Source organism: Hippopotamus amphibius, chromosome 13 (genome assembly GCF_030028045.1).
Source record: "Hippopotamus amphibius kiboko isolate mHipAmp2 chromosome 13, mHipAmp2.hap2, whole genome shotgun sequence".
Lineage (NCBI taxonomy): Eukaryota > Metazoa > Chordata > Mammalia > Artiodactyla > Hippopotamidae > Hippopotamus > Hippopotamus amphibius.
The window spans coordinates 102,592,550-102,705,939 of NC_080198.1; the positions used below are offsets into that span (position 1 = coordinate 102,592,550).

Below are 113,390 nucleotides of genomic sequence, written 5' to 3' on the forward strand. Positions count from 1 at the left end.
CAGGCCGGCGAGCGCCCGGCCCCGCGTCCTCGGCCCCCGCCCGCGCTCCGTGCCCAGGGCGCAGCGGCTCCCGCGGCCCGCCGGGCGCGCGGACGGCGGCGGGAACGGACGAGCGCCGGCCGCAGCGGCCCCGCTCCCCCCGGCCGCCCCTCCACCCCGACGGCCTCCCTCCCGGCGGCGCGCGCTGGGCGGCGTGGTGGCGGCCCCCGGGCCGGCCGGCGCGTCGGGGGCCCGTGCCCGTGGCGGCCGAAGGCGCGAACGCAGCGCCCTCTCGCTCGCCGGGCGCCTCGGAGCGCCAGCCCCGCGCCCCTGTGACGTCATCTTCCGCGGCCGCCCAGAGCCGTTACGCGACGGCGGCCGGCGGGCCGTCCTCGCGCCGCCAGGAGGCGCCCGGCCGAGGCCCCGCCCCGCCGGCCGAGGCCCCGCCCCGCCGGCGACGTCCCCGCGGCCCGCCCGGCGGGCGCCGCCATGTTGGGGGTCCTGGCGGCGGGCGCGTAGGCGTCCTCGTAAGATGCCGGCTCGCCGGCGCCCGGCTCCCCCCCCCCCAAGATGGCGTCGATGCGGGAGAGCGACACGGGCCTGTGGCTGCACAACAAGCTGGGCGCCACGGACGAGCTGTGGGCGCCGCCCAGCATGGCGTCGCTGCTCACGGCCGCGGTCATCGACAACATCCGCCTCTGCTTCCACGGCCTCTCGTCGGCCGTGAAGCTCAAGCTGCTGCTCGGGACGCTGCACCTCCCGCGCCGCACGGTGGACGAGGTGAGGCGGGCGGGGGGCCGCGGCGTCGGGAGGTCGGCGGCCCGGCGCGGGCCGGCTGCCTTCGCCGCTCGGGGTGCCCGCCCGGTGCGGTCGCCCTGCGCCCCGGGTTCTTGCCGCGCCGCGCTCGTGCTCCTGCGGCTGCCTCGTCCGCGGGCCTGTCCGCCGTGCTCTCCGGTGTCTTCCCTTAACGGGGGAGTCTGTCGCCGTTTGCCCCGGGTCGGCAGGTTCTCCATATGGGGGGGGGCCCGCCCTTGCGTCAGCGTCCCGCGGCCGCCGTCGCCGCCACGGTCCCGCCGTCACGGCGCAGAGCGGTTCTCCGTGCACGACGTGTGCAGACGTGCACGTGTGCTCCGTTCGAGGCGGGACGCGGCCAGGCGACCCCCGCCGGGAGCGCTCACGCGGGTGGAGACGCGGCAGCCCGCCGTGCGCCGAGGCCTCCCGGCGCGCTCCCCGCCGCCCTCCGCGGCGGGCCTGCTGCCTGGGCGCTTTGCAGCAGCGCGGTTCGCGTCTGCCTGCTGGGAGCCTTGTGTGATGGCGTCGGGTCGTGTGTCTCGCGTGCGCGACGTGGGTGTGTCTGTCTCTCGGGTTCACCCGTGACGCCTTCTTCCCAGTTGCGGCCCCGCTGTGGGTTCTCCCTGCTGAGGAGTGTTCCTTTCTCCGAGTTTGCCTGCGGCTGGGCATCTTTTCATGTGTTTGTTCTTCCTTGTGAATCGTCTGTTCGAGAATTTTTTTTTCCTGATTGTGTTTTGTTTCATGGCTTTGCAGGAGTCTTATGGATTATTAATTTTGAAGTATTTATTTACTTTAGTGCTGCACCGCGTGGCTTGCAGGTTCTTAGTTCCTCGACAAGGGATCGAACCCGTTACCCCTGCAGGGGAAGCCCGGAGTCTTAACCACTGGATCACCAGGGAATTCCCACTTTATAGTTTGTTTGTTTGTTTTTTTTAATAAATTTTGAATAGCAGCCTTTTTTCAGTTACGTTACGGATGTCTTCCAGTTGTCTTAATTTAGCTTTCTTCACGGGGTCTCTGGAGTCACAGAAGCTCTTAGCTGTAACAGGCGGATGTAGTCTTCTAGGATATGCTTCCCTGCGGGGGGTGGGGTGGGGGAGGGAACTCCCGGTGGTCTTGTCACAGATGTCCAGTTTTGTCTCACCTGTACAGAGCCTTTCTCCCGTGCAGAGCCCTCCAAGAACCCGGCCTGGGGTGGGTGCGAGTTTGTCCCCCCATAACATTTATTAACCGTACTTGTCCCTAGTTCATGGCCAAACTTTAAGAAAAAGCCATTTTTGGCCTAAGCCATTTTGCCATCTAAGCCTGGTCACAATGCTTGCCCTTGAACAGGTCTCAGTGATTAATGCAGGAACAAAGGAAAAGCGCTCAAGAAACTGTAGTTCAGGGACAAAGCAGAGCCCTGGGTTTTCCTCAAGGCGTGTACATCACAGTCTGATACACCTCTTTGGGTTCTGCAAGAACTAAGACCCCCCAACCGAGGTGGAGGATGGAGTGATGATAGTGACCCTCGAGACTTCGGTCCACTGCAGCTTGGACTCTGTTGACCAGCAGGGTCCTTTCACGAACACACATGTAACCTTAGCTTAAACCTTGCCCCGTTTTGGTGTTCACGGAGACACTGCTTCGGGAAAGAGCACGGGTGTTCTCCTTACTTGCTGCCAGTCACACACCCTTCCTTCTGCTGCTCTTTGGCTGGGTTGCATCTTTTGGCTCCACACCCACCAAGAGGTGAACCCAGTTTTGGGTAACAGTTGTGGTAGATGTGAACATGAATGACTGTTGAATTTTATCAAGTGTTTATAATGTCTGTTGGCATATAGTTTGCCACATTTACAGAATAGCATTAATTGTTAACCAACCTGGCGTTCCTGAGGTAAATCTCAATTGCTCATTTTATGTGTAGAGTTATGTTGTCCTGATACTTTGTGTAGGAACTTTGTATCTTTGTTCATGGGTGAGATTAGCCTCTAATTTTACTTTCTCAGTCTGTTTTTGTCAGATATTGGTACTGAAGTTATGCTGCCCTTATAAAAGGACTGGTAGTGTATCTCCTGTTTTCCTCTTCTTTGGAAAGTTTGTTTAACAATGAAATTATTTCTTCCTGAATGTTTGGTAGAACTTAGTAATAGAGCCATCAAGGGGACCTGGATTTTCTTTGTGGGAAGATATTTGAGTATTGATGTTTGGCTTTATGTTCTTCTTAAGTAACATTTTCTGGATATTACATATTTTCTAGTGATTTGGCAGTTTCCATTAAAACCTCAAGTTTATTAGCCTAAAGTAGATAATAGCATTCGCTTGTCTTTTTGAATGTTGGAAGCATGTGCAGTGATGTTTACCTTCCCCCTCCTCCCCTTTTTCCCCTTGGTTCATCTCATCAGATGTCTGTCAGTCTTACAAGACTTTTCAAAGTATCAACTTCTGGCTTTGTTGATATTCTCTGTTTTGTGTTTTTTTGTGTGTGTTCACTAATTATTGTACTTTATTTTCTTCCTTCCCTTTTTTCTTGTGTGTGTTTATTTTGTTGCTTTTCTAATCTCTTAAGGTGGGTCTTGACCTCATTTTTCAGCCCTTTTTCTTTTCTGAAATATACATATTAAATCATATGTTTTTTCTAATCACAGCTTTAGCTGCATCCTACAAGTTTTGATAGTGTTATCATTACCAAGTCACAATATTTTGCAATTTCTATGATGATGTCCTTGCTGACCCCTTTGTAATTTAGAAATGTTTCTTAATTTCCATACACTGGAAGGAGGGAGGTTTTAGTTATGTTTTTACTAGTGACTTCTAGCTGGATTGAGTGCTTTTCGGATAATATAGTCTGTATTATTTCAGTCATTTGAAATTCAAGATTTGCTTAATGGCAACATATGTGGTCAGTTTTTGTAAACATAGCAAGTGAGTTTAAGAAGCATTTTATTCTCTAGTTTTGTGATCCATTGCCCAGTATATGTTCATTAGGTCACGTTTGTTTAATTGTGTTATACAGGCCTACTGGATTCTTACTGATTAAAAATAATTATCAATTAATGGAGGGGTATATTTATCTTTATTGTGATTATGGATTTGTCTAGTCTTTATAGTTTTGTCAACTTTTGCTCTCTACATTTTGAGGCTACGTTATTAGGTGCATACAAGTTTAGAATTGTTACTGTTGCCTTGTGAACTGAACCATGGATCTTTATATAGAGGTCTCTATAGCTGGTAATGTTTTGTCTACTTTTGTCCAGCATTGATATAGGTATACCAACTGTCTTTCATTGAGTTTTTAAAAATATATATAGTTTGTTCTTGGATTTTGCCCATATTACAAGAAATTATAAGGAAGAACTTGGTTAGCTACACTGAAAAAGAACTAGGCTATTCTGAATGATTTACTTTCCTGGAAGGCATTTTTATTTACATATTTGATATTGAAAAAATTTTCTAAAACATTCTAATTCACTTGGCTACCTTAGTTATCTTTCTTCAGTTATTTAAGGGTCTGATACCTTAGGGGATAACATTCTAAAGATTAAGCTTTTTTTGCATACAGCCATAGATACAGGGGGACTAGATGGTGGGCTGTATGTGTTCCACACTGTATTAGGGTCCTCTAGAGAAACAGAGCCAATAGGATGTGCGTGTGTGTGCGCCTTATGTATACCTATATATGCCATTGTGGGGAGGGGGAGAGAAAGAGATACTGGTTTTTATTAAAAGGAATTGGCTCACAAAAGCCTCCTGAAAGGTCCCAGGGTCTGCAGAGACCTGGGAGAGCTAAGATGTAGTTACATCTGAAAAGCCAGAGCCAGTATTTCAGCCATGTCCCAGGACTGGGAAAGACCAAAGACTCAGCTCAATGGTCAGGCAGGAGTTCCATCTCACTTAGCCTTTTTGTTCTTTTCAGGTCTTCAGTTGATTGAATGAGGGCCACCGACATTAGAGAGGGCAGTCTGCTTCACTCATTAAAATTCAGATGTTTGTCTCATCCAGAAACTCTCACAGACGCTCAGAGAATAACTTTTGGCCCCTTGGCTATGGCACGTAAAAGTAAACATTATACACAGCATCTGCTGCGACTTGTGTTTCTTAATGAAATCTTGAAACCAGTTCATTTGTTTTATGATGTATCTATTTCTCTTAAAAACTAAGTAAACAACAGTCCTTAACTAATACAAGGGAGGAGGAAAAGAGAGTTTAATGATTCCATATTTTAGTTTCTTCAGTGAGGGGATACAGAAGTGATTTAGGGTCCCTGCTTTCTAAGAATTTAGAATTTGATTCAGGAAGTAAGAATGATGTGAGGAAGGAATGTACATAAGACATTTTGCTAACTACAAAGTGTCATAAAATGTAAATACTGACTTGATGACATTTTAGCTATGTTTGAAAGAGCTTTGAGGAAACAATAAATGCTGCTACTGATAAAACCAGTGATCCCTCTTGTCCAAGACCTTAACTTTGCCACCAGAGGAAGTTTTAGGGAGAGTTGTAGAGGTGACTGAGATAACTCTTTAATATTTAAAAGCATCCAGCTCATGAGACTACCATGGGAAGCCTCCGGACCCCAGCGATCAGTGACTGGGGTAGCTATATGTTTACCCCCCGGCATAACAAACAGATCAGGCCAGCTGCCCAGTGAACCAGAAAGTGTTTCTCCCAAGGACACACCACAGTTGTGAATTGTCATAACATGCCCTTTAGTCACGATGGCTGTCTCATTCACTGAGAAACTCTGTTGTCTAAAAATCACAGACTCTCAGAAACTGCTGTTTGAAGTCATGTCAGTAAGAATGAAACATGCCACTTTTGCTCTGACACGGAGAAGCAGTCTCAAGTTTCCAGCACAGGTGCAGAGGGTCCCATAAGGGATGTGTGAGCAGGACACCCACGTCTCTCACTGTTGTTGATGTTGTGGTTTTAATATTGGCTGTGTACTCTGCGCTGTACAGTATATTCTTGTCACCTTTTTAAAGAAAAAAATTTAAATATTTATTTATTTATTTATTTATTTATTTATTTATTCTGGCTGCACCAGGTCTTAGTTGCAGCATGCAAACTCTTAGTTGTGGCTGACCAGGGATCGAACCTACATCCCCTGCATTGGAAGACGGATTGGATTCTTAACCACTGGACCCCCAGGGAAGTCCTCCCTGTTTTCTGTGTAGCCTCTTCGGTATTTTCTAACTATTTCTTCCTCTCTCTATGGCAACCTGGGTAGCATCCGACTTATTCCATCTCTTTCTTCTTCTGTTGTTAAACGTATTTCCTGATTCCCCTTCAGAGTCTCTTCTGTTTTACTTCTCTCTTGTATCCCCACATCCTACTCCACTTTCCCCATAGGTCGCAACGTTCCCTGTTGTGTTCTACTGCGTGTCTTTTTGTGTGTGTTCTTTAAAGATGTGTATTGTTCTTAGATACTTTTTTTCATTTTAAGTATTGTTGACATAAGCATATTTAAAGTGTACAGCGCGACAGGTGCACCCCTATAAAACCGTCGCGGTGACGGTAACACTCTCCTCCTGCCTCTTTGTAATCAGCCCCTCCTCCCACCCTCTCCCTGTGCTGAGTCGGTCACTGATCTACTTTCTGTCACCGTAGATTAGATGGCATATCCCGGAAGGTTATATTTATAGCCCTTTTTTGGTCTGGCTTTCATTCAGCATCATTATTTTGAAGTTCACGCATGTGTTATGTGTGTTAGTAGCTAGTAATTTTCCTGCCGAATATTGTCCCTCTGAATGACCGTGTTTACACGTATGGACACGTCTTTGTGTGGACTGTTGCCACTTCTCTAGAGAAGACACCTAGGAGAGGATGGCCAGGTCCTGTGGTGGGAAACTGCCAAACTGCTTTTCAAGATGCTTGTTTCATTTCACGGTCCTGCAGGGAGTTCTTTTTAATGCACACATTCTAGTAGGTTTCAGCTTAAGTGTCCATAGTGACTTAGTGACTACGGATGTTGAGCCTCTCTGGTAAAGTGTTTGTTCAAATTGGGGTTGGGGGGGAGCGCGTGTATTTTTCATTAGATATAAATTGTCTTGTATATCTCAAACAAAATATATTTTTAATGTTCACCCATGTTGCTGTTCATCTAATCCAAGGGTTGGCAAACTGAGGCTTGTGACTTGTTTTCTGTACGGTCTGTGAATAAGAATGTTTTGAACGTTACTAAAGGGTTGGTTAAAAACAGATGAGACAGAGACTGTGTAGCCCACAAGGCCTAAATTAGCCCCTCTCTGGCCCTTTACAAAAAAACGTGCCCCCGCCCCGCGCCCCCGTGCACGCCACCCCCCAGCACCGATGGCAGGCTGCCCCCAGCTCAGCCCCGACAGTGGCGCTGTGACACGAAGCTCCTTGCCCAGGGGTCACTGTGAACATTTATTTGGAGTCTGTGCCGGGGGTAGGATTGCTGGGTCATAGAGTGTATCCGCATACGTGGTGGGGTCGTGGTGCCCACACGCCCACGTGCAGTGCCTCCGGGCACCTGTGCCATCTCCCCCACCCCCCCCAGCACTTGGCTTTGTCCACTTTTCTGCTTTTGCAAATCACATAGTTGGAAAGTGCTGCCTTGTGTTCATTTTTTTTTTTCCTGGTTCATTTGGGGTTTCTGTGGCTGGGTTTGTTGCCTTCTCAGATTCCTCCTTTGTACGTTGCCCATTGATAACACCTGCCTGTGTTCTGTTGGGGTCGCTACCCTGTTGTTGATTTGTAAGGGCTCTTTGTATATTTTGATGTTAAACACTGCTGGTTTTGAACATTACAGATCGCTTCTGCCATTATGTTACCTGCCTGCTACATTTTCCGCTTGCCCTTCACCTTTCATTTTAATACACAGTAATACGTTTTTTGAAGTTTTGTTTAAGAAATCACTAGATGTGCTGCTTTTGTAATTCTCCTGCTCACAGACCCACCTCTGGCATCTCAGGAGTGCTCCTCGTGTGTGGGGCCGGGGGCGGGGGACAGCATGAGTTTCCCCTGTTCTGAGCCCCGGGTCCCCAGCTATGCATTTAAATGCAAGCCGACGCTCTCTCCTTGGGGACATGTGGTGCCACGTGTGTGTGTGGTGTCCCAGCAGCCCACGCCAGTCTGCTCTCTTGGCAAGAACTGGAAGCCCCCTCACTTACTCCACATCTGTCTCTCCCAGAGACACAGTGAAAGCTTATTACCACGAGAGCATGGCCGAAGGCGGGATTCTCACTGATGATTTTATTTAACCTAAAGGCTCAGGCTGCCATAACAAAAATACCATAAACTTCGTGTTTTACACAGGAGACACTTATTTTCTTACAGTTCCGGATGGTAGAAGGCCCACGATGAACTGTTCATCCGAGCTGGCCGATGCAGTTTCTCGCGAGGGGCCTCGCCATCCGTGGCTCACAGACGCCTTCTCGCCGTGTGCTCACGTGGCGAGAGCCCAGGGGGCGCCTGCTCTGTAAGGACACTGATCCCACTCGTGAAGGCCCGGCCCTCACACCTCCTTGCCTCCCAGAGAGGAGGGTTCCAGCACGTGGATGTGAGAGGGATGCAGACATCTAGCTCATAACAGGGATCTTTTCTGTCTTTAACCCCCTTCTTTTTTTTTTTCCCTCAAACATTTTTGTAAAATGTTGTCCAGTTGCTTCATGGTAGCTGTGTTAGTTTGCTGGGCTTGCTGTAGGGAAGCGCCCCAGAGCAGATGTCTCAAAAAAGTGTGCTGTCTCCCAGCTCTTGAGTGGCCAGAAGTCAAGTCCACGCATCTCTCCTGACTTCCGGTGGCCGCAGCTGTTCTTTGGCTGGTGGGGGCATCGCTCTGGTCATGTGACCGGCTTCTCCACAGGAACCTTCCCTTTGTCTTCACTTTTCTCCACTGTGTGTGTGTGTGTCCCGATGTCCCCTTTTTGTAAGGATGCTGGTTGTGTTGAATTATGGCCCACTCGAACGACCGACGTAACGTGATCATCTCTGTAAAGGCCCTGTCTCCAAATGAGGTCATGTTCTGAGGTCCTGGGGTTAGGAACCAATACATCTTTTTGAAGGGGCACAGGTCAACCCATAGCAGTAGGTGTTTGTGCACACAGGTGAATTCTCAGTTTATTTAGTGCCTGCCCATGAGCTTGTTTTGAGACGAGGTCGCGTGTCTTGCTTGTCTCTGTATCCCTGATACCCTGCTTTGCCTGGCCCTTGGTGGCGGGGGCTCTGTGTCTGTAGGATGAGTGAGTTACGGAGATCCGCGTTCATCGTACATCCATCTTGGTGATGCTTCTATACCAGTGCACCTGCTGTAGCCTCATTCTTTTTCCTGCCTCACGGGACCTACGTTATCTACTTGGTCTCCCGTCCCATTGGTGGGCATGCAGCTGTCTCCTGTCTTTTGCTGCAGTGAACTCTCTCAGGTGTGCAAGGTAACTAGAGGACAGATTTTTTGGGGGTAGTTTTATTTATTTATTTTTATTGAAATAGACTTAATTTGCAGTGTTGTGTTAGTTTTAGGTGCTCAGCAAAGTGATTCGGTTACACACACACACACACACACGCACATACATATTCTTTTTCAGATTCTTTTGCCTTATAGATTATTACAGAATATTGAGTAGAGTTCCCTGTGCTATACAGTAGCTCCTTGTTGATTATCTATTTTATATACAGTAGTGTGTGTATGTTAATTCCAACCTCCTAATTTTTCCTCCCTCCCCCCCTTTGGTAACCATAAATTTGTTTTCTATGTCTGTGTGTCTATTTCTGTTTTGTGTATAAATTGACTTGTATCATTTTTTTAGAATACACAAATAAATAATATCATGATATTTTGTCCTTCTCTGTCTGACAGACTTCACTTAGTATGATAATCTCTAGGTTCAGCCATGTTGGTGCAGATGGCATTATTTCATTCTTTTTTATGGCTGAGTGATATTCCATTGTGTATATACACCACATCTTCTTTATCCATTCCTCTGTTGATGGACACTTAGGTTGCTTCCATGTCCTGGCTATTGTAAATAGTGCTGCAGTGAACATAGGGGTGCATGGACCTTTTTGAATTAGAATTTTCTCCTTATATATGTCCCAGAGTGGGATTGCTGGATCATATGGTAGCTCTGCTTTTAGTTTTTTGAGGAACCTCCATGCTGTTCTCCATAGTGGCTGCACCAATTTACATTCCCACCAACAGTGTAGGAGGGTTCCCTTTACTCCACACCTTCTCCAGCATTTATTATTTGTAGATTTTTTTGATGATGGCCATTCTGACCAGTGTGAAGTGAGACCTCGTAGTGTTGATTTGCATTTCTCTAATAGTTAATGATGAGCATCTTTTCACGTGCCTTTGGGCCATCTATATGTCTTCTTTGGAGAAATGTCTATCTAGGTCTTCTGCCCATTTTTTTTGGGGGGGGGGATATATTTTTAAAAATACTATGTATGTATGTATTTGTGGCTGTGCCGGGTCTTAGTTGCGCATATAGGATCTCCACTGCAGCACACAGGCTTCTCAGTTGCAGCATGTGGACTCATAATTGTGGCATGGGGACTCTTCAGTTGCAGCATGCAGGTGGGATCCAGTTCCCCAACCAGGGATTACTTGGGCCCTCTGCAGTGGGAGCACGGAGTCTTACCCACTGGACCACCAGGGAAGCCTCTGCCCGTGTTTTGGTTGGAGTTTAGGTTTTTTTGATGTGTTTTTTTGGGGGGGGGTGATTATTGAACTGTATGAGCTGTTTGTATATTCTGAAGATTAATCACTTGTCGGTTGCATTATTCACAAGTATTTTCTCCCATTCTGTAGATTGTCTTTTTGTTTTGCTTATGGTTTCCTTTGCTGTGAAAAAGCCTTTAAGTTTAATGAGGTCCCATTTGTTTGTTCTTGTTTTTGTTTTTGTTGCTCTGGGAATGGAAGCCTAGGCGGTGGATCCAAAATTATATCGCCGTGGTTTGTGCCAGAAAGCGTTCTGCCTGGGTTTTCATCTCGCGGTTTTACAGTGTCCAGTCTTACATTTAGGTCTCCAGTCCAGAGGATGAATTCTTGGAAGTGCTGATTGCTCAGGCAAAGAGCACATACGTGCGTCGTAGACTGTGATGAGTGTCACTGAAATAAACTTAGCAGAGGACATTCCCTGGCAGTCCAGTGGTTAGGACTCCGCGCTTTCACTGCTGAGGGCTGGGGTTCGATTCTTGGTCAGGGAACTAAGATCCTGCAAGCTGCGTGGCGCGGCCAAACTAAAATAAAATAAAGTAAACTTAGTAGAGATTATGCCCGTTTAAGTGCTTGTCATCAGCGTGTGGTCGACCACTTGCTCCCTGGGAGGTGTTGTGGCTCCTGCCAGACTCTGTTCCAGGGGCTGAGTCCCCAGGACGACTGTGGACCACGGCTGCTCACGCATTCCCTGGTGTGGGGGTGCCCGCGCTGCCCTGGGAGTGGTGGCAGGTTCTCGTCTGGCCTGAGGTGGTTGGACTCAGCATTGTGTGCCACAAAGCCCTTCACCATCCAGCCCGTCCTCCCAGGCGGGCCTGCAGGGGCCGCCCGGCTCCGACCTGTCCATCCCTCGCGTGGGAATTGCGACTGCTATGTTTGTTTTGTATTTCTCTTATGTGGAATGAGACTGAGTATCCGTTGTGTTTTTTAGAGTCTGTGTTTCTTTTAAATGTCTGTGATAGGCGTTGCAAGTCCTTTTTTCACCCAGTTTGCCATTTCTCTTGATTTCGCTTATGGGACTTGGGGTCTTGGGTGGTTTTCCGGGCAGAATGCTTCAGTGGTAAAATTCCTTTCATGGCTCCTTGGTTTAGAGTCTTAATTACAGAGGCCTTCTCCCTTAGCAGTGGTTTCCTCTAGTGCTTTTACAGTCTCGTTTCTCGAATTGAAGTTTATATGGGAATAAAGTGAGAGGTAAGGAACATATTTAATCGTGTAGCATTTATAACTTTAATATCTGGTAGAATCCACCTTTCTTTTGTTATCTTCTTTGAAGATTTCCTTATTTTTGTTTATTGCTTTTCTCATAGGAAGTTTAGAATCAGGTGGTCCAGTTCTGTGAAGAAAATGTTTCTGCAGCCTCAGTGGGGTCACCCCAGACTTAGAGATTATTGGGGGAATGTGTCCGTTTTTATGGTACTGAAAGCGCCACACACCTTATCGTTCATTCGAGCCTGTGGGGTTCCTTGTCATTGTAGTGCGTTCGTAGAGATTTCACCATGTCTGACATCTGTTTCTGGGTATGGTCTTTTTATTGCTTTTGTTACCTCCTCTTGACTTGCTGTGTCTTGAACCCATTTCTCTGCTTTATGTCCTTATTTTAGAGTTCAAGACATTCATGGAGCTATACCTGGTCAGAAATGTCATGTGCTGAGCTCAGTAGGAGCATGTCTAGTGGATGTTGGTGTGTTCTGTCTTTTCCTCTTTCCGTTGGCTCTTCGGTTGCTTGTCTGCTGGACCCTCCATGATCGTGCTCCTCTGGACTGAGCCCAGCTTTTACAGGGGCTCCGTGTCAGGGCCAGAGCCACGTTCCAGGTGACAAGGACTGTCCTCGGACACAGGCCTGTCCTTGTCCTGCCCAGTCTGTGCCAGGCTGTCTTCTCCAGAGAGAGCTCAGCTGTGCTTTCTGGGCACCCGGACGTCTGACGTCTGGGAACACGGTGCCCCACCAGAGCCGGGGACACTCCCGTCTCCAGGCAAGAGCCCAGGTGTGACGCCAAGTTTGGAGACATCTGTAGGCTTTGGCTAAGCTTGCCTCACAACCCCCCGCTTTTTTTCTCATACAGTTTTTTCAAACAGATACTCATGTGGGATTCATCCTTTTAAAGTGCACGCAGAGCAGTGGCTTTGGTGCATTACAGTTCTGTGCAGTCATTGCCACCTTCTGATTCCAGAATGTCTTCATCTCACCTCAAAGGGAACACCAAGCTCGCCGTGGTTGCTTCCTGTCCCCCCTCCAGCCCGGGACCACCGACCACCTCCTGCGCCTGCGGGAGGCCTGTCCTAGACGTTTCGCACGCACAGGGCCACACAGCCTGTGCTCTCGGGTCTGGCTCCTTTCACAGAGCTTTGTGTTTCCGTGGTTCACCCACGTTCTCACATGTGTCTTTTTATTGCCAAATAATGTCCCTGTGTATAGATAAACTGCATCTTGTTCATCCATCCATCAGATCATGGACTTAGAGTTGCTTCTGCTTTGGGACTGTTACAGGTTTTGGGGCAGCTGGGTGTTTTCAGATCTTTCAGGTCTGTACCAGGAGTGGAGTTTCCGGTTTACATGGTCATCTATGGGTTTTTCCTTTTTTCTTTTTTCTTTAATTTTGACTGCACCGCACAGTTTGTGGGATGTCAGTTCCCAGACCAGGGATTGAACCCGGGCCTCTGCCGTGAAAGCACCGCGTCCTAACCACTGGGCCACCAGGGAGCGCCCTGTGTTTGTCTCTTTGAGGACCTGCCAGGTGGTTTTCCCTGAGGCGGCAGCATCTTACACACCCCGGCCCCAGCAGCGTCAGAGGGCTCGGGCTCGGGCGTGGTGAGCTGGTGCCCGCGCTGCCTTCCTTACACGTGCAGCCTCTCCTCTCCCGGCCTCTGGCAGTTTCCTCACACACCCTGCGTGTGTTTCCTGTTCCTAAAGCTGTGCGGTGACTGCCGAGGGTGCAGCCTGCATCTGCGTGGAGCTGCTTCCTATGAGACTTAGGTGTGGGGGGGGTTTGTTTAGTTTTTCACATACGTTAGCTTGCCAGGGACGCGTTTTTACTCTTTCATGCATTACAGTATGTCACCGATCAGTTGTTTTTCATTTCATGGCTTTTGTTTTTAATGTAGGAAAGAGTGTATAGCTCCACCAAATACAAGAAGGAAGGTGGTAGATGGGGTCGTTCTTCTACATCATCAAAAAAAGTCCCCACCACAAATGTTAAAAAATAAGTGTTTACTGTTTTTGCCACATATCAAGAGAATGTATATCCATGTATTTCAGGAGACAGCCTTCCAGAGCCGGGGCAGCTGCCACCGACCTGTGCGTGGCCCGCGGGAGGCACGCGGCCTCGGGCGGGAATGGGGGGCCTTTGCGCTTTGACCTCCGCGGGGGAGGGGATGTGGGGCGCAGGACCCGAGGCCCGGCGGGGGCCTCCCGGGCAGGTGGGGCCCCCTGATCCCTGCGGGCGGTGGGAGGCGGGGACGAGGCTGAAGCCAGAGCGCGGGGGGATGACCGGACCAGCGCGGCGCGGAGGGGCCGGTGAGGGGGTGTGGGGGCACCAGGGGCTGGGGGACGGGTAAGGGGCCGTGTCCAGGCTCGGGCCCCGCGACAGGGCCTTTAGCCGCGTGGACTCCGGGCCGCTCGCACCCGTGGGAGGACTGGTCCCTGGGGGCCCGGCCCCTGTCACCCCGTCACCCTGGTCCCCTGGCGGCCGGCCTCCTGTGGGCTCTTCTTTGTCACGTGGCTGCGGGGGGGACCTTCCCGCACCTGCCGCCCTGTCCCCCGCCCCTTCCCGACCCGCTGCCCGCACCCCGGGCGCCGTCCTGGGCGGCTGTCTGTCTGCCGCTGGGTCGTTGCGCCCGGAGGCCATGGGGCGATGGAGCCGCGGGCAGCCCGCCCAGGTGGGGCGGTAGGTGGGGGGCAGCCCCCGGGAAGCGGGAGGCCCTGGGGTGGGGGGCGCCGGGGAGGGCCCTCCCGAGGCTGGGCGTGGCTGTGGAGGTGGGCCCCGCCCTGGGGGCTCCCGCTCCTGCTCCGCTGCAGCCCCGCAGGCCCGAGCCGGGGGTGGCGATGGGGCCGGCGCCGCCAGGACTGTCCCCTCTCCTCCCTCTCCAGATGAAGGGCGCCCTCACAGAGATCATCCAGCTCGCCACCCTGGACTCGGACCCCTGGGTTCTCATGGTGGCCGACATCCTGAAGTCCTTTCCTGATGCCGGATCTCTCAACCTTGATCTTGAAGAGCAGAATCCCAACGTTCAAGACATTTTAGGAGAACTTAGAGAAAAGGGTAGGTTCAGTGTGTGTGGGCTGTGCTGGGAGGAGGGACTGGGTCTTCCTTTAAAACCTGAGTGACTCGGAGTGTGTTGCGTGACGTGCTGTGTCGTGTGGACTGTATCCGTGCCCCCCCCCCAGCCCCTGCCCCCCCAGTACGCTGCGGCTGAGGCCCCTCCTCGCTGCACCCGCTTTATCTCACATGTATTATTTCCTTGTTTTCACGTTCACACACCCCTCTCCCCACTCACCTCCGTGAGGGCACAGGCTCTGCCCACCCAGGTTGTCTCTGCAGAGCCTTGGACATTCACTGGCACAGAGTAGATGCTCACAAATGTGTGTTGAAAACAGCGGCTGTTTACTTGTTTAGAACGTAAACTAAGAACCACTTAGGAAATATTTGCAGATGAACTAAAAGAACGTATAAAGATGAGAAGGTCTGTTCCTCCCAGAATTCCTCTCCTGGTTTGGAGAATTGGAACTGCAGCCCGTTAAAGGTGCAGCCTGCGGCCCTGCGGCCCGGCAGGGCGGGTGGCCCGGCCGTCCCCAGGGTGGCTGCCAGGGCCTCTTCTCGGCTGCAGGGTGACCGCTCTTACTCTGGAGGGTTGTGCTTGACGGGTGACTGCCCACAAGCTACGTGGACACTCCCAGAGCGTCGGAGCGCAAACCCAAGATGCCTCTGCTTCGATGTCTAGTTGGAGAGTCCAGACAGGCCCACGCCCTCCAGGGTGTCCTCTCTCGGGTGGGAGGGGCCTGCTCTGTCTTCTGCCCCTGGAGGGCTTCTGGGTGGTCCTCCTGGGGCAGGAAGAGCAGGGGTGGGGCTGGTCTCTGCTTTCTCCCCAGGCTCTCTCTCGAGCTCTGACTGCTGGGTGCTGGTAAACCGGCAGCCCTGGGAAGCATCCCTGGGTGCTTCCTCTGAGGCCAGGGTTCAGTGGGTCCAGGAGACAGCACGGGGGCGGGGGGGCCTTGGGGACTGGAGGAGGAAACCCGGGACGCTGCGAGCTTCCCCTTCCTGCCACTTGCTCTAGGGGCGCGCAGACGCCCTTCCAAACGGAGCTGAGCTGGTGGGCATCTGTGGGGGTGGGGCAGGTGCTTCTGGTACCTTTAGAAAGCTCCCCGGGGATTCTGATGAGCTCCTCCCGTCGTGTCCTTGACCTTTGGCCCAGGTTGCTGGCCCGGCAGGCAGTTAGTGGGCCCTCGTTTTCTGTTTTGAGATCAAAGCAGAAGCTCCACGACTATAGACAGGAAAGCCGGGCACTTTCAGATCAGCTGTGGACACCGGGCCTGTGCGAGGGAGCTGCACCTCCTAACATGTTGGTTCTCGAACGAGCAGTGAGCGAGTGTGAGGCGTCCGCCATGCTCCCGCTGGAGTGCCAGTACTTGAACAAGAACGCCCTGACGACCCTCGCTGGGCCCCTCACTCCCCCCGTGAAGCATTTTCAGTTGAAAAGGAAACCGAAGAGTGCCACGCTGCGGGCGGAGCTCCTGCAGAAATGTGAGTGCCCACCGTGCACACGCGGGTCTGGGGGTGGGCACGCTTGCCCCAGGGGGGCCCTGGGCCTTGTCAGGACCCTCCTTGGTGGGGTCCGCGCTGCCTCACCCCAGGGGGTCCAGCAGATTTGGGGAAACTGACTGCCAGGCGAATGGTGCTTTTGTCCTGTGTCTGTGGTTTTTATTTTTAGATTTCTTTTAGGTTTTATGGTACCTGTCTTTTAAAGACAGAATTCTACATAGATTTCTCTTTTTTTTTTTAGAAATTGATTGATTGCTGTGCTAAACTGTGTTCTGAAAATCTGTTTTAGAAAATTCCGAATTTTCAGGTTGAAGTCTTTGTGATCTTTGTTCCAAAAATGAAATCCGTAGCCGCTGAGTCACACGGCGGGTAGAGGTGGGCGGCCTGCAGACCTGAGAGGCTGGGCCTCACTCCTGGAGCTCTGCCTGCCTCAGGCTGGAGCTGCAGGCGATCTCACTTTGGCTTCAAAACTGTTGGTTATCTTATTTATTTGATTTAATGTTTTCTTAAGTAGCAGTAAAAGGCAAGGAAGTTGATTCCTTTGATCGATAGCAAAACTTATATTTTAAGGGGTTACGGTATTGGTATTAATAACCTACACAAATGCCCCATTGTCAGAGAATCCAAATGAAACACCCCAGCCGTAGTGACTCTGGGTTCCAGACAGACAGCGTCCTGGGGTCAGCACGGCTCCGTGGCACCATGGAGCCAGTAGCGCACCGCCCGGGCCTCGAGCCCAGGGGCAGCCCCCAGGCCCCTCCCTGCGGTCGGCAGTGGCACCTGCCGTGCCCCCCGCCCCTGTGCCCCGCGGCCAGAACCTGCAGCTGGGTGGGGGTGGGGCTCCGTCCCTCCTGGAGCTTGTTTCCTGCCTCAGGTTGATGCGTCTAGGAAGGGCAGGGCGAGGTGGTGCCTGACGACCACCCGCCGGTGAGGACACGGCCTCTGGGCCCCTTCCGACCCCCGCGCGCCCTCCTCTCCCAGGAGGCGCGGCCGCCAGGGCCCTGCTTGCTGCAGGCGTCGTTCTCAGCGCAGGAGGTGTCGGTGTCACGTTTGTGCCCAGAGCCTTACAACGCGACCTCCTTGGTACAGCCGACGGGTGGAGGCCCCGTCACGGGTGAGCGCTGACGCAGGCCGCCTTGTCTTGCAGCCACCGAGACCGCGCAGCAGCTGAAGAGGAGCGCGGGGGTGCCCTTCCACGCCAAGGGCCGGGGGCTGCTCCGGAAGATGGACACCACGAGTAAGGCCACCACCGCCCGCGAGCCCTGCGGGTGCTGCCGGGTCTCTGGTGCGCAGTGAGGGGCCTCTCCGCCCACAGGGGGTCCCGGAGGCTCCTCCCGGGATGCGATGCGGAAGGACCAGGATTGGAGGGGGCGCTGGGGCTCGGTTCTCGCCTCTCCCGTGGCCGCGCGGGGTGTGGCTGCCTCCTCCGCCCCAGGCCCCGCTGCGCCCTGGCTCGTGCGCTCGGGTTCTCCGTGGGGCGGGCGCTCTGTGAGCTCCGGGCTGGCTGGGCCGCCGTCCTGTCCTTAGGCCTGGAGCTTGCCCCCTGCGCCCCTGCCCGCCCTGCACGGCCCAGGCCCAGGCCCAACCAGACAGGGCAGGTGGGTGGGCGAGAGCAGCAGCCGTGCTGCCTGCTGGAGCGCAGGGTGGGCCTGCGGGGGGAGGGGGTCCTCTCTGCGGGGCCCGCAGTCTGCGGTGTTCCTGGTGTCGGCTGACGTGGCGCGGGTGGTGGGGGGGAGTGCCCTGTCACCTCTGGGCTGGCTCTCACCCCGAGGGGCCCTGGCAGTGCCTCAGGTGGACGTGGGGCCCTCTGTGCCACGCGCCTGCCTGCCCCGCGTGGCGCTCCTTCTGCCGCAGCTTCCCTCGCTGTCCTTCCCGCGTTCCAGCCGGGAGCCCGGACCCAGCACCCGCGGGCTGTGCTTCCAGGGGTGCCCCCCGCCTCCCTGCCCTGTCCCGCTAGTCGTGCTCCGGGGCTGCGTGTGCACTGGGCCTGGGACACCGCGCATGGTCTCGGCGTGAGTGAGCCCTGGTGTCTGCACGCTGAGCGCTGGGACAGGGTCCCGGTGGCAGACATGGGGCTGCCGGGGGAAGGGGCCAGGCCCCCTTCAGAAGGAACCATCCCTCGTGTGTCAGGTGACTTTCCTTTGAGAGACGAGGGTCCAGGCTCGGGTGGGGAGGGAGGGTGATGCTGGCTGCAGCGTGTGGGCCTCTAGCCTGTAACACACCTGCGCTCCCAGGTGCGAGAAAGCAGCGGCAGCTGAGAGCTGTGTCCGTGGTGAGGAGACTTGGTGTGTTAGGGTCGATGCACGTAGGTGTGGCATCTTTGGTTTGTTCGGCATCTTGGGCAGAGCTGTCAGCGTTCGACTGTGGTGTCGTCGGTTCCCATGGCCGTGCTCTTCTGGGCAGGTGGACCTGACGCCCCGGTACTTGGCCACAGAGAGCGGGCAGGCCCTGGCCCGGGGACGTCGCCCGCCCCGTGGAGACGCAGCGCACCCCTGGGAGCACGTGGCAGGGCGGCGGGGCGTCTCTGGCCGAGATGGGCACGCGCAGGCCGCGGCAGTGGCGGGTGGGCAGCTCGCCGAGACCGCCCCGACGGCCTGTCCTCTCCACAGCCCCGCTCAGAGGCATCCCGAAGCAGGCGCCCTTCAGGAGCCCCACCGCCCCCAGCGTCTTCAGCCCCGCCGGGAACCGCACGCCCATGCCGCCGTCCAGGACGCCTCTGCGGAAGGAGAGGGGCGTTAAGGTGGGCGCGCCCCTCTGGCGTCCCCCGCCCCACGGGGCCGGCCGGGCGCTGCTCCCCCGTGGCTCAGGGTGGGCTCCTGTCTGTGTCGGCAGCTCCTCGACATCTCCGAGCTGGACGTGGTCGGGGCCGGCCGGGAGGCCAAGAGGAGGAGGAAGACGCTGGGTGCGTGTGTGGGGCCGCCCGCCCTGGCTTCCTTTGCCCGCGCGGGCCCGGGTCTCTCGTCTCGCCGGACCGTCTCTGGCTGGAGAGGGGCCGCCCCGCGAGGCAGGCCTGTCCTCGGGCTGGGAGGGCTGCCGCCTGGGGCGCTGAGGCCCGTGCTCTGCCCGCAGACGCAGAGGCGGTGGAGAAGCCAGCCAAGGAGGAGACGGTCGTGGAGAACGCCACCCCCGACTACGCGGCCGGCCTGGTGTCCACACAGGTAGGGCTGCAGGGCCCTGAGCGGCCGGAGCGCGAGCCCCTCTTGTTCCTGTTGTTAGCCGCTGAAGTGTGTCCTGTTGGAGGACACACGCGTGGACACGCGGAGAGGTGGCGCCGGCAGGGGCCCTGGTGTGACCGCGGACCCAGGTTTGGAGTCCCCGGTGTCCCAGCGGGGGTGCGGGCTGGCCTTGCGGGAGGGCGTGCGCTAGGGGCTGCGGTCCGCTCAGAAGGCCCCTCTCTCTGCCTGTGGGAGCTGGTCCTGCCTGTCCGGAGGGGACTGGACAGTCACCTTGTCCCCATCAGTCATTTCTGGGTAGTGGGTAATTTCTTATCGCAGAGTGTATTCTCACTTTTTAAAAAGGAACGTGTCTTCCTTTTGTCACATGCTTTTGTGGTAAGAAAAACACGGTTGAATTTCTCTTCCTCAAGGATGGCTGGTCTGAGAGGCTCCCTAACCAAACAGGGACAGCCCAGCCCACCTCCCCCACCAAGGCAGCTCCAGGCTGGGGGGCCAGGGCCGGACACTTGGGGTCCAGCACTGCCAAACACGGAGCCCCTGGCCTGGAGAAGCCGCCTTCCATGGGGACAGCAGTGCCCCGTCCTGCTCCCGGGGTGGAGGTGCGCGTCCGCACTGGGCCGAGGCGCTGAGGCCCGCAGCGGAGCCGGCCTGTCCAGGACTGGGGGAGGCCCACGCTGAGCCCCTGCGCCTCTTCTGGGAGGAACCGTGGCCTCTTGTCTTCCAGAAACTCGGGTCTCTGAACAACGAGCCTGCGCTGCCCTCCACGAGCTACCTGCCGGCGACGCCCAGCGTGGTCCCGGCCTCCTCCTACATCCCCAGCTCCGAGGCCCCGCCAGGTGAGCCGGCGCCCAGAGCGGGCAGCGCACCGGGGCAGCCCCTGCGGGCAGGGAGCAGCGTTTTCCCGGGACTTGCCTACGTGGTGCTCCCTTGGGTGTCAGGACCTCTGTCGTGGCTGCCGGGGCCGGAATCCCGGGGGCTTCAGCTGCTTTGCCCTTCCTGGAGCCAGACAGGCAGCCGCCCCTTGTGCGGCGCCAGGAGCGAGGCCCAGTTTGGGAGCAGGAGGGGGTTGCTGAGGTTCAGCCCCTCAAGGTTGTGGGGTCCTTACACACCCCACAACTTCAGAGAGAAGATGCTGAAGAAAAGGTCAAGGGGGTTTGCCTTTAGGAGGGAACTGGGCCTCGGGCAGGGGGTGGCCAGAGTGGTCCTGGGGCTCAGGAGGCCTTGCTGGGCTCCAGGAGGCAGCCCTCTGTCCCCTCACCAGTGTCCAGGAGCTGACCAGAGCCTGGACAGCTTCCCTGCTGGTCTTGGAAGGCCTGAGCCCTCTGGCTCCAGGGTGGGGCTCTCGGGGAGCTGCCCAGGGCTCACAGCCCAGCTGTGCGGGCGGTGTGTGGGCTCCAGCGTGGGGTCCGGGCAGTGGGGCGGAGCCCGTCCACGTCTGGGAGCTGTGGGGCTGGGCACAGAACCTGGGGCGGGGGGCCCTGGCCCTGCCAGCCCCTCACCAGGCCTTGCTCTGTGTGCAGCCCCGTCTTCCCGGGAAGCCAGCCTGCAGGCCAGCCGGACCCCCGAGGAACCCAGCACCCCGAGCCCTGCGCTGCCGGCACAGTTCAAGCAGAGGGCGCCCCTGTACAACAGCGGCCCCAGCCCCGCGGCGCCCACACCTGCGGCGCCCACCTCACCCCTGACGCCCAGCACGCCCCCAGCTGTCGCCCCCGCCACCCAGACGCCACCGGTGGCCATGGTGGCCCCCCAGGCCCAGCCCCCCACCCAACAGCAGCCCAAGAAGAACCTGTCGCTCACGGTAGGTGTGCGGGGGTGGGGGTGGCGGTGTGGCCGTGCGCGAGGTGGGCTGGCCCGGCCCAGGCACCCAGCCCCGCTCCCCTGCTGCAGAGGGAGCAGATGTTTGCCGCGCAGGAGATGTTCAAGACAGCCAACAAGGTCACGCGGCCCGAGAAGGCCCTCATCCTGGGCTTCATGGCCGGCTCCCGAGGTGGGTCCCCGGGCTGGGGCCGTGGGGGGTGGGGGGGCCTGTGGCGGGGGTGGGGGCGGCCCCGTGGGCCCAGGCCCCCCGCCCAGCAGCCCCTGCCCCCGCAGAGAACCCGTGCCAGGAGCAGGGCGATGTGATCCAGATCAAGCTGAGCGAGCACACAGAGGACCTGCCCAAGTCGGACGGCCAGGGCAGCACCACCATGCTGGTGGACACTGTCTTCGAGATGAACTACGCCACGGGCCAGTGGACGCGCTTCAAGAAGTACAAGCCCATGGCCAACGTGTCCTAGGGCCGCCGCCCCTGCCAGCCCGGACTCGGGCTCTGGGGGACGACCAGCCCCCGGCGTGCCGCCGAGTCCCAGCCCACGTACGCTTTAGGTTCAGTTTCTCTGGGGTGTTTTGGACTTATTTTCTAGATTTTAATATGGGTCCCTTTTATGTGATTTAAGATACTTTTTTGGATTCAATATTACATTTTTGAATGTTAAATTTAGCCCCCGAAGTTGTAACTCCCTGATCTTAGCAGCAGCTCTGCCTGTTAGACTTGTATCTGTTCTTGTTGTTTCTTATATTCCACTTGACCTTGAGAGAGGACGTCCCTTGCTGGGGCCGCGCTCGCCGCGCTCCCCGCCCACGCGGCTGAGGGACCAAAGGTGGCGCCCGGGGCGGCTGAGGACGGCGTGGGGGCGGCCCCCCGTGCCCAGGGACGCGGGGCTCCGGGCCACACTCACCACCCACGGGTTTTGTACTTGTCTTTTGTACAGTTGTGAGCATTTAAGACCAGTCCCTTGGGTCCCTGTTTTCATTGTAAAAAGTACCTGATTAAAGTTTAGCTTTTCTAAAGAAAAAGCACCAGAGCTGTGTGTCCAGCCAGCTTGAGCTCTCTGCTCCAGGGCCCCGGCCCCTCTCTGGGGTGGGTGACGCTGGGGTCAGCCCAGGGGGTTGGGGAGCATATCAGAGGCTCTGGGTCACGGGAAGACCCAGGGGACTGGGGCGCAGCCACGGGCAGGGCTGAGACGAGTCTGCTGCTTCCGCGCCCACCTCTGTCAGGTGTTTGGGAACCAAATTATAACAGGAAAGGAGGCCTCTCCCCAGGACCAGAATGACGGTATTTCCGGTACTTGCTACGCTGGCAAGGCCACGTTGGCCTCGCCCCGGGTGTCAGGGGACTGGGCCAGATGCATCTGAGTGACAGGCGACGCGCAGGGACCGCAGGGGCCCGGGCTCCACCCCTGCTCAGGGGACTAAGATCCCACGTGCCCTGCAGCGTGGCCAAGAAAAAACAGTGACTGGGAAAATGGAAAAAAGCCCCAAACTTCAAAATGCAGTCCCACATAAAATAAGTTTAAGAAAAAAAGCCTTTAAATGTTTTTAATACAAAAATACTCATACACAATCATCTTCCAAACACAAATTCTGACTTTAAATGCTATTTCCCCCCAATCGGTGATTCTCAAATCTACATTTCAGTATCTTCCCCCAGAAGTGAATTTCAAGTTTTTAAGTCTGTCAGAACTGGCGGTAGCACCTGGTACCTGGCCTCATTCCATGCGACGCTGGGACGCCAGTAGGCACGCTGAAGTGTGTTTAATGTCACATCTCAACAGGGTACGGCGGACACCATGGCACCCGTGGACCCAGCATTTTACCCGAACGTTCATCAAACACTACACGTCTCATAGGATCAAAAATTTGGCAACTGACAGTCACCTGTGTTAACGTTCATAAAAACAGGCTTATCTTTTCTTATTCCTGAACAAGGCAGTTCTAGAAGGTGGCACGGCACACGCGGTGGCTTACGCGTCACGGGGAACACTGGGAAAGCGCCGGAGGGCAGACCTGAGGGCGTGGCGGGGGGGGTCCTGGGCATCCTCGGAGGATGGGACCCGGGCGGGGGCGCCCGACGGCCTCCCCGTGTTGCTCGCGGCTCATAACCTGCCCTGGACACGGGCCGCGACCCGCGTGGCAGGAGGCGCCCACGTGCCCACAGGCCTGTGTCTGCACAACACACAAGGGACCCTGAGGCGTTCGGGCAGTTTCCGTTTTGTTTCTGCTCCACGTGAATCACACAGGACTGAACCTGACGTTCAGAAAAGACCGAATCCCCCAAAGTGACCCCCTCAGACTCCGCGCAGAGGCTGCGCGCACGGCTTCGGCCCGGCGGGAAGGCCCCCGGCCCGGCTGCTCCTCCGATGCCTTGCTGTACTCAGACCCAGGAGCTGGTTTTCTGGAGATTCTCATAGTTAGTGTTATTTGCTCATTCGTTTAACAGTTTTTTGGAAAGAGAGCAACCACACCTAAAATGTTTTCCAGTATTTCCTTCAGAAAGATCATAAAAGAATTTGGAAGGAATATCAAAGTGACTCAAAAATCACAAACTTTTACTACTGTCAAATACAAAAATAAGTTAATGTGCTCCCCAAAGTGCACTGCAAAACCAATTCTGATGTTCTGACATAGGCAGAAATCCCTCCCTGGCAGGAAAGGACAAGGGACGTGGGCCCACACGGGCCCTGGCTCTGAAGGGCAGGGCGGCCACCGTGGCCGCTGTGCCAGCACCAGGCCTCGGCGCCCTCGTGTGCAGCCCCGGAGCGCGCAGGCGCCGGCCGGGGCCTCAGGAGCATGAATCTACCTCAATCCAGTATTTTCTTAAGACAGTTTGAGAGAAACGAGTCCTGAACTGAAACAACCCCAGTCCCGGCCTCTCACCACGCAGGTGCGTCTCCAGAGAGGACTGAGCCGCGTGTGGAAGCACCTGCTGAGGACACAGCTTGCTCTTCCTTTGGTCCTACACACGGTCACTTGTCCCAGCGTCACCAGAGAAGGGCCGGCGGGACGGCCTTGTCAGCAGACTCTTCCAGTCCGTGCTCAGGAGGCCTGGGCGCCTTGAACCTGGAGCAGATGCTTCCCCGGGGTCATGGCCCAGCCAAGACCACTGCCCCGACAGCTCACGTCACGGGACCACAGAGAAGTAGCGAACTTCGGTCCGACTACGGACGCGTCCCGCGGTTCTCCGAGGCAGGAGTGGCAAGAGAGACCAACAGGAGGCCTCAGTGGCAGTTTTCAAGAACAGCTGTGTGAACTTTTCTGCAGAGCAGATGTTCTCTTCAGGTTATTTTAAGAAAAAAAGATCAGAACAAAGCACCTGCTGCTAGACGTCCCCTTCCCTCCTGTCGCAGGTGGGGACCGGCACGCGCACGGGCTCCCGGCGTCCGGGCTCCCCGGAGAACACAGGGCTGCGCGGAAGCCGCTCCCTTCGTGGGGCTAACAGCTCACGGAGGCCTCCTGGGGGACGGTGTCGGCCGGGCTTCTCGAGGCCAGGTGCCCACGCCCGGCAGGCCGGCCCGGGTCCCCGGCCCAGTGTCTGCCCAGCGCGGCTCGGGCTTCGCAGGGACAGACCCACGAGGTACGTGGAGTCGCTGCGGGCGGCGCCGCATCTGAACTCGCTCTTTTCTCAGCCCGGAAGGAGTGTCTGGACACGCGTGTTTCCCACGAGCTCCAGGTTCTGAGGGGGGGACACCTAGCAGCGCCCTGCTGCGCGACGGTCACCCGTGGTGCCCCTGGGCAGAGCGCTGGACAGACCGTTTCCCTACGTCGTCACGTCACACGGCTCAGCGGGTCATACACGCATCAGTAAACACGCATTTCAGTCGGTGATAATTTGTGAAACAAGTTTAGCAAAAATATATTGAGAATAAAAACCAGAAACTGGTAAAGAAAAGCCAACCGAAAAAATATACAAACTCTTCCCCCAAGTGATGAAACCCTCCGGGGAGGCTGCCCCACGAGAGCCTGTGCTTTAAAGGCCAACACGGCAGCAGCGCTTGGTTCAAGTCCACGGAGAGAAGAACTAGAGGGGAAACCTCACGACACTACGCTACGCACCGTCCTGGGGCTGGCTTCTCACTAGGATTTCGGAAAAGGGGCATTTTGAGGAAAAACTTCACATTAATACCAAAAAAAAAAAAAAAATCATACAGCTGTTTCATAAGAGCAAAATAATCAAAATCATGGTTCCCAAGGCATCCGGGGTCTGAGTCCTCGCCCAGGCCCCACCCTGGGCTCCTCTCCTGAGTGTGACGGCGGGTAGGCAAGCCGGGTGACGCGGTGACGAGAGAGCAGGGACGCCCCGAAGGACGCTGCTCTACGCCTCTCGGCGGAGATGAGGACGTCTCACACGCCCACGCGTGTCCAATCGTAACTGTGACCTAGAAAGCCAGAGCGGGAGGGCACCTTGACGTTCTGAGATTCAAGTGCAGCTGTAATGCTGTGTGGTCAGGCTGGTCTGTCCTGGGACATCCGCACCCGCGGCTGGAACCACGCGGCTCGGACGGGTCAGTGCGGGCGCGGCAGGTGCCGCGCGACGGCTCAGTGGTGGGAGGCGCTCCCTCCCGAGGAGGCCTGTGCGTCTGTCCCGGGGGCTGTGAGCGGCGTCCTCCGGCCGGTGCCAGGCCCGGCCCTCTACCCGCAGGGCGGGCTGGCCGCCCAAGGCCGCCCCTGATCTCACCCAGCCCCGGCCTGGCGCTATTTGCCTTCTGTGACCCTCCGCCAACACCTCCTCTTCTTCCTCCTCCCCTTGGACTTGGAGGGCTCCGGGCAGGGCTGCTCGGTCTTGGCGCTTCTAGGCAGCTCTGCCCGGAAGTCGTGCTCGCCGCAGCACGACCGCCCGTCCGGGGTGACGCTGAAGGCTGCCCCGTCCTGGTGTTCCTTGCAAAACGAATTGGGGCAAAAGTGGCAAAACGAAGTGGAAGGTTTGCCACACACGTCACAGTGATGCCAAGGACATTCCCATTTCCCTGCAATGAAACAAAAGCATCACCAGACAGAAGTGATGGAATCACAGCTTTTAACATTTTCATGGTTGAAAAGTAGCTTTAAAACTCAGTCTGCTCAGGTGAACACAAACTAAAACGAGACACTGCTTTCCACGCAAATGTCAAAAGGTAAAGAGACGCTGAAGCTGGTGCTCAGAGGCCTGGCGGGCGGAGGGCCCCGCGCCCCGGCTGCTCTCCTGTGACCTGCGCGCAGCTGGGCCGAGTCTCTCGGGGGCCCCGAGCTTCCCGGCGCCCGCCTGTGAAGGCTCTTTGCCCGGTCTGGGAGAAGTGGCGCCCCACACCGCCAGTCCCTCTACCACCCGCCTACGGACCCTGCTCCGTCGTCTTGGGCCACACAGAATGTTTCTGTCTGTGTTTTACAAACACATTTGACTTTTCCAGCTTTTCGGATTCCTGTCTCTGGGCGAGGGCCCCTCTCCGTGTCCCTCCCGAGGTGACAGCTGCCGCTTTCCCACCGGTGCCCGTCACCTCTCAAGGGCAGAGCCCGCCCCGCCTTCCCAGCGGAACCCCGGCCTTGGCGGGCCCCTCGCCCCCAGCAGCTCCTCCAGCGCCTCCCCCACCCCGGCCCCCGCCTTGGCCGCCCGGGCTGAGGACCCACCGAAGGGCCGCTTGCCCAGGCCCAGGCAGGGCAGGTGGTAGGCCTTAGTGCAGGACTTGCGGTCACACAGCACCAGCTGGCCGCCGTCGCCACAGCGGAAGCACTCGTCCTCAGACGGCTTCTTCCCTTCCCCCTTCGTTCGACGCCGCCTGGTTTTTTTCTTGGTCTTCTTGCCCTTTTCCTCGGAGGAAAGGGCTGCTGAGGTCTAGAACGAAGAAGCAAACAGAGTTCGCTTAAGGGAAGCACGTGCACGGAGGCAACCTGTACCAAGGGGTCATGAGGACCAAGGTCAGGAGCTTCAGGGGTCCCTGGAGATGGTGTCACGTGAAAAGGGGGGGAGCCCTGCAGCCGACGGGGAAGAGGCAGGGGCCCAGCCTGGCCTCATTTACTGCCTGAGGGAAACAACACGGGCGCCCGGCCCGCAGCAGAGCTGCTCAGCGGACACAGGGCCCAGGCGGGGCTCTTCCCAGGCGCGGCGCATCTTGTGAGCACACGTGAGAAGAGCCGAGGGCAGCGGTGGAGGCCTGTGTGGACGCCCCAGCTCTGGGCCTGGACGCCTGCGGCCGTCCGGCCTTCAGGCCTGGGTTTTACAGGCACGGGGAGTGGAGTGTGTGCCCTGGGTGGAGCGGGGTCCCCCCAAACCCATGTCCTTCCTGGAACCTCCGACGTGACTCTATTTGGAAGTAGGGTTGCCGCAGACGTGACGCAGTTGGGACGAGGTCACGCTAGAGCCGGCGGGCCCTAAGCCTGGGTGACCGCCAGTGTCCTTGTGAAAGAGGGAAAGAGACACGGAAACAGACAAACCGGGAGGCCGCTGCGTGACGATGCCAGACGGGTGAAGGGCCGGCAGCCTGCACGGGAGGGGAATCGGGAGGGAGGGGACAACAGGTGCACGTGTGGCCGATTCACCCTGCTGTGCAGCAGAAGCGGACATTGTAAAGCCACTGCATGCCAGTACAAATTAAAAAAAGAAAAAGGGGGGGGGGGAGCCACAGAACGTCACGTGCCACCAGACACGAGGAGCAGCCCTGCCCCAGGGGAGCGCGAGGCTCCGACGGCAGATCACCGCTCCAGACCGCGAGGTCCCCGCAGCCTGTGGCCTCTGCGGGGGCGGCCCCAGCCGCGAGCACAGCCAGGAGCCCGGGTCCCGCCCGCCCTGCAGGCCCCGCTCCCGCACGGCTCACCTTGGGCCGGTCCCCAAGGAAGCCGCTGCAGTTGGAGGCCCCGCACCGACAGACTGTCTTCTCGTTGCCCAGACAGTCGAGGTTATAGTTGAAGGTCAGCTCTGTCCCTGGGTGAGACAGACAAACCGCACTGCCAACCCCGACCTTTCACCCCTGCCGAGACGCCCGCACGAGGCCACGAGCCCGACGGCCGCATCTGTCCTGTCCCCCACAGCTTTCGCGTCCACGCTGCCAAGGCGGACGTTCCACACAAAACACAACTTCCAAGTCGCCACCCGGCCCCCCGAGAGCCTGGCTGTGCAGCCACACACGGCACAGGCGAGGATCTGCCCGCCCGCCCGCTGGGCCAGGAGCCCGTGGGGCGCGTCCGGGCCCTGTACCTGCAGGGATGTCACACACGGCAAACAGGCCCACGCGGGTGTCACCGTTCACGGTCCACTTGAGGGTCTCGCAGTTGGGCTGGCAGCTGTGGTTCATGAACCGGGAGTAGTTTCCCTTGGGGCCGGCGTCGATGATGCGGTCCTGCAAGGCACAAGGCGCATCTACCCGCGGCCAGCCCTCAGCCGCCACACCCTCACACACGGGGACGTGCCCCGTCACGCGGGACGACTCTTGTGGTACTGAAAACCGTGATCTCCCGTGTCCACTTGGACGGGACACCCCCAAACCAGTCCTATTTCTCTGGCTCGCAGAGGGCAGGTCAGCACCACGGGGCGGGGACCGCGCGCTGGTGAGCGGGGGTGGGGCGGCACCGCTCGTCAGACGGCACGCGGGGAGCCGCAGGAAGCTGCCAGAGGTCAAGCCCAACAGCCCAACCAAGGACGGCACGGACCCACTTACGACACAAACAAGCCCCCGAGTCCAGAGAGCCTGGCACTGGTAGACACCCGACCTCACACCCTGAGGCCACGCGGGCTGACAGGAGGGGCCGACCCCGCAGCAGGAACAGTCGTGAGCTGCATCCAGGCAGAAGCGAGGAGGGTCCCCCCCTCGGGCTCCCAGGGTCAACCCACCGAAACGCGAGCGCCCGTGTGTACGAGGAGAGTCACACTTGGGGCAAAAGCCAGACGACGCAACGGCCCGGCGTCGGGGGCGGTGACCTCGGCATCCTCACCCTAAGCATCTCTCCGTCGGCCGCAGGGCTGGGAGCGACCGAGGAGAGAGACGCACCGGAGGCAGGAGGCCACGTCACGTTCGGCCACAGAAGGCATCACGGTCATGCGTGAATGCCACACCGGGCCTGTGAGTGGGGACAGGTGTGTGTGGACGCGGGCACCCCAGGGGCTTCCGTGACGTCGCCCGGCCTCCATCCTTTATGGCTTCCTCTGAAGGACCAGCCCCTCAGCCCCCGTGTCCACACCTGTCACTCCACAGACATTTACGCCTACAGCTCACGCTTCTGTGGAAGGTTCGATCGGCGCTGTGCCTCGCTGCGCCGACCCTGGGTCCCCCGAGAGAAGCCTTGAGACAGCCTTACTTTCTTCCCCTCACACGTGACTCAACTTCCTGGCCCAGCCAGCCAAAGGGCTCCTTGTCACGTCCAGTCATTTTAACAAGATACTTGCTACGCGGACCACTTTGGGTGGACTTCCCCTGAAACACAGGCTCCTTTCTCAACGCCTGGACCTCCACCGCGCGGAGCCCTGCCTGGCCTGTGCCCTCGCCGCGCTCCTCCCCAACCCTCCTCTCCGGCCGGCCGCCCTGCAGCTGCTCAGGGGCTGCGCCGGAAACGGCGCTGGCTCCTCCTCGTCTCGCTCAGCTCTCCGAGTTCCAGATTCAGCGGTCTCGAGAGCCGCTATCCCCGACTCCGCCCGCTTCAGAAGCGCGCGTGGGCAGCGGGGCTCCGCGTCAGGACCATCTCAGAACGTGCCGGACTCCGGCAGCCGCCGTCCACGGCTGGGTTCCGGGCGTCCTGCCCCAGGGCTCCCTGCCCCACGGCCACCTGACGGCCCACAGCTCCACGGGCTCTCGGGCCCCTCTGGCTCCCACCATGCTGCCTCCCGAGACCTGGCACCACAGCTCCCCGGACCCCCACCCCACCCCTGTCTCCACGGCCCCCTTGTGAACCTGCTGGACACACGTCGCTCGTCGGTTCTCCCGTGCGGCTGTCACCAGTAGGAGGTGAGGCGGCCCCCGGGGGCTCTGGGAGCAGGCACGGCCCCTGCTCTCAGATGGGCTCTTCCACCTGCTGCGGAGGCACTTCTGGGTGGTGAGTCCTGTGGGTTCACCAAAGGTGAAGTACCTTCCACACCTTTCTGTCGTTGCTTTGGAATCGAGCACCACCCTTGTCTCCCAAAATGCTACGTGTAGCGTTTTTAATTTTTATAAAGGGTTTTTTCCCACCGAACTATGTGACTTGTGGGATCTTAGCTCCCCAACCAGGACTGAACCGGGCCTTTGGCAACAGGAGCGCGGCGTGCTGACCACGGCGCGGTGGGGGACCCTCTCTGCCGCTTCTCATCTGTGTAGTATCCTGCTTCTCAGAGGGTCTTTTAAACAGCACATCCAGGTATATGTTTATTTTTATTTATCCTGCTCAAAACTTGGTCAGCTTCATCCAGAAAACGATCCGTGTCGCACAAACGCCAGGAAATCCTTTCCTGCCTCGCCTCCGCCCAGCCTCCCGTCTTCCTTCCAGGACACCTACGGGAGCTCGTCTTCCCGGGTCTCGGCCGCCTCCTCCGCGTCTCACGGCTTCATCGTCCCGTGTCGCGTCCAGGCGGGTTCTCAGACGCTGCTTCTCCTGCAGCCGGCTCCTCTGTGGAGGTCTCCTTCTCCCTAACCCGTCCACCAGGTTAATTTCAATGACTGTGACGTGCACGCCCAGTTGTAAACGTTCGAATCTGCCTGGTTTCTCCCTCAGTGTCTTGTGCTTGCGTCTCCAAATCTCCTTTCACGTCTCTGACCATCGGTAACACACGGGTGTAACGTTTTCTTCCAGGTTTAATCTTATTATCTCTGATCCTCGCCAAAGCTAAAGCCTTCCAGATGAGGGTCTGCTCGCGCAGATCCTGTGCTGCGTGTGTGCACGTGCAGGGAGGCGGGGCTCATGCTTTGTTCTCGCAGGAAATGGAGGCCTGAACGGCTTCAGCATCTCACGTGTCACGGGCGGTATCGCGGCTTCGGCCAGGTGCCCTCAGTGAATTACCACTGCAGGGACCCATCTGTGTGTTAAGTGATCAACCTGGCATTTTCCACAACATGTAGAACTCCACAACACACACAGGCCTAGGCCTAGGGTTTCTCTCCACCCCCCACCCCCCCCGCAAAGGAGGGGGACGGCAGAGCGGGTGCACCTTCTCCAACCTCCCGGGGCGGCTGTGTCACCCGGGGGCGGCCAGATGGGGCCCGTCAGCTGGGCATCCCAGACGTGCCCGCGCTTCACCCCAACGCGTGACGAATCACCTCACCCACCTGCTGAGAACGCTGATCCCCTCCAGCAGGGAAACGTTCCAAACGGTCGACAAACCTGGGCTTCACACAAGTAACAAACACCCCAAAAGACTCCAGTGTGTCCCTGGAAGGCTGCGTGACTCCCCTAACCCTGCTCCCTCTGACCCGCGGGAAGACTGTCTAGCGCGCCCTTCACGCATCAGCCGACACGCGGCGCTCCCAGGGAGCCCCCTGCCGAGAGGCAAGAGGCGGTCGGCCCTGCCCTCAGCAGTGGCCAGAGCCACCGCACGTCAGAAGACACGCGCGAGGCCGGCAGCACAGCCGCGCGGACGGCAGGGCCGCGGTACCTTGTCTATGGTGAGCATGTAGAAGTGCGTGATGTCGTTCTCGTGCGCACGCCGGATCCGCGCCATGCACTCCTCCTCGTCAATCAGCTCCCCCACGTACTCGTTCACGAACTCGCCCTGGAAGCCAGAAGAGGGCGGCTGTGACGACCCGCAGCCCGGCTGCGTCTCACGCCCGCGCCCGGAGCCCACGCCCGGGGCAAGCGGGGTGGCTGCCGCGGGCCGGCAGGCAGGGCTCGCCAAGCTCCTGTGCGTCACAGTCAAGGTGGGTGCTTTTATACGTAGTTTATCGAGGCTGTCTGCGGAGCGCCTCTCTAAGCGGTCTTCTGGACGCAGCCGCACGCTAACCCTTGCTTCCTAGCGCAGCTGCGTCTGGGGGGCGCTGTAACGAGCAGGTGCCAGCCCCCACCCCCACAGAACCCGCCGTCACGGCCCCACCTCCCCAGCAGAGAGCCCTCCCCCAGGAGCCCGCATGAACGCGCAGTCACGGCAGGTGGAGCAGCGGGGCTGCCGGGGACCCGCGGGAACCGTCCTTGGCGCGTCCAGCCTGACGGCGGAGGCGGGCCGTGCGTGGTCCCGGGACGGCCCCCACGGCAGCCGCGTCCAGGCCGCTCTGCTCGGCCAGCCTCCCGGCTGCCCGTCTGCGCAACCCTTTCACTTGCGCAACCCTTTCACTTCCTGACAGCAGCGTCTGAAGGCACTTTTCAGCGAATGTAAGAGTTTTACTTTGATAGATATCTTTCACGTAACATTTTACAATCTTCAATTGTAACAACTCAAAAACCAGTTTTGAAACACGTGTTCTCATGAGTGCAAAAGCCCCCGAGTCCGAGCAAGCCCCGGGGACACGTGCGCGCGCGCACACACACCTTCCTGATGTCCCTCTTGGCCACCAGGCCCCAGCCCTTGCCGTCTGTCTTGATGATCTTGGTCTCGGGGTACTGGCGCTTGGTGAAGCACTGGTTCTGGCAGAACGCGCCCGCGGGGCACACCTGCGGGTGGCACTCGAACATCAGCATCCGGTTCAGACACTCCGAGTCGGAGCCACAGGGGTTCTCGTCGGTGGGCTTGCAGTTGCACTTGGGGATCTCGGAGATGTCCGCCGTGTGGATCTGCACCTTGCCGTAAGGCTTGTTCACCTGCAGGCGAGAGCCGGCTGCCTCAGCCCACGTGCCCACGGGAGCCTCCAGAGTCCTGGCCGCCACGCCTGTCCCACCCACCCAGCCTCCCGGTGGCCTTTCAGACGCGGGCCGAGCGCGACACGGCGGGGAGGCCCGTCCCAGCCTCCCGGAGGCAGGCGGAGGCGGCGCGGCCCGGCCCTGCCCTGGGAGCTGCGCGCGGTCCCCTCCGACCCCCCGTGCCGGCTCATCTTAGCGCTGTTCTTCGTTTATCAAAGAGAGAAGCGTGTGGGACTGCTCAGCAGCGCGGGCGCCCAGCAAATGCTGAGACCCATCTCCTCGCAGCCCTCCCCCCAGCACACAGGGGCACCCAAGCCGGTGGGCACATGGCGACCCCGCCCTTGTGAACGCACAGGTCCTCATTAAGCAACCAGAGCAGCAGAGAGAACTGAAAAGAAACTGAAGCGGAAATGAGAAGCTCTAGGAAAACTGTGGTGAGAGACACCCTTTTCACCACCGAGGGAGAAACTGCGGTGCTGCCCCGGCACTGGGGGAGTCTGGACTAGGCCTCAGGAACCCCCGTTTCATGCTCTCTGACCCAGTAATTCCATTTCGGGGAACTCATCCCAAAGAAAGACTAAACACACATCAGTACAGGGAATGCTTCCTTCACACAGACATGGACCGCAGCCCAGATTTTAGCTGTGGGGGCGCCCCGCCCCGCCTCCTGCAGGGCCCCAGGCTCACCGCGCTCCGCTGGGGAACACGCCCTGCCTGCCATCCCGTGCTCCCCACACCCTCCGGAGATCACTGCGTCCTGGGCTCTGGCCGAGCACGGGCCTGGGCTCACCACCTCTCCACGGAGCTCGTCTCCAGTGCTCGGTGGTGGCGGGTGCGGTCCACAGACCCCTCCGGGGCCTGTCCCTCTGCCCCTCCTGCTGCAGGCAGCCCGGCCAGGACTGCGGCTCCAGCCCCCACTGAGCATCAGGCTAAGCCTCACACGAAGGCAGCGCTGCGACCTCCCGTGTGAAACCCCAGCCCGCACCCTGTCCCCTTCCTGGACACGCCGGGTGGCGACAGCATCTGGTCCCCGCCGAGGACACCTCACACGGCTGTCCCGAGCAGAGACGCGCGCTTGTGACCAGACTCCTGGCCGCCGGGTCCAGCCCGAGAGGAAGAGTCCCCGCCTGAGCGCACGCGCCCCGCCCCCGCCAGGACGGTCACCTTGATGTGCTTGTAGGGCGGAGGCCTGCGCTCACTCTCCTGCGTCTCTCGGGCTTCCCTCTGCAGTTTGATTTCACAGAAACGAGCTTCGGCTTCTTGCAGTGCTACAAAGTCAACGAGATGTGAGTAAAAGATCTGAGCAAGTCAACTCATCCCCCCTCTCCACTCTGTCTTTTAACGACTTAGTCTCAGCTTTCACCTGACAGCTTGCTGCCTCTCGTTTCCTTAAGCCTAGAGGTGAGCCGCACGGTGTCCCCCCAGGTGGGTGCCCGGGGATGCCTGCCGGCTAAAGAACCAGGGGCAGCCCTGGGGCGCCTCGAGGCGGTGAGGGAGCGCGGGGCGTCTGCGTCAGGAGACGCCGCGGCCCGGCTTCCGCCCCGCCCGCTGGCCCTAACACAGCACGCGAGCTGCTCCATTTCAACACCCGACCCTCCTGTGACAATCCTTGAGAAACCTGAAGGGTCCCCTGTGCTGAGGCCCCAGGCGAGCAGAGGGCCTGGGGCCGCCTCCCGGGAGGGGTGGGTGTACACACGCGCCCCCCGCTGCCCCGCCGTCCCCCGCTGCCGCCCGTCCCATCCCCTTCTGTCACCCGAAGGACACCTGCACACGGTCCTCTGTCCCCCGCCTGGGCTGTGGAGTCGGGGGCAGGGCATCCTGTCTACCTGCCCACACCTGCACCTCGGGGGCACCTGAGCATCTGCTGACGGGTAAAGGGACCCCGAGAGCCAGTGCACGAGACCTAGACCGCGGCCAGTTTCCTCCACATCGCGGCCGTCTCTCATAAAGGCAAGCGGGAAAGAAATCCCTGTAGATCGGTACTAAGATAATTCCTTAAAAATACGAGCTTTCACACACGTCAGTAGATGTCACCACAAACCAATGTTAAAAGAGTTACTAAACATCGTATCTTCTCCTCTGCTTCAACAAGTCCGTCTACAAACCTACTCCTTCCTAATCTAAAGCACAGCTAGAGTGCTGAGCCCGCGTTTTCTACGGAAATCACACACGCAAAGGCAGCCGAGCACTGTCCGGCCACCGGGGAGCCTCCGTACCGTTTTTGAAGACTCTTCCGATCCCGCTGACCCCCTGGTAGCGGCTGCCCCGGTCCCCCTCCATGTACGGGAACACTCGCGCCTGATGCGTCCAGTAATAATCTTTAGACCCAAAGAAAAACACAGGGAATTCTCCAATCTCGTGCTTCATTTTCTGAATATTTGGGGGAACATTTTTGGGATGGCAAACTTCTGCCGGCCACCATCTATTATAAATATTAAAAACAGGATTCACAGACCCTTCAGAGAGAGTGACAGTAACTTCAATGCGTTAAGTTCTGTAAAGTAAAAGAAGACATTTGAACAAGGAAAGAGGAGCCGGCGTCTCCTCCCCGCACCTGTAGTTCCCCAGCTTCACCCAGATGATGTCCTGGAAGTGCAGCTTCTTGCCAGCCCTGCAGTCGTTGCAGAACCAGCTGCCGTCGGGCATCTCGATGTTCAGGCAGTCGGGGTGGAAGGCCGCCGGGCAGGACTCGCAGCACAGCAGGCTACCCCCTGCAACGAGGGCGCCACGTAGCCTCAGCCGCCACGGCTCACCCCAACCCACAGCTCTCACCCTCTGACTCTTGGACAGTAGGTTAAAAACAGTCATCTGCTTGTAAACACAAAGGCACATTTTATTTTCACCACGAATGATGTCCCAAGAGTCTCTGAAATGATCATGGTTAACTCGGAGATACCACGCAAGCAAGTACACGTGTAAACCCGGGGGCCATGAGCGTGGACACCCAGAGCCTGAAGAGCGCTGCAGCCGGCCGTCCACGCACGACCCTCGGACCGCCAGGGGGAGCTGCGCTCTGACCGTCCAGACAGACCCGATGGACTCGCAGGGCGCGCTGTGGCCCGCGGAGGGGCGCCTCACCTTTGGAGCACACGAAGCACCAGCTCACGTTGACGTGGGCGTGGTGCCTCTTGCCCTTCCGGGCGGTGAAGTGGTTCGTGCAGATGATGCTGTTGGATGCGATCACCGAGCAGCCTGCGGCCAGGCACGCGTCCCCTCCGTGGTAGGCAACCGGGCACCGGACGCACCGCATCATTTTACCTGGAGGCAGACACCCAGACCCCGGACCCTGAACAGGACAGCCGGAAGGACCCAGGCCTCCACAGGTTTGCAGGGCTGCTGCCGAAATACACGTGAAGCAGTTGATGGGAAAAATAACTCGGGCGGGAGGGTAAGAATATTCACTGGACGCCGTGTAAACAAATTTCCTTAAGGCAAGGGTGATTCAAGACTGTCGGAAAACTGTCACGCATTAAAAATGATGTCTTCTAAAATGAGGTCCAGCCGGCGTCTCAGCCGGGGCCCCCCACGGGAACTGCCCCGTGCACAGGACGGTGTTTAGCAGCAGCCCCGGCCGCTGCCCGCCGGACGCCCACAGACACCCCCAGACACAACCGCGTGTGCCCTCCAGGGCAGCACGGCCCCCGCTGCCCTCTGCCCCACAGACCCAACACGACATCACGAAGATGTGACTGGAATATAAACGTTCATCTCACACACGAAGGACCATTAAAGCCAGAACAAACAGAACCTATCAAAATGGTTCCTCCCGCTCCTGACGGCAGGGATCTTTAGGACGACACGCAGGGCAGGAGGAGTGGAGAAGAGCAAGCAGAGCCCGAGCCCTCCCCCACCCACCCCTCCAAGTCCACAGGTGAAACTCCCGGTGAAGAGCCCGACAGGTCCGCCCGCCCTCTGCGCGCACAGAGGCCCCCAGCCCGTCCGTACCTTTCGACGGCCTTGGGTTTGAGGGGTTGGAAGCGTGGCAGCTCAGGCAGCTGTGCAGCGGGCAGCGGAAGCCCCGGCTCTCGAACACCGTCAGCGGGAACGTGCGCACACAGGCCTCGTGGTAGAACTTCCCGCACTGCGACACGACGCAGCGCTTGACCTCAGTCTTGCTCTCCTTACACACGAAACACGCGTGCATCCCTGCCGGGGGCGGAGGAGGCGGAGAGGGGGGCACAGAACAGGACATGAGCACCGGCCCCTCCTCCAGCCCTGCCGAGGCGGGTCACCTGCCTGCACCCGAGCCCCGCCTCCTCCGTGGGGACAGGGCGGTCTGACCAGGCGGCCCAGGCGGGGCTGCATCCTCAAACGGGTCCCCTCAAACGAGCGAGGAGCTGCAGGGAAGGGGCTCCTCCCGAGAAAGGCTCCCACCCTTCCCTCTGAGGGCAGCAAACCAGCTGCGAAGAAGCTCTGTCAGGCGCCCGCGGCCTCCCCGGAAAGTCCAGTGTCCTCCCGACCCAGGGCCCGGCCAGGGAACGGAGGTGGATGGTGACCCTGGCCACGTGGCCCGTCTGCCCCCCCCCACCCCTCCACGACTGTGCCGGGGAAACCGGGAAAAACCTCAGGAAGGAGCTGGAGCGCCCGGTGGGAGCAGGGCGGGGCGGGGCGGGACATACCTGAGGTGCACTCACTGCACAGGAGCCTCCCCTCTGGCCTCCGGGAGAGGCCCAGGCAGGCCAGGTGGAAGGCGCCGCAGCAGGGGCCCTCGCACAGCACCAGGCTGCCCGGCTTCTCGCAGAGCTGCGGGGCGTGGAGACCCGGCATGAGAAACAAAGCTCCCCAGAGACCAGCGCGCGCTCGCTGGCTGGGCGGAGGCAGGGGGGCGTCCGGGCAACGAGGCCGGGTCCCCGCCTGCCGCGTCGGAGGCCGCCGGCCCCTCACCTGACACACATGCTCCTTCTTGGCGGTCACTCCCCGTTCAGACCTCTTTGACGAGATGGACACTTCAGTCTGGGTCTCGTCCGCACTCTCGTCCGGGGACTCTGGGGGCTCGTCTCCAGGGCCGTCCGAGACCTGGGAGGAAGGAGGCGGACGACAGTTCACAGTGGCCGCCAGCAGCCCCGCCGGCTCCCCCCTCACACGCGGCACCGACACCACCGTCACTTGCCGATAAGCTGTGTAGAAATTCGGAAACGGGCTCCGTCCCGCTTGGTTTTTAGTACACGATGTGCATTAGAGGCACAAAGCTTACATCCTTGCTTAAAAATGAAGCAACTTTTATGAAAAGCCAATCTGCTCTGCTGGTCACCTACAGGCGGGCTTGGGGACCCAGAATGTTGACTTTTCTTACCCGATGTGTTAAGGGTCACTACTGTAAGGTGAGACAAACACATCAGCACCCAGCACGCATCTAAGAGAACAAGCGCCGTGTCACACGCAGGCCTGCGTGGCGCGCGCATCTTGCTCTGGCCGTGGTGGGACGGTCGGCGCCCCGGCACGCGTGCGCTTCCCCGAGGTCAGGAGCCGGTCTTCCAGACTCATCACACCCACAACTGGCCGACCGCCCCGCTGGCTTCCTCCCCCCACGGCCTCTTCCCCACCGGGGGCGGGTGGCCGTGTCCATCTGTGTGAGAGGCGGGGACTCGGAGCAAACGCAGTGACTCACAGGCCGTGTTCCGTCCTTCCTTTACCAGCGGCGAGCGAGGCCGGGCTACAGCCTCCCCCTCATCACTGTACACAGCTTTTTCCCTCACTTGACCAGCAATAGTAAATCTTTAAATAGAAATCAATACATCTTTAATCAGAAAACTTCCTTATATAGCAAATTCAGATTTTTTTTAAAGCTTAAAAACACATTTAGTATTTATCTGACATTAGGCAAATAAATGTTGAAGACTGAACTTTTCAACAGATCAGAAGTACAGGCTGCATTTGCCGTACACCTCCGTCATCACAGCAGCAAGCAGTTACGATCTAGGCTTGCTGTCTGCCAATGAACACAAAGCGAGAAATTGAATCAGGCCACATTTAAAACAAAAAAAAAAAAAAAAAAAACAACAACAACAAAAAACAAAACCCCAGCAGGCAATTCACCCAATTCTGTAGCCTCATCAGTGAAACTTGCCCAGATTTACTCACTGAAATGACAGGGAGGAGTAGAAGGAAAACCTCTGATAAACAAAGGGGTTTTGCTGCCAGCGGGTGGGCTGCCCTTTCTGAGAGAGGTGCCGGCTAACCTGCGTCTGTGGCAGGGTGACGGCGTGTGGCCACCATGCCAGCCCGCACGCTCCCCGAGGCCCGACACGGCTCAGTCTCAACGGAAAGCAGCCTTTTAAGCGCGACTTCCTCACCTTTTCGGGAGGAAGGAAACAGCGTGAGTGAGCACGAACGCCTGTGGCCACGAGGCTGCCGCGTGGAGCCCTCCCTACGGCTCACCTCCTACGCGTCCGCACGGACACCTGAAAGAAGGCGGCTGGAAAAGTGCTCTGAGTTCAAACCCCAACGTAACGTGTCCGTCAGGTGCGGGGTCACAGGCGGGGGCGAGCACCTGAGGTGAGTCTGCGGCCGGCGCCGGGGCAGCCAGGCGCCGGGAAGGGCAGCGGCGCCACCGGCCCCGGTCCCCCTCGGCCGCCCGAGAACCGAAGCCCGAAGACAGGGCCTCCGTGTAGGCTCCAGGGAAGAGCCCAGTGCCCAACCCACCAACCCAGGCTCCTCCCGCAACGTGGCGGCAAATGTAAAAGCTAAAAAAAGAAAAAAAAAAAAAAAAAAAAACAACAAAAGAAAAAAGAAAAAAGAAAAAGAAAAAATGCACGGAGAGAAAGACAGAAAACACAGACCAGTCCTGGGTCAAAGGAAGGAACAGCACCTTTTATTTAAGATTTACAGAAAAAGTGAGCACGTTTCCACTTGGAGATATTTCCTAAGTTAACAAAGTCTAGTTTGAGGAAATAAACACTGAATACATATTGTGAATGGAAATATAAATGTTCAAGACACACACGAGGCGCACTTCCTGATGGGGTCTAAAAGACACATACAGCATCAGACCTTACAACGGTACAGTCCGTGACAGGTGCAGGAGGGTCCAACTTTCATCCCACAGCACCCCTTCCCGGCCACCGCGCGGAGCCCGAGCGCACAGCCGGGGTCTGGGGGCGGCACGGGCGGTGCCTGGCTCCGGCTGCAGGCTCCACCTCCACGTGCACCAGGGGCCGGTACTTACTCGGAGATGCCTCTGCGAAAGCGACACATCCACCTGTACGGTCCCAACACAGTCCCACATCTCAGGCTACGACCTCTACGGTCTATTCCATATCCAACAGGATGTGTTCCGAAAGAGAAAAACGCAGTGACTGAGCAGACGGACGCGGACTGCCGGGCACTTCCCACGGCGCCCGAGTCCACCAGAGCCACGCCTGCAGCTGCCCGACCAGCGGCTTAGCTCCTGACTCCCAGCTTCCTCCAGTCTGAAAATACGCTACTCTACTCAGTATGCGACAGCACGAAACCGCCCGTCTGCCTCGGAAACACATTCCGCTACGGGCAGAGAAGGCGGTCTCCATGGTCATTACAGGGATTCTTCAGGGTGACACTGACGAACATAATGGAACCCGGGGAACACATTTAAACCCGCCGTCGGGAAGCGACGTATGCAAATCCCAGCAGGTCCTCCCCGCTGGGGCCGGACAGCAGTCCCCTACGCCTCGGTCGGTGTTACACACAGCGAGGTTCAAATCTTTTAACAAAACATATCCCTCCACATCGTTTTTAAGATACAATTACAGACCTTGAACAACAGATATTTCTATAAACCAACATTACTTTTATGTTTAAGTTATGCTTTTGTAAAGTAAGAAGTAAGTAACTAGAAGAATGTTCACATAGGACTTTGGGTTGACAAATGATACAAGTCCTGTGCCCAGGAGACTTAATGAGCTTAAAATCAAAGGACTAACCTCAAGTTAATATCACAGTGAATACCAGGGTGGACTTAAAGTAGTTTGTAAATGAGTCATTTATCACCTGCAATACTACCATCCAAATGAAAGTTGTTGAACTTGTATTGAAGAGACCCCTCTAGATGAGACAGCTAGACCCTTCCTAGCTGCCCCTGAAGCCCAGGTCTGAGTTGTGGCAACACGCTCCGGCACTGTCCTCACACCCGCCTTCTAACCGGGCAGCTCCTGTAGGTCCAACAGCCCCGGGAGGTGCCGGTCAGGCCGCGGGGCTGCTGTCCCAGATTCAAGGTCAGCCCTCAGCACAGATAAAGCGGGTCTCTAAAATGCCCTATCAACCCAACGTTGTCCCGACTGTGTCCCCCCGCAGAGAGCGGGCTGAAGAGGGCATCTGTGGAGGCGCCCGCTGCTGGTCTGGGCTGCCCTCCCCAGCCTCAGCCATCTCTGGAAGGTGCAACATGCCCTGGACAGTTAGCACGCGCGTCAGAACACAGGCCGAAGAGCTGTGCGCAAAGCCCAACGCCCACGCTCAGGCCAGAACAAACTGTCCACGGGGACCTAACACGTAACCACGTAGCTGCAGAGGCATCTGACAAGATGAGGCCTGTCTGGTTCCTAGGTGCACACTGAGCACGCAGGAGGGTCCCCTGGGAGCGTCCTCGCTGTTGGAAACGCCCAAGCAAGTGGGCCCTGACCCCCGCAGTACAAGCAACACGGATGCTAGGCGTGTGTGTGTGACCTGCTAAGGACAGTCAGCTTGCCATCACTGACACGTACATCAGTAGTAATTTCTAATACTCTAGGTAAAACAGCAGAAACAGTCCTTAAAAGGACCAAAACCCATTTCACTGACCAAAAATCCTAAAATATACAGGAGTCAGCACATTTCTTAAAAAAAAAAAAAAGAAAGCCAATCATAGATTTGAGAGCATTTTGCGAAACCTTTTCTAATAAGATAGTGATATTTTGCCACGATAGTCTTTTGGCAAAAGACTATAATTTAGATTCATAATCTAAAAGACAAACCAAGTCCTCAGCAATGACTTCTTCTGTTCACAGATTTTTAAAACCTGAGGTGATAGAACTACTGATTTTAAAAACACAAATGCTAGTTTCACACTAAGTCAAGGCAGCTCTCCCCTGTTCCACATACAAACGACTATCTGCCCAGAACAACCTTAAAAATGAGTTAATAATTTAAAGGAGCCAGATATGCCTCAGAAGCGTGTTAAGTTAGAAATCAAGTGGAAAAGAAATCCAGTAAACCTGCCAAAGTTACAGTGATTGTATTTCCCAGCTCCGCTTTCAGACAGGAGCCCCTCCTGGGGGAGGAGGGACGCCTTCTCGCCCACCTGGGGCCTGCGCGGGGTCTCGCCCAAGTGATCCAAGAACCACCCGCCAAGCGAGCCCTGCTCTTTCCACAGGACTCCCCAGCAGAAATGAACGGAGGAGGCGCCTTCATTTAAAACGCTCACACTGTTACTGGAGCGATGAACAAAACCTCATCTCTTCGTCTGCCACAGCAGGCCCAGCGTCCAGGTTTTGGGTGGAGAACCCTAACTTTAAGCTCATACGGGGACACCTGTTATGCTTTCATTAGCAGATGCGAATTTACAGTCTGACTTTTCGTTAGAACGTTTCTAAGACAGACTCAGTAGGCATGAGAGCCGCCCCCAGTCTGGCCGCGCTCACACCCCGGTCCAAGCCCTGGGCGAGCAGACCAGGGCCCAGGGGACCGAGAGAGGCGGCGAACCTCACCCTTCCTCCGTCCTTTCATCCGGTGTGTTCACCTGCTCCCGACCCCGACCACGGGAACCTCCTGAAGTGGCCAACCGCCCCGCCCCTGCCCCGGGGCCACGCACCGGCCCTGAGCGCTCCACGGAAAACATTCCTGTGGTTCTCCATGGACTTCCCACAAACACCAAGGCATCGGGCACAACTGAAGCTGGGAGCGGGCCTCCTCAGAGACCCGAGGGGGCGGTCGAACCCTCCCGGGGCGGGGGGATGCTCCGTCACCTCACAGAGCCACCCTTTGCCTTATGTTTCTGAAACTCGGCTTCCTGGTCATAAAGCCACTCAGGTTTCTTGTGGGTTTTTAGGAATATCCTCTTTAAAATAGTGAGGTTCCCTTCAGCTGGGAGATATTCAAGATACTAAGGAGCGTACTGAGATGAACCTCACCTAAACGCCCTACGACTAAAGACTCTGGGAAAGGCTCCCAGGAGACAGACGTCTGTGGGCGACAGCGGGGCCACCCCGTCACAGCGGGCACTTTCATTTCTGCAACAGCCGTCAGGTCAACTCTCGCGCATGCAGGGTCCACCTGTGGCCTCCCGCGCTGTTGCAGAGGCCCTCCTCGCAGCCACCTCCCCACCAGGCCCACGTGCGGCCTGGGGCAGGAGCGGCCGCGGCAGGACTGTGCGCACAGCGCAGCCAAATTCACCTCGACCACAGGCAGCTCCGAAGGACGAGCGCCTCTGACCTCAGGACATGGAGACGTTCCCCATCGACCAGCAGCACAATGAATCTGTACTCTTGCAGACAAACCACTGCCTGACCCCAAGCTCTTTCGAAACAGGAGCCCCTTCCACTCCCCTCCTCCAGGAAGCCGTGGGTGGGCCCTCTCAGCGAGACCACCCCTGGCGTCCGGAGCAGAACGGTGCTGACTGCACCTGCCTCTGCCTGCTGCCGCCGTCCCGGCCCCCCGGGGGATGAGACCCCCTCCCAGCTGAGAAACACGGCATCTCCCCCGGCACGCACCCCTGTGTCCTCAGCTGAGGCTGAGGCTGAGTCCACGGGCTCCTGTGGACACGCTGTCCAGCCGTCTCCACTGGAGAGGAAGGCAACCCATTCTCTGGCTGCCTCCAAACACACCCACCGCATGTCAGTCGCTGGCTGGCTACCAACTCAGAACCCATCACGCCACCATTCCACATAAGGCTCTGCATTCTCGTCAAAGGCCTCTCAGGCTAGAGTCTTTAGAACTGGGGTCATTTTTACACCATCACTTTTTCACATTTTTACTTTTAGTGACTGGTTTGTTGAGAATCTACATCACTCCTGAGCGCGTCCTTGTTCCTTAGGGGCCGCATGGCCAAGACGGTCCTGGAGGCCCCGCGTCCCACTGCGTTTGAGCAGAACCGCCCACCAGCCACAGTCCCGTCAAGCCCAGCATGCGTCACGTCTAGGCTTACTTCATCCCCGCGTGCAAAGTGCAGCCAAGAGGATCGCTCTTCATGCCAAAGCAACATTTATACTTTTGGATAAAGATGGAATGATGGTGATTTTATTGTTTTTATTGTTATAACCAGTATTGTCACAACAGCGAACCCCTAAGTCCTTGCACGGTGCCAGGCACCCCAAGTGCTTTACATGCGTTACATCACTTAATGGTTTAGAACACAAGTATTAGTGAGAGAAACTCATTAAAAGCAAACACGTCTGCAGAGTCTGCTCAGGGTGAACCCAACGCTCCTGGCCTGGTAACGTGACGAGCCCTCCCGCCTCCATGAGCTGAAGGGCACAGAGGCCTTTCCTCACCATGCAAACATGCGGACACCCGGGGGCATACCAGGTGGTCACCCAAGATTGGGACATTTAATATGATGACTCATGTTCTACAAAAGCAACCGATGAAGAGGTTGGTGTAAATAACCTGATTATAGGACCCCTAGATAACGGTTATTGAATCAAAGAATTAAATGGTTCACAATGATACTGTAAATGACATTTTTTCCCTACAAACTTCCTATAGCTAGTGTCATAGTAAAACTGTTTAGTAAAAAAAAGACAGAATCAAAAGTCTTCTTGCCTTTTATGTTGGAAATTAGTTTACTATCTACAAGATTGAATACATTCCATTAGCAGGGAGAACAGTCAACGAGGACGCTTTTCGATGTGTGCTGTTTGTTCTTTGTTTTTGAAGGTACAGATGCTGACGTTTTTTTCAATAAAAATTCAGTAAGTTATGAACTAGAGGAGAAAAACAGCCTCTAAAAGGATGAGCCCCTTCGGTGCGCTGTCCCTGTCACAGGCCCAGGACAGCCCTCACCGAGGGCAACCTTCCACCTGAAATCTACATGGGCACTGGGACACAAACGTGTTCTGTCATGAGATGAACGTGACTGGTCACATGGCCTGGACCGGGCGTCTTACCTTGGTCTTAAAATTTGTTATCTGCTTTCTTCATTGTGTGTGTTATTAATACCAGTAAAAACAGATTATCACACATCTTCCACAACTGCCTGTGAAAGGGGCGCCACCGAGTGTGCACGACGAAACGCCGCCTGCAGCAGACATCTTGGAAAATTACACCATTTTAAGTGCAGCACAGAGCAGCTGAGTTCAAATCCAACTTGGCTGAGGTGGGCTCCCATAAAAGCTGTTACCAGTGAAGGCGAAAAAAATAAGAATTTGCTCTACTAAGGGAATAAGAAATGAAATTACAAAACACTTAAATCATATCAGTTCCTTCCCAGGCCTTTGTCATGCAAGTGCGTGATGCTACGCTGTCCTCCTCTTAGGGGTGCAGCACTGCTACGGAGTGACTGCCCTCATCCCAGTTCTGCGGACCGCACCCACCGTGTCTGACGGGGACGTAGACCACAGCATGACCTGAAAGGTCTGGAAACACCAACCCTAGGAAAACTCCTTACTCGAAGCAACACTATTGAAAAGAGAGGATGAAAACATGCAAAGGACATGTGCCCACCCCACACCAGGGGCCAGTCTGAGCCCTGCAAACAGCAGCTCCAGGGTCACCCAGCGCCCATCAGAACTGGACCTAGCAGCTTCTAGGATGTTCCTCTACAACACTACACTTTGCCTCTTGTGCCCTTAAAAGGCACTTAGACTGGCAGACGCTATAAACGTGTACTGTAGTTCAGCAGTGTTAACACAGAAACAGACAAGCCTTCTTGTTCACCTAAAGTGGTTTTAATAAACAGTACAATTCTGTAAAAATGAACTCTAATGTGAGATTTATATAAGCTGCACAAACAGAAAAAGCCTGGTAACGTAAACGTTTTTATGTAAGGGACAGAATGCACACTACAGAATCTATGCAAAAACGTGTATGATTGTCATGTATTTAATATATAACATAAATGTATTTAATAATCTATCTACTTCTGAAATTCTAAAGAATTAAAAATAATTAAGTCTAATGATTGTAAAATGTTTCACCTAAGTCTTCCCAAGTTCAGAACAAACGTCTAAGCCAGAAAGATGAAACTCATTCTGGTCAAAACCAATGTCAGACTGTCAGGCGTGTCTAACAATCACGTCCCACCCTCGCTACCCGTCGTCCGGGCCCAGCGGTGCCCTGCTCTAGATCCACACGACTCACACCAGGAACAACAGACACGATCTCAGTGGCCTCAGTGTTTTCCTGTTGATGGTATCTGATAACAACAGAAGTAAAAAACACTCTACCAAATAAGTGAGCCAAAATAGGGTGCCCGAAAAACTCATTAAAAAGTTTTTTAAACAAAAGCTGACTTAAGCTGAAGGGTCTATGGAACTGAAACTTTTAGTATTCCTCTTCTTTAGAACTGCAGGCCACTTTCTATTTAAATTTTTAGGATACTAATCTGAACCTGGACAAGAAAAACAGGAAAAATGTTTTTGTACAAGATTTGCCTTTTCAGGTTTCAGTAAGCTCCCAGGAGCTAGTGAAGAATTCTTACTGTGTTGTCTTGAATGTGCCCAAATGTAAGAAATGTTTGGTTACCTACAGCTACTGACCACCCGGGAGCCCAGGGCCAACACTGTCCCAAGGCCCCCGCACTCCTCAGCTGCCCAGCCGGCTGCAGTGCGAGCAGACGCCTTGCCCCTGGAAGGCCCACCCTCCTTTCACGGGCGGGAGCACCTCAGGCTGCGAAAGAGCAGGGGACGCCCAGTCCCCACCCCGGACCACGGTGGAGACCACGTCAGAAGTGCCTCCTTCTGACCCCGCCCCTGCCTCACTACCCTGTTCCGAAAAAGCCCAAGGTGAGCATCTCTTCACAGATAGTCTAAGAACTGGGCTCATGTCTACAATGAGAAAAAGAATCACAGGGGACAAAATAACAAGAAATTAAAACCTGAAAAGAAGCTCTTTAGGTCACCTCTAAAGCTGGGAATCCCAAACTCCCTCTGGACACAAAAGGGTCCTACCTACACTCTGAGGCGGTTTTTCATTTTGTGTTTAGTAGCGGCAAAAACTCTACATGTCATGATACAGTCGTGTCTGACAGCCTCACTAACACGTATTTTGGAAGTCCAGAAAAGAGAAGTCACGTTACCACAGTACTTCTGACTCACCGCGACACTCAAAGACCTAAGAATATGCCAGAATCTAAAGGACCAAAGCTGTGGACCAAAAGTCACGGGATGCACGAGGCACGTGCACAGTGTGTGGGCCTCTCCATCCCGCTAGGTGAGCTGAGCGCACCAGGCCTACGGGCAAGCCCTGCTGATGTTGTGTCAGGTTAGGGCCGTATGAAAATGCACAGAACCAACATCTTGAAGACAGATTTCAAGCACAATTAAACGCATCAATACTGAAGTACAGCCAGGTACATGTACGCATACACCGTGTGCATGTGTGTTTCTACCCGAAACAGACACAGCTCAGAGCACCTAACCTCCCTACGTCTGTGGAGAACACGGTGTCCCGCTGATTAAGTCTGACCTTTATCACGCTTCAACGTGGGTTAACTAAACGGCCTTCGTGTGGGTGCGTGGTGACCACTATCGTGATGACTTTACCTCATTCTCAGTTAAGGATGCAGACGGAGAGGAGCTTTTGCTAAAGGCGAGTGAGGCAGACGCCGCTGTCGGGGCCCGGTGCCGCTTCTTCAGGGGTTTGCAGGCGTCAGACAGATGTTTTGTGGCTGTGAAATAATTTCGGTTTATATTATAAAGTAAAGTTTGAAACCTTAAATGCTCAATCTCTTTCCCGCTTTAAAAGTACCCCTCTAATAAATGAAGTTCTAAAGATGAATTTTCTGGGCTTAACTTTCTGTTGTGGAAAAATCAGGGCTGACGAGCTGGACAGTGAACTCCCCCAGGCTCCTGCCCGGCCCCCAAGCCCCAGCCTGGGCCACAGCAGCCCACCCACACCTGGCTCCAGGTCCCGCTACCGGGTCTGCTGCAGAAAATCCCGGACATATCACTTCACCCACAAGAAGTTTAGAACATCTCTGAACATAAAGTTTTAAATGTAACCACAATACCACTCTCACACTCAACAGTAACAACACTTTCTATCATCAAATGTCCACTCAGTGTTCAAATTATTCACAAATGTCTGATGTTGTTTTTTAAAAAAAAGTCTGTTCAATTAATTTTTAAAAACCAGTATAGCTCTTTATGCAAAATAAGGAAAACAGAGCCATTTACAATCTTCACTTACTCTGAATTTTATTTTCCTTTCTAATTAAAATTTGGAGATGGTAAGCTCTCTTTAATGAACTACCAAACAGATACATCAAAAAGATAATTAATGAAAAGGTAAAAGGTGGCCTGATTCCCCTTTCACTGCTTTGGACAGTTATTTTTCACAAAGATTTTAAGCTAGTTTCTTCAACAGGTAAAACAGAAATAACTAGTCATTACTTTTTTTTTAGCTAATATACAAGGAGAACTGGGTACCAAAAACAATGGTGGAATTTACAGCCATGACTGGTACCATCAAGTCGGATACCTGGACATTTCTGATTCCAATCACTTCTCTAACCCACAACGTCAACCTGGGGACCACAAAACCGAGTGCAAGTCAGGAGGAGGGTGGCCGCAACGAGCCCCGGCACTGAAGCAGCCGCCTCTGACTGCAGGCGCACCTCCTCCCCACCTCCCCTCGAGGTGCCAGCTTCACGCCTGCCCCCACCTCCCCACCCCCGAGGGCGGCTCCCTGAGGACAGCGCCAGGCCGGCTGCCCACCCCCAGCCCAGCCCAGGGGACCTGGAAGGAGGGCGTGGCCACATTACCTGCCTGGCTCTTGAGCGATGAGGCTGCCTCAATGGCCTTGCAAGAGCCTGCGCGGACTGTTCTGCCGGTGACCGTCTCTCTCTGTTATTAAAAAAAAAAGGAAAGAGGAAAGGAGGGGAGAACAAAGAAAAAGAAAAAGGAAAGAAAGGGGGGAAGTCTCTAACATGAACTGACACAGGTTGCTGAAAAGCTGTACGACAGAAACGTCTTCCTGTGGAAACACGCTCTGCACACGCGTCGTCAGCGGCTGCCCAACTGACTCTCTCTCCGTAACTAGGACCGATTCTCCCCTGCCCACTCTCCACGCCACTCTGACAACCACTGCAAGGGAGGGGCTGGGGGCCGGGCCAAACCTGACCTAACCAATCCTGCCGAGAATCTCCAATGAGACTTCCTCCTCTGGGTTCTACGCTAGGGGAAGCCCAGTCCGTGAACAATGGTGCCCAGTTAACTCCAACCCACCACACGGACCATTTCCAATTCAGAGACAAGCTCCAGAGAAAGTCCACAAATGAAGATCATCAAAAAGCACATTTCACAATAGAAAAATAGAAACACAAAAAACAAAAAAACCATGAACATTTGCCTAGCGCTCAGAATTCAAATGATGGAGTCTGGACAGCACGGCGGTACCACTGCCTCACAGCTACCCTGCCGCCCAGGAGGCCAAGTTCCTGCATTCAAACCCCACTCCCCCCACCTGCCCCAGGGTGCTCACAGGGCTGGGGACAAACAGGTGCACGGCTCCTGGAATGCTACCTGGCCCATCAAAGTGCTCGATGCATGTTAGAATTATACACGATATGGCTTACTTAGGTTTACAAAAACCAAACACTACTATTCTTTTTAAAATCAAGTGCTATTTCCTGAGCCACCACTTAGTAAAATTTCTATCTAGCTACTTAATGTGAATTTTGATATTTCAAATGTCCAGGGTCACACATTTTTTTTTAGGTAAATCCTTCATACAAACACTTCCAAGAGACCGGTGTCAGCATGACTGCCAGTGAAGGACCACTTCAGTGGTGGGCGGCCAGAGGAGAAACCATCTATGTGCCACCAGGAAACTGCAGACATCAGTGGCTCAACGTCAGGGCTACCCAGCTCATTACCTAGCTCACGGCTGGACACCTGGCCGGGAAAATGGGGCAGGGCCTGCCTGCTCTCCTGCACTGCAAATATACCTTTAAAGAAATAAGACAGATGACGTGGCGGCCACACACTTATGCTTGGGCAATATCTGAGATTTATTTTCCATTCTTCAAAATAAAACAATAAAAAGAACAACTTCTCAGTTTAGATCAGCAAAAGATAATCTGGGGACTTCCCTGGCTTGTCCAGTGGTTAGGACCCTGTGCTTCTACTGCAGGGGACCCAGGTTCAATCCCTGGTCAGGGAACAAAGATCTCGCAAGCTGCATGGCGCAGCCAAAAAAAAAAAGTTTGAAATTATACTCGAAATCATAAATGAGTACAACCACTCTGTCAGAAATACTATTAAGTAAATATAAACTCAAATGTAAGGTACAAAGCCTAACCTCTCAGCGCGTGAAGAAGCTAACTGGATGTCCTAATGGTAAAGCACACAGGTAGAGCCCTCGTTCTCTGCACACACAAGCATGCGTGCCGGACACAACCACCCGGGTTCCCTGAATGCCTGAACCGTGGTCTGGTCACGCTCCTCCGGCGCCAGGCAAGCTCTGCCCCTTGACACCGGCTGGCACTGCTAGAACTGTGAGGTCCTGGGGCTGCCTTTGCCAAAGCTGGGCTTTTACATCGATACCTTTTTGTTGCATCAAACAGGCCCACACAGCCTGCTCAGCGGTCACATTAAGCAACCACGAACATGAATTACTAGTAAAAGGAATGAGTACATAGCACCTATTCCAATGCCTTTAACGGATCTTTAAGCGTCTCACTGAAGAATAACACACAGGGGATTCTGATGTTCTCCTGGCAACTCATCATCTGCCCTACAGGCAAGAGTCACTCACCTACACAATTCTGTTGGCTCTAAACAGCAAGTACTATTGAGAGCTGGGGTGTGTTAAATCCCCTGGCAGCTGAGACCTTGCTCTCCTCAGCAGCCTTCTCGGAGGAGCTCCAAGGGGAAAGCCAGCCCCGCGGCCCCCAGGCGATGCCCGCTGAGCACCACCTGGGGGAGCCCAGAGGACGCCTCCCTGCGTCCTGCCTGCGGCCAGGCCCGCCCAGGACATAATTACCTTCCGAAGACTGTGCCTGTCAGTCCTGAGCCTCTTCCTGGGTGCGTCCTCAACCTCAGCATCTTCTATAGGGTCCTGCGTCCTCTTCGTGTGGTTTCTTTTTTTCCCATTTAAGTTACCTTGGAATGGGGATGGGGGAAACTTACATGAAAAACCCTCCACAAGCCACGCTCTAGAGCACTGAGCACTGCCCGCCGCATTCAGTGTGCAGAACCAGCAGCGCCGGGCCTCCCGGAACCCTGTTCATGTCCAGGGCCTGAGGCTCACAGGCCAGACCCCGCTGCACTTTCTGAGCGGCAAGGAGAAAATCCTCGTCTCACCTACAGACCATGCTATTGGTATCTGTTAGATTTTAATACTACAGCATCAAATCTAAATATAACCCAGTATTTTTACAGAATCCTTTAACACATTTCCTTAAAGAAGCATTGTTAAGTGAAACACTCCATGTGCATCTGCAAAATAAGCGCTTTCTACATGTTTGCTTCACCACGCCACGTGTTAGGTGTCCCCAGGGAGACCACCTAACCCGAGACTTAAGGTGTCCAAACAGTACTGACAGAAACACAAGACGTGAGGTAAGAGTGTAGATTCTAAAGGACTAAGTTGAACACGCCAAGGTTTATCTAATACAAATCCAGACTCTCCCTTTGCAGGACTGCTGTGCAGAGGTTCAAGGGCGACTGCTGGCCTGTGCACCAAACACCCCTTGGAAGAGCAGTGTTGTCCTCAAGCCCCATGGCAGGGGCGGAGCACACCGGCCAGGAGGCTCAGGCCCTGCGTCCAGCAGTCCTGCCTCAGGTCCAGGCCCAGCACTGCGAGAGAAGGGCCATAGCCGGAGCACTGGCCTCACCAGCTGCTGGTCCCAGATGCCCGAGAGTGGCCCTCACTAAGCCCTGGCCCAGCCATAGCACCAGGCTGGCCTCAAGGGAACACCAGCAGTAGCCGGGGACCCCCTGAGCCGCTGCCTGCTCGTAACCAGCACGGGGCACGGCTGGCCTCACCTGCCGGGACCTCCTCGGCACGTGTGCTCTAAGTACAGACCCCCCAGGGGAAGGGAAGCCGTGGTGCTTCGCCCTCTGCGTAAAGACCTCCCCCACGAGATAAGCAAGCCGGGCACCGTCCCAGTGCCTCGCACTGGGAGGTGGGACCGCTGACACCGCGGCCCGGCCCGGAGTCACCTTGGGCGTTGGCACTGGGGTCCCGCAGAGGGAGAGCGCGAGGCTTCTGAGGCACACCGGGGGCAGGGACCACCCACGCTCCTGTCTGCTCGGAGGTGACACCGCGGACACGTGACCCGCACGCACGGCAGGGGGGCGCCGAGTCTGGCTGCAGTAACACTGACTCTTCTTCAGTCAGAAGCAAGGAAAAGGGACACCTTTCTAGACTTCGAGTACTGACGAAGAGTCTGGTCCACTTCTGCCTTTTAAACAAAACGCGCAGCTCCTAACCATCCTCACCACCCTCAACCGCAGTGTCTGCAGCAAGCCCCGAGCAGCCTGAGTGACGTCCACTGCTCACGTCATCAGATGGTGGCCGTGGCTTCCAGGAAGCCCTACGTCAGGGCGGGGGCGCGGTGGACAGAACAGGAAGGCGGCCCCGGCGTGGGCGTCTCGGTGCTGGCGGCGAGCACACGCTCGTGCGCACGGAGCACAGGTGGCCCCTCCGGAGCGGTGGCCCCTGTCAGGTGAGTCTGGCAGCCTCGCCAAAACTCCTCAGAAATGAGTCTCGAGAGATGCAGGATTGTTTTGTATTTCAAACCGATACCCAAATGTCACACTCACTTTCCCATTACAGGGGTCCGTTTTCCACACGCACAGAGGACATACCCGACCATGGTGACACGTCCTCCCCAGAGCTCACAGTGTCAAGCCTCCCTTCTCTTACCGGTGCCCAGGGCAAAGCGGCACCTTCCGTTTTCTCACACTGAAGGCCTAAGAAGAACCAGAGGCTACCCACCTTCATGTCCGTCCACGGTCACCCTCCTCACCCTGCGGGGTATCAAGCCAACAGGCCACTAACGGCCCCGGGGCCGGAGCCCCTGCCCTCGGCGGTGAGCTCCCTGCAAGGGGCAGGGAGGGCAGCCTCGCTGCGGGACAGAGGCCTGAGGTCTGACCCTGGCCTGTCACACGAGCCTCCGGCCCTGGAGGCCACCCGGGCTCCCTGCCTCCCTTCTGCTCCCTCATGCCCCCTAGCCGCAGGGGCAGGAGAGCGAGGGGCCCGCAGGGCCACCGAGGACCCCACGGAACAGCTCTGGCGACAACGAGCGAGGAGACCAGGCAGCAGAGGTGCTTTATTGTGACCGCGGCCCTCGGGGCAGCGCACACCAGGCTACGCAGAGGACACGCGCACGGAGAAAGGGTTACCAGGGTCTTCTTCAGGCGGGGCCGGGGCCACCAGGGCAAACTTGGTGTGATAGCGTGCTCTCTGCTTCTCGTTGAGCAGGTTCCACTGGGACCCAAGCAGCTCTTCGATCTCCTCGGCAGAGGCCTCCGGGTGCTCGGCAACGACCTGCGGACACAGGAGAGGCACGATGGCAAGGCCGCACGCCTGGACCCACGCGCCGCGTGGCCCTCAACAGCTCGGCACACGGCGCACTCACGCCACGGCGCGGGACTGCCGCCCACAGAGGCTTCAAAGGAAGACAGTGTTTAACTGAGGTTGTAACTCACTGAAACCCATAACTGAAAAGTGCTGGTGCCAACAACTCAACTGTACTTGTGTGAATGCAGGAAGCAATCAATAGTAAGAGAAGAAAGTACACTTCTCCAGAATCACTAGATGACTGGTAACGTGCAGTGTCCCAGGCCCCCTGGAGAAGCCCGCAGGAGGAAGCACAGCCTCTGAGCGTGGAGGGGAGGCCTTGGCTGGCTTTCCCACTGGCCGCAGACCAACCCTCCTCCTTCCAGGTGCGCGCCTGGAAGGGTGGTAGAGGTGGCCAAGGAACCCGCCCACCCCGTGACGGCCATGCCTCAGAGCCGGGACACAGCTCCCCTGGCCCTGCAGCACGTGGGAAACGCAGACCCTCAGGCACCACCCCGGGGACCCACATCTTCACAAGGCCTCCAGAAGCCCTCCGTGGGCACTGGGTGGTGAGGAGTGGGCCTCAGCCACACACTGTGATAACCTGGGACGGGGTGGGTGGGTAAACTACAGTGTTCAGCTCCCAGCCAAGGCCACTCCAACCCAGAGAACCCGGTTCCGTTATTTCAAACGTTTCCCATGGGTTTCCAACGTGCCCCGACCCTGAGGACCACCAAGAGCAGGGGCAAGGTCCACAGACGACGGCCACGGAGCAGATCTGACCCATCTCCTATTTTCATACGGCCTATGAACTAAGAATTGAGTTTATGTTTTTAAATGTTGAAAAAAATCAGGGAATTCCCTGGTGGTCCAGCGGTCAGGAAGACGTTCACTGCTGAAGGTGCGGGTGTAATCCCTGGTCGAGGAACTAAGATCCAGTAAGCCACACGGCGTGGCAAAAAAAAAAAAAAAAAAAAAAAAATTGGAGGAAAAACATTTCACAGCACGTAAAAATTAGAGGAAACTTGAGCATCAGTGTCCAGAGGACACTGTCTCAGAACTTCGCCCAGGCACGCACTCCGGAGCCCCCTGTGGCTGTCCCGAAGCCACGACAGCAGAACCGAGGAAGTCGGACAGAGACCTTTGTGCCCCGGGCCCTTCCAAGAAAGCTCCGCTGGCCGTGTAGCAGCACTGGCTGCCGGCCCAGGAGGCAGACCCCAGGTTCAAATGTGGCTCGTCCACCGCAGCTCAGAGCACGCGGGGAAGGGACGGCGCGTCTCTGCCGCCCTCTGTGACGGGATTACGACGACACTTCATCCGCGGGTTCCCGTCACCACCTGGACCTACTATCTGCCCAGCCAACAAGCCAACTTCTACCCCCAAATGCAAGCCCCGGGGGCGCCTCAGAGTCCCTGCCTTCCGGAACTGTCCACCCAGACCCCCGAGACTCCCGGCGCTCAGCACGTGCGTCTGCGGACCTGCTGCCCTCCGCAGTCACTGCGCCCGAACCACAGCGCCCGCGATCAGGACGAAGAGTGACAGTATTTGCCGCTGCCTCCTCAAACAGGACCCCCAAGCCCCAGAGGCCACCCTTCCCCCGGCACCTGGACCTGCGCCAGGCTGGCCAGCTCCACTCCTGACGCCCCGTGTCCACCCACCCTCCGCTGACACTCCATCCCAGAAGGTCTCCCCCCTGCAACCAGAGGGCCCCCGGCCCAGCCCCGGCTGGGGAAGGTTCCTGCCGCCGCGCCGAGGTGCGCGCTGGAGCCCCGTGTCGGACAGCCCCCCCGCAGGCTGGGCACAGCGGGCCGGACCTGCTGACCGCACGGGCCCCGCACTCCCTGAGACCTCCTCCCCCGCAGGCCTCAGCCCAGTGCTGCCCACACGCACCCGGTCAGGCAGCGCTCCAGCCAGGACAGGAGAGACAGCCACCACCGCCCCGTGCCCTGCGGCGCCCGCCTCCTGGGGGTGCCCGTGTGTGCTCACCCTCACCCCTGCTGTGCACACCGGGCGAGCCAGCATCTCCACCGCCACCGTCAGTCATGAAAGCCGCGACCGCACAGGTCACCCTCATGCACAGGTCTCACGAGAACGCCACAGAGCACAACTGCTAGAGGTTCTACACGTGGGCACAGGCAGGGCCGGGTCCCAGTCTGCTTCCTGCCTGTGTCACCTTGCAGGGGAGGGAGCAGCCGGCCAGGAGACAAGGCGGACAGTGCCCACCTCACGGGGCTGTCACGAGAACGGAACGCTTTTCCACGACAACGTGCTGACGTGGTACGCGCTTCACGGTGGCTACCGCCACATCTCCAATAAACCATTTCAGACATACAAATACACGGAAAACCAGCGGTCACTACCTCCCCACCGCGCCAGCCCCACCGGCCGGGCCAGGCCTAGAGGGAGTGGGCAGGTTCCGGGAGCACTGGGGGAGGAGTCCTGGCCGGGCGGGCTGGGCCACAGTGCCCCACAGGAGAGAAGGTGGACACGGCCCTGCACCGAGTGAGGCAGGAAGACTGCCCCTCAGAGCTGGAGCAGGAAGGCCATCCTGGTGGGGACGTCTACAGAGACACGTCCAAGCACAGCCCGGTCAAGAGCAAGACCAGCAAGAGCAGCTTTCAGGAGATGCTGCAGAAAGAGCTTAACCACGTGCGGACGGACACAGGAAACCGAAAGGCTGCACACAAGCTCATCCAGAACCCGGACGCCAACCACGACGGGCGCATCAGCGTCCACGAGCCCTGGACCTCGGCAGGCGGCACCACGGGCCCCGCCGCAAGCCTGTCCGCCAGCAGGAGAAGCGCAGCAGCCGCCAGAGGGCCCGTCCCACGGCCCCCGCCCCTGATGCTCTTCCTCGGCTCTCCCTCCGCCTCCGCCATCCCCCCAAGCCCCCGTCCTCTCCTCTCCCTCAGACCTTCTCCTGACCACTGCTGAACAGGGGAAGAGGGATGTCCCTCTGTGAGGGTCTCGCTGCCCGGAGCCAGCAGGCCCGGGGGCCCCCGTGTGACAACACAGTTTCGGGACCCAGGAGCTGCCCTCCCTGTCCGGTCTCCACCCTTCTGACCTCTGCCGGCCCCACCTGATCCCGGGTCCCTCCTGGCCTCAGAGGTCAACTGGCTGCGGAGGCCTCGCTGCCCGGCAGCCCTCAGCCGCTCTGTGGGGAGAAGGGACTTGCAGGGACCGCCCGCAGCTGCCTCTGGGTCTGGGAGCTGCCAGGCGGGGGGAGCCCTGCCCTCCCCCTCAGCCACTGACGTGGGCAACAAAGGCTAGATCTGCAGTTTGTGTCCCCTCACCCAGCCCTTCGCAAGGTTCACTAAAACCTTTCCACTCCTTGGGAAAAAAAGTATGGAAAACCAAATACCCACAAATGCACACAGCTGAAATGTCACCAGCACAACCTGAGACTCCATGTGCCCCTTAGAGATGGCTCTCCCCGCCCCCGCACTCCTCACACATCTTTTGAGAGCTTCCCAGGAGCCTCAGCGCCTAGTCCTCAGGCCTCCCTTCTCAGCAGCTGCAGCCGCACAGGACTTCCAAGTCCAGGGCCCCCCCCCCCCCCCCCAGCCCCGGGGACCATCTGCTGGGGGGAGGGGGGAGGGAGCTGGCCTCCGTGTTGTGAGGACACCCAGCAGCCCAGCGGAGCGGCCGTGCAGTGAGGCGCTGAGGCCCCTGCACGCAGCACGAGGGCAGCACCTTGGAGAAAGGTCCTCCGGCTCAGCCCAGCCTCCCGAGGATGCAGCTCCAGCTGACACCTTAACTGCGACCTCATGAGGGACTCTGAGGCAGAACCACCCAGCTAAGCGGCTCCAAACTCCCAACCCACAGACACTGAGATCAGCAACGCGTGTTGCTGTTTGAAGCCGCTAAGCTTTACCGTGACTTGCTATGCGGCAACAGACCCCTAACACAAACGTACACACAAGGCACTGAGACCTGAAGCGCTGGTGGGGCGCTAACAGAGCTGTAAGATCAGGGTCAGAGAACGCGGAAAAGTCTTTAAAAATTGGAACCTGAGGCAGAAAACATCTGCTAATAAAACTGCTACGAACACTGGCACCTTCGGTAAACTCTCCGAGTGGGAGGCTCAGCCAGCCGCTCTCACCTCCTCGCGTGCAAACCACACGTGGGCACAGCATGGCTGCTGGGCGTTGTCCGCTACCCGCCAGGTCCTCCAGGGGCCTCCGCCCCATGACCTGCTCCCAGCTCACTGCTCTCCCCAACCCCTGCCCCTGGGGCGGTGCTCCAGGAGCAGTGTGAGCTGGGCATCCAAGCTGCAACAGCTGGGCATCCAAGCTGCAACTGCTGGGCAAGGACGAACGAGCAGACGACGTTTGCAAAGAACCCAGCCCACTTCAAGCAGCAGCGCACCTCTCTTCACCCGCAAGAACGCTGGAGACTGACCTTACCGTCAGCAAGTGGCAACCAAGTGTCCGTGACAGTCACAGTCTTCTCTCTAGGGACCCCAGAAAAGGAATTTCCATCCACTCCGTCCTCAAGCGCTGGCCACTGATCAACCGATTAACAACCAGACAAAAACCAGCCTTGCGTGTACTACCACTCTCCAAAAAGAAAAAGAAAACCTAGAAAGACCCAGATTATTCTACAGGATGGAATCAGGGAGCAACTTCCTCAATTCAAGTCTAGAATTACATATTACAGAACCCACACAGACACGCTTGCAATAAGAGGAAAGAACACCCCAGCAGCCCTCACTTTTCTGACAACACGAAATTATCACAGCCAACCAGCACCCGAACACAGATGGGAGGGAAGGGGCTCACGGCCGCACACCCACAAAGACCAGGGATCAGCAGCAGAACTGAACTGCAACTGTGCACCTTCCGCCTGGTGTCGCACTTGGCATGGTGCCCATGGCAAGGCTGTGCAGAGCAGGCTCCAGAGGGGCGCCCACAGCCTGTCGGCGGTCTCCAGCAGTCTCCGGAGTGAGGCGCTCCTGTGAGTTCTCAGCACACACCTTAGTGCCAACGGGCGGAGAGCAATCTGGGTCCCCAGAAGCCACGACGGTGGCCTCTGGAAAATGGCCTGATTTCTCTTTCATCATTTCAAACGCGTGGAAATTCCACAGAGATGCAGACTAGGAAGAGGCCGTTGTGCGGCTGGCTGGCAGCACTGGGCTGTCACGGCCGTCCTGGCTCCCGGCGTCTGAGAGCAGGGGCTCCTCCCCACGTGTGATGGGGGCCAACTTCACACCCGGGCGGGCGTCGCACAGTCTGAGCTCGGCGCTCGCCCCGCACCCCAACAGCAGGCCCGGCCGTGCACGCCCACTGCTCGCCAGCAGGGGTCAACACCTGCAGCTACACCCGGCCTCTGGAGGGATGCAGGCAGGCAGGCAGAACCAACAGGGCGAACGCTGCACTCTTCACACGCTGAGTGATGGGGTCTGCACATCCTTTGGCAACTCAGTCTCCTCCTGGGCGTGCAGTAGGTCTACAGTTACGCCACAGGCACGTATCAACGTCTGTCACTCCTTCCACAACTTTTTACAGCTCTGAACACTGCGCTGTCTCCTTGGGTGCAAGGGTGAATTTTCTCTAGGGTAAATCCCTAGGAGTGAAATTATACAACAAAAAGAACATGCACCTTCAATTTCACTGATATTGCCAAATTTCTCTTGAAACCAGGTGTAGGGACTGGTCCTCTGCCAGCCCTGGATGGGGACTCCCACCACGCTTCAGCTCCTTGACCACAAAGGCTCTGGGGTTGTGTCTGCACGGCTCAAGATGACTGTGACCGCATGGTTCCCCGCTGTTCCCGGGTTCAGCAGACGGTCTCTGTGAACTCACTGGCCATCCAGGCTCTTCTGTCAACTGTCCTTGTCAAAGCTTTTCCCCTCCGTCCCTCAGGACCACTGGAGCGCCGCACACAGCTGCTTTACGGTCTGAGATCAGCCTGGCTTAAGAAACCCTCCCCCTCCCAAAGTGACCAAGTGCTTCTCCCGCAGCTGCTGAGCCCGCGCGTCCCCAGTGTGGCCCCGGTGGCTGTCCTGAGCCGTCAGCCCACCCAGCTGGCCAGCGGCCCCTGCCCATCTGCATCCACACGCTCACGGGTCTGCTCCTGGGTCCGCTTCTGCACAGCGTCCCTGTTTTCCGCAACAGAACTTCCTCTGTGTGGGCCAAGTCCTCAGGCTGAGCTTCTCGTCAAACGTGGCTATGCTAGCTTCCACTTAAAAAGGCAAAGAAATTCCTGTTGGGACTTTTCCTAGGATGACACTGGATTTACAGTTTAACAGGGGGAATGACAGCTTCACCTTCAGAATACCGAACCTTCCTGTTTATCTCTCTTTAGGTCTGCTAAAATATCAGTCGCTCTTCTCCAACGTTACGCATGTTTGGTTCTACTCACTCCTCGGCACCTTGCATTTTTGCCGCTACCACAGACGCCACCCGTTGACGCTCTGCTCCCTCCCGGCTGCTCTGCTGTGTGCTGGCCTCTCTCCCCAGGCTGGGGACTCCCCCCGAGGCTCACGGTCTCCTGTCCACGCCCTCCAGCTTCCGCGTGGACCTCCTCCTACACAGCCAGGCCCCTCTGGTGTCCCCTCCTCTCACTGCACTGCTCGTCCTTTTACTACATTTAACGTCAGGGTGACAGAAGAGCACCCTGTCTTGTTCATGATTCTAGAGAGAATGCTTCTAAAGTTTCTTCAGTAAGTATGATGCTTAAGGTTTCTGATAATCACCCCTGGCAGACTGAAGGGAGCTCCCTTCTAATCCTGGCTTGCTAACTTTGTATCAAAAAGCAGCCACTTTCAGGGAATTCCCTGGCGGTCCAGTGGTCTGGACTCCACACTCTCAATGCCAACAGGCCGGGTTCCATTCCTGGTCGTGGAACAAAGATGCCACAAGCCTGGTGGAGCGCCCACCGCCCCCCCCCCCAAAAGCAATGAATTTTATCAAATGCATTTTCTCCACCTACTGCAATGATGATTTAATCTGCGACAGAAAATCTGTTACTGTGATTTGCTACCCTTACACCTGCTTTACATCCCTGAGAAAAGCCCCACCAACCCACCCACTTCAAGTAATAGTGAAGAACCAATGACAGCATGATCCCTTTGCATTTTTACAGTGGAATCAAGCCTTGATGATGTCCGAAGAGATGTTTATATTTACTACTCTATTTACAGCATTTACTCTATAAATATGACGAAGAAAACGAGTCAAGTGTTTAGGTCACTGGCACAGCGCCGCCCTTCAAACACCGTGACAGCAGGTGCCCGACACACTCAGCCCCAGAGGCTGCGTCCGGTTCTGTAAACGCCTGCGCCGGCTCCCGACTGCTTCAGAACCTCCTCCTGGGGAAGGCGCGAACCCGGGGCCAGATGCCCAGGATGAGGCTGAGCTTCCCGCAAAGCGCAGCCCACCCCCTGCTGTCCCCACTGCGTCTCACCCTGACTGGGACGAACACTGCAGTGACCCGGAGAGCACAGGCAAGCACCTCTGCCCCCACGGACTCGAACGGCGGCTCCCTGACATCACTTGCTTATTAGATCTAAAGCTACAGAAGGCGCACGACAGACTGTGCGGCAATGCTGAGAAGCAGGTGATTCTGATCTGCAAGGGGTGCTCCTCAGATGCAGAAACCTCCCAGAAGGAAAACACAACAGCTTAGAAGCCATCACAACACCGACCTCATCCCTGTGCTTTTGACAGAAGACCAAAAACTGGGACGCCGCGTCGCCCTTCCTGCTCCTTGGAGTGGCGGCCACGGCCTTCTTCCTCCCAGGAGGAGAGCCCACTCCGCGCCTGGGCTCGGCCTCTGCCGTCTTCTGAGGAGTGCTCTTCCCCATCCCCAGGTCACGGCCTCGGTTCTCAGCAAAGCTGGACAGCTTGGCTCTCCGTCTCCTCTTGACAGGAACGCCCTCGTCCCTCGTGGACATGGGGTCGTCGGCAGCTTCTTCCCTGACTCCCGAGGACTCCACCATTTCTCCCAGAGACTCCACAGCGACGCCTGCCTCCTTGGCTACGTGGGGGTTGAGACGGAGCTGGTCCCCCACGTAGAGGAAGGTGAACTTGGCCTTCCGCTCCTCTACGGACATGCCTGCTGCTGCTTCTGCTTGAACGATGCCCATTTCCCACTGGGCCCTCAATTTCCCTGAAATAGGTTTCAACAGCTGAAAAGAAAAACAAGACATCGTACGTTTCATTATATAAACATAAAAAGTTAACCCACTTTAAAGAAAAATACTTTTAGAATTTCAGATAAATTTAGAAATCAAAAACTATAAACACCAATTAACTTGAAGGTTTTAGGCAGAGTTCAGACCACTATAACTGTTCTTTTAAACTAGAAATCATTTCCAGTTACATTTAACTAATAGTCATGTATAATATTATATACATATTTATACACATATATACAAAGGAAAACAAAAATTATAAAACAAATGATCTCTGGGAGTCATCAAAGGAGTAAAGAGGATAAACTGTGTCTCTAAAGACACGTGCCACGTTGTATAACATAGCACACTTGGCAGAAGTAAACAGTGACAGACAATAAGAAGCCATTACAATATTTCAAGCAACCACAAGTTCAAAACAAGATAAATAACTAAGAATAAAAATAAAATTTTTGGTCTAAAATTGTACTGAAGGAACATCTATCACCTTAATTTTCTCAGCTTTCGTGGGTGCCTGCTTGGCACTTTCCTGGCATAATTTTTCAAACTGTCCTTCTCCTTCAAAAGCTACAAGGCTCTTCTCAAATATCCAAGCTCTTTCTGGGGCATCACCAAAGAACTGTACATGATACTGGCGTGCACTCTTCTTCTGACCTAGTTTTTAAAATAAAACGTTAGAACTTGAAAGTTAGAATTTGGGATGAAATTAGGCAAATCTATTAATAATTACGGATATAAAGTCAGGAGCTGCTTTGACGTTGTTTTACTTGGTGCTGTTGGAATCCGTTAACCTCAAAATAAATCCTGCTCCTTTTTTCCTCACCACACCCCACCCCGAAAGGGGAAACACATTTATGAGACTCAGATGAGGTTCAAAACCAACTGGGAAAGAATGCTGACCAGGTTCACTCCTCATCTCCTCCCTTCCAAGAGCCACTGAGGAAGACACCAAGTAAGTAAGAGGCGAGAGGACATCAGCAAACGGGGACCGGGCAGCAGAGAGGGGACACAGCCTGCTGTGCACGGCCTGGGTCCAAACTCCAGCCCTCCCACATACCGGCTGGGTGGCCCTGGGCCGGCCACTCCCTCACAGCGCTCAGAGGGGGAAGCAGGGCACTGATGACCTCCCAGGGCAGCCACGAGGCCACCGAGTAACCCCTCGGATGTCCACTGCTGCTACGCTTCGCAGGAAGGAGAAACCACACCCTCGGTGCAGACAGAAGGAACCTGGGTGAGGAAACTATCTACTTGGTTCCCAAACCCAAAAGGAGGGGCACCAGACGTGCCTGGGGTGGCACGAGGCTGAGAAAAGCTGGTCCAGAGGTCAGGTCTCTGTGCCAAGCTGTGGGACAACGGCAGATCTCCAAGAGGGATCTGCCAGTGCCCGTTCCCTCATACGGAACACTGGCCACAAGAAACCAGAGAACCAGCGCACCAGAGGAAAAACCTCTCCATGGAGTCTTTTCTCCAAAATTTGGAGATTCCCCCAACTAAGCGACCACTAGCCAGCCAAACCCTGTAAGATAAACGAACAGCTTCCCCACACACAAGCCACACGCAGCCGAGTGCTGCCCTTTCGGACGCAAGCCCAGCACCAAGGACCCCCCAGGACCCAGAGAAGCCTCTAAGATGAGTGATTCCAAAATACACAGAAACACAGTCTCCAGGGCCACAGACGCTGTGCAAGGAAGAGGTGACACCCGACAGAAGAACTGTAGTTTGCCATGAGAGGAGAAGAAAAAGAAAGTGCTATAAGAAATTTTAAAATACAATCATGACAATAAAACTCAGGAAGACAGATTGGATGGCAAGTTAAGAAATCTCCCAGAAAGAAAAAAGAGATTAAAATGAAAAAATATCTACTCTCATAAGAAACCTACAGGATCAATCCAGGAGGTATGATACCCAAATAAATGGCCTTCTAGAGAGAGAAACAAAGAAACTCATCAGAGAATTAACAACACAAGAGCACATCTCAGAATTAAAACCCCCCTAAGTGCCTCACCCAACACCCACATCACGGCACGACTTTGTGACATTCAAGCTGTTGGTGGAAGGGAAGAGGACTGCTTCCATGTTCATGAAGTGAGAAATTGAACGGCAAGGTACTTCAAGAACAACTCTGGATGCTAGAAGGAAACGCAGTAGTACCTTCAAAATTCTGAGAATTATTTTCAACATAAAATTCTAATTGAGTGTGAGGATAGAGAATTAGCATCCTCTAAACCACAGGAACTCAAATTTATAATACCTCCAACGTATACTTTCTTAGGATGCCAAAAATGTACTCTCGCAAAAAAGGAAAACTGACCAAGAAAGGGCACAATGTGGAACCACAGAAAACAATGCATGTAACTCAGGAAAGCATCTGACAGAAAGCCTAAGAGTACTGCCACGCAAAAGATAAAGAGTGCCAGTAACACAGAGTGAAGTAGGAGAAAGGGAGATTCTAGAAGAGAGCTCCAAGGGAAGACAACATGAGAGGAAAGAATTCTTCCACACTGAAAGAAAATTTGGGCAGCAAGGTAAAAGGTTAAAAAACAAGCTCCAACGGAGCAGAAGAGGAAAATGGGAATCAAACATAGGTTTTCATTTTTCCCCCAATCGGAGAAACTAACCACATAATAGGATGAGTTTTAAGGACAGACAAATAAATACTTGAAAAAAAATTAAGCAGTAAGGACAGCAAAGTATACAATTTCAAAAGAAAGACGATAATTAACTCCAGGAAAAACGAAAGGTTGTACAAGAGAGAAAATGCAATTACAGAACACAGCTCAATTTTTCACTAAATGATATTACATTTTACATAGTCAAGACTATGTGAACAATTATGTTTGATGTAATAAAAACAATGAGTTAATTATACGGGGAGGACAGAAGGGAAAGAAACAGGAAATGATTGATCAATCTTCATTTTCCGTAACAGAAAGTCAACAGAAAACATCTAAATGATAAATCAAAAAATAGTAGTTAAAACTGGAAGAAAATGTTTAAAGAGTTAAAAATAGTTACTTCTGGGGAAGAAGGGGGACTGTTTTTCACTATTAACCTCTCAGCACAATTTGACTTGTTTATAAGTGTCTATACTTCTTTGATTTTAAAATTGCTAAGATTCAAAAAGGTGTCCAGAGATCTGTGACTTCTTCCATTATTTTAATACTTTGAAAGAACTTCGCTTGGTCATAAAAATGTATATCGATATATGTCACAGCATTTGCATAATGAAGAAAAATCTGTTACAGTACATATGATGAAACAATATGAACGCACATCATTTTTTAAAATAGTTAATGACAAAGAAAAATGCTCCTTGCATGTCAGCTGGAAAAAAAAAAGCAGAGGAGAACATGATAGGCTGATCCCAAGTTTATAAAATTAATTTAACGTTTTTGAAGTTCTTTCCTACCTGGAAATTTGGTGACAAATGGAACCCAACGTTCTCATATTTTTTAAGTTTTTTTCTAATCCATTATGCATTTTAGTTTGGTCCAAATTAAGAGGTGAATTACTCATTTTATTTTACTACCATAATTAATCAATTGTCCCAGCACCAATTATTGGTAACCCTTCCTTCCTGTGACTTCTGAGGTTCATCAATCACAGTCAGTTTGAACACACTCACCACTGATGCCCCACCCACACTCCTTCTAAGAGAACCTGGCCTCACCAGTAGGGACCTCATTCTGCACTACGTTCATTTCATCCCCATCATGGCCCATTAGATGCAAGGTGGCCCCTGACCTCCCGGGCTAGACTGAGCCAGAGTCTCTCCAGATTCTGTGGGGTCTCTGAGTTGACAACAGCCATTTAGGCACACAGAATGGACCCCACAAAGAGACAAGGCTGCCTCAGTGTGGAAGATACAGGGGAGAAGAGAAGTCATGACGCAGACGACATCAGGTGTCTACAGTAGAAAGAACAGAGCACAGGGACAAAATCACAAGGACAAAAGACCACAGAATTCCACGGGGAACAAAGAACAAGGATCACTCCCTGAGCATCCTGTCCTGGTTCCGTCTCTGGGGGTCCAGAGCCCCAAAACAGGTAAAGCAGAAACTGACCAAATTTCAAGTAGAAAACGGCACGTCCATTATCACAGTGGGAGATCGTAACACACCTCTCTTCACAGCGGACAGAAGCAGCAGAAAGGGAAAAACAAATTACAGTATTGAATAACCCAGAACACGAAAAAGTCAGAGTACCTGTAATATTTTTAGAAAATGCTGGACTTTAGGGGAAAAAAGCAATGAGGGTTCCTTTCCATAACAGAGAAAAGGTGAAATCAAAAATCTCCACAACAGAAGATAATTTGATTCGCTACCCTGGAATCTAAAGAGAAGACTAGGAGGCCCCAGGTGCACGGGAAGATGGTGACATTTCCGGATGCAGAAGAATCCAGTCTTCTTTGCAGTGTAAGATGCAAAACACACACCTATCTTCTGTTTCCACCTGAAGGGTTAGGCCTCAAAGTTGTGGTTCATCCACCCAGATGCCCTGGTAGCTGGTCACCAAGACAAGCTCTGCTGCCACGAAGCACGAAGATGAGATCCGACTTTCAGAGGAGACCTGAACTCTCCAAAGCACTGTGCTCTCTTCTGCGTGCAGATGACACTTCCATTTTTACAGCTTACGTGTGTTACTACTGATTCAGGTTCAAGCACGCCCGTAATCCCAAGTATGATAAATAAAAAGAGGTACACACACGCAAACAGAAGAAAAGAAAATCGGGGCTGGGAATCAGGGGCAGGGTGAGGGAGTTCCATCTTACAGGGAAAAAAAAGTTCCTGCTCCCCAAGACCCCCTGCTCAGCCAGCTCCACGCCAGAAGCCACCCGTCCTCCACGCCTGTCCTTCCCCAGCAAGGATGCCTAAACCCCTCAGGCACGCCCACCACGGGGTGCCGCATGCCAGGTGCTGGGGAAGCGCAGGCAGCCGGAGCAGCACAGGGAGAAGGGGCTCCACACTGCCGGGAGACCTGCCTCACACCCTGGTGCCCCGCTCCGTCCCTCATGGCCTTGGACACAAGAAGAGCCCACCTGAGCTTCCACACACCACTCTCTACCAAAAGGACCCAGGCTTCTTCTGAGAAATGGCTGGTTTCAGGACTGGGGCAAAGAAAGTGCAAAATGAGCCCGGAGCGCATTTAGTTGGGCCACACGTAAGTAAGTGCTCCGAGACGGAGGGACCTTCCTGGTGGCTCAGTGGTTAAGAACCCGCCTGCCAATGCAGGGGACATGGGTTTGAGCCCTCCCCCAGGAAGATCCCACATGCTGTGGAGCAACTAAGCCCGGGCGCCACAACTATTGAGCTTGTGCCCCAGAGCCTGTGAGCCACAACTATTGAGCCTGTGTGCCGCAACTACTGAAGCCCACGTGCCTAGAGCCTGTGCTTCGTAACAAGAGAAGCCACCGCAATGAGAAGCCTGTGCACTGCAACGAAGCGTGGCCACAACTAGAGTCCGCGCGCAGCAACGAAGACCCAATGCAGCCAATCAATCAACCAATATATTAAAAACAAAAACAACACATATAGGGCTGATGTGGAAAGACAATCAAAAAAAAAAAAAAGAAAAAAAAAAGAAAAGAAAACCAAGACAGATGGAGATGTGTCAGAAGGACACAGCTGAAAGGGACTTCATGGGCTCCCACTGGCTAAACCTAGGACAATTTGAGCATTAAAAGGAGTGAAGACTTTAATATATAAGCAATTTCTGGGGAGGCAGCTTACCCTCACAGAGAACCACCAGCTCCTTAACCATGGACATCATGATAAAAACGGAGACCTAGCACTCAGTAAGCTGACGGGTCCTCAGGAGGAGGAAACCCATGGTGCGAGCAAGGCTGCCAGGGAGCCTGGCCCCAAGCACAGCCCTGGGTCATTCACCAAAGATGAGCGGGGCCGTGCCTTCCCACTGAAGCATTCTTGGCCACCACTCCCCGGCGGGGGCCGGCTGCACGTGTCCTTCTACCCCCTCCCACCCCGACGCTCTCACGGGTTCCTCTGACCCCTCTGCTTTTCAAAGGTCATCTGAATCCCCTTCCAGCTGGATGGCTTTCATCCTGGCTCTCTTCCTTCTGAGATGCTTTTCTTTTCTTTTCTTTTAATAAATTCATTTATTTACTTTTGGCTGTGTTGGGTCTTCATTGCTACATGCAGCCTTTCTCTAGTTGCGGTGAGCAGGGTCTACTCTTCAGTGTGGTGTGAGGCTTCTCACTGCGATGCCTTCACTTGTTGCAGAGCACGGGCTTCTAGGCACGCGGGCTTCAGTAGCTGTGGCGACAGGCTCAGTAGTTGTGGTGCACGGGCTTAGCTGCTCTGTGGCACGTGGGGTCCTCCCAGACCTGAGCTCGAACCCATGTCCCCTGCATTGGGCAGATTCTTAACCCCTGCGCCACCAGGGAAGTCCTGAGCTGCTTTTCAAATGCACATCATCAGTCTTCTGAAGTTGATCTGTGATTATAAAGGCTGCCTGCCCTGCACCCCAAAACAATCCCTAGAGAAGCACACTGTTGAGCTGCACCCCTTCTTCCAAAGGTCTCTGGTGAAGGGCCGAGTTTGGGCCCCTTCCCACAACAAGCCCTGCGTGGTGCTCCTGCCTGGCCCTGCGGCCTGAGTCTGATCCAGAATCCAGAGCAGCCGGGAGGAGTGGGGCTGGGCGGGGGTGCTGCTCTAGACCGCAGGGGCTGGGGGGGGGACCCTGAGTCAGCCTCAGGGTGAAGACGAGCAGGCATGTGGCAACACTGGAGATGCCTGGGGAAATCTAAGCAAGGAGCGCCATGAGACGAGGGCCACAGCTACTGATGCAATGCTTCCTCACTTGTGGCCGGGGGCTGTCCTTGTTCTCAGAAAACCCCGGCTGACACACGTAAGGGTGAACATACAGAGGAGCAGGCAAAGGGGGCATATTTACAAATGAAAGAAAAAGACAGAGCAGGTAAGACAAAGCGTTTAAGGCTGGCAACTCTAGGTGAGGGTGGATGGGTGTCTGCTGCACTGCTCCACTTTGAACAGTGGGCTTGAAAAGTTTTTACATGAAAAAAACAAACAATAAATGAAATATCTCACACAAAAAACAAGACAGAATCCAACTGTAACCACTTGGCATTGCGAAAACTTGGGGAGTACCTGGTAACATGAAAGCCCTGAAAGTGGGTACGAAATTATTTAAATTAAATCACCAAACCCTAGGATCCTACGGGGGAAACAGCTGCTCAAACGCCAGCGTTTTCAGGAAAAAGTCCTAGAGGTGACCAAGAGAGCAGAGTAGATACAATAAAAATTCAGGTTTTAAAAGTACAAAAAAGAGGATGATGGCAACATCTGAGTGCTCACTAGTCACTGTGCTAATTTAGGACCTTTCCTAAAAACTGGTGTCACCACTAGCTTCATTTTCACACACAGGGAAAATACACTGCTCCTATCTGAAGCCTGCAGACATTAAGCAGGTCACCACCAGATCAACCGGCTGAGGTGGACCCTGGCAGGCTGCCTCGGAGGACACTGCTGCGACGTCTCAAGCAAAAGTGTAAAAGCGCTGAGCCAGAGTGAAGGGCCCAGGAGCAAGGAGAGGGGATGAGAGCGCCGAGTGGGAACAGAGGAGTACGTCCGCATCACGCGGAGAAGCCGCTGCAGACTACGGAAATTACTTAACTCCACATCGGGGGACACGCAGTGAAGTCACAGTTAATTAACCCCAGCAGCTGGAACGAGCAGGAGCCTCATAGAAACGAAGCAGGAACCCCGACGCGGAAGAGCACCCCAGAGGCTGCGCGGGACGTGCTGTGCGGGCAGGCAAGCGCCATGGAGGCGACGAAGCCCTCACCGGCCTCTGCCCGGGGCTGCTGGGAGCTGGGAGGGCACCCGCCTCCCCTCACCCAGCCCTGCTGAGGCATCTCCAACCACAGCAGGGCAGCTCAGCGTCTGTCTCAGCCTCTACTTTTTTTATACTCTGACCAAGTCTAGATGCCTCTGGGGTGCATCCTGGGATCCCTGAAGCCCCCTGGCAAGGGCTCCCTGAAGGTGGCAAACTGACGGTGCTAAATGTGCTCCACCGAGTCAGAGCCGAAGCCACCCACAGGCTCCTCTCCAGCCACCCCCGTCCTGCAGCGTGCGGGTGCGTGCCTGGGCCTGAGGGAGGGTCCAGCCGCCCAGGAGAGGTCTTCTTCATCCCGAACCTGTGGCCCCTCAAGTCTGTCTGCCAGGGAGGCACCACTGTACCCCACTCCCAGCAGCACTGCCCCAGCAAGAGGGCGCAGGCCTCTAGCCAGAGGCCAAGAGAAGCCTCGCACTCACACTGAGGCCATGCAAGGCCAGCCCACCACTCTAGCTGCCCACACTTCTGGGGGGCACAGGTCACTTGGGCACCAACTTGGTCAGCTCCAACTGTTACCACATCTCACCTTCTGCAAACCAAACTCAAACTACTCCAGCAGAACTGTTCATGAGAATCTCAAACCACCTGAATTTGGTTTGTTTCCTCCAAAAACACATGAGTTTTTAATGTTACATGAATCGTGCAATTATTATTTAGATTAGCGTCTGCTCTAATCTTTATCAACAACATATTACATCCTTAATGTGTTCTTTGTTCTGTGTACTGATTTATACTCTCAAGTTTCATGACACCAAAGATGATCATTTCTAGTTTTTGTCCTTCTTCCCACAGACCTACTAAAATAAACTGGGACTTTTTTTTACACTACAACTTAGTATAAAATGTTAATTCTGAAAATCATGCTCACATAAGCAACCACTGTATATCTAAATAATAATGAGTTATTTATCATAAAGCCTGAAAAGCAATACAAGGCAAAGACCGCTTCTTGTTTAATACGAATTCAATCAGATAAAGTACATGTCTAAGTTGGATATAAAAAGAAAAGGCAATATATTACATCTGAATCACTAACTTCAGGCAACGTTGCAAAATGAACCACAAGTAAAACTTAACAACCCACCCCGCCCCGCCTCCAACAACCCGACTCCAATGACGTACGCGTGGCCACCAAGCACGTGCAAAGATGCTCCGCAGCACTGATCACCAGGGAGATGCAAATCAAAACCACAGGCAGCAGACAGAAGGCAGAGCGGGGGCTGCCGGGGCTGGGGCGCGGGCCACGGGGGACGTGCTGCTTGATGGGGACAGAGTTTCAGATGTACAGGATGAAAAAAACTCTGGGGATGGATGGTGGTGACGGCCACACAACATGAATGTACTTCATACCACTCAGCTGTGCACCGAAAAACGGTTAAGAGGGTACATTTTATGTTTGTGCATTTTAACACAATAAGAAAAGGAAAAAGAGAACCACAGTAGGGCTGTTTAAGGAAGAGTAAGAAAGAAGTTCGGAAATGAGAACGATTAAGTGAAGAAGATAAAGATGGAAAAACAGCCCCCTAAACACAATACCTTTTAGTTTGGTGTAGCTGTGCAGGAGTGGGTCGGCCGAGACCATGCACGGCCACCAGGGGTAACCGGACACCTTAGACCACACCAAATCCCCGACACTGTACTTCAACAGCTGGTCTCTGTCTCTGCTGCTGTTTGTACAGGATTCTTTCTTAGCTGGAATCTGAAAATGAATAACAACAAAAGATACATCCAGTACCTACCCCCAAATCCTGCCTCCTATCCACAGAAGACCAAGGATTAGTCAGACAAGAGGTTGACCGCCCCCCCAGAAAGGCGCATGCTTTCCCCCACTGCTTTCTGGGTGACAGCCCTGCCATGTCACTTCATCGTTACAGTCCGTCTCTCGCCCTCAGCTGCACGGTCAGCAAGCAGCGGGCGCGCAAGCAGGTGCACAACACGGCAGGGACCTCCACAGACGCCTCCTTCCTCGGCCTGCTGGGCGGCCCCGAATGGAGCCCAGGAGCAGCTCAGAGCGGCACTCTCACAGGGTTCACACTCGGACCCTCCCGCCCCTTCCGAGCCCCCGTCTGACAGTCCGTCTCCTGGGTGTCAGGGAGGCCTGGGGTGGCGAGGACGCGGTGGGGGAGGGGGGTGGCGAGGACGCAGGGCCTGGCAGCGCGTCTCAGCTCCATCAGCCGCTCTCCAAGGCCTGGAGCTCCTGGAGCCTTGGCCTCTCCATCTTAGAAGCCAGGCCAGCGAGGAGGCTGAAGGTCCTCTCCAGGGGGACAAGCAGTCAGCACGGCCCCAGGCCTCCCCGTAACAGTGCCACACTCTTGAGCAAACCGCTGAACTTCTCTGGGCCGAGGAGGACCCCCGGCTGTTACACACACCAGGTGGCGAGGGCTGGCACGGAGCTGTCACATGACACACTTCTGAAACAATGCTGGCTCTCAGGTTATTCCACAGCATTCCTGTCTTACACTGATGGTGTCACCTAAGCAACCCTATCAGGACGTATAATATTATCGTTCCCCCCAGAAGAGTCAAATCAGACTCTGAAAGTCAAAATCAGATAAGTTACCCAAGTTTTAACAAAACCAAATGGCGAGACCCAGGGATAATTTGCACCAGCCTCCTCCCCTATGAAAGAGGGAGGTTCCACACACCGTGGGTGCTTCCAAAAACACCGCTGCATCAGCCCAGGCCACCCAACTAGGGTTCCGAACAACTCACCATTACGACTACATTAGCGCCCTTGAGTACTCAAAAGACATGTTTTTAAACCCTCAAAGTTCTTCATTATTTTAACTATTTCAGGGAAATTCCGGTCCTTTCCCCTCCTACCTGTGGAATTATAAACAAGATTCCTCAACTATAATTTTACACTAGTTATTCCAACCTTGGTGATGATACAACCCAAACTGGTCTCGCCTCCTCTCTCTCTACTCCTGCAAGTGGGCCGGGAGTGTCAACTGACCAGTGAGCCCAGGGCACTTTCCAGACCCTGTTAATCTAGACCATCAGCCCCTCAGTGAACAGGGGCGGCTACAGAGCCCTCCCCAGTTCCTTCTGCCAAGGTGAAGGTTCCTGAGTGTCATTTCAGACTTGGTGGCATAAACCACCACGTTTTTTTGTCCTACGTTAGGGGCTTCCCCAGCCTTTGGTGCGTGAACACTTGTCCACGTGCACTCAAGCGCTGGGCTCTGCGCTGGGAACCGAGAACGTGAAGGTGTGAGGCACAGCCCCACCCCTCAAGGAGGCGGCCCACCTGCAGGACCAGCGGTGAAGGAGACCCAGCAGTGGAGGGTGAGAGCACATCTGCACGGTACAGCCCTGCTCCCCGCCTCGGACAGCACAGACCGAGGAAGCCCCACTGGATCCTGACGCCCCTCCACAGACCAGCCTCGGGCTGAAGGGCATCCCTGGAGAGATCTGTGAAAGCAGGACAGCCTGGAGGTCGAGGGCTTAGGCACGGGTCAGGCCAGGGGTCAGATCTCATCTAATCTTCTTTTTTTTAACTAAAGATTTTTTTCAATGTGGACCATTTTTAAAGTCTTTGTTGAATTTGTGACAATACTGCTTCAGTTTTACATTTCTTTGGGTTCCGTTTGTTTTTTGGCTGCGAGGCATGTGGGATCTTAGCTCCCAGACCAGGGATCGAACCCGCATCTCCAGCATTGGAAGGTTAAGTCTTAACCACTGGACCGCCAGGGAAGTGCCCTTGTTTAATCTCTATGCTTAATCTCTAGGCCTCAGCACTGCTCAGCAGGCCACAGTGAGCGTCCACCACTGTCACGGCCAGGGGCCCAAGCTGCAGAGCACGCCACAGGGAGCCGTACCCACCTCCTCCCCCCCACCTCCCACACCGGCTGTCCTTCGTGGGCCTCTCGTGCCTGGAAGCCGGAGCTGCACTCTACCCACCCCCAGACAGAACCCCTCACTCACAGATACCTTTTTATCGGAGGGACTGGAGACCCTGGACACTAGGGCAGCCTCGACGAGGCCCTGCTCCAGGAAGGAGTCATACTTTATGCTTCTCTTCCTGCTCCTCCTCGCCTTGTTTTCTGATTTTTGTCCATTTTCTTCTGCCTGGGACACAGCAGCAGCACCATCGCCACATATGGAAGATTCAAAGAGAGGTTTCCCATTCATGTACGTTTTGGTGATTTTCAGCTTAATTTCTGGAGAGCCATTTTTGACAGGGGTAGTGTTAGGTGGTGTCCCAAGTCCCTTCATTTCCTGGGACTCAAAACGCAGTTTGGCATCATGAGCACCAGGCTCTCCATTAAAGACGCGGGAGGTGAGGTCTTTCAGCCGCTCGGCCGGGATAAAAGGAAGCGCGTCGTGGCCGTTGAACTTCTGCACGACCCCCTCCTGCAGACCAGCAGAGAGCTGGGCTTTGCTCAGGAACACGGAGCACTCACGACTGACTTCACAGTTCGGAGTTTTCCCATTCGTGTTGCCAAGGATTTCCGGTGCCTGCTTCATCTTCACACACTTTACAGCCTTCGGAACAGAAAGAGGACTTTTTTTGATGCTGAATTCCATTCAGCCTAGATGCCTCCCTTCTCAGCACACTGCAGCGCTAGAAAAAGAGAAAAAAAAGAAACGTGTTACACTTCAAACCAAAGATGAGGGTGCCAATGAAGCGCTCTATCAGCTTGTGGAGTTTTGGTGGGTTTTGAGGCAATTTATGACGTTTCCGATAATGATATAGGTCACAGGAGGCAGTTCTAATATCACAAAAATGACAGGAATCACAAAATGATAAAGTGAAAGGAACAGGACTAGTTTCTAACGGGAGAACACAAAAGCCAGGCGAGAAACTGAAGTCACACCACCGCCACTAACAAGCCCCCCACCTCAGCCCTCGGGAAACGGAGGTCACCCATGCCACCGGCTGCCAGGGCAGCTCCCAAGGCAGCCAGCACAGAGCCCGGCCGGGGCAAGGGACAAGGGGACAGCGCCTGAGACACAGCTGCAGGGGACTCCCGGCAGGGGCTCGGGACACACCCGCGATGACCAGTCAGCTGCACCTCTCCCGTCCGCCCCACCCCTCCCCGCCCACCCGGGCGACAAGGAGCAAGGCGGCGAGGCCGCGTGCAGAGGGGTCTCCTCCCCGCACAGCCGCAGCCCCTCGCTGGGGACACGCGGTGAAGGTGGCTCGGAACAGGGACCGGGCCGGCACCCACTCCACCCACGCCAGGAGTGCGCCACACTGGCCGCAAGGAGGCCCCTCCAGGAAGGTGGCAGCTGACGAGAGACGGGGAGCTTAGCCGCCGTCGCCCCCTGGGGCTGCTGGCGACAACCCCTGGGGAGGGGCCAAGGACGCAGCCCGGGACAGCCTCCCAACAGGGGGCCCAGTCTCCCAGGTGCTAGGCCAGGGCGGGAGCCGGGCCGTGGCAGAGGGCGGCCCCGGGCCACTGCAGCACCGGGCACACACCACAGCATCCGCTGCGACCCACACGGTGGCAGTTTTCTCCCCGGGTAAACCAGAGTGGGTTCCCAGTCCCACTCACATCAGACTAACTGGACAAAAAGAAAAGACAATGACCTAAAAGGCACCGGGCGGCAGGTGAACCGGGAAAGGAGGGCCTGCGAGGGGGGCCCTGGAGCCCCACACACTCCCCGCCGAACCCCAGAGTCCACGCAGCCCAGTGTACAGGACAGCTGGAGCGAGACAGACAAACTGCAACACCACTCTTAGGATGAAAACCGGACTTCCCTGGAGGTCCAGTGGTTACGACTCCGTGCTCTCACTGCCAGGCCCGGGTTCAATCCCTCCTCTGGGAACTAAGATCCCGCAAGCCCTGCGGTACGGCCAAGAAAAAACAAAAGAGAAACAAGGATCAAAACCACAAGGAAATGCCACCTCACACGCACCCATGAGGATGGCTACCAACTATCAAACAACAGAAAGCAGGGGTGGCAAGGATGTGAGGCACTGGAACCTTTGCGCAGAGTGGATAGGAATGGAAAATGGAAAACAGCAGGGGGTTCCCCAAAGAAGCAAAAGGACCCAGCAATTCCACTCTGGATACACACACCAGAGGACTGAGAGCAGGGACTCAAAGAGGTATGCGTACACAGCAGCAAGGCTCACAACAGCAAAAGGTGGGACCCACCCCGGTGTCCATCCACACAGCGGAACACGACTCAGCCTTCACAAGGAAGGAGATTCCGACACCTGCCACGACGTGGGTGAAACTTGAGGACGTTACGGTGAGTCAAAAAGCCAGTCACAAAAGACAAACAAATACTGCATGACTGCACTTCTGTGGGCAGGCAAATCCATAAAGATGGAGGTAGGAGAGTGGGCACCGGGGTTGGGGCAGAGAACAGGGAGGTGGTGTTTTGTTTTGCTTTGTTTGTTTGTTTTTTAAAGGAATAGTAAATTTATTACCCTTACGTGTTACTTTTTTTTTAATTTTATTTATTTATTGGCTGCTTTGGGTCCTCGTTGCTGCGCACGGGCCCTCCCCTAGTTGCGGTGAGCGGGGTCCACTCTGTCATGGTGTGCGGGCTTCTTACTGCAGTGGCTTCTCTTGTTGCGGAGCACAGGCTCTAGGCATGCAGACTTCAGTAGCTGTGGCGCACGGGCTTAGCGGCTCTGCAGCATGTGGGATCTTCCCAGACCAGGGCTTGAACCTATGTTCCCTGCACTGACAGGCGGATTCTCAACCACTGCGTCACCAGGGAAGGCCCAAGGTGTTGTTTTAACGAGGGCAACGTTCCAGATTTGCAAGACGAAGAGTCCTGGGGTGGGTGTTGGTGATGGCCACAACAGTACGCATGTACTTAATACCACTGAACTGCACACTTAAAAAGGGTTAAGACAGTAAATGTTACGTGTATTTTAACACAATTGAAAATAAAAGACCACTCTTAAGAAGAACATAATGGAATAAAGAGTGTCTACAGCACATCATTCACAATATCCAGGATAAAACCCCAAACTACTAAACATGTGATGAAACAGGGAAACAGCAGAAACCAACCCTGATGACCCAAATACTGAAATTCAGCAGGATTTCAAAGCATCTGTTACAACCATGCTCAAGGACATAAAGGAAAAAATACTCATAGTAAAACAATACATTGGAAATAGCAACAGAAACAAAAACTATGAAAAAGAGTCAAATGGAAATCTATATCTGAAATTTAAAAGAAAAATCATTGGATGGCCTTGAAAGCATATTCAATATGAGTCAGGAAACCTGAAAATAGATCAGTAAAAATTCTCTTAAAAACAGAGTAAAAATTATTTAAAAGGAAAAAAAAAAAAAAAGGAAACCGAGCCTCAGTGACCCACAGACCAACAATCAAAAGGTCTGGATTCCCACTCCCACCCAGAAGGAGGAGAGAGACAATGAGACAGAAAACAAATTTGGGGAAAATAACCAGAAAAACTTTCCAAATTCACTGAGACATAAATTTCTAGTTTCAAGCTCAGCCAATCTCAAGCAGGTGCATATCAGTCAAAATGTTTTAAAAAACCAAGATAAAGAGAAACCTTGGAAAACAGTCAGAGGAAAGCAGACCCATTACACACAAAACAATGCTAGGAATGCGCATTTACTTCTCATGAGAAACAGAGGCCAGACGTGATTTAAGTAATGAGGGAAAAAAACAACTGTCCACCCAGAATCTGATGCCCAGAAAAATGTCCTTCAAAAGTGATGGCTAAATACATTTTTGGAGAAATACGAACTAAGAAACTGCCGCCATGGACTTCCTAGGTGGCGCAGTGGTAAAGAATCCGCCTGCCAATGCAGGGGGCACGGGTTCGAGCCCTGCCCTGGGAAGATTCCACATGCCACGGAGCAACTAAGCCTGTGTGCCACAACTATTGAGTCTGTGCTCTAGAGCCCGTGAGCCACAACTACTGAGCCCATGTGCCGCAACTACTGAAGCCCATGCACCTAAGGCCCATGCTCCACAACAAGAGAAGCCACTACAATGAGGAGCCTGTGCACCACAATGAAGAGTAGCCCCCGCTCACCGCAACTAGAGAAAGCCCACGTGCAGCAAAGAAGACCCAACACAGCCAATAAATAAATAAAATAAATAAATAAATTTTTTTAAAAAAGAAGAAAACAAAAAAAGAAATTGTCGCCGTCAGGTCTTCACTGTGAGAAATGCTAAAGGAAGTTCCTCGGGTTGAAGAGAAATGAGACCAGACTGAAACTGGATCTTCAGGAAGAAATGAAGGGCGGCAGAAATGAAGATATGAGTAAACATAAAAGACTATTTGTTCCTCTCAGTTTCTTTAAAATTCAAATAATTAAAGCAAACTGTGTAACACTGGAGTTGTAACTGACTAGATATAATACCTGTCACAATCTAGACAGTTGAGAGATTCCTGTGTTTTATACCCGGCGGTACAGGATGAACTCTGAGCAGCCCGTGATGAGGTAAGGGTGTAAACTGCAGCCCTGGTTAGAGCTGCGGCTAAGAAAACAACATGGAGACACAGAGCCAACAGACAAGCAAGAGGTTAGTAGACAACAATTGAAGTTCAGAATATTTTATACAAAAATTCAGATTTCCAGCTTCTCTTAGAACATACCCAGGGTCATGCAGTTAGGATTTAACTCCAGGCCTGGGTCTGTGGTAATCATGACCTGCATATGAACCACGTCCTCAAGATGGCTTATTCCTGTTGGAATTTTCAAGTTTCTTTTAAATCTTTGAATATATTAAAAATAACTGTTTTAAATATCTGATCTTTGCAGGCCCATCTCTACTGCTGTTACTTTTACTGTCATTCATGATACTTGTTTCTCTGTGTGTTTGGTCTTTTTTTCCCTCTAATCTGACTGTGGACAGCTTACCCACCAGGATTCTACCTGGGACAACCCTTGACGGCACAGGCCCCCAGAGAGGGTCCGCCTAGACTTCCCACGTGGTACTGCACGTCACTGACCATTAATCTGATCTTTCTAGAAGTTTTTGTTTTTTATCAAGTTTACACCAATAAATTAGGCTTACCAAATTAGGTTATACCAAATCTCATTTTGTCCAGCATTTCAAGAAAAATGTAAAACCTAACCAAGAGGTAGAAAGTCTGCAAAGCTCATAATAACCGTGAAAGAAAGGCCCAGAGAGCTTCACTAGCTGATCCAATGACCCCTCAACGGCCAGTCATTCTTATACTGGGCGGCGGGGAGGACACAAGTTTTAAAAGCAGGAAAGTACAAAGAACAACAGGATAAGCTTGTATGCCCACCACTCCAAAATGACAGCTTTTAGCATGTTGCCACATTTGCTTCAGGTCTTTCTGACAGTGAGGAAGACCTCCGGACAGCAGCACCTGCAGATGCGTGTCTAACGCTCACCCTGCCCTGAGACTCCAGCCCAGGACGGGCGGGGTGGGGCGGGCACGCGGCCGAAGGGCCCCTGGTCAGGAAAAGCCAGGCTCACCCCGCAGGCTGCCCCGCAGCCACCACATGCCTGCAGCAGCGTCCTGGGGTTCTGGTTCTCCAGGCCCACAGCACCCCCCAGGAGCCCCAAGGCCAACAGCTAGAAGCCAAACACAAGCTCTCTCCCGCTGCAGCTTCCGCCTCCCACAGGCCCTGGTGGGGGTGAACGCGTGAAACAATGATGACATCTGCCTGCTCAGGAAGCCTAAGTTCCACTCACTCTCCCCATCACCAGTTTACTATGCATCCTTCCAGTCTAGGGAATGCACCCAGGAACAGAGAACTGCTGTCTGGGGTCTGCATGTCAAGAAACGCTACCCCACCGGACTTCTGCTCCGTGATTTCATCCGTCAACACATCAGTCAACATCTTGATTCCCCCATGTCAATATAAACAAGCGTAGCTCAGTCTTTCCAATTGCTGTGTATTGTTCATCACATAAACACAGCAATCCCATTGTTTAAGTTATTTCAGAACACGGAAAATGATAGAGAGTTTCCCATACATTATATAAGGCTGGCATTGGTTTCTCACACCAAAACCAGAAAAATGAGTACGAAAAAGAACTACAGACCAGGATCAGAAGAGTACGATTGTAAAAAAAAGAAAATTACAAAATAGAAGTAAATCAAATCAAGTCATTACCATATTAAAATAAGATACCACAGTTAAAGAGGGTTTATCCAAAAGGGACAATTCAACACTAGGACTCTATTAACATCCTGTCACCATATTAACACCTTTCAGGAGATTTCTGGTGAAGGTGGCCAAACTATTATTTTTTTAACAAAAAAGTTAGCTACGTCACTTAATTCAAAACAACTAAGGGGAAGAGGGCAGGCAGCAGGATCAAGCAGCATCAGCCATGTTTCGTCTTGTGGAACTGAAAACCACAGCCACAGAAAGACAGAGAAAATGAAAAAGCAGAGGACTTTGTACCAGATGAAGGGACAGGATAAAGCCCCAGAAAAACAACTAAATCAAGAGGAGGTAGGCACCCTTACAGAAAAAGAATTCAGAATAATAATGGTGAAGATGATCCAGGACTTTGAAAAAAGACTGGATGCAAAGATGGAAAAGTTTACCAAAGACCTAGAAGAATTAAAGAGCAAACAAACAGAGATATGCAACACAATAACTGAAATGAAAAATACACTAGAAGGAACCAATAGCAGATTAACTGAGGCAGAAGGGTGAATAAGTGACCTGGAAGACAGAATGGTGAAAATCACTGATGCAGAAAAGAATAAAGAAAAAAGAATGAAAAGAACTGAAGACAGCCTAAGAGACCTCTGGGACAATGTTAAACGCACCAACATTCACATTATAGGGGTCCCAGAAGGAGAAGAGAGAGAAAGGACCAGAGAAAATATTGGAAGAGATTATAGCTGAAAACTTCCCTAACATGGGAAAGGAAATAGCTACCCAAGTGCAGAAAGCGCAGAGAGTCCCAGGCAGGATAAATCCAAGGAGAAACATGCCAAGACATATAGTAGTCAAATTGACAAAAATTAAAGACAGAGAAATATTGTTAAAAGTAACAAGGGAAAACCCACAAATAACATACAAGGGAACTCCCATCAGGTTAACAGCTGATTTCTCAGCAGAAACTCTGCAAGCCAGAAGGGAGTGGCATGATATATTTCAAGTGATGACAGGGAGGAACCTACAACCAAGAATACTCTACCCAGCAAGGATCTCATTCAGATTCGATGGAGAAATCAAAAGCTTTACAGACAAGCAACAGCTAAGAGAATTCAGCACCACCAAACCAGCCCTACAACAAATGCTAAAGGAACTTCTCTAAGCAGGAAACATAAGAGAAGAAAAGGACCTACAAAAACAAAAACGGAACAATTAAGAAAATGGTACTAGGAACATACATATCGATAATGACCTTGAATGTAAATGGACTACATGCACCAACCAGAAGACACAGACTGGCTGAATGGATACAAAAACAAGACCCATATGCATGCTGTCTCCAAGAGACCCACTTCAGACCTAGGGACACATACAGACTGAACGTGAGGGGACGGAAAAAGATATTCCATGCAAATGAAAACCAAAAGAAAGCTGGAGTAGCGATACTCATATCAGATAAAATAGACTTTAAAATAAAAAATGTTACAAGAGACAAGAAAGGACACTACATAAAGACTGAGGGATCCATCCAAGAAGAAGAGATAACAATTATAAATATATATGCACCCAATATAGGAGCACCTCAATACATAAGGCAAATGCTAACAACTATGAAAGAGGAAATGCAAGGCAGAAATAGAGACACAGGTATAGAGAACAAACACATGGACACCGAGTGGGGAAAGCGGGGAGGGTTGGGGGGGAATGAATTGGGAGATTGGGATACCAAATTGTACACTCTAAATATATGCTGTTTATTGTCTGTTAACTATATCTCAATAAAAGTTCTTTAAAAAAAAAAAAACAACAACAACTAAGGGAAATCTCCATGTCCAGAAATGAAGAGGGAAGCGCAGTCAGCCTTACAGGGCACAGGCTGCACAGGACAGGACGGCAGGACAGCCGCCAGAGCTGGGCCTGCAGCCAGAATGCAGAGCTGAGGCAAAGCCAGGGCCTGGCCCGCAGGGGCTCCCGCACAGCCGCAGCGGGTCAGAAGGCATGGGCGCTGCAGAGTGTGGAGGCCACTGCCCAAGCCAGCCCATCTGGTTCTGCCACTTACCAACTGAGGCAAATGACCCTCTCTCCTGCACTGCAGCTCCAGGGACAGAGGACCAGCCTCACAGGCGTCACCCGAAGCAGACCAGAGTGTCAGCTGTCACCTGAGCCGCACCTCCAGCCAGCCCAGGGCCGGGCCCTCGGCAAACACCAACCAGAGGCCACTCAGGACACAGAAGCACCCTCGAGAACTCTGCCTCAGAGGCTGCGGTGACCCCAAATCCTGAGCCAAGAATCCTAAGTAAAACTGGGTCTAGAATGAGTGATGCTGGTAGAGCCCTGCAAAGGTAGCTGGGACACTGCTCCAGGGGCGGTTCCACAGCCCAGAGCCTGCCTGCAAGACGCACTGCGAAGGGGCAGTAATTAAGGCAAGTCACTGCGCACTGGTTAGAACAGAATCCACAACACTGACACCACCACACGCTGGCGAGGATGTGGTGCAACAGGAACCCTCAGCACTGCTGGTGGGAACGCAGGATGGTGCAGCCACATTGGGAGACAGTTTGGGGGTTTCCCACAAAACTAAACACACTCTCACCATACAATTCAGCAATTCTACTCCTTAGTATTTACCCAAGGAAACCGAAAACTTCTGTCCAATCAAGTGCCGCAATGAAGAGCCCGTGTGCTACAACTAAGATTCGATTCAGCCAAATGAATAAATAAATATTTAAAAAAAAAAAAGGGGGGAATGAAGCATTGTGACATACTACAACATTGATGAACCTTGAATACATTATGCTAAGTAAAAGAAGCTGGTCACAAAAGGACAAGTGCGTATGATTCCACTTTTTTTTTTTTTTGGCCATGCCACACAGCTTGCAGGATCTTAGTTCCCCAACCAGGGGTTGAACCTGCACCATCAGCAGTGAAAATGCGAAGTCCTAACCACTGGACCACCAGGGTTAGAGCTGATTCCACTTATACGAAGTCCCAAGAGTAATCAAATTCACAGAGACAGAAAGTAGGAAGGTAGCTGCAAGGGAATGGGAAGGAGAGAATGAGAAGTTAGTGTTTAACAGGGACAGAGTTTCACTTTCACAAGATGAAAAAGTTTTGGAGTAGACGGTGGTGACGGCTGCACAATCATGTGAACATACTTAATGCCACTGAACTGTGCACTTAAAAATGGCTGAGATGGTAACTGTTATGTATACGTTACTACACATACAGACACACACAAAGAATACTTTCCCTCAGGGAGTACACATTCCAGTGGAGTTCCAGGAGAAACCAGGGAGGATGGGGAAATGCAATTTTCAAAGGGATAATGATGGACATTTTTCCAGAGATGAAAGGAAACTCAAGTGTGCAGATTAAAAGGGCACCCAGAGTTCTGAGCAAGATAAATAAAAACAAATCCGTACTTAGACACATCATTTTTGAAACTACAGAACATGAAGGATAAAAAAAAATCTTAAAACCTGAGGGCCCATAAAGAATAAGTTAATTGACAGTTCAGCATGAGAAGAGAAACAGAAATACAGACCTTTGTGCAGCCTCAACAGATAGGAGTAGATATCACAGCCTCTCTAACGTGTTAAGGGAAAAATTATTTCCCATCTAAATTATCACTGAACACGAGGAAAAATGTATTTTCAGACATGCAAAACTAAAGGAGTTTAATATATATATCTCTTTCATAAATGAAATGCCAAAAGAGGTACTAGAGCAAGACAGTAAACCCAAAAGGAAAGAACAGGATGCAAAAAATAAGGGGAGAGTGGTAATTCTAAAACAATTTTTATATTTAAAAAGAACATAGGGACTTCCCTGGTGGCGCAGTGGTTAAGAATCCGCCTGCCAATGCAGGGGACAAAGGTTCGACCCCTGCTCCAGGAAGATCCCACATGCCGCGGAGCAACTAAGCCCGTGTGCCACAACTACTGAGCCTGTGCTCTAGAGCCCATGAGCCACAACTGCTGAGCCTGTGTGCTGCAACTACTGAAGCCCGAGCGCCTAGAGTCCATGCTCTGCAACGAGAGAAGCCACCACAATGAGTAAAGCCACCACAATGAGTAGCCCACACACCGCAACTAGAGAAAGCCCGCACTCAGCAATGAAGACCCAACGCAGCCAAAAATTAATTAATTTAAAAAAAAAAAAGAACGTGAGGCTTCCTTTCTCACATTCACCTACACTCCTTCCGGAAACCCCAATTAAATTGACAGTAGAGAATTTCAAAGGAAGAGTAAATCCGAAGGACAAAGACAACAAAGGAATGAGAGGGGAAACCGCTGGGGAAGAGCCACCTCTCCCCATTGCTGCAGGAGGAAGGCGGGTGGTTCAGGGTTCCTCTCATCCACAAAGCCTTTCCCTTTTAAAATGTCTAAAAATAACAAATGTAACATATAATCATTGTAAAAACACTGAAACACTTACAGAGTAAAAAAATGAAAACGTGGAAGTTAAAACAGAAACTAAGAGCTCAGAGTTATCAGTGGTTTTCCAAGGGGAGCAGAAAGAGGGTGCGGAGAGCCAAGCATCCCCTTGCTGCTTTTTGTAGCAAGCTTCACTTTTTTTATAAATTTATTTATTTGGCTGCACTGGGTCTTCATTGCTGCACGCGTGCTTTCTCTAGTTGTGGCGAGCGGGGGCTACATTTCGTTGTGGTGCACCGGCTTCTCACTGCAGTGGCTTCTCTTGTTGCGGAGCACGGGCTCTAGGCGCTCGGGCTTCAGTAGTTGTAGCACATGGCCTCCGTAGTTGTGGCTCACAGACTTAGCTGCTCAGCGGCATGTGGGATCTTCCCCGACCAGGGATGGAACCCGTGCCCCCTGCACTGGCAGGCAGATTCCTAACCACTGTGCCACCAGGGGAGTTCCTGTAACAAGCTTTAGAATTATACACTGGACCACTTACATTCCACATGCATGCTATAACATGAGCTAACACAGTAAGAGGCTGGGTGGCCCCGACAGGGCCACATGGAACCAAGGAAGGTCTCCAACGTGACATCGCTCTCAGAAGGAGGGACAGGTGAGTGGAGATGACAGCGACCAACACTTGAAACTAGTCACATGCCCCGACATCTGCAAACAGAACAGTAAACAAGCACATACCATATTCCTGTGAAGCTAATCTTCCAGAGGCAAGAGACGAGAGAGTTTACAACACAGACATAACGTTAGGGAAAGAGGAAGGAGAAAGACGGGGTGGAGGACGGAAAGGTGGCAGGAAGAGCATCCCTCCTCGACCAGGGCTGAGTGAGGCACACGAGGCCTCACTGCTCCGCTCTCCCGGCTGCTCAGAAACCCAGCTGCAGCCTGCTGAGTGCATTCTGTGAATCTAACTGAGCGGAGTCACCAGGGAGAAGTCTCAATGCGGGGTAGGAGGAAGGGCTTCAGGACGTCCCCCAGGGCCCAGCCAGGAGAGGGACCGAGCTCCAGTCATTCTTCTGGAGGCAGAAGAGAGACTTAAATGGAAAAGTCAAATTTACAAGTATGACTGAAACACACACACGCATTCCCTAACATTCCCTTGTTTTCCAATATTTCACACTAATCTGCCTGGAATAGATCTTGGTCCTGCCTTCACTGAATGATGACCACAGCAAAGAGTTCTTTGTGAAGAACAGTGAGATCAGAGATCAGTACACAGTCTGCTACAGATGAGGGCCTGAGGACAGTGACAGCTCCATTACTCTGTAAGAAGTCTCTACTGAGAAGCTGTATTTTATAGAATTTAGAATTGACTCACAGCAGAAATTTTGCATCTGCAGAAATGCACCTGTGATGGTAAAGACTTTATAACCGACCTGTTCCTTGTTTTGTTTTCTTTTCTTTTCTTTTCTTTTCAACGCAAAGAAGCTTGGAGCCGCAGGCAAGCACAAGGTCAGTCTCGGGCCCAGCCACCTGTGCGCCTCTCTCCCCGCATCCCCAGCCTTCACCTTATGACGATGCACGAGTCGGTACCTTCCCTGGCCCCGTGCCTGGCTGTTCTCCCTTCTCCGTGCAACACGGCAGATATTCGGACCCCTCACACATGGCCCCTCACACCACTGGGGGAAAGTGGTGCGGCTGCAGCAGGAGACAATCAAGAAGGTCCTCAGCCGTCACATGACCCAGCAATTCCACTCAAGAGAGAACTGAAAATACATGTTCATACAAAAACTTGTACAAGAATTTTCACAAAATTATTCAAAAAAGCAAAAAACAACCCACTGTCCAACAACTGATAAACAGATAAAAGAAGTGATCTGGACTTCCCTGGTTGCCTAGTGGTTAGGACGCCACACTTCCACTGCCGGGGGCCCCAGGTTCAATCCCTGGTCAAGGAACTAAGATCCTGCATGCCACATGGTTGGGAAAAAACAAGAAGTGTGATCGATCCATACAATGGGTCATTCAGTCATAAAAATGAATGCAGTATTGAGACATGCAACAACACAGATGAAGCTTGAAAACACTGTGCTGAGCGAGAGAACCTCGTCACAAAGGCCACATGCTGCCTGATTCCATTTATATGAAACGTCTGGAACAGGCAAATCCAGAGACAGAAAGCAGAACAGTGGTTGCCAGGGGCTGGGGGAAGAGGGGCAACAGGAAGTGACTGCTCAACAGGTACCAGGTCTCTTACTGGGATGATGAAAATATTCAGGAATTAGATAGTGGTGATGGTTGCATTAACACTGAGAATGTACTAAAAAACCAATGAATTATATACTTTAAAATAGTTTAACTGATGAATTTTATGTTAATTTTATCTCAGTTTTTAAACTATCAAATCTTCTGTTGAATAGGAAAGGTATTGTATTAAGTTGCATTACTCATATATCTGTAAGGTATTTTCCTATTTTCCCTCTAAAATACGCCTCAAGCATGACGATGTCACCGCACACAGCAGGGGCATGTGCTGCACACATTAGGAACCCTAAGTGGAAAGAACTGCACCAAAGTCCACATAAGGCGCAGCCCCCAATCCACCCCACCCCACAGCCTGGCACCCAGCCCCGCCCCAGCGGGAGAAGGACTGGAGTGAGGTCTAAGCACAGGGGACACTGGAGGGGGTGCTCGAGGCAGTGAACCAGAAGACACAGCCAGCCAGAGGACGCCTGCCAAGATCCGAGGAAAACACCTGCTGATACTGACAGGTGGGTCCTGACCAATCGGCCCTCAGTGAAGCCCCCACCCAGAGACCTGCCGTCAGCTCCCGGACCTGCATCTCAACAGTGGACCTGCAGTCGAGGGCCACCAGGCATCTGAGGAAAACTTACCATGAGAGATAACCTAAAAGCAAAAGAACACTAGGCACCTAGAGGAACACACAACGCAGGGAGGAGAGAAACTGCCAAGCACGCATGCACTCGTACTCCAGTGTGCTCTCGCTACCTCTGGCTACACTGTCGCCTCCAGGAGGTGATCAGGTGGCTGGGGAACAGGGTAGTGGAGAGATTTTTCACACCATACTTTTAAATTCTGAAGCATGTGAGTATATCATCTAATTAAAGTTTTACTTTCAATTTTTAAAGGAACACTGTGAAAATGTAAAAATATTTCTGAAATAATTAAAAATCACTGCACTATCTGTGATTGCATTTCACAACCACTAAGGGGACAAAAAGAGATAACCAAATATCATGCATTCCTACCGTCTCGCCAAAAAGAGGAGAAAGGAGGGAGGGCGGGAGTCGGGGAAGGATAAAGGAGAAGAAAGGGGGTGGGGGGGCATGGGGCACAGGAGGGAAGGAGGAAGGGAAAAGAGGGAGGGGAAAACCTAAGGAAATAAGAAATGAGGAAGGGGAAAGGAAAGCAGAAGCACAGGACAGAAAAAGAAGAGAATGTGGGGATTATGCTGACGAAATATTCACGTAATATGAGTTCCAGAAACAGGTTATTAAAATTATGAAAGAGATCTGAACAGACATTTCTCCATAGAAGACATGCAGACGGCCAAAAGGCACATGAAAAGATGCTCAACACCACTAACCCTCAGGAAATGCAAATGAAAACCACGAGATACCACCTCACAGCTGTCAGGATGGCTGTCATCAAAAAGATAGGAGATCACAAGCGTTGGTGAGAACATGGAGAAAAGGGAGCCTTGTACACTGTTGGTAGGAATGTAAATTGGTGCAGCCACTATGGGAAACAGTATGGAGATTCCTCAAAAAATTAAAAATAGATCTGCCAATGATGCAGCAGTCCCACCCCTGGGGACACATGCAATGGAAATGAAAGTGGATACTGAAGAGACATCTGCACACTCATGTTCACAGCAGCAGTATTCACAATAACAACACAGTGAAACAACCCAGCTGTCCACCAGTGGATGAAATAATAAAGAAAATGTGGTTCAGTGACTTCCCTGGGGGTCCAGCGGTTGAGACTCCACGCTCCCAACGCAGGAGGCACAGGTTCCATCCCTAGTCAGGGAACTAGATCCCACATGCCATGTGGAGCAGCCCAAAAAAAAAAAAAAAAGTGGTTTATGCATATGATGGAATATTATTCAGCCATAAAAAATGAAATCCTGCCATTCTGTGATGTGACGTGGATAAACCCAGAGGACACCATGTTAAGCAAAATCAGCTAGACAGAGAAAGGCAAATTTTGTATGATCTCACTTATATGTGAAATCTAAAAAAGTCAAACTCATAGAAACAGAGTAGAATGGTTGGTTGCCAGAGGCTGAGGGGTCGGGGCAATGGGAAATGCCGCCAAAGGATACCGATTTTCATTTATGAGATGAATAAGCTCTATGGACACACAGCACAAGGACTGTGAGAATCCTGGCTTCCTACCTGAGGTGCTGACAGAGGTCGCGGAGCACGCTCACCGCACACACACGAGGTGACCGTGAGGTGACAGATGTGTCAGCTAACCTGACCAGTGATCACTGCACAATGTACATGTCCATCAACCCGACACTGCACACTTACTTTTTTCACTTTTCCTAATTCTTTTTTTCTTCCAGTTTTATTGAGATGTAGTTGACATGCAGCACTAAGTTTAAGGTATATAGCACAATGATTTGACTTATGTCATGAAATGAGTCTCACAATCAGCTCAGTGAACATCTATCACCTTATATGAACACAACACTGAAGAAAAAGAAAATGTTTCTCCTTGTAATGAGAAGCTTAGGGTTCACTCTTCACCTTCACGTACAACGTGCGGAGATGTCGGTTATGTTTACCACGCTGTACATCACACCCCTAGACACTGTGCACTGTAAATACACACAACTTTATTTCTCAATTATACCTTAAGTAAGCTGGGCAGAAATGTAAATACACAGAGTCAAGATTTTTAAAAATTGTGAATGAAATAACTCAAGATGTCTAAGAATCAAAACGTTGAAAAGACCCACTGAGCGCTCCACAGGATGAACACAAAAGAGACCAGATGGTTTCAGATGGGAACAGATAACGTCACTTGCAAAGAATCAGAAACTTTGGTAGCATCAACTCTCTTAAAAAGAAGCAGCACCCATGGAAAGCCCCAAAATAATGAAGCAATGTCCTCAGATTTTTTATTTATTTTTAATTTTTTTTTAATTTCTGGCCATGCCACACCACTCTTGGGACCTTAGTTCCCTGACCAGGGATTGAACCTGCACCCTCAGCAGTGAAAGTACGGTATCCTAACCACTGGACAACCAAGGAATTCCGGTCTTCAGGGTTTTTTTTAAGATTTATTTTATTATTTATTTATTTTATTTTTGGCTGCATTGCCTCTTCGTTGCTACGTGCACACTTTCTCTAGTTGCAGCCAGCGGGGGCTACCCTTCATTGCAGTGCGTGGACTTCTCATCGCAGTGGCTTCTCTTATTGCAGAGCAGGGGCTCTAGGCATGCGGGCTTCAGTAGTTGCAGTGTGTGGGCTCATTAGTTGTGGCTCGCGGGCTCTAAAGCACAGGCTCAGTAGTTGTGGTACATGGGCTTAGCTGCTCCGTGGCATGTGGGATCTTCCCAGACCAGGGCTTGAACCCATGTCCCCGGCACTGGCAGGAGGATTCTTACCCACTGTGCCACCAGGGAAGCCCTGCCTTCAGATTTTTTAGAGAAATTATTTCCAATCTAAATTACATACCCAGCCAAGCTATCAGTCAAGTGTAAACACAGAGCAGGTTATTTTGGCATGCAAGGTCTCCAAAAACATTGCCTCCCACACTTTCTAAGATAACTGCCAGAGGTGTATCACCAAAAGGTGAAGGCAAACCATGGAAGACAGAAATGGGTGGTCCACCTCAGAAGATAAAGAGTGTGCCGCTGTGCCACAGGCCTATGAAGAGCCCCGTCCGGAGCAGGAGGACAGACAGCTCCAGGACACAGGCCCCCAAGAGAAAAACACCACACTTGCAGATCCAGAGTAACTGACCATCACAAAAGGCTTTTTCTACAGTTCATTCAGAAAACTTGGGCCTGAATTCCTAATAGATGCATGGAAAACCAAGCAAACAGAAAAACAACAATTGTTTCAGTAGGAAAACAGTGTTTGGTTTATCTGAACAATATAACGATTTGTTTTTCTTTTTTTTTTTTTGTGGCGCACGGGCTCTAGAGCGCAGGCTCAGTAGTTGTGGCGCATGAGCTTAGTTGCTCTGCGATGTATGGGATCCTCCTGGAGCAGGGATCAAACCCGTGTCCCCTGCACTGGCAGGCAGACTCTCAACCACTGCACTACCTAGCAAGTCCCACATAACAATTAATAAATATTCACTTAAACCAAAAATTGTTGAAGTTCCCCAGCAGTCCAGTGGTTAGGACTCCGCACTTTCACTACCATGGCCAGGTTCGATCCCTGGTCGGGGAACTAACATCTCGTAAGCCAAGTGGTATGGCCAAAGACAAAACAAAACAAAACAAAACAAATTTGTTATAAAACTGTGGTAAATTAAAGATGGCCAAAAATCCTTTGTTATTCCCCCACCAAGAGATAAAGATAAAGTCTATGTCTCCACATTCTTGATTCTGGCCTGGGCCTGCGACTGCTCCCACCAACTGAACATGGCGAAAGTGACGCCAGGTCAGAGCCAGCACCGCCTTTAAAAGGACCGGCAGCAGGGGAGTTCGCTGATGGCCTAGCGGTTAGGATTCTGGGCTCTCACTGCAGAGGCCCAGGTTCAATCCCTGGTCAGAGAGCTGAGATCCCACAAGCTGCGCAGTGCAGCCAAAAAGTAAAAAAATTAAAAATTAAAAAACTAAAATAAGAAAAGCATAAAAGGACTGGCAGCTTCACTTCCTCCTGCGGGAACAGCCACCATGCTGTGAGGAGGCCCAAGCAGCCTCACGGGAGGCCCATGCTGGGGAGAATGGTGGACAGGGGCCAACAGCCTCGACCAACGCTGCAGCCACAGGCTGACACAAACAAACCCACAGCACACGTGCAGGAACACGCTAACCCGGCACACCGCGTCCAGACTGCAAAACTGTAAACAAATAAATGCTGTTGTGCTTTCAGCCACTAAGTTCTGGAATAGCTTATCAGGGAGGAATAGATAACCCGGACACCACAATATTGGGAAGAACTGGGGAAGGGGAAGTGGGAGGCCAGGGGGAAAGAAAGCTAAATCCTTATCTCCTCCAGATAGAACGTGACACATAACATGTAAATCTCAAAGTTATCAACTCAGCAAAATTAGCAAGTTATTTTTCTAAAGTACAGATAGATCCCACAAGAAATAGCTGAAAGAGTAGAGCAGCTGCCGCCTCAGAATAGTCACTCAGGCTGTTACCTCCTGTTCTGACCCTCACAGAGGAAACTGCCCCTACGGCACCTGGTTCAGCTTGATGAATGAAAAGGTAAACTGGAAATATACCTAAACATTCGGTTGGTAAGATTATAGTTACCTAAGTTTCCTTCCACTTTTCTGATTCACATAAATTTTTCATGAAATGTATTTTCTGATTATAAAATTATTAATAATAATTAAGTTTTCTATTTTGCCTTGATGATATGTCAAGAAACTGCACACCCTTAAAAATAAGATTTCTATAAACTCTAGGCTGGAACTCACAACTCCGTTTCTGCTACATCATTCCAATGCTGGGAACTCACGAAGGGAGGGGAGAGGGGAGAGGTGAGAGGTGCCAGGACCTGGGCACCAGCTGAAGAGCTAGCTCCAAGACCTCCAGCCAATAGCACAGAACAAGAGACCCAGTTGCTAAAGACCAAGGGAAGCAGCAGTGGCTTCTAGGAGACAAGGACAGCCCACAAAGAGGGCCCAGCCAAGAACAGGGGCCAGGCTCCACCCAAACACCCAGGGTGTGCCCTTCACACGCAGCGCTGTGCCTGGTCTCAAGCAGTTACCCTGGAGTCCTCCAGAAGCAGAGCTGTGAAGTCACGGCAAGGTCCTGTGAAAACACACTTCGTTCCTAGTGGGCCATCAAGACACAGATTTCCTCTATCTCAAAGGTTTATCAACCTACAAAAATGAACAGGGCCCCCTCCAGAGGAAGCAGAGAAGGTAATCACCTATGACGTGTTCTGACCCTCTGCTGATAGAACTGATAATTCACAGAAATCCCTAGAGCAGCCAAGAGCATACTGGTATCTGAGAAATGCACACAAGCTTAGCCTGCACACTGGACAAACAAGAGCCAACAATTTTTCTTTCAAAGAAGTTATAAAAAGTAGAATTTTAAGAAATAAAAACTTTTCCATACACATTTCAGAACTCAACAGAAAAAAAGTCAATAAGCTGTTAACATGATGTATAATCCCAAATCATCTTCCACAAATAAGGCGCACAATTTCAGAGGCAGAACAAAAGGGAGGAAACCCTCACACGCACCGCCCTCCGAGTCTCCCCTGCAGCTCTCCTTCTGGGCGGTGCCGCTCCCCAGAAACAAGCCTTCCCTCTGCACTTGAGGAAGAGGAAGCTCCCAGGCCAGCTCCTGCCCCTCCTCAGAAGGACTCCAGCAGCTGAGAGGCCAGGGGCCTCTGGGTCACACGGACCGGACCAGCGCTGCCGGGAGCGAGAGGCGAGGGTCGCCGCGCGGAGCTTGCACTCGAGGGGGAGGGCAGAAAGGGCACCGTGACCAACAGGAGGCCAATGTGGGCTCCACTGAGAAACTGACATGTGAGTGAAGGAGTCAATGAAATTTTTTAAAATTCCTTAACCGGCTTTTCCTTGTTCCTAAACCTTGAAACCCAAGTAAATGTAAATGCTTACAAAAAAATAGATATCATCTGGACAGTGAGTGGCGCTTCTAACTACCTGCTTCTGTCAGACAAAAACTCAGGAGCCACCACTGCACCCTCCCTACGCCGTCCCTCCCACCCCAAACCACGGGCCTCGGCAGGTCCCCCGCAGAATCCTTCCCTCCACAGCCACGGGGCGAGGCTGGTGGACCACCACCGCCTGTCCCCAGGCCCCGCACCACAGCCCAAGCTGGCTGATCAGGCAGCAGTTCTCACTCGAAGGGCTGCTGGGCCCCACCCCAGAGCTTACGACTCAGCAGGTCCAGGGTGGGCTGGAATACGCAATTCTAAGAAGCTCCCAGGTGACAGATGCTGTCAGTCAGTGGACCAGACTTTTAGAACCACTCGACTAGGTTATGGGGCCGTAACCTGGCTCAACCCAGAGGTTTCCTTCCTGCTCACAGTGTGTATCTGTGCACTTCCACATGAGGAGGAAAAAGGGAACGGGATAAAAGCACACGTCTCTTAGAGCTCCCGGTCAGAGGTGACGCGTCCCTTTTCATTGTCCAAAGCAAATCACATGGCCACACCAAATTTCAAGAGGGCAGAGCTGTTCAGCCCTACAAGGCACCCAAACCAGGGACAGATGGACAGATTCTAACCCAAACAGACAGTGAGCACAGGCCAGTCTCCTGCACCCTCTTCCCTCTCCCTAATCCTCCCACCACCAACTCACAGAGGACTCCGAGAAATGCGCTTTCCAAAGCAATCAGATTCATGTCACTCACACACACACACACACACACACACACACACACACACACACCCACACACACCCAGCTTAAAACCCTCAAGGGCTTCACACTGCTCTTCAGATGAAAATCCTTGCTACAGCCTCAGAGAACGAGCCCCCGCCCCACCCCTGCAGCTGGGTTCCGCACAGTGCCCTCACCCCCTGCTCCAACCACGCAACCATCTGTCCACTCCTGTCGCAGGCTCTGTGCAGTGGCTCATCTAGAACACTCACGCCGCCCTCCACCAAGCCCTCTTCTGCTCTCTGCCCCCGCCTCAGTCCCGTCAGGAAATCCTTCCTGACACCCAGCCCCCAGGTAGGCATAATGTCCCTACAGATGTACTACGTGCACCCAACCTCACCTTCATGACTTTTTCCTCTTTGTCACGGAGAATTCTGAGTAAACGCAGAGAGAACAAGTAGAGCCCACGTACTGTGCCACCATCAACCCAGGCTAGCCCTGATCCAGCCACACCCTCACTGCTGCCTCCATAGAACCGCGAAGCACATCCCAGATGGTCTATCATTTCTTTCATAAATTCCGTATGCATCTCCACAAGGTACAAATTCTTTTCTTAAACAATACCAAACCACTATGGCAGCTTAAAAAAAAAAAAAAAAAGAATTCCTTAATGACAAACTGAGTCAGTGCTCCAATTTCTAACTGTCCCAAATATCATAAGCAGTGTTTAGTCCCATCTCTAACTAGCTGGCCTGTCTGGACGCACATGAGCCCTACGCGATACAATGCGCCTCCAGCCTTTCACCATCCACAATCCCCTGCTTCTTCTTCCTCTGGAAGAGACCTGGTCACTGGTGCTGCAGGTTCCCGTGCTCTGAGTTCGGCCAACGGCGATCCTGCGGTGTAGTTTAATGTGTTCCTCTCCCCACCCCGTATCTCCTGTTAGTTGTCTGTGGATGTAAAGGCCTGATGAGTTTCAGGCTCAGTTCTTTAGCAAGATTATTTCACAGATTTATTTATTTAGGCTGCGCCAGGTCTTAGTTGCGGCATGCATGCAGGATCTAGTTCCCCAAGCAGGGATCGAACCCAGGCTCCCTGCATTGGGAGCGTGAAGTCTTACCCACTGGACCACTAGGGAAGTCCCTGTCACAGGTTTTTCAAAGATGCAATTTTTTTGTCCACTGTCTCTCCCATTTCATCCCTCTCACAAGTCTGTAAAGTCCATGAGACCAAGGACGTGGGTTGCGGTTCATCACTGGACTACAGCTAATTTCTTAATTCTCAATGAATGAAGAAATGTCGCCAGAAGTACACTGCTCTGCTGACTAACAAAACACAACGGCCCACCCTCCTATTCGCGTGTAGATAGTCTTACGTTCAAATATTCCCTGAGAGGCAAAACGATAAGTTCCCAGAGCACAGAATCAGAGATCAGGCCCTGCAGGAGTCCCAATACTTACAGCCTTGTGACTTTGTCAGAACTTAACATCTTCAGGATCCAGTTTCCTGCTGTGAGGATTCAGTGAGATGAGGGAAGATGTGCTGCTCAAAGCCACGGAGGGCGCAGCTCTGCACAGACAGCACCGACTTCAAATCTTTTGGGGCAAGCAACACAAGAAGTTCTTATGTCTTTTTTTTTCTTTCTTTTCTTTTTTCTTTTTTTGGCCACACGGCTTGTGGGATCTTAAGTTTCCTGACCAGGGATTGAACCCAGGCCCTGGGCAGTGAATGCATGGAGTCCTAACTACTGGACCACCAGGGAATTCCTAGGAGGCCCTTATTTCTAACATATTTTTTAATTTTAAAAATCTAGGAATTCAATTTTTATGAAATAAAAATCTTTAGGAAAACAAAAGATTCAAAAGAATCTCCATGAACAACTAAGCCCGTGTGCCACAACTACTGAGCCTGTGCTCTAGAGCCTATGCTCCGCAACAAGAGAAGCCACCGCACTGAGAAGCCCACGCACCACAACAAAAAGTAGCTCCCACTCGCCGCAACTAAAGCCTGTGAGCAGCAATGAAGACCCAATGCAGCCAAAAATTTAAAAAAATAAAAGTACCACGCAGGACATTACATTCAATTAACTCAGAATAAAGACACAGATATGGTTGACCCCAAATTTAAAAAAAGAAAAAACAAAGTATCTCCATGTGTTAACTCAGTTAACACTGGGCACTGCCTGAAGCCCAGAAGGCAAGTCAGGGGGCCCCTGCCTTGAAAAACTCACCACCCGGAGAAGTGGGGGGCAAGAGTCCCAGCAAGGTGCTGCCACGACAGGGCCTGGTGCTCTGAGGAACCACCAACCTGGGAGCAAAAAGCCAACCACACCAAGTGCCACGGGCACAGGGTCGGCAACACTGGTGGAGACAGACGAAGGCCAGACCATAAGAGGAGCTCAGCAAGGCCGAACGGGACAGCTGAGGAAGGAGCCACAGCACCTGCCAAGACCTCGGCATGGCGCACGGCTCATCCCCGGAGGGACCGCAGCATGGCGGTGAGATCTCAGGGCAGCTACAAGGGGCCAGCCAGCGAAGATGCGACGAAAACAAAGGGACCATATGCCACGTTCAAGACCTAGCGCTTCCTCTTCTGAACGAACAGGAAGGCACCGGACACATTTTCAGCTGGTAGGAGAGATCAGAGTTTCTTTCTGGAAGGAACTGAGGTAGATCAGAAACAAGGCCCACCTTCCATTTTATTAGTTTACCGGGAGATAAAAATGGTGCCCTCTCCACCCAGTCTTTCACACGGTGAAACTAGGGTCACCTGGGCCACCCTCCCCTCTTATTCTGTGCCCCATGCTGTGCCCCAGCCCACCAGTGCCGCTGCGGCCCTCTCTCTTGTATCTGTCCACTCTCCCTACCTCACCTCCTGTGCCTGGGGAAGGCCGCCGTTCTCTAGCACTGGCCTACGAGCCTCCTCTCTGACCTCTCTCACCCGCCCGTGGCCCTCCACCTTTCCAACCTCACGTCAGGGCAGACACGCTCACACCACTCCCCTTTACCCACACCTCTTACATGCGAACCAACACACAAGCAGCTGAGAGTCTGCTCACGCGCGGTCACTGAGTGGCTGACACTCACTCGGGCGCTGTTCTAGACACGGGGGGTATGACAGTAATTAAAGCCGAAAGGAGAAACACCTCCGCCCTTACAGACATCTCCACGTAGGCAGGCAGAGAGACAAGTGAGGAAAACACCCAGAACGTCAGAGGACAGGAGCTAAGGAAAAGAAGCTAACTAAGGCAGACGAGCAGGGCCAGACAGCAAAAGAGTGTCTTCAGTCAGTGGTCAGGGATGGTGCCTGAGAAGGGGAAGTGTGAGCAAAGTCTTAAAGGCACGTAAAGAGCAAGCCAGGCAGGTGTCCAAGCAGAAGGAACGGCAGGTGCAGCAGCCTGGGGTCAAGCATGGCTGTGGTGCCGGAGGCCGGCCCGAGGCCAGGGTAACTGGAGCAGAGTGAGAATGGAGCGGGCGAAGGCAGGCGAAGCACAAAGTGCTCAAGACATACCTACAAGGACTCCCAAGACAGGCAGGGAGTCCGGAGTCACTTTCTAGGAGTGAGGTGTGAGCTGAGCGCTGAATGCGAAGGAATTAATAGGAAGAGCCAGCTGAGCCCACACATGCATTGGAGTGTGTGTATGGGGGTGGGGGGGTCGCAGGGGCAAAAACTGACCATGCAAAGGCCCAAGGGAAAAACACAGCAGCTAGATGGGCTGAAGAGGTCAGGTGAGATCAACATAAGAAGTGCGATGAAGGAATTCCTGCTGCCCTCCAGCGGTTAGGACTCCACACTTTCACTGCCTGCGAGGACCCAGGTTCAATCCCTGGTCGGAGAACTGAGATCCCACAGGCCGCGCAGCACAGAAGAGGGGGCAAAAAAAAGTGCAGTGAGAGGCAGAAAACCCCGTGAGAGACTGCTCTTGAACCCCAAAGGGCACTGGAGATCCCTGAAGAGTGGGGCCTCACATGATCACATATGCATTTTAGAAACCCTATGCGGAGTGTGGAGAGCTGACTGAAGGCAGTAAAACTGGAGTCAGAAACACACTTTCTCATCTGTCAGCCTCCATAATACAACAGCAAAAACACAAGTGAATAATTAAAATGTGAAAACACTGCTGATACAAACATACCCTTAAGAGCATAACAAACAAGTCATATCATCAATTCTTTCCACAACAAACCAGTCAACTTAAAAATTGAGCTCCCAACTCTTTCCAGTAAGATAAAACATTTTCTCTGCACATCCACTAGGGAAGTCTAACTCCTGGGGCTTCTGAGCTGCAGGCCAGCACTCAGCTCAACCACCACTTAGCAGTTTCCATCCTTGTATATCTTGTTGAAACTATTAGGTATTACAGACATTAAGATGCTCTGAAAACTCATCTTTGGCCATCTGCTTTCTGGAAGACAGACTCAAGTACAAAACTACTTTGAGATATCTTGAATTTTTTAACTAGCAAACCAGATCTCATCAAATCAATCAGCTCCTTCAAAAGCTATACTGGAACCAACAGACAAATGCAAAATGCTGATGAGTTCCTGGGGTAACTAATTTAAGTCTTTTTCTTCCACGAAGTGCTTATTATAAATAACAGATCCTAAAAAATGAAATTAACGAATCACATAACCCACAGTTTGTAAAGCAGAAGCAGAAGCCTCTGGAACTGCCATGTCACCTCTTGCCTTTGTATACTTTATGTTCTGTTTACTTTGCCCAGTGATACAGAGAGGCACCATAGAATCACCGCTGCTTGATTCATCTTGGTGGTAGACACAGGTCTGTTCTATTATTTGTCGTACTTATATACTTGCAATATTTCATAGTTAATTTTTATTTAACACTTGAGTTAGCTATGATGAGAAAAGGAAAAGAAAGGAAACAGCCCTGCCTGGGAAACAGAGCCTTGGCTCCCCAGCTAAAGTAGTGTGACCTTAGGCCAGCCCCTCACTTTCCATACTCTGCTTCTTCCCGAGGGTCCCTTTCTGCTCCAACACGACTTACCAAAAAAGAGACACAAACAGGTCACGTGCTGGCATTAAAATGAGTTGTTTATCCCAAGCCACAGGCCCATTTACCCAGCATCCACTGAGTGCCCGCCATGAGGAGGCACCAGCAGAGGCCAGGCTGCCCAAGGCTATGAGAGCCCTACTTCCAAGGGCTCACCCAACAGGGGAGAAAGGTGCCATACGACCTTAAAGGGATGGGTGCTCTGTGCTCAAAAAAGGACAAGCAGTGGTCCACACCCAAAAACAGTCCATGCAGAGGACTGAGTCAGGACAGGGCACCACGTATTCAGGGAACAAGGACACATTTGCTGCAGTCCAGCAAAGATAAGAGTGAAGCTCAGAAGACTAAGATGCTTATCTAAAACTGCATACATTCTATAGCCAAGCAGTCCAATCAAAACAACAACAAAAAAACAACCGAAAGCCGTGTACCAGAAAACATGTAAGTAAAAAGCTTTATATCTTCAGTTCCCACTGATTAATTAAAGTGTTTACTTAGAAAGGTTATTCATCTAGATTAAATATGACAGGGCAAAATAAATTTGGAACTTCAGCATCATCTTAGCACATCCTTTTGTGTGTGTTCAGTGACAAACCCATACCTAATATAACACATTACTGTTTTCTATCCTCTCATCAGCACTTCTAAGTATAATTCCACCTGCTTTTATATGTCTTACACTGAAGCGTCAAACCATAAAAAATGAAGTAACTAGTCAGTTTACATTCTTCCATATGAGTAAACCTTTTAAAACTGGACTACTTGTAGGGGGAAAGGTCATCCGAATAGGTGGGCGGCTTGACTCACTCTTCCATAACTAAGCCACAGGGTCTCTAACGCCTAACTTCTAATTCCCGCAATTGACTTACTCTTCATTTGATCCCTCACATTTAAGCAGGTACCATTTTAACAGTCCTGTTTAAATTGGCTGAATTAAAACCATAAGCCTTGTAGCCATGTGTGGTAGTCTGTTTACCTTATTGTTTTGTTCTATGTGTCTCCACAGATTTGAATGTTACATATGAACATATCATAAGTGTGGACACAGAACAATAAACGGCCCATGACTTTTTAATTTTTTATTTATTTATCTTTTTGGCCCTGCCACACGGCATGCAGGATCTTAGTTCCCCAACCAGGGATCAAACCCGTGCCCCCTGAACTGGAAGTGCAGAGTCTTAACCACTAAATCTCCAGGGAAGTCCTGTGTCCATCACTGTTTGAAATTCAGAAAGTTATTTTTCTGATACTCTTAAACTGGAATGTTTAGCACTGGAAACCCAGGCCCGTCTGCTCTGTAGTCACGCAGTCAGGTGGGGAGGGTTTTTGTACCACAGAGACCACAGTTCTTCACAAAAGCTCACGCAGACTCACAACCCTGAAGAAAGTCCTCACTTTACCAACCACTGGCCCAAAAATGAAGGCTGCTGGGCGCCCGAGAAAATGGAAGAAAAGAAAAGGAAATGACTCAAAGCAATCGTGCTTAAGGCATGAGTCCTCTTCACTTCCAGTCGGCAGTTGAGATTTGAACGAGCGCTGGCGGTGGGGCACAGCGAGCACACCCGCAAAGGCTGCGCTCCCGAGAACGGCCGCCTTCGCGCTGCTGACGACGGCTGCGCTTTTTTCATGTTTCCCTCCTCACATTTAAATACGAAACGAGGATATGTAACACATCGGGTCAAATAAAAGAGTTAAAGTCCCATCTGCATAAATGAGACGGCTCCTAACTTGTTTTCCATCCTGGTAATCTCATCTTAAAGAACACGAAGGGAGAGTCGGTATCCCCGACGCGCGGTAGCAACGTGAGCTTTCTAAGCTGTTCCGTGATCCTGGCGTGTAGGTCGTTTAAAAGGCAAGGCCCTGCGAGCGAGCGCGGCTCGTCAGCCCCGGAGCACGGCCCCCCGCTCGCCCCGAGGCCCCCCGCGCCGCGCGGGCGCCCGGCGCCGCTACACGCGCACACGCCCAGCCCGCACTCCCGCCTCGGGCCGACGGCCGCGCCGCCGAGACCCGGAGCGCCCCGCACGGCGGCCCTGTGGCCACGCACGTCCCGGCCCCGGGCAGGGGCGAGAGCCGCCGAGGCTGCGCCGCGTCCCGCGCCTTCCGCCCGCCCGCGGGGCCCGCAGCGCCCGGACGCCGAGCCGTTCGGCCGGCCCTGTGCAGAGCGCGGCGGCGCCGGCCGGGCCGCGGGGGCCGGGGGCCGGCCGCCCCGGGCGGGGTCCCCGCGCCTCCACCTGCCAAGGCCCGGGGCCCCCGGCGCCCGCGCCGACCAACGGCCGGCGTCCGAGGGTCCCCCCGGACCCCCCGCAGACGAAAAGCGCCCCTCCCACCGCGGCCCGGCCCCGGGCCCGGCCCGCGCCTCACAAAGGCCGGCCCGGCTGCCCCGGCGCCGCCGCGAACAAAGGCCGCCGGCCCGCGGGCCGGCACAGGTGCAGCCGCCGGCCGCCGGGCCCAACATGGCCGCGCCCGCCCGCCCGCCCGCCCGCCCGGCCCCTCGGCCCTCCGCCCCTCAGGCCCGCGGCGGTTGGGCCGGCGGCGCCAGTGACCTGTTGTGCAGCGCATCCTCCGGCGGCGGCGGCTCTCCGGTGCGGCGGCTCCGGCGGCGGCGGCGGCGGCGGCCGGGGAGGGGGCCGGGGCCGGGGCGGCGGGGGAGGGAGGAGGGAGGGCCGAGGGAGGGGAGGGGGCGGCGGCGGCGGCGGCGGCGGGCGCAGCGCGGCCAGGCCGAGGCTCTCCGCGCGCGGCGCCGACCCCGCCCCCGCGCCTCCCGCCCGCCGCCGCCGCCGCCGGGCCGCCGCCGCCTCGCAGAAGCCGCGGGAAAGTGCGCGCCGCTGATTGGCTGCCGCGCTCGCGGGGCTGCGGCCGGGCTTTTCAAATCCGCGCGGGGCGGGGCGGGGCGGGGCGGGGCGGCGGCCCGGGGAGCTGGGGGCCCGGGGGCCGGCGGGCGGGGCCGGGGGCCGAGGGCGGGGGCCGGGGGCGCGGGACCCCGCGGGCCCTCGCCTCAGACCGGCGTCGGGCGCGCGCCCCGCTCCCGCGGCTCGGCCGGGCGCGCGCCAGGCGGCGGCTCAACCTAAAGCCCGGAGCCTGGAGCCGGCGTCCGGAGCGCACGCGCGCGCGCGCGGTGACGTCACGGCCGCGCGCCCAATCGCCGCCCGCGAGGCCGCCCCGCGCGATCGCGACCCCGGCCCGGGGCGCGCGGCCCTGGAGCCGGGAGCTGCGAGGCGGCCGCCTGCCCGCCACCCCGCGCGGGGTCGAGCCGCGCCGGCCGCAGGCCCCGCACCCGAGCGAGGGGGTCCCCCGCGCCCCTGCCGCGGGGCGGAGAGAAGGCTCCCGCCGGGTCAGGAGGCGCTCTGCGCGGGGCCTGGCCGCGCCGCCGGGGTCCGGGAAGGCGGAGGTCAGCTTCCAACCGGCGCTGCGCGCGAAGCCCGGCTGGAACCCGCAGGGCAGCCCTGCGGAGGGAGCTCCCGGCGCTGGCGCCGCCGAGCAGGGTGTAGGGGTCCCCGGCGTGCCTGTGCCCCTGGGACCCGCATCACAGACTTGGCGTAGGTGGTCCCAGACAGCGGCAGGGAGCGGGGATTGCAGGCCGGAGGGAGACTGGCCAACGCGGTTGGGGGCGGGGGGGCGGGTTCTTCTGCAGAATATCTGCAGGGCGAGGATTCAGCCGTTCCCCCCACCTCTCACGCTCGGGTTTGGCCTGGATCTGGGTGCAGTGGGGAATCCGTGGTCAGAGGCAGGACTCCCAGGCCCTGAAACCGCTGGGGCTTGTGCCACTCTCGTGAGGCTAGAGTGGCTGAGAGGGGCGGGGCAGGCCCAGGAGTGCCAGCCCCTGGTTAGGGTCCAACTTTGGGAAAGATCAGTGGGCTGGTGTGGTGGACACAGAGACGCGCCCCTCGGGGCCCTATGGGGACGGTCTTCCTGCCCAGCCTCAGCTGCAGAGAGCCACCTCACTGCTGGTCTCTCCCTGCCCAGGGGCAGCCACATCCGGTGACTGAGGGGACGGAGTACAGAGGCGCGGTCAGCTCTGCCTAGTCAGTGCAGGACTCTGGTATGCAACACTCACTTGGGAGAAGTTGGCACTTCACTCTTCCCACCTGGACCAGCTGCAAGCTTCAGCCACTTCCCCCCAGAGCAGGGGGTGGCCTAAGGGACGCCAGAGCCAGGGGAGGCGTTCCCCAGTGTCCAGCTGAAAGGGATTACAGAACTGTTCACTCTTCCATCCAAGAGCTATACAGTGAGGTTCTACTGTGTGCTGCACCCTTGCAGCGTGCCGGGGAGCCTGGGCAACCAGAAGAGACGCCCTGCCCCCATCAGTCACTGCCAGGACTCTCCTCTGGCCACCGGGAGCCCCTGGAAGGTGTCTAGCTGGGTGCTGGCCCATTCACATTTGCATTTTACCATATCTCTTGGCTGTGGGGAAGAGAACAGGTGCCCTCTCTGGGCCCGGGATTCCTCTGGGTCACAAGCCTGAAAATGGCCTACCCCCCCAGCACCTTTAAACCCTTGCAGTACAAGACAAATACACCATATCTCATTTGATTTCACAGATTCAGAATTAGGGCTCTTCAAAAAAAAAAAAAAAAAGAAATCTGCATTTAGAATAGCGCAATCAACATGTAAATTTATTCAAAACATGAAAGCGTGTGTTTGGATTTTCCTGAAGAAAGTTATTTGGGGCTGGCTGATCTTTTCCCGCCCAGTGCAGGCCTCCCTGGGCCCAGCCCTGCTGTCTTCTGGGGTCCTAGGTCCTTTTAATCGAGTCTGGCCAGAGAAGAAGGAGGCCCTCACAGGACTAAAGGAAAGCTTGGGCAGTTAGATTCCTGGGTGGAGAGACGCTCATCTGCAGGTTTACACCCCTGGCAGGTGGGGGAGGGCGGTGGCAGTAGAAGCCCCAAGCCCAGCAGGCGGGCCCAGAGGGCTGCAGGGCACTCAAGGAGGTCAGCAGCTGGGGCGCAACCTTATTTTGGTCTCTTTGAGGCTCTTATCACTCCTCTAAATGAAAAGTCCACACTCAGGAGAGACTGCAGAAGACTAAGAGGCTGGGAGCCTACTCCAGATATAAAGTAGCGACCACAGAGGAGAGGTGTTTCAGACGGCAAAGGCAGCCCTGCTCTGGCCTGTTGGCATTCAGCTGCCCTCTGTCTCAGCTCTCCTGGCTGCCCCCTACCCAGCCTCTCAGGCAGAGGCTGGGGTGGGCGAGGCATTTAGGATCAGGGTATCCCAGGCCTGCCTGCTAGCTCTGGGACCAGCCCGGCAGGCACAGAACAAGGGGTCAAGCAGAGCTGGGAGTCCCCTGGCCACAAGCTGTACAGCCACACCAGCTCTGGCTGCCTGCCTTCCGTTACTGCCCACAGGCGTACAGCTCTAGAAGGCTTGGCATGCCCCATGATCTCTGTGTGGCCCAGGCTGGAGCCCAGCCTACCTCCCTGCTCCCCATCGATGCCGGGCCTGCAGCTCCTGGCCCAGACCTCCCTGTAAGCGCTGCTGCCAAAGGAGCCCCTGAGCCCCTGTTTGGCCTCCCCATCCCCCACCAGGGCCAGGGTCCCCCAGGGGCCAGGCTCATTGCTGTTTCCATGGGGATGTATGCACTCTGACCCCAGCCTTTCTGCATCCCTGGCCAAATAAAGAGGGCTTCCAAGTGGAAACCAGCAGACTCAAGCTGCCCCTCCTCCTGTGCCCCAGGTGGCCCCTGCCTCCAAGGAGGGGAGGGGAGAGGCCCCCCTTCTCAGCCCAGGGCAGGCCCAGAGCCCAGGCCTAGCAGTGGCAGGGGTCTCCCACCCCCAGACCTTCTCAGCAGCCCCTTCCCAGCCCAGACTGCTCTGTTCCCCAGGCTGGAAGCTTGCCTTTCTAAAGGCATAGCTCTGTCTCAGCTCCTGCCCAGCCCAAGGACCACTGCAGTTCACTGGGCCAGCCCACAGGAGCCAGTGAGCTATAAGGTCCCTCAGGTCACGTGGGCCAACTCTCCATTGAGCGGGGGCCCCCTGTCAGGCTGAGAGATGGACGTGGAGACTGAAGCCTTGCTGAGAAGCCCCCCACCCAAGTCCTGGCTGGAAGGCCTGAGCGGAGGCCTTCCCCCTCTTCTCTGCCCACCCCTCTCTCCATCTGCCTCGGGGCTGACCTACGGGAGCCCCTGAGAGGCCTGAGGTGTCTGTCATCACTCTCTGTGGTCACTTCCAGGAGCAAACCACAGCCCAGGACTGTGGTCCAGTCCTGAGGGCAAACTCAGAACCATCCTCCCCGCCTCTCCACCCCTGTCAAAGGCCGCTTCCTGGACATTCCACCCAAGCCAGTCTAGGGCTCACCCCTCCTCAGGATTCTACTTCCTAAAATCCTCCTCTAAGCCAGCCTCCCCGCCCCCCACCCCCACCCCCGCCGCCACACACACATCAGGGCCTTAGTTCAGCTTCTTACTTGGAATTAGGAGGCCGTTTTCAACTCATTGATTCCCTGCCTGCCTTCTCTCCCTTTAGTTCATCCTCTGCACCCAGCCAGGGGAGTTTTTCTAAACCACAGAATTGACCATGTCACCCACCTGCTTAAAACCCTGCTGTGGCTCCCCAGCGCCGCTCATGCAAAGCCCACTCCACAGGGAGACTTGCGTCGTACTTTCAGGAGCAGGGAGGCCATCCAGCTCTGCCTGTCCAGCCCAGCCCTCTCCCCAGAGCTCCTGACTGATAAAGTTGACTCCTCACTGGATGTCACCCCTGGGACTGCCCCATGGACCCACCCCTGGGCAGGTACCAAACTGAACGTCCCCTTCCCATCCCCATGCCAGGTCTCAGTGGGGATGCGACTGTCTCCAGAAGCCTTCCCTGATCCCCTCTCCTGCTGGCTGAGTCTCCAGAGGGCACACACAGCCCATGTTTATCTCCAGGTGTCCGTGCTGCCTGGTGATGGACTGCCCGGCCTCCAGTCCCGGCTCCTCCCGTGCTGGTACCTGAGGACTGCTGATAAAGTAGCGCAGAACAACACACAGTTATTCTCCCACAGTTCTGGAGGCCAGAAGCCTGAAGCCAAGGTGTGTGCAGGGTCACGCTCCCTCAGAAGGCTCTCGGGAAGGATCTCTCTGCCTGTCCCCAGCTCCTGGTGGTGCCCCAGCCCTTGGCGTTCTTTGGTTCGTGTCAGCACCACTCCACTCCCAGGCGGCTCTGTCTTCACAGGGCCTTCTCCCTGCGCCCACTGGTCTGTTTTGTCTCCCTGTAAGGTCACCAGTGATTGGATTAGGGCCCACCTAATGACCCCGTCTTAACCTGAGGACATCTGCAAAGACCCTGTTTCCAAATAAGGGCGCACTCACAGAGCAGGAGTGTATACCTGAACACACCTTTTGGGGGGACACAGTTCCACCCACGGCCCCTCTCTTCCTAGTTGCACGGCCTGGGGCAGGGTGTAAGGCATGTGTATGTGAGATGCTGACGCCAACCGCGCAGCGCCCGCTTCGGGAGGGGAGCCGGGGCAGAGCCCGCCTCTCCGGAGGGGCGCGAGCCCGCACCTGCCGGGCGGCCCTCCTCCGGATCGCGCCGGCGGGGACGGTGGGAGCCGGTGCGGCAGCGCCGGGCGCCCCGGAGTCAGGGACCTCCCGGGACGGCCGGCCGCACTCCCCGCGCCAGGCCGCCGGGCTGGGGGGCGGTTCGCAGATGCGGGTCTCCCGGACGGAAGGAGAGGACACCTGAGAAGGAGAGCAGTGGCGAGAAGACGGGGTGCCTCCCCCTTGCCCTCCACCCCACCCGCGGCCCCCGCACCCCCGTTCTCCGCCGGGACCGCCCAGATCCAGGACCCGCCAGCGCAGGGCCCGCCGCCAGCGCTCCGCACTCATCCAGACTTCGGCTAAAGAAACGTCGTTTCACTATGGACCAAGTCGGGAAAGCCGGGAAGGTTGGGGGGGCGGGGAATAAATTGGGAGATTGGGATTGCCATATACATACTACTAATAAGAAAAAGAAAATCAAATTGTACACTTTAAATGTATGCAGTTTATTGTATGTCGACTATATCTCAATAAAGGTTCTTAAAAAAATAAAGTGGCAAAAGAAAAGAAACGAAACATTGTTTTGTGCTAAAGTAGCACTTCTTTTTCTAATTGTGAAAATCGCAGGAAATTCAAACTCAGAACAGCGGAAAGGAGAAATTGAAAGTTCTTGCTAAGCCCTGGGCCTGTAGCGAGAGATATAAGCTCTGGTAACAGGTTGCGGAGGCTTTGGACCACTTCTGTCCTGGACAGGCGACAGGCTTCACCAGCCTGAGTTGGGGACTGACCAGGAAGAGCGGGAATGGCCACTAGGAGCCACTCTCCTTTCCCCTGCCCCCCAGCTAGACAGATCCTTTTTATTTATTTTACCAGAACAATTTTACATTTACAGAAAAGAGGCAAATATAGTATACAGTTCCTCCTACCTGTTACCCCTAGGGTCAACACCTTACATTTCCACAGCAGCTTTGTCAAAACTAAGAAACCAACACTGGTCCATTACTGTTAAGTAAATCCCAGACTTGAGTCAGAACTCACCAGTTTCCCCACAAATGTACAAGACTCTCTTAAGAAGCAAATGTGGGACTTCCCTGGTGGCACAGTGGTTAAGAATCCGCCTGCCAATGCAGGGGACACGGGTTCTATCCCTGCTCCAGGAAGATCCCACATGCCGCGGAGCAACTAAGCCCGTGGGCCACAACTACTGAGCCTGTGCGCTAGAGCCCATGAGCCACAACTGCTGAGCCTGTGGGCCACAACTACTGAAGCCCGAGCGCCTAGAGCCCGTGCTCCGCAACCAGAGAAGCCACCACAATGAGCAGTCGCACACTACGATGAAGAGTAGCCCCCGCTGAGCCCAACTAGAGAAAGCCCGTGCACAGCAACAAAGACCCAACAGCCTAAATTAATAAATAAATATTTAAAAAAAAAAAAAAAGAGCAAATCTGATTGAGACTTCTGCTGTGGGCTATGATAGAGACTCTGGGACCAGACTGCCCCTCCCACTGTAAACAACTGTAACATGGGCAAAACACACGAGGCCACCGTTTTCAGGTGGTGGGGGAAGGGAAGCGCAGGACTGTGTTTCCCAGGGAAGGGAAGGGAACCTTATGAGGTACCCCCTGGCCTCCCCCCAGCTCTCTACCTCCCCTGGCACAGGGGGACAGAGTCCAAGCGGGGCGGCTGAGGGGCAGTGACGGCGCTGGAATCTGTGGGGAGGGCGCTGGGGAGAGGCCAGTGTGTAGAGGGGAGTCTAAGATGTGTCCCTGACTTTGGCTGGGGCGAGGACCCCAGACGGACCAGAAAAGAACTGCTGGGGAAGCTCTGGCCTGGCCCAAGTGGGGGCCTCGTCAAGCCCTGTGAACGCCCCTGGCTGAGCAGCTGAGAGCCCAGGATCCATGCCTGGGAACTGCGGCTGCATCGTGGAGCAGGACGTCCTCCAGTCGCACCCTGTCTCACTACCTGCTGCGGCACGTTCCATGACCCCAAGTGGTTCAAGAAAACAGTGAGCACGGATCATCGCATGCGACTGCATCGTCAGGAATTCAGGCGTGGGGCAGCTGGAAAATTCCGGCTCAAGTCTCAAGGTCTCCCATGAGGTTGCAGACAGGATGTCACCCAGGGCTGCTGTCATCTAAAGGCTTGACTTGGGGGGACCTCCCCGGTGGCCCCGTGGTTAAGACTCCACTCTTCTGCTGCAGGGAGCACAGGTTCAGTCCCTGGTCGGGGAACTAGGGTCCCACGTACCGTGTGGCACAGCCAAAAATAAATTAAAAGAAAATGAATAAAGGCTTGACTGGGGCTATGGACGAGCCGCTGAGATACTTTCCTCAGGTGGCGCTGGTTGCTGGCCGGAGGCCTCAGCTCCTCCCCCCCCGGGCGTCTCCAGGGGCTGCTTGAGGGTCCTCCCAACGTGGGGGCTCACTTCTGCCAGAGCAGGGACCCAAAGGGGAGGAAGGCAGAAGCTTCCATCTCTGATGATCTGGCCTTGGTTTCAGACGAAGATAACAGAATCTAGAGACTATAATGTATCGTCCGCAACAACCAATGCACGATGAAAAGTCTCTAGGCATTGAAAGACAAGAGAGAACGTGGCCAAAAATCAAGGGAAAAAAGCAGTTGGTAGAAACTACCCCGAGCCCAGTGTTATTAGATTTGACAGATAAAGACTTCAAAGTTGTTTTGAGATCGTCAGTAATTCAAAGAACATATGGTCTAGTGAGTAAAAAGGAATCTCAGAAAAAAATGGAAGCTGGTAAGAAAAAAAAATGAAAATTCTAGAAATGAAAAGTACGTAATTGAAATGACAAAATCACCGAATGGGCTTGACAGAAGAGTGGAGGCGACAGAAGAAAGAGTGAACTTAAAAACAGACCAATAGTAATTATCCAATTACTGAAGAACAGAGAGGAAAACGTTGAAGAAAAGGTCTCGGGCACTGGATGAACAATATTAAAGGATTTAATGTATGTGTGTTGGAATCTGAAAAGGAAAAAAAAGATACAAATGGGACAGAAAAAACAATTTGCCAAAATGATGGTCAAGATTTTTCCAAAGATGACAAAAAAACATTGACTCACACATCCAAGAAGCCCAGTGAGTCCCAAGCAGGATTCAGCCTGCTGGGATGCAAACCACACGTAAGCATTTCAGAATCAAAGCAGAGGGGCAGGCAGTAAGGAAAGAGAGAGCGGCCTTGAACAGTCCAAACAGCACTCTTTTACCCACTTATCCAAAAAAGAAAAGAGCTGTGTGAATACACTGACTTGTCCGGGACCCACCATGAGTGGGGTAGTGGTACAGGGAACACCTGACCAGTGAAAGAGAAGGGCAGATGGAATTTGGATACATGACAGAGGGGTGTGGCCAACTGGGGGAAAGGAGAGACCACTCAAATAAGGAGGCTTGGGAAAATCCTGTGTTATCTGTAGGGTAAGGAAAATAAAGTTGAGCTTGTACCTCACACTACATGCAAAATTTCCTGGAAACTCTAGATGGATCAAGGTCTTAAATAGCAAAAGAAAATCTTTAAGTCTTTTGGTAGAAGATATAAGTGAATACTCTTCTGACCTCAGACTGGGGAAGATTTTGCCAAAAGGGCAGGGGAAAAACCCATTGTCTTCTGCACACCACAACTACTGAAGCCCACATGCCACAGCTACTGAGCCCGAGTGCTGCAACTACTGAAACCCATGCTTCACAACAAAAGAAGCCACCGCAATGAGAAGCTTGTGCACCACAACAAAGAGTAGCCCTCACTCGCCACAACTAGAGAAAGCTTGCAGGCAGCAATGAAGACCCAACACATCCAAAAATAAAAAACCCAAAATAAAATAAAATAAAAGTACATATATGAAAAACTCTAGGACTTCCTAGCTGGCACAGTGGTTAAGAATCTGCCTGCCAATGCAGGGGACATGGGTTCGAGCCCTGCTCTGGGAAGATTCCACATGCCGTGGAGCAGCTGAGCCCGTGAGCCACAACTATTAAGCCCATGTGCCACAGTTATTGAAGCCCAAGCGCCTGGAGCCCGTGCTCTGTAACAGGGGGAGCCACTACAATGAGGAGCCCGTGCACCACAGTGAAGAGTAGTCCCCGCGCGCATCAACTAGAGAAAGCCCGTGTGCAGCAACGAAGACCCAACGCAGCCAATCAATAAATTAAAGAAAGAAAGAAAGAAAGAAAGAAAGAAAGAAAGACTCTAGCTCAGAAAAAACAAAAAACAAAAACCTGTTAGCTATCAAAGGAAAGATGCGACTGTACTAAAATGAAGAACTTCTGTTCATCAAAGGACGTCAAGAACATCCAAAACAAGCTTGAAGAAGAACAAGCCCTTGCACCAAAACGAAGAGTAGCCCACACTTGCCACAACTAGAGACAGCCCACTAGCAGCAACGAAGACCCAATGGAGAGAAAACAAACAAACAAACAAACAAACAAACAAACAAAAGAACAAGCCAGAGGTCTGACGGCACATTTCGAGCCAAGTTATAAGCCATAGTAATTAAAACCACTTGGTATTGGCTCAAGTATCAAAAAGACCAAGCCACAGAATAGAGTCCCATGCACACATGGCCACCTGATTTGTAACAGAAGTGCCACTGTAATTCAGTGGGATAGATTAGTTATTGCTTCTGTGACATATTCTTGTAAAGTTAGTGGCTTAAAACCACCCAAATTTATCATCGTAAAGTTCTGTAGGTCAGAAATCTGGCACAGGGGCTAAAATCAAGGCGTCCGCAGGGCTGCATTGCTTTCTGGAGGGTCTAGGAGAGGATTCGTTTCCTGGCCTTTTCCAGCTTCCAGAGGCTGCTTGCATTCCTGGGCGCCAGGCCCCTTCCTCCACCTTCCAAGCCAACAATAGCTTCTTGAGCCCCTCTCACACTGTGTCACTCTGGTCTCCTCCTCTGTGGTCAGACCTCCCTCTGCCCCTCACTTCTGCCTCCCTCTTCCATTTCTGAGGATGCTTATGGTTACATTGGGCCCAGCTGGATAATCCAGAACAAACTCCCATCTGACGAGCCTTCCTATAATCCCTTTTTCTGCAAAACCCCCTTTTCTGTGTAAAGTAGCACAACCACAAGTTCCAGAATTAGAATGGAATGTGGACATCTTTGGGGACCGTTATTCTGCCTACAGAAGGGGAAGGAAGATGGTCTTTTCAGTAAACGGTGCTGGGTCCACACTGTATGCACAGGGGAAAATAATCCGATCCCTGCCCCACGACACACAGAACAAACACGGACCGTTCCAAGTTATCAGAAGCCTAAGTGGGAAAGAGAGAACAATGAAGTTTCTAGAATAAAACATGAGAATATCTTCAGGACCTTGGGGTAGCAAAGATTTCTTTCATCACAAAAAGCATTCACCAAGAAAGATATTAAAGGATTAAAATCAAGAACTTCTCTTCATCAAAATACACTATTAGGATCTGAAAAGGTAATCCTGAATGGGAGAAAATGCTTGAAATACACATAACCTAAGGGCCCAGATGCAGAATATACGAAGAACTCTTACTAATCAAAAAGAAAAAGGCAGCTGACCCAATGGAGAAATGCACAAAAAACTAGCCTTACACGGGCGCTCCATGAAACACGAGGTCCCAATGTTCAAAGGCCTGTGAAAAAGTGCCTCAACATTCTTAGTCATGAAAGGAATGCAAAACGAAGCCACCCTCTGCCGCCGCTTGGGGAGTGATTCCCACCACAGTAAGCACAGCACCAGGACCTGCCCGCGGGATGCGGCCTGGTGCTGCGCTCCCGCTCAGCGGGTGGCTGGGTGAGCGGATAGGAAGTCTTTGGAAACCATCTGTCAGCTTACTCATGTTGAACGTAAGCACACCCTCTGAGCAGCAATTCTGCTATCAAAGGCGTACGTGTGTGCAGCAAAGCCAGGTGCGAGAACATAAATGGCAACATTAGGCGTCATGGCCGCAAGTGGCGGGTCCACCGCCATAGTGTTGACACACGCACGGTGGTGCGTTCACATGATGGACGTCGCACAAGTGGTGAGAAACAGCAACCTGACGTCACCCACAACGCCGAGGAGGCTCACAGATGCAGCACTAAGGGAAAGCAGGCAGGCTGCAAAAGAGGACACGCTATTTGGTTCCATTTATATAAAATGAAAGGGCAGGCAAAAGTGATTTTTGAGGTGGAGGTGGTCGTGGAGGTTCTCTCTGAGAAGGGGTGGCGTCGGAGGGGGTGTGGAGGCCTCTGGGGGGCTGGCAGCCTTCTGCTTTGATTGGGGTGGGGGCTGCTTGGGTGTGTGCACCACGGAAAAACGCTTCAGGCGGTACCCTTGGGACTTGGCCACCTCGCTCCACACACACCCCCGTAAAATTAATTTTACTTTTAATTTTAATTAAAAGTAAAATCAAAACTATTCATTTTAACGGTTTGCAGAAAAGTTTCCCAGTATTCTGCTGTGAAGAGGCAGGGAGAGGGTGGGGTGTTGCCGTGGGGAGCCCAGTAGCTGTAGGCACAACCCCAGTCCCTTTGTAACAGGGAGAGGCTAAATTGCACTTCACGTTGGATCTGTTTCTTTGACGTTTGCTTTTCCTTACATTTGTTATTGTAATTGTACATAGCGGACTGCCCCCAGGAATCCTACCCACCTGTGAATGGCTGCAGGAAAGAAGAAATGAACACATCCTTTCCCTGAGACGAATCATCCCAGGAGATGTATTATAAGACTGATATCACGTGTTATTTTACCTCCCAGCCACCCCTGATACTATAAAAGAAACTGGCATCCACACCCTGGCAAGATGGTTTTTTGGAGACACTGGTCTGCCATCTTCTCAGCCTGCTGGCTTTCCAAATAAAGTTGTGTTCCTCGCCTCAGCACCTTGTCTCACATGCTTGGCCTGTCGTGTGGTGAGCAGAGCACTGGACTTGGTAACACCATGGACCCCGTCCTTCGGTTCTCAAACTCAAATGCATGTCCCTCCTGTATCCAGCCCCTCAGCCACCATCTTGCTTGAACAGGGTGTTTCGTGCACGTGCACAGCTGAGGCTGCTGAAGGAAGGCACACCTTTCCCCCAGTGCTCAAAGGCACCTGGCCCCCTCCCCAAGGACCTTGCCCTCCAGCTTCACCTCAGGCTCTTCTCCCGGGCTCACACCCTAGCCCTTGCCTTAGCACACAGGTGCAAGCCATGCCCACCACCCCTGTTGTAAGCATCCCTCTCTTGCCAGCTCACTTGCTCCAGTACCCAACTCCAAACTCCCTTCAGGCCCAGCAGGCTACACAGGCTGGTGATCCTGCTACCTTCCACTGTCCCAAGCCACCACCACCTCCTCCTTACTTCCCCTCCTCCCCAGTCTGAGCTTCCAGATCAAGCCTTACATAAAGCCACTCTCCTGCACACACCTTGACTCCACTGTCCCTCTCTTCCTTCATTACACCTCTGGACAAAACCCCAGCTTGGTCCTATTCAGCTCTGCCTGCCCTGCACCTGGGCGTGGCTGGA

General features: G+C 53.8%; 2 protein-coding genes and 1 non-coding gene across 16 annotated transcripts; 1 reads left to right on the forward strand and 2 right to left on the reverse strand.

Annotated features, from left to right (window-relative positions):
* The first annotated feature begins 364 nt into the window (after positions 1–364).
* Positions 365–21,777, forward strand: NELFA (negative elongation factor complex member A). 5 transcript variants are annotated; one of them, XM_057706078.1, is made up of 12 exons: positions 365–759; positions 13,686–13,724; positions 14,517–14,688; positions 16,006–16,167; positions 17,333–17,470; positions 18,795–18,925; positions 19,018–19,087; positions 19,255–19,343; positions 20,086–20,197; positions 20,882–21,159; positions 21,249–21,348; positions 21,453–21,777. In XM_057706078.1, exons 1-12 carry the CDS (start codon positions 550–552, stop codon positions 21,635–21,637), a joined length of 1,686 nt encoding a protein of 561 aa, XP_057562061.1. In that variant the 5' UTR covers positions 365–549; the 3' UTR covers positions 21,638–21,777. The 5 variants fall into 5 exon arrangements, with proteins under 5 accessions (XP_057562061.1, XP_057562063.1, XP_057562062.1 ...); XM_057706080.1 differs by having other exon boundaries at positions 368–759; positions 17,333–17,422; XM_057706079.1 differs by lacking the exon at positions 13,686–13,724 and having other exon boundaries at positions 368–759.
* A 933-nt stretch (positions 21,778–22,710) lies between these two features.
* NSD2 (nuclear receptor binding SET domain protein 2) lies at positions 22,711–101,184 on the reverse strand. 10 transcript variants are annotated; one of them, XM_057706069.1, is made up of 22 exons: positions 101,003–101,184; positions 73,435–74,068; positions 71,041–71,203; positions 62,117–62,283; positions 61,141–61,623; positions 53,336–53,480; positions 50,970–51,088; positions 48,748–48,829; positions 47,528–47,652; positions 37,764–37,895; positions 37,499–37,622; positions 36,825–37,025; positions 35,958–36,137; positions 35,434–35,590; positions 35,096–35,301; positions 34,044–34,147; positions 32,571–32,840; positions 31,705–31,821; positions 28,345–28,486; positions 27,965–28,071; positions 26,781–26,985; positions 22,711–26,143 (listed from the first exon to the last, which is right to left on the reverse strand). In XM_057706069.1, exons 2-22 carry the CDS (start codon positions 74,029–74,031, stop codon positions 25,872–25,874), a joined length of 4,098 nt encoding a protein of 1,365 aa, XP_057562052.1. In that variant the 5' UTR covers positions 74,032–74,068; positions 101,003–101,184; the 3' UTR covers positions 22,711–25,871. The 10 variants fall into 10 exon arrangements, 9 of the variants coding, with proteins under 9 accessions (XP_057562052.1, XP_057562054.1, XP_057562053.1 ...); XM_057706071.1 differs by lacking the exon at positions 101,003–101,184 and adding an exon at positions 94,907–95,410; XM_057706070.1 differs by lacking the exon at positions 101,003–101,184 and adding an exon at positions 85,363–85,692.
* LOC130835399 (small Cajal body-specific RNA 23) lies at positions 28,578–28,702 on the reverse strand. Its single transcript, XR_009048888.1, has one exon. It is a non-coding gene; the product is annotated as a small Cajal body-specific RNA 23 (non-coding RNA).
* Positions 101,185–113,390: the final 12,206 nt, after the last annotated feature.

Bases quoted from the DNA above. Each gene is read 5' to 3' on its own strand.
- NELFA (XM_057706078.1), top strand. From the start codon at position 550: ATGGCGTCGATGCGGGAGAGCGACACGGGCCTGTGGCTGCACAACAAG. The intron at 18,926-19,017 runs GTGGGCGCGCCC...CTGTGTCGGCAG, and splicing joins GGAAGGAGAGGGGCGTTAAG to CTCCTCGACATCTCCGAGCT. The intron at 20,198-20,881 runs GTGAGCCGGCGC...CTCTGTGTGCAG, and splicing joins CAGCTCCGAGGCCCCGCCAG to CCCCGTCTTCCCGGGAAGCC.
- NSD2 (XM_057706069.1), bottom strand. From the start codon at position 74,031: ATGGAATTCAGCATCAAAAAAAGTCCTCTTTCTGTTCCGAAGGCTGTA. The intron at 37,026-37,498 runs GTATGTCCCGCC...CGCCCCCGGCAG, and splicing joins GTGCAGTGAGTGCACCTCAG to GGATGCACGCGTGTTTCGTG. The intron at 26,986-27,964 runs GTGAGCCGTGCG...TCTTCGTTCTAG, and splicing joins TCCTTGGGGACCGGCCCAAG to ACCTCAGCAGCCCTTTCCTC.